This window comes from Scyliorhinus torazame, chromosome 13 (assembly GCF_047496885.1).
Source record: "Scyliorhinus torazame isolate Kashiwa2021f chromosome 13, sScyTor2.1, whole genome shotgun sequence".
Taxonomy (NCBI): domain Eukaryota; kingdom Metazoa; phylum Chordata; class Chondrichthyes; order Carcharhiniformes; family Scyliorhinidae; genus Scyliorhinus; species Scyliorhinus torazame.
In genome coordinates, this window is record NC_092719.1 from 59306805 (window position 1) to 59428700 (window position 121896).

Below are 121896 nucleotides of genomic sequence, written 5' to 3' on the forward strand. Positions count from 1 at the left end.
TTGGCTATTCTCCAGTCCTCCGGGACATCCCCTGAAGACAGTGAGGATCCAAAGATTTCTGTCAAGGCCTCAGCAATTTCCTCTCCAGCCTCCTTCAGTATTCTGGGGTAGATCCCATCAGGCCCTGGGGACTTATCTACCTTGATATTCTTTAAGACACCCAACACCTCGTCTTTTTGGATCACAGTGTGACCCAGACTATCTACACCCCCTTCTCCAGACTCAACATCTACCAATTCCTTCTCTTTGGTGAATACTGATGCAAAGTATTCATTTGGTACCTCGCCCATTTCCTCTGGCTCCACACATAGATTCCCTTGCCTATCCTTCAGTGGGCCAACCCTTTCCCTGGCTACCCTCTTGCTATTTATGTACGTGTAAAAAGCCTTGGGATTTTCCTTAACCCTATTTGCCAATGACTTTTCGTGACCCCTTCTAGCCCTCCTGACTCCTTGCTTAAGTTCCTTCCTACTTTCCTTATATTCCACGCAGGCTTCGTCTGTTCCCAGCCTTTTAGCCCTGACAAATGCCTCCTTTTTCTTTTTGACGAGGCCTACAATATCACTCGTCATCCAAGGTTCCTGAAAATTGCCGTATTTATCTTTCTTCCTCACAGGAACATGCCGGTCCTGTATTACTTTCAACTGCCAATTGAAAGCCTCCCACATGTCAGATGTTGATTTGCCCTCAAACATCCGCCCCCAATCTATGTTCTTCAGTTCCCGCCTAATATTGTTATAATTAGCCTTCCCCCAATTTAGCCATTCATCCTCGGACCACTCTTATCCTTGTCCACCAGTACTTTAAAACTTACTGAATTGTGGTCACAGTTACCGAAATGCTCCCCTACTGAAACATCTACCACCTGGCCGGGCTCATTCCCCAATACCAGGTCCAGTACCGCCCCTTCCCTAGTTGGACTGTCTACATATTGTTTTAAGAAGCCCTCCTGGATGCTCCTTACAAACTCCGCCCCGTCTAAGCCCCTGGCACTAAGTGAGTCCCAGTCAATATTGGGGAAGCTGAAGTCTCCCATCACCACAACCCTGTTGTTTATACTCTTTTCCAAAATCTGTCTACCTATCTGCTCCTCTATCTCCCGCTGGCTGTTGGGAGGCCTGTAGTATACCCCCAACATTGTGACTGCACCCTTCTTATTCCTGATCTTTACCCATATAGCCTCACTGCCCTCTGAGGTGTCCTCTCGCAGTACAGCTGTGATATTCTCCCGAACAAGTAGCGCAACTCCACCTCCCCTTTTACATCCCCCTCTGAAACATCTAAATCCTGGAACGTTTAGCTGCCAATCCTGCCCTTCCCTCAACCAGGTCTCTGTAATGGCAACAACATCATAGTTCCAAGTACTAATCCAAGCTCTAAGTTCATCTGCCTTACCCGTAATGCTCCTTGCATTAAAACATATGCACTTCAGGCCACCAGACCCGCTGTGTTCAGCAACTTCTCCCCGTCTGCTCTGCCTCAGAGCCACACTGTCCCTATTCCCTAGTTCTCCCTCAATGCTCTCACCTTCTGACCTATTGCTCCCGTGCCCACCCCCCTGCCATACTAGTTTAAACCCTCCCGTGTGACACTAGCAAACCTCGCGGCCAGGATATTTATGCCTCTCCGGTTTAGATGCAACCCATCCTTCTTATACAGGTCACACCTGCCCCGGAAGAGCTCCCAGTGGTCCAGATAATGGAAACCCTCCCTCCTACACCAGCTGTTTAGCCACGTGTTTATCTGCTCTATCTTCCTATTTCTAGCCTCACTGGCACGTGGCACAGGGAGTAATCCCGAGATTACAACCCTCGAGGTCCTGTCTTTTAACTTTCTGCCTAGCTCCCTGAACTCCTGCTGCAGGACCTCATGCCCCTTCCTGCCTATGTCGTTAGTACCAATATGTACAACGACCTCTGCCTGTTTGCCCTCCCCCTTCAGGATGCCCTCTACCCGTTCGGAGACATCCTGGACCCTGGCACCAGGGAGGCAACATACCATCCTGGAGTCTCTTTCACGTCCACAGAAGCGCCTATCTGTGCCCCTGACTATAGAGTCCCCTATTACTATTACTCTTCTGCGCTTTGACCCTCCCTTCTGAACATCAGAGCCAGCTGTGGTGCCACTGCTCTGGCTGCTGCTGTTTTCCCCTGATAGGCTATCCCCCCCGACAGTATCCAAAGGGGTATATCTGTTCGAGAGGGGGACAACCACAGGGGATCCCTGCACTGACTGCCTGCCCTTTCTGGTGGTCACCCATTTCTCTGCCTGCACCTTGGGTGTGACCACATTTACATAACTGCGATCTATGACGCTTTCCGCCACCTGCATGCTCCTAAGTGCATCCAATTGCTGCTCCAACCGAACCATGCGGTCTGTGAGGAGCTCCAGTTGGGTGCACTTTCTGCAGATGAAGCCATCCGGGACGCTGGAAGCCTCCCGGACCTGCCACATCTCACAGTCAGAGCACAGCACCCCTCTAACTGACATTGCGTCAATTAATTAAAATTAAAATTAAAATTTGTCTTTTTTTTAAATAGATTTTTTTAAATTTCAAAGTTACTGTCAACTATCTGTTTCCTAGCACTAGATTTCTAATAGAAATGTGATAGCTAACTATAGTACTCTCTGATCTCTGGCTTAGATATCCCTCTAAATTATAATTAAGTTATTATGTTTAATTAGTTGCCAAATACTCAAATTTTTTTAAAATTTAGGGTAGAATCCCAACCAGCCACTCTGGCCACAGCTTTTCTGTGATGTCACTTCAGTTTCCCCCCGACACACACAATTTGAAAAAAGGTTAAAAGTAAAAATAAGTAAAAATCACTTACTTACCTTCTGAGTGTCTTAGATGTTCTCAGGTTCTCTCGCTGACAGAGACTGCTCCTCCACCTCCGAACCTTGACCTGCACAATGCTAATAATATAATAATAATATAATATGGCACTTACCTTACACCAATGGGTCTTATTATTAGGTTAGAGGAGGAGGGCGGGTGGGAGACACTACACGTGTAGTGTCTCGGGTTTCCTCTCCATCAGAATTTATTGGGTGGGGGGGGGGGGGGGGGGGGGGACTTCCCAGAGGTCCGCGGGTCGAACTTCCGGTTCCCGCCTTATATAAAAACAAATAAAACAGAAAAGAAGAACAGACACGGGACCAGGTAAGGCTTTTTAAAGTAAGTACTCACCTCCCAGAAGGCCCCTTCGCACCGCTGCCGCCGAAATCCAAAGGGCTGCTCCTGTAAAGGTAAGTGGTTTTAAAGTCGCTACTCACCTCCCAGAAGGCCCCTGCGCACCGCTACCGCCGAAATCCAAAGGGCTGCTCCTGTAAAGGTAAGTGGTTTTAAAGTCGCTACTCACCTCCCACAGGGCCCCTGCGCACCGCTGCCGCCGAAATCCAAAGGGCTGCTCCTGTAAAGGTAAGTGGTTTTAAAGTCGCTACTCACCTCCCAGAAGGCCTCTGCGCACCGCTGCCGCCGAAATCCAAAGGTCTGCTCCTGTAAAGGTAAGTGGTTTTAAAGTCGCTACTCACCTCCCAGAAGGCCCCTGCACACCGCTACCGCCGAAATCCAAAGGGCTGCTCCTGTAAATGTAAGTGGTTTTAAAGTCGCTACTCACCACCCAGAGGGCCCCTGCGCACCGCTGCCGCCGAAATCCAAAGGGCTGCTCCTGTAAAGGTAAGTGGTTTTAAAGTCGCTACTCACCTCCCAGAAGGCCCCTGCACACCGCTGCCGCCAAAATCCAAAGGGCTGCTCCTGTAAAGGTAAGTGGTTTTAAAGTCGCTACTCACCTCCCAGAAGGCCCCTGCGCACCGCTGCCGCCGAAATCCAAAGGGCTGCTCCTGTAAAGGTAAGTGGTTTTAAAGTCGCTACTCACCTCCCAGAAGGCCCCTGCGCACCGCTGCCGCCAAAATCCAAAGGGCTGCTCCTGTAAAGGTAAGTGGTTTTAAAGTCGCTACTCACCTCCCAGAGGGACCCTGCGCACCGCCGCCGCCGAAATCCATAGGAGCAGCAGGTGGGAGAATGCGGAGGTTCGGATATATCAGGACTCGAGTGCGGAGGTGGTGAAGAGGAAGGCCGGGTACAATCGAGCGAAGGCGGTGCTGCACAGGAAGGGGGTGAAATTTGGCATGTTGCAGCCGGCGCGATTGTGGGTTACCCACAAGGACCGGCACCATTATTTTGAGTCTCCGGAGGAGGCGTGGGCCTTTGTTCAGGCCGAGAAGCTGGACACAGACTGAGGGTCGGGATGGGCGATTGGGGACTGCGGTGGATATGTTATGGCTATTTTTGGTTCGGGGGGGGGGGCCTTTGCATTGTTTTAGTTTCTTTTTCTCTGTGTTTTTCTCTTTCGGGTTGGGGAGGGTGGATGGGGCGGGTTGGGCACTGTTTTGGTTGGTGGTGGGGCCTGGTAGGTGGCGAGCGCGGGATTTCTTTCCTGCGGCGAAGACTGGGGGGGACGGGACCGGGGCGGGGAAGCGAGGATTGTTTCCCGCGCTTAGAACGGAGGGGGAGAGCCTGTGAATGGGGAGCGGGAGAGGAGGGTGTGCCACACAATGGGAGGAGTCGAAGGGGAGGCGGGAGTGGCCGGGGTCAGCAGGAGTCAGCTGACTTGCGGAAGTGCAATGGGGGGAGTAAACCAGCTAGGATGGGTCCTAGCCGGGGGGGGGGGGGGGGGGGGGGGGCGGAATCGAGTTGCTGCTGCTAAGATCAAGGAGGAGCTGGAGCGAGTGGGGTGGGTCAAGACGGGGGTATGCCGCTGTGGGGAACGGGCCGGGTGTGGGGTGCGGACGCGTGGCTGGCCGAGGAGGGGCCATGGCTAGTCGGCGGGGGAGGGGAGCGGGTAGCCCCCTGATCCGGCTGATAACCTGGAATGTAAGGGGACTGAATGGGCCGGTTAAGCGGGCCCGCGTGTTCGCACACCTGAAGGGGCTCAAGGCGGATGTGGTTATGCTCCAGGAGACACACCTGAAGGTGGCAGACCAGATAAGACTGAGGAAAGGGTGGGTAGGTCAGGTGTTTCACTCGGGGCTAGATGCCAATAATCGAGGGGTGGCGATCTTGGTGGGAAAGAAGGTGTTATTCGAGGCGTTGAGCATTGTGGCAGATAATGGCGGTAGGTACATAATGGTAAGTGGTAAGTTGCAGGGAGAGAGGGTGGTACTGGTCAATGTGTATGCTCCGAACTGGGACGATGCGGGTTTTATGCGGCGTATGTTGGGTCGGATCCCAGACTTGGAAGTGGGGGGCCTGATAATGGGGGGAGACTTTAACACGGTGTTGGATCCTGCACTGGATCGCTCCAGGTCTAGGACGGGTAGGAAGCCTGCGGCGGCTAGAGGTTGAGGGGATTTATGGACCAAATGGGAGAGGTGGACCCTTGGAGATTTGCAAGGCCGGGGGCTAGGGAATTTTCATTCTTCTCACATGTCCATAAGGCTTATTCTTGAATCGACTTTTTCATTTTGAGTAGGGCGCTGATAGCGAGAGTAGAGGATACCGAGTATTCAGCAATAGCCATTTCGGACCACGCCCCGCATTGGGTGGACTTGGAGATGGGGGAGGAGAGGGACCAGCGCCCACTGTGGCGCTTGGAGGTGGGGCTGTTGGCGGACGAGGAGGTGAGCGAGCGGGTCCGAGGAAGTATAGAGAGGTACTTGGAGACCAACGACAACGGGGAGGTCCGAGTGGGGATGGTATGGGAGGCACTGAAGGCGGTGATGAGGGGAGAGCTGATCTCCATCAGGGCCCACAAGGAGCGGAGGGAGCCGGGGGGAGAGGGAGAGGCTGGTGGGGGAGATGGTGAGGGTAGACAGGAGGTATGTGGAAGAACCTGAGGAAGGATTGTTGAGGAAGAGGCGCAGCCTCCAGGCCAAATTCGACCTGGTGACCACCAGGAAGGCAGAGGTGCAGTGGAGGAAGGCCCAGGGGGCGGTCTACGAGTATGGGGAAAAGGCAAGCCGGATGCTGGCGCATCAGCTTCGGAAGCGAGACGCAGCTAGTGAGATCGGGGGTGTTAAGGAGAGGGGAGGGAGCGTGGTGCGGAGTGGGGTTGGCATCAATGGGGTCTTCAGGGATTTTTACGAGGAATTGTACCGATCCGAGCCCCCACAGGAGGAGGGAGGGAAGGGCCGTTTCCTGAACCAATTGAGGTTTCCAAAGGTGGAAGAGGGACTGGTGGCGGGACTGGGGGCCCCGATTGGGCTGTAGGAGCTGATCAAAGGGATAGGAAGCATGCAGGCGGGGAAGGCACCGGGGCCGGACGGTTTCCCGGTCGAGTTCGATAAAAAATATATGGACCTGTTGGGCCCGTTGTTAGTTAGGACCTTTAATGAGGCAAGGGAGGGGGGGGCTTTACCCCCGATGATGTCCCGGGCACTGATCTCCTTGATCCTGAAGCGGGACAAGGATCCCCTGCAATGTGGGTCTTACAGACCGATTTCCTTGCTAAATGTAGATGCCAAGGTGCTGGCGAAGGTCTTAGCCACGAGGATTGAGGATTGTATGCCGCAGATCATCCATGAAGACCAGACGGGGTTTGTGAAGGGGAGACAGTTGAACGCGAATGTGCGGAGGCTTTTGAACGTTATCAAGATGCCGGCGAGGGAGGGGTAGGCGGAGATAGTGGTGGCGATGGACGCTGAGAAAGCCTTCGATAGGGTAGAGTGGGGGTACCTGTGGGAGGCGCTGAAGAGGTTCGGGTTTGGGGAGGGGTTTGTCAGGTGGGTTAGGCTGTTGTACGAGGTCCCGATGGTGAGTGTGGCCACAAATAGGAGGAGGTCCGAGTACTTTCGGTTGCACCGAGGGATGAGACAGGGGTGTCCCCTGACCCCCTGCTCTTCGCACTGGCGATTGAACCCCTGGCTATGGCATTGAGAGAGTCGAGGAACTGGAGGGGGTTGGTGCGGGGTGGGGAGGAGCACAGGGTGTCGCTTTATGCGGACGACCTGCTGCTGTATGTGGCGGACCCGGTGGGAGTAATGCCAGAGGTAATGAGGATGCTTAGGCAATTCGGGGACTTTTCGGGGTACAAGCTCAAAATGGGGAAGAGCGAGCTGTTCGTAGTTCAGCTAGGGGACCAGGAGAGGGGGTTTGGCGAGCTCCCACTAAAAAGGGCTGAGAGGAGTTTCAGATATTTGGGGGTCTAGGTGGCCAGGAGCTGGGGGGCCCTGCATAGGCTTAACTTTATAAGGCTGGTGGAGCAAATGGAGGAGGAGTTCAAGAGGTGGGACGCGTTGCCGCTGTCCCTGGCGGTTAGGGTGCAGTCAATCAAAATGATGGTGCTCCCAAGGTTTTTGTTCCTGTTCCAGTGCCTCCCCGTGTTTATCCCGAAGGCTTTTTTCAGGCGGGTTAACAGGAGTATAATGGGGTTTGTGTGGGCGCGAGGGACTCCGAGGGTGAGAAGGGTGTTCCTGGAGCGGAGTAGAGATAGGGGGGGCTGGCGCTGCCCAACCTCTGTGGGTACTACTGGGCCGCCAATGCGACAATGGTGCGCAAGTGGGTGATGGAGGGGGAGGGGGCTGCATGGAAGAGGCTGGAGGCGGCGTCCTGTGTGGGTACGAGTCTGGGGGCGCTGGCAAGGGCGCCGCTGCCGCTCCCTCCAAGGAGATATACCACGAGCCCGGTGGTGGTGGCGGCCCTCAAAATTTGGGGGCAGTGGAGGCGGCATAGGGGGGAAGTTAGGGCCTCGGCATGGACCCCATTACGGGGGAACCACCGGTTCGCCCCAGGAAGAACAGGTGGAGTGTTTTCGGGGTGGCACAGGGCAGGCATACGAAAGTTAGGGGACCTGTTTGTGGACGGGAAGTTCGCGAGCTTGGGTGAGCTGGAGGAGAAGTACGGTCTCCCCCCGGGAACACCTTCAGGTACTTACAGGTAAGGGCGTTTGCCAGACGGCAGGTGGTGGAATTCTCACGGCTACTGCCACACACAGCACAGGACAGGGTGCTCTCGGGGGGTGGGTGGGATTGCGGAAGATCTCGGAAACTTACCAGGTGATGCAGGAGGAGGAGGAGGCCTCGGTGGTGGAGTTGAAAGGTAAGTGGGAGGAGGAGTTGGGAGAGGAGATCGAAGAGGGGACGTGGGCAGATGCCCTAGGGAGGGTGAACTCTTCCTCTTCATGCGCGAGGCTCAGCCTCATACAGTTTAAGGTGCTGCACAGGGCACACATGACCGGGACAAGGATGAGCAGGTTCTTTGGGGGTGAGGACAGGTGTGTTAGGTGCTCAGGGAGCCCAGCAAATCACACCCCTATGCTCTGGGCATGCCCAGCGCTGGAGGAATTTTGGAAGGGCGTAGCGAGGACGGTGTCGCGGGTGTAGGATCCAGGGTCAAACCGGGCTGGGGGCTCGCAATATTTGGGGTGGCAGAGGAGCCGGGAGTGCAGGAGGCGAAAGAGGCTGGAATTCTGGCCTTTGCGTCCCTGGTAGCCTGGCGGAGGATTCTCCTTCAGTGGAAAGATACGAGGCCCCCAATTGTGGAATCCTGGATCAGCTATATGGCAGGGTTCATTAAATTGGAGAGGGTGAAATTCGCCTTGAGAGGGTCGGTACAAGGGTTCTTTAGGTGGTGGCAACCGTTCTTAGACTTTCTGGCAGAACGCTAGACATTGGTCAATGGCAGCAGCAGCTCGGGGGGTGGGGGGGGGGGGTTACTTTATTTTTGTTTATGTTATTTACACTGGAGGGTCTGTATACACCTGTTGTCTTAAGTCGGGGTGTTAATGTTAATTTATTATTTAGGTACAGGGGGGGGAGAGGGGTTTGGGGGGGTTGTTTTTTTAGATTGTGTTTTGTACTTAACCCTGTTGGGTTCTTTTTTCTTTCTCATTTTGTTATGATTATTTTATGAAAACCTTCAATAAAAATTATTTAATTAAAAAAATCTCTGACAGATTGTATGCTGGGAAGTATTGCAACCAGCTCCTGCTCAGAATGCGCAGTATGATTTGAAGCTCTGAACAATTAATGCGAGGTTTTTGAGACAGTCAAAAGCCTCAGGGGGAAACTTAAATGAAATCGTCAAAATAAATCACCATTCAGTTAATATATTGAATTCTTTCACTGTGAGTGCTGCCATTTAAAAAAAAAATTTAAATCTTACTTTGGATATTTTAGTTAGTGAGAAATAATAATCGATGAAAGTATTGAGAGAATTGTTTAGCTCATCAGAAAAAGAATTAAGGAATTATAAAACAGAAAGCCAGAATTTAACACTGGATGGGCGGGTGCATGTCCAACTCGGAAGTGCATGAAAGTGCTGACAATTAAGAAGCTCATTTAAAGGATTCGAACTCCAATTGACTTGGATTTTACATTTCTGTGCGATTACTAAGACTGGCACACGGGCAAGCAGCCAAACCGCTTTTACTGTTTTGTCATCCAAAGACAGGCTGGATTAGTCGGAGTTATTGAGAGTTTGATGAGGGTTTAGACAAGAGTATTGCGAACATTTCCACTGCTTTCTTTTCAGGTTTGTGCATATTGTTTGGAGTTTTCAGGAAATTTCAACCTTGCAACATCTGAGATTTCCAATCCTCTAGCATTGTCCGTATACGAGTCAGCCTGATTTGCAGATGTGACACTGGGTCTTCTCTATTCAGCGTGGAGCACCTCCTCTGAGGAGGAAGGCAGGGGCCAAAGAGAGAGGAGGCCAGGTCTTTGCAGGCATCACCTCAGAGAAGAGGCACAGGCAAAGGGTGACGAGGGCCAGCAGGGAGGGCAAGGAGGAAGGCCCCACAAAAGACGCCACTATCTACCTGCCAAGGTGTACAGGCAACGACCCACCTACCTAAACATGACAGAAGTCCAGTGCTGCAGGAGACTTCAGCATTCAAGGGAAGCCATCACGTCCATATGCCAGATGTTGGGCCAAAGGTGGCCTCCAGATTTGTGGGTGGACACCCATTGCCCGTGGCTCTCAAGGTTACTCTCGCCTTTACCACCTGTGCCTCTGGATCTTTACAGGGGTCAGTGGGTGACCTTTGCAGAGTCTACCAGTCATCTGCACACAGCTACATCAGGTTGGTGACTGACAGTCTGTTTAGGCAGGTTAACACAGTCAAGCATTTCAGGATGACAAAGCCAAGCTGAATGGGCCAAATTTTCAGAAATTGCATGATGCACCGCATTCAGGGTGCCATTGATTGCACCCATGTGGTCATTAGCGTGCCAACTGGCCACCTTTGTGAATAGGAAGGGGTATCATTATTCAAATTATTTGTGACCACAGAGCCCAAATCCCAGCGGTGTGTGCGAGGTACCCTGGCAGCTCCACTATGCCACTCACACATGCCAAGGCTGTTCACTGCTCCAGCTCGCCTTGACGGATGGTTGCTGGGTGATTAGTGGTATCCCTCGAAATGCTGACTGATGATGCAACTCAGACACCCGGGAACACAGGCTGAGGAAAGATAAAATTGCTGCCCTGCCTCCACAAGCACGGTGGTGCAAAGGACTAACAGCCTACTATGATTGAGGTCCCGATGCATGGACCTCTCCGGGGGTGTCCGACAATATCTGCCTGAGTGAGTGTCGGCAATGTTGTTACCTTCCGTGCTCGGCAGCCCAGCATAAAGTTTAACGGTGGTTGCCAGAGGTCACTGAAGACAACAGAGGAGGCAGAGGGAGGTCTGCATCATAGTGGTGGCAGCACCCGAAGACACTCCAGGCATGAGGGTATGCCAAATATGCAACAAAAGCCCAGATTTTCAAATAGCTGCCTACAGGCCCTTGTGGAGGTGGTGCAGGGGTAACAGCCAGGAGGAACATCCTGATGCTGCGGGATGGAAGGTGGAGACCACCCCATCTCTCCATGGGGTGGCAGCTGAAGTCAGCAAGGACAGATTCTGTGTGAGCATGGTACAGTGTAGAAAAATGAGGGAGGGTGCCTGTCGATGGTTGCACTCATAGGTGCACGAATCAGGGAGACTCAGAACACGTCTCTGCCCTCTGTGTTCAGTTGTTGCCTTCTTTGCTCGCTATAAATATGGCAATCAATGAGGTTGCCCTTCTGTCTTTAGATATCGATATTATATTGCTTTCAGAATCGCCAGGTATCAAATGATACCACCGCAAGGTTTAACTGAATATTGATCAAAGACCCAACAACCAGTTAGTTAGTTCAAGTTCAATAATACTTTATTTACACACAAGATTACTTATACATGCAACGTAAACACGACTAGTTAAACTACACCTAACAACTATTTGGAGCTGGTTTAGCACAGGGCTAAATCACTGACTTTGAAAGCAGACCAAGGCAGGCCAGCAGCACGGTTCAATTCCCGTAACAGCCTCCCCGAACAGGCGCCGGAATGTGGCGACTAGATGCTTTTCACAGTAACTTACTTTGAAGCCTACTTGTGACAATAAGTGATTTTCATTTCATTCAACTATGACTACATGTACTTAACTTCAGGCACCCGGCTTAGGTCAGAGGAACAGTGGCCTTTGTTCGAATCTGGATCTACTGGGTCTGGAGCAGTAACTGCTGTTCAGCTGGGCTCATCCGTCTGGTAGCGGGGGTTGAACTTGGACTTGCTTCTGGTCGTGGTGCTGCGATTGGAGATGGACGTTGCCGGAGCGCCAGGTCCAAAAGAGATCGAACACATGGCAGTGTCTCTCTTTATCCTTGGGGGGTTTTTGCGCTCTTTTGGGCGGTCCTTAGGTTTGGATCCAATTAATTGGGCAGTTCTCGATCACTGCCTTCGATCTGAGCCAATAAAGGGGGGGGGGGGTCTTGATGGCTGGGCGTGTTCTAAGCAGTCATTGACCTTGCTGTTTATGCTTCCTGAGTAAAGGGAGTGGTGCCAAAATGTCTGGACTTGTATCGGTTACCTGAGTATCAATCCTTTGTCTTACGTAGATGGACCATTAAAATGCTAATCGGCTGGGGGTTTCAATGCTGTCTGGATTCTCTGCTCATGAATATACATTCAGGCTCTGTGTCTGCCTGAATCTTACATTGTCCACATTTCCCTTTAGGCTTTGCGAACGTCCATGTTTCTTGTTGTAAGTGGTTATCCCAGATGGCTACAGTCCATCCTCTTGATCCTAAACGCGAAGCGTGATGGATCACACTACTGAATCTTCTTCTGTTCTCTGGCGTGCCGAGTACCCTTAATCAAGGACAGGTTCTATTCTACTCTGTCCTATGGATTGGAACATTTACCTAATTTCAATACAACACACATCTATAAAGATTCTAAGGGGGCACTATAACATCCAATCATACATTTCAATCCTTTACACAAAGGGGGAACCTCTAACTGTCCTTACCTAAACTTCACTTATGCTACTAGCTAATTACCAAAGAACTTATATTACAGTACAAAATAAACAATAGCAGCATCACATTTCTACTTCACACTTATGCCACTTACAGAGAAAGTAATTTGTCTTGGAAACCGTGGAATTTATTAGGGAGAAAAAGGGTTCAAAAAGAGTGTGGGGTCTGTTGAAGTTCGAGAAAAGGGGCTTTGAGTGTGTATACTGGAGGGCGGGAGGGTCTCCTTCAACATTTCCGAAGTCTGACTGTCTGAACAACACTGCAAAGTATTACTATAATCAATAGGGCTTCTGCTGTGTACGAAAGGGAATACCACTTTATGATATTATCGCACCATGTGGGGGTATCAGTGGCTGTTCCTATGTGTGGTGTAGTGTCTAGGGGTATTGTGTTGGGTGGTCATGTTTAGAGCCTGTGTGGTGAAGGGTATAGGGGCTGATAGCGCGCACAACTGTAGTAATCCAACAACGATCATTCTCATGATGCAGGTCATCAGGTCCGTTTTCATTTTGTCTTTGTCTTCCTCTGTCTCCTGGTATATTTGTATATTCCTGGGGGTACAAGCGTAATATCTGTTATTATCTTGTTGTTTAATATCTCGTTTGTCTGTCTGTTTCTCCTTAACATCAATTTCCCGGAATTATCACCATCTGTGACTCCCTCATTTTTATTTTTTTAAACCAGCATTTTGGGAGACAAGACATCCGAGAAAGAAATTCTGTCACAGTGCGAGCATTCTCGCAGCCTGTGGTCGATGCACTGAGTAGGCAGACAATTTCTCCGTCCAGTGTTGAGGTAGTTCTTCTGGCAGCAAATTTGTTTCAACCAAGTGTTTTAACATGTAAATAGCAGATGGGGGTTAGCGACTGAAGGGTCACCGGAAAGCAACAAAAATTGTGGCAAAGTGCATTCTTTAAACCACACTTTTAAAAGAACAGTAAAAGAGTTTCAAAAAGGATTTTCTGAATGGGGTGTGTATGAGTCGCGGCAGGGCAAGAATGGGTGGAATCCCGAGGTAGGGCGGTGATCAGTGCCGTTGCTCCACTACCCAAGCTTGGCTGATCAAATACATAGGGGGTCCTTAGGCAGGGCGGGGATCAGTGCCGTTACTCCACTGCCTGAGTGACCTGACAAGAATGGTAAGAATTTGAATATTTGTGGACTTACGACAAACTTGTTCCTTTAACTACCATTGTGGCATCAAAAGAGTAGTTATAACTGTATCAAGAAATTTTGCATGAGATCGACACACAAAGTCGTACAAGAGAGAAACATTCAACATTAAAAAAACAAACTAAAGAAAGAAAGTGTGCAGGCTCCATCAGGGAATAGGACACCGTAAATCTCAATCGGTTCCTTTCTCTCATCATCTGGACATCTCAGGGTTCCATTCCGAAAAGGGTCGTAAAGGGGTTAGCATGGCGGGAGTCAGACTCTGAGTCATCACCATCTCCCGGTTGCCAAACTTGTGACTGGAGTTTCTGTACCAAGGCGGCCTGGGACGATGTGGGATCCATTTTGTCGTTTCTTATGAGTCGATAAGAACTATCGCGGTGCCATTGTTTCTTTTCCTGTAGGGCGGCAGGGACAAGGTGGGGTCACGATTGTCGGGCGGTGGGTCAGGTTCTGGTAGTGGCAAATAAATAGTCTCTGAGGGGCCGAAAATATCGTGGTCGGTGTCACTGGGGCTGTAGTAACTGGGGCCTGGTCTGTTTTGCCATTGGTCGGGGATTTCAAGTACGTCCGTGGTGCTTTCGCTGTCGCTATTGCTAGCGGCCGAATCAAGTGTGAGGCGGAAACTCATTCTGAGGGCGGAGTTAAAGGCATGTCTGTGGATGTGCTGTCCTCGCTAGGGGAAGGCTGGATTGGGTTGCCAGTGGGCGGGTCTTCATTGTCTGCCACTGCCACAGTGAAATGTGGTGTGAGTGGCTGCACTGAGTTCCATAAACCTTAAGTTGGTTTATATGGAACCATCCTGACTTTCCATTTGGATATGTAATCTTGTAAACTGAGGGGCTTACTTTATCAGAAATTGAGTAGGGTTCTACAAATTTGGGGGAGAGGAATGAGCTAGGATTATACAGGGAGATCATGACTTGCTGTCCAACTGTATATTCTACCGGGTGTACTGTTTTATCAAAGCAGGCCTTACTCTGCTTTTTCCTAGCGCCTAGTCGAACAACTGCAGTGAGCTGTGCTGCTTTAATGTTTTCCATTATTTGTTGGACCGCTTTTTCGTGGGTAAGGGCGGTGACTGTGGGGCTGGCCAAATCAAGTCCAAATAAATACTCGGTACCCTTCATGGGTCGCCGGTCATGAGGGTGTGGGGGGTGTATCCTGTTGAACTCGACACCGTGTTTCTAATAAACATCAGTGCAAAGGGGAGAACTGTGTCCCATGTCATATTGTGCTGTTGCACCATCTTCTTAAGTGTTGCCTTTAGGGTTCGGTTCATGCGTTTCACAATGCCACTGGATTGTGGGTGATAGGCAATGTTAAACTTCTGTTTAATTCCAAAAATTGTTAGGACGTTTTTCATTACTCTTCCTGTGAAGTTCGAACCTTCAATACTACAGGGAAGTCCCCATCTAGTAAATATGTGCTGGGTTAGAATTTTTGCTGTCGCTTTGACCGTGTTTGTCCGGGGACCAATGTAATCTAATTGCAAGTTCGTCCATCGGCCATTAACAGGGCGGGTGTGTCTTAGCTGACCTTTCTTTGTGTATCTGTCTGGGTTGTTCTGGGCGCAAATTAAACAATTTTCAATGTAGTGGGTTACATCAGTTTTTAAATCGGGCCACCGACAGAGAGGTCTGAGGTGGGCAAGGGTGGATTCTATCCCTTGGTGTCTGTGTCCGTCATGGAATTGACAAATAATTTGGTTCCATTCCTGGGTGGGGACCACATAAATACCATTCTTAGGGCAGCATGGTGGCGCAGTGGGTTAGCCCTGCTGCCACACGGCGCCGAGGTCCCAGGTTCGATCCCGGCTCTGGGTCACTGTCCGTGTGGAGTTTGCACATTCTCTCCGCGTTTGCGTGGGTTTTGCCCCACAACCCAAAAGATGGGCAGGGTAGGTGTATTGGCCACGCTAAATTGCCCCTTAATTGGAAAAAAAAATGAATTGGGTATAAATACTATTCTTTAATATGATTCCGTCATGTACCGTTAAAGTGTCTTTGAACCTATCATAGGGAGCTGGGAAGTCTCCTTTTAAAATTTCCTTAAGCGTGTCGTCTTCCTTTTGTGCCTGTGCCAAATCGTGAATATTGGTCTGTGAAACCTGGACCGCGTGTACTGGGGCACTCTCGGGGGGTTGCCAAAAGTGGCCATGTCGTGAGCCTGCTTTTGCTAGGGCATCTGCTTTTACGTTACCGGGTGGGGAAGAACGATGATGGCTTCTAACTTTTATGATTCCATATTTGCGATCGTTAGCTTCTTTGAGAATGTGTTTTCGTAATGGCGTTGAGGGTTGGGGTTTCCCATCGGCGGATATAATCCTCTAGATTCCCACAGGGGCAGGAATTCCGTCAAGCTGTGGCAAACATATAAACTGCCCGAATATATGTCTGCTGGGGTCGGGAACGAATCTGGGTGCTGCACAATGTACGCAATGGCTGCTAACTCGGCTGCCTGCGAACCTAAATGTCCTGGCAACTTTAATGATATCTCCTTGAATGCGCGTCCCTGCGCGTCCTCTACATATATGCCACATCCTGTAATCCTTTTACCATTAGCAATAGTGGAGGAGCTATCTACATAAATTTTTAGAGCTTTATCTGGGGCTGGGTTCTCTGTGGTCTGATGCCTGTCTTTGTCGGTAACGATTTGGGAATAAAGGGTCCTGTGCTGTACTTGGCTGCAATGATTTCACACTCATGTGGGGTTCCTGCATACTGTAAATTATCGGCCAGAAACGTGTGTGTCTTTGTCCTCTTTACTGTAATGTCGCGTCCTTGTAGGAGTAGGGTCCAGCGCGCTGCTCTTATTTGGCTTACTGTACCGTCTTTTAGCCTACCGTCTAACAGTAGCTGTGTCGGGGTGTGCTCTGTCAAAACGGTTACGGGGTTGTGTCCTGTTATGTACGAGAAGTACTGAACAGCCCAAAAAACTGCGAGCAAGTGCCTTTCGCAGGCTGACAATCCTTGCTCTACCGGATCTAAAACTCATGAAGCATAGGCTACAGGTCCTAAACGATCGTGCCTTTCCTGCAGAAGTACGGCCGAAAGGGTTCAGTCGGTGGTCGCTACCTCTATTGCATATGGGGAGTGTGGGTCTGGTGCCTGCAAAGCAGGGGCTGTACTTAGGGCGCGTTTCAATGCATCTATGGCATCCATGTGCTGTGCAAGCCATTTCCATGGGGCCTCTTTCTTAAGGAGCTGGGAAGGTGGGGCTGCTTTTGTGGCGAATCTGTCTATATGGTTCCTGCAGTAACCGACCAGTCCTAAAAATGACCGGAGTGTTGTAACATTAAGGGGCAAGGGCAATTTTTTCATAGAATTTCATAGAATTTACAGTGCAGAAGGAGGCCATTCGGCCCATCGAGTCTGCACCGGCTCTTGGAAAGGGCAACCTACCCAAGGTCCACACCTCCACCCTATCCCCATAACCCAGCAACCCCACCCAATACTATGGGCAATTTTAGACGCTAAGGGCAATTTAGCATGGCCAATCCACCTAACAATTGAATCAATACGTTTTTGCTCTATCTCACGCTTACCATGCGTTATAACCGTACCTAAATAAGTGACCTTTTCTTGGAGAATTTGGGAATTTTGGGGGTTGATTTTACATTCAATTTCTTTTAGGAGACCTAATAGTTCAGAAAGAAGCGAAATGTGCTCTTCCTTGATGTCAGTCAGTAGGAGCAAGTCGTCCACATACTGAATGAGGCATTCGGGTCGGGAAAATGTTGATAATCCATTCGCCAATTGTCTGTGAAAAATGGAGGGGGAGTTGTGGAAGCCTTGTGGAAGACATGTCCACGTGTACTGCTGTCCCTGGAAGGTGAACGCAAATTTATACTGGCATGTTTTATCCAATGGAATGGACCAAAAGCCATTGCTAATGTCCAGAACCATGAAAAAGTTTGACTGAAGTCCCCATTTTACCGTGGTCTCAGGACTCGTGGCAACGGTGGAGGCTGCTAATGGAGTTACTTTGTTTAATTCTCTATAATCGATGGTCAGTCGCCATGAACCATTTGGTTTTCTTACAGCCAAATCGGGTCATTATTCATTGAGGCTAATGGCCGAATTACACCTTGATCCAATAAACTTTGAATTACCTTAGCTATTTCTCCCTCGGCTTGCTGTGGAAAACCGTATTGTTTCTGGGGTTTGGGATCGGGACCTGTAATGGTGACCATTCCTGGAATTTTACCGCAATCGTACTTGTGCTGGGCAAAAGATGCTTTGTGTTTCTTCAAGACTTCCCTAACTGTTTTGTCTGTGGTAATGTTTGTGGATCAAACCAGTAATCTCCCACTGAGCTAATCCTGTGTTCGTAGTCTCCTACTGTGAGCGTGAGGGGGGCTTGTGCTGCTCTAGCCATTTGCCACACACACTTATTTACGGGGTCGAAAGAAAGGTTGTATGAGCTCATGAAATCTATCCCCAAGATGTGTTCTGCTGTCTGGGGTAAATATACCAAAACGACTGAGTGCTTAGTTTTAATGTTACCGATCTGAATATCCACAGGGGCTGTAATGTGTCCCTGCTGGAGGTGTCCTGTCAATCTATGAAGAGTTATGGTGTCTGTAGTGGGCCATGTATCTCGCTGGTACATCGTGGAGGAGTTTAACGTGGTTCGGGACCCTCCTGTGTCCCAAAGGAACTCGACAGGATGTCCCCGGACTGTGCCTGCAACTACCGGTGTTCCGGACTTGTCCCAAAGTGTGTCGCAGACCCAAATTGGGGAGTCCGAACACCGTCACTCGGTGCCATTTATGGCCAAATTGTCTGAACGGACGCTAACGCTGTGGATAGCGTTGTTCCTAGGTGGGGCATTTGTGGGCTGATTCCATTGCTGTTTCGGGGGGGCATTGCATTCGCGGGCGTAATGTCCCCCGTGTCCACAATTATAGCATCCCTGCATTTTTGGGTGCTGTGTGTTATTTCTACCTTCATTTACCCATGCGGGGTCTTGATGTGTCCTTACTGGATTCATATTTGCTTCTACCTTATAGAACATAGAACATGTCGGGATTGTTCCCAAGCTCTAGCTAGTCTCTTGTCATGTGAGAGTACTTTTAAGACATGGATGTTTAAGCAATGTACCTTTAAGAAAACAGTGATGTCAGAGAGTGGGTGGGGCTGAGGTCAGGTCAGCCATTTTGCAGTTTAGTTTTGCAGGTTTTTAGTTTCAGTTTTGAAAAGAGCTGGGTGCGTGTCTGTGTTTTGCAGTGATGTTTATTTAAGATGTTAAGTTGAGTTCTTGGAATAAACAGTGTTTTGTGTTGAAAAACCCACATGTCCATAATTGTAATCCCACCCCTAGGGAAAAAGCCGTGTGCTAGGAAAAGCAACAAATCCATTAAAGGGAGAGGTTGGTTGAACTCCATGATACATTTTGGGGTTCTGAAAAGCCTCGCCCATAACACTCTTCAGAACCCACACTTCATTGTGTGCCGGGGCTGAGGGGTCATAATTTGCACATGCTTTCCCCCATGCCTCCATGGCGTGGGAGACTATAATACGGGTCCATTTGGCCGTATTGTCTGCCGATAAATGGGTGCGGGTTAGATCTCCAAATACTGCTGTGAAGTGTATCCAGAGGCATCCAGCAAATGCTGTTGGATGCTCTCCTTTCTTCTGCCTACATCGGTTGAGTCCTTCTACTGGATCTCCTCTATTACAGCCAATTGTATCTAGGATAGCTGTCTTCATATCCTGGAGGCTACCTCCTCCTACATTTTGTGGGTCGGGAAGGGCTGAACTAACAGACGAGTCCAGGCTCATTACTATGAGTTTCACTTCTTCCTGCTCGTCCAGACCGTACATGACTGTTGCCTAACTCGCTCAAAGAAATGGTGTGGGTCTGATATGTGCGGAAAGGTTTCTATTTTATCGCGGGCATCTCTTAACTGGGTGATGGTTAGTGGGGTGGTGTACATAAAATCGGGTTGGTCTTCTGTCGATACTCTGCGCTGCGTGGTGACTGGATTCTTGGATTGTGTGCTGCCTGTGCAGTCGGTGGTGCGGGTGCTTTCCTTTTCAGGGCCTGGGGGGCTCTATTCTGAATTTCTGTTTCGTTTACATACCGATGGGCCGTTTCGTTAGGTTCCTGCCAATCGGGACCATCTTCCTGCTCTAAATTTGGTCCAAAGGTATCTCTGAACCCATTCTGAACTGAGAGCAGTGATTGCAATCTTGCAATTTGCTGCCTGCATTTGGCATGGTCCACCGAACTCTGCCTTTGTTCCGTCGTGGAACTGTGGAGTGCTCATAGGGCTGCCTTTAAGTCCTCGCATTGCTTTTTCAATTGTTCTACTTGGTGTTCTGTTTCCTCTCTTACCAAAACCGCACGTTGCGTGTCTTGGTAGGCCTTATCATATTGCATCTGAAAGCTGCTTAGGTGAGCGAGACAAGATCGATGTGCCCGTTTGACATCAGCCATCTCCTTGTTCTTCGCTGCTAGCTGCTCTCGGAGTTGCTCATTTACTTTTTCACACTCGCTAACGTTTCCCTCACTACTCTTCTCTTTCTCTTCAAGCTGTCTGCGGAGCGTCCTCATGACCTCCTCTGTGCTTCGTAATTGTGCCAAAGTGGACACGATTGCCATCGGCTTACGAACTCAACCAAAATTCTTTTTATGGATCTCGGTCAGGTTATCCCACCAAGTTTGCCCTATACGACCAGGACCTGTCTCTTCATTTGTGCAAAACTCAGACCATAGGGGCCATCCATTCCCCTTTAGGTACTTCCTAATTTCCTCCCCCCATATGGGACACAGTTCTGCTCTATTGGTCGCTGCGACCTTGGTTTCCTGTGGGTACATAAGGCGTTCCATTACCTTCATTTCCAGCTCTACCGTAATCTCTGTATCTCTACCATAATCTCTGTATCTCTACTGTGAATTTGGGACAGGGGGGAATAAAGCAGTGATGCAGGTATGGCCTAAGCTATTTTCCGGTTCACACAACTCCCGAAAGCTTCACGCAACAAAATCTCACGAGTTGACTTTACATCCCTGTTAGTACGCATGCAAGTTACACACGTCCGAATCTTGGAGGTCTGATCGCTACTGGTCTTACACTTGTGGTTTGTTTTACTTTTCCAATTTGGATTTCAAATTCAAACATTTTGGGGGTTCTCTCGGAGTGACAGAATCACTTCTGGGTCGAGTCCCGTCAGAGGTCGCCAATAACTGTTGCCTTTTTTGCTCGCTATAAATATGGCAGTCAATAAGGTTGCCCTTCTTTCTTTAGATATCGATATTATATTGCTTTCAGAGTCGGCAGATGTCAAATGATACCACTGTGGTAATCTGTGGATACCACTGTTGTACATATTAGAAGATGTGTGGTAAGACCCTGTACTACAGGTACGGGAGTAGTCTCTGCCTGCTGGCTCCGCCCAGTTGGCAGAGTATAAATATGCGTGCTCCCTCTACAACAGCCATTTTGCCAGCTGCTGTAGGAGGCCACACATCTTAGAGTAATAAAGCCTCCGTTGTATTCAACTCTTGTCTCTGTGCAATTGATCGTACATCAATTTATTACTCTAAGATTTTCAGAAGATGGACCTCCGCATCAAGCCGGATCACGTGCAGCTGGATCCACAATCAAGCGACGCCAAAAAGGACTTTCAACACTGGCTAGCTTGTTTCGAAGCTTACATCAGGTCCGCACCAGACCCAATCCCGGAAGCTCTGAAGATCCAGATACTCGACCCGCGGCTGAGCTCCAACGTCTTTCCTCTAATCCAGGATGTGACAAAATACGACAAAGCTAAGGCGCTACTGAAAGAGAACTACACCCAGCAGACGAACACACTCTTCGCCAGACACATACTTTCTACTCGCAGTCAACTCCCTGGTGAGTCCGTAGAAGATTTCTGGCGTGCTTTAATTCCCCTGGTCAGAGACTGTGACTGTCAGGCCGTCACAGCCACGGAACATTCGAACCTCCTCATGCGGGACGCCTTTGTTACGGGGATAGGGTCAGACCTCATACGCCAGCGACTTTTAGAGGGGGCCACGCTCGACCTCGCAGCAACAAAAAAACTGGCGCTATCGATGACGGTCGCCTCGTGCAATATTCAGGCCTACACCCCCAGCCGCGCGGCCCACCCCTCCTACATATCGTGGACTCCGCAGACGGCCGCCCCACCGGGGGCCTCACCCAGCCAATACGCCTGTGCCACGCACCAGCCAGCCAACCCCGGGGGCCCCCGATGTTACTTCTGCGGGCAACAGAAACACCCCCGCCAACGCTGCCCGGCCCGCACCGCCCTTTGCAAGGCCTGCGGCATGAAGGGGCACTTTGCTGCGGTGCGCCAGGCCCGCTTAGTCGCCGCTATTGCCCCAACCCCCCATTGCGAACGGACAATGGGCGCCGCCATCTTCACCTCCCCGGACCACGCGCAGCCAGTGGGCGCCGCCATCTTCCCCTTCTCGGACTACGTGCTGCCCATGGGCGACGACATCTTTTTCAACCCCCGCCACGTGCGGCCCGTGGGTGCTGCCACCTTGTCCACACCAAGGTCATCAGGCGTCGCCATCTTGTCTTCCCCACGGCACATGGGCACCACCATTGTTTCAGGCCCCATGCCCCCTGGGCACCCATCGTTCGACACCAGCGACGACCAGCCACGACTCACCTCGGTCACGATCGACCAGTCTCGCCCGCACAATCAAGCCACCACCTCGACAAGCATGCAGATCGATGGGCGTGAGACCTCTTGCCTGCTGGTCTCCGGGAACACCAAAAGCTTCATCCATCCAGATACGGTAAGGTGCTGCTCCCTTGCGGTACACCCTGCCAATCAAAGAATCTCCCTGGCCACCGGATCCCACTCCGTGGCGATCCTGGGGTACTGTATAGTCACACTTACGGTCCCTGAAGGTCGACCCACTTTCCTATTCGCAAACCTAACCCCGGATTGCAAACCTGTCGCCAACAGGAGCAGACGGTACAGCACCCAGGACAGGGCCTTCATCAGGTCTGAGGTCGAGCGGCTGATTCGGGAAGGCATCATCGAGGCCAGCAACAACCCCTGGAGAGCCCAAGTGGTAGTGGTGAAAAGTAGGGAGAAACACAGAATGGTCATGGACTACAGCCAGACCATCAGTAGGTGCACGCAGCTCGACGTGTACCCCCTCCCACGCATATCTGATATGGTCAATCAGATTGCACAGTACCGGGTCTTCTCAACTGTCGACCTCAAATCCGTCTACCACCAGCTCCCCATCCATAAGGCGGACCGCCCATTCACTGGCTTCGAGACAGATGGCCGCCTCTATCATTTTCTCAGGGCCCTTCAGCGTCACCAACGGGGTCTCGGTCATCCAAAGGGAGATGGACCGAAAGGTCGACCAGTAAGGGTTGCGGGCCACCGTCCCGTACTTAGACAATGTCACCATCTGCGGCCATGATCAGCAGGACCACAATGCCAACCTTGCCAAATTTCTCCACACTGCCACTCTCCTAAACCTCATCTATATAAAGGAGAAGTGCGTATTCAGCACGAACCGCTTAGCCATCCTCGGCTATGTGGTCCAGAACGGGGTTCTGGGGCCCGATCCAGACTGCATGCACCCCCTCATGGAGCTCCCCCTTCCCCACTGCCCGATCCAGACCACAGCCACCCCTCCCAACCCATGGAATGTAAGACCCAACCCCCCCCCACCCCCACACACAACATGAATGCTCAGGTCTCTCATGGCTGCCACTCTGCTCGAGTGGTAAGGGTGCCATTGGCTGACAAAGTGTTGAGAGCCTGCCCACTGCAGACGTAAGTGGATAATAACACCAGGATCCCTGACCTCGGAGGGGGTAATAGTGACTGAGAGTTGTCATCCAGCGTTTGTGATCCCCATGATACGTCCATTCATTGGCTGGATCTCAGCCACTCCCAGTGCTGACCCTATGGATTCACCTGCTCCCACCACTTTCCAGCTGCCACCCTGGAAGGGAAATCCCTCAGCGGTGATATCGCCGCAAGCCCAGCTTGTGGACATGGGAAGTGCTGCCTGCAAACCAGCCGCCAAACCCCTTTAAACCTAGAGGCTCACATACACGAAGTGCCGCGAAAGCCTGCGAGTGACTCCAGCTGCCGAGATGTTAAGACTGAACCACCACTCCGGCCTCAAGTTGAACGTATTTGGGTCCATGCGTCCTCTCCAATGCCCCCTCTTGACAGGCATCCTGGATGGTAATGGCGACCTGAGTGCTCACCTCCGATATCCCTTTCAGAGGTGAGGTCTCCAGGTTCGTGTTTTTATACCTTGTAGTAAATCATGGCGACGCGACATCACGCCGGCAACCGATGAATATTAGCGAGTGGGGAAACCCAGAGGGAGGGCTCCCCAATGATATTGTAATGGATTTAAATGAGATTCCCAGCACTCCATAGTGGATTTCTCATTTTGTGGCGAGAGACCTGGAAAACCAGAAATTACAATCTCACTTGAGGGAATCACGTTTTCTGATTCTCGCCACATTTTCCACCCGCTGATGGCTAACACTGACTCAAATTTACCTCCATCGTCGCTAAGACCAGACCCCTGCCGTACCAAGTGGATGTGGAGGGACGATCACTCAAAAACACTTGAACCACGTGAGGAGTAGAGACGCTCCAGTGAATGGTTAGTGTTGTCATCAGAAATATTTTTGAACCCGTAACCTGACCGCTCTGTCTCCGCGGAAACCAGTAATAATGAACTGTCTGCCAGAGGAGGTATGTGCTATTGCCATTCCTGTTGATGTCGGTCCTGTGGAGGCATCTCAGAAAACAGAATTACACCAGTTTACAGGCAACATAAAAACGCCTCAAAAACTTGATCTATAATTGCCCAATTCATGTTTAGTTAGAATTTATGACTGAGTAATTTAGTTATTGAGGATCGCACAAAGGATTTAAGGAGGATTGTGGTGATTTGTGGTGATAGTCCCTTCAAGGGCAACACAGCAGCATATGGGTCACCTGGTTTGGGAGACCGATGGGGAGTCAGAGTGTTGGGGACTCAACATGTTACAATTTATATAAATGTCTTGGATGAATGGCCTGAATGTATCATTACAAAGATAGGTAGGAAGGTAAATTGTGAAGACATAAGGAGGCTACAAAGGGACAAAGATAGGTTAAATGTATAATGTGGGAAAATGTGAAATTGTCCATTTTGGCAGGGCAAAAATAAAAAAATAAGCTTTTAATCTAAACACTGAGAGATCACAGAGCTCTGAGGTGCAGAGGGATCTGGGTATCCCAGTGCATGAATCACAAAAGACGTGTTATATAGGTTCAGCAAGTAATTAGGAGAGCTAATAGAATGTTGTTGTTTATTGTGAGGGGAATTGATCACAGAAGTAGGGAGATTATTTTTCAGTTGTACAGGGCATCTGTACAAACCCCTGCACACACATCTGGAATATTGTGTTCTGTAATGGTCCCCTTGATTAAGAAAAGATGTAAATGCGTGAGAAGCAGTTCAATTTACTCGACTAATACAAAAAATAGACAGGTTGTCTTAAGGGGAAAGATTGGAGAGGCTAGGTTTGTATCCACTACAGTTTAGAGGCAACTTGATCAAAACGTTTAAGATCCTGAGGGGTATTGACAGGGTGGATCTGGAGAGGATGTTTCTTCTTGTTGGAAAATCTAGAACAAGGGGTCACTGCTTAAAAATAAGGGGTCGCCCGTTAAAGGCAGAGATGAGAATTTTTTTTCTCTCAAGAGTGTTGAGTGTCTCTGGAACTCTCTTCCTCAAAAGGCAGTGGAAGCAGAGTCTTTGAATATTTTAAGGCAGAGCTAGATAGATTCCTGATTAACAAGGGGATGAAATGTTATCACAGGTAGGCAGGTATGTGGGATTGAAGCAGATCAGCCATCATCTTATTGGATGGGAGAACAGGCTCGAGGGGCTGTGGCCTACTCCAGCTTCCTAATTTGTGTGTTTGTATTCCAAGCCAGGGTGGCACGTGGCTTGGAGGGGAACCTGTAGGCAGTGCTGTTTCCAAGCTTCTGCAGCTCTTGTCCTTCTGGATGACAGAAGTTGTGGAGGTGTTGGCAAATGATTCTTGGTGAGCTGCTGCAGTGCATTTTGCATATGGTATACGCTACTGTCACTGTGCATCAGTGGCAGAGGGAGTGAATGTTTAAGGTCATGGATGGGGTATAAATCAAGTGGGTTGTGGATGGTGTTGAGCTTCTTAAGTATTGTTGGAGCTGCTGCATTGAACTTGAACCCTGTCCCTCCAACCTACCCCCACAGTCCTAATCATTCTCCTCCCCCTCTTTATGTTTTATGTCCCAATTGCCCTCTCTTTTCCAGTTGCTCTACCTCCCTTTCCAGGTCCACCTTGCCCCAGATGGACTCCTCCATCAGTTACCATTTTTCTTATTGGGTTTCCTTTTCCAGATGATGTCCCCGTCCCCTCCATCAATCCTCCTTTCATGGCTGTCATTCCCTAAACCCAGCCCCACCATTTGCATTCACTCTAAGTAGTTACCTGAAGGTTGTCGGTAGCAATGAAACAAAAACCTGTTAAATATTTTAAATGCCAGTAAAAACCAGGCTGCACGGTAACACAGTGGTTAGCACTGTTAATCCACAGCGCCAGGGTCCCAGACTCGATTCCCAGCTTGGGTCACTGTCAGTGCGGAGTCTGCATGTTCTCCCTGTGTCTGCGTGGGGTTTCCTCCGGGTGCTCCGGTTTCCTCCCACAATCCCGAAAGACGTGCTGTTAGGTAATTTGGACATACTGAATTCTCCCTCCGTGTACCCAAACAGGCGCCAGAATATGGCGACTAGGGATTTTTCACAGTAATTTCATTGCAATGTTATTGTAAGCCTACTTGCAACAATAAAGATTATTCTAAATTATAAATCGGTCATACTGGCACCAGTAATACTGAAAGTCTATTTAAGCTTTGCAAGACTAGTTTGGACAAGCTTTCCTGGTGCCCTGCATTTCTATGTGTTATTGTGTGAAACATTTTTGCCACGGGGTTGCCTGAGAATACCTGGCATGGTTCCAGAGCTCACCAGCCTAATTTAAATGGGGCTCAAGGCCCAATATCAATATACCTTAGGCCTACCTGCTCTGGCGCAGAGATTGTTCACTGGGCTCAGATCATTGTGGCACCTTGCACACAGGAAGCTCAGATCGAATGTAATACAGGGCAATTGGAGGGTGGAGAGATAATTATATCAGCCTGAGGGAGACCCAGATCAGGGGCGAAATTCTCTGGAAACGGCGCGATGTCCTCCGCATCTTTGGGGGCCGAGCCCCAACATTGAGGGGCTAGGCCAATGGCGGAGGAATTTCCGCCCCGCCAGCTGGCGGAAACGGCCTTTGGTGCCCCGCCAGCTGGCGCAGAAATGACATCTCCGGGCGGCGCATGCGCGCGAGCGTCAGCGGCCGCTGACAGTTTCCCACGCATGCGCAGTGGAGGGAGTCTCTTCCGCCTCCACCATGGTGGAGACCGTGGCGGAGGCGGAAGGGAAAGAGTGCCCCCACGGCACAGGCCTGCCCGTGGATCGGTGGGCCCCGATCGCGGGCCAGGCCACCGTGGGGGCACCCCCTGGGTCCAGATCGCCCCGCGCCCCCCCCCCCCCCAGGACCCCGGAGCCCGCTCACGCCGCCTGGTCCCGCCGGTAAGGTAGGTGGTTCAATTTACGCCGGCGGGACAGGCAATTTATCGGCGGGACTTCGGCCCATCCGGGCCGGAGAATCGAGCGGGGGGGGGCCCGCCAACCGGCGCGGCGCGATTCCCACCCCCGCCGAATCTCCGGTGCCGGAGACTTCGGCAACCGGCGGGGGCGGGATTCACGCCAGCCCCCGGCGATTCTCCGACCCGGGGAGGGGGTTCGGAGAATGTCGCCCCAGAGCACAAAGGTGGAAAGCACGGAAGAGGGAGATAGAAGACAAATAAGTAATGGAGAAAGAGGATTGAAAGGTGAGGTAGGGAAAAGTAAAAAGGGGCAAAGTGTATGAGCCATGTTCAGTAGGAGATGGGGAGGATAAGACCAAAGTAATAGTGCCCAGTTGGGAAGAGGGATGGAGAAAGAACAGAACAGTGTTTTTTGGAGAGAAGTACAAATCGTGTCTGGATGACTGAAATAATGCTCAGAGAAGAAGCTGTCAGGTACCCTTGACAGTTTCTGAAGTTTGACTTAAAACCATAACCTTGTGACTCAGTACTTTCTGAAAATTTTGGGCCAAAGCTCATCAAAACTTGTAATAAGAGAACTACATGATAAATTCAATGATTTTTAAAGACATTTATTATCATTTATAATTACATTAAAGTGAATAAGTTTGCAAAAGAAAGGAAAGATTCCACAAACCTCAGACAAGAGAGGAATATTTTACTTGAAATTAGATTTTCACATTCTTGTCATGCATCATATTATTAAGGTAAAGTTAGCAACTTGCATGCATAAACAATCTTTCCCCATTTGGATTAATTATATTACCCAAATCACCCGTATAGATTGCATATAGCTGAGTTAATCCACTTCCACATCATTAATTACTATTTACATTCAATGCATGTACATGACTTGATGTAAATATACTTGAAGGTGTCACGTAAAACATCACATTGAAGTTCTAATTGTCTTTTTTCTACTTGATCTTCACGACAGCAGGAACAGTTGTGCTTTATACGGCTTAGGGTGATATCATATCTGAAAGATGAAAAAAACATCCATTATAGGGATACAAACACAAACACCATTAAACTAAAAATCAAAAGCCTTTAATGTTGCATATTTTTCATACACTACCATGAGAAATTATATTGAACATTTGAAAATATAAGTTCAATTCAACCAATAAGTGGAAAATAGCAGGGAATCCTTGAAGGGAACAACATTCAGAGATAAGGCAACAACTCTCTAATAACATTATCAAGGCACAATTTTTCAAGCCCGTTCGGCAAACGTGCAATCCCGTTATGGCTGCTAAATCTCGCGAGAGGGCCATAACGGGATTTGAGCCAGGGTGACCTCGATTTGAGATTTTCCCCAGCCCCCCCTCCAGGGACGGGATTTCCATTATTTTAATATAATTCAATGGCTTTTTGCCGTACATTCCAGCCCCGTGTGATGCTGACTCCTTGGTGGCGTGGCGTCAGGCCAGAGTGAATCACTACCGGTTTTCTGCCAGAACCTGGGGCGTCATTCTCCGACCCCCCCGCCAGGTCGGAGAATGGCCGTTGGCCGCCGTGAATCCCGCCCGCACTCCCGCCGAAGTCTCCGGTACCGGAGATTGGGCGGGGGCGGGAATCAGGCCGCGCCGGTTGGCGGGACCACCCGCTCAATTCTACGGCCCGGATGGGCCGAAGTCCCGCCCAGAAATTGCCTGTCACGCCGGCGTAAATCAAAGCTGGTATTTACTGGCGGGACCAGGCGGCGTGGGCGGGCTCCGGGGTCCTGGGGGGAGCGCGGGGTGATCTGACCCCGGGGGGTGCCCCCACAGTGGCCTGGCCCGCGATCGGGGCCCACCGATCCGCAGGCGGGCCTGTGCTGTGGGGGCACTCTTTCCCTTCTGCCTCCGCCACGGCCTCCACCATGGCGGAGGCGGAAGAGACTCTCCCCACTGCGCATGCGCGGGAAACTGTCGGCGGCCGCTGACGCTCCCGCGCATGCGCCGCATTTCCGCGCCAGCTGGCGGGGCACCAAACGCCATTTCCGCCAGCTGGCAGGGCAACAAACGCCATTTCCGCCAGCTGGCGGGGCGGAAATCCCTCCGGCGCCGGCCTAGCCCCTCAATGTTGGGGCTCGGCCCCCAAAGATGCGGAGCATTACGCACCTTTGGGCCGGCGCGATGCCCGTCTGATTGGCGCCGTTTTTGGCGCCAGTCGGCGGACATCGCACCGTTGGGGGAGAATTTCGCCCCTGATGTTTCGCATTATCTAAAGTTTAACCTATCCAGCGGCCCCAACACCAAAATGTTCAACGAGGTCACGGAACTGGTGGGAAACCACTACGACCCAAAGCCATCCATAATCTCCAATGTTACCATTTTAACGCAGCTGGGACATCCCCGGAGCCCCCATTGTGGAAATATTTGGTAGGTTGCTGAAAATGGCAGTGTACAGCAAATATGCTCGTCCCTAACCGAGATGCGAGGCAATGGGCTAGTGTGTGGAATTAACAATGTTACAATCCTGAAAAAATTACTGGCGGAGCCCAACCTTGACCTCAAAAAGGCTATAGAAATAGCTTTGTCCCTGGAGAATTGAGAGAAAGGGGCGCAAGAACTTCAAGGGAAACGGTAGAGGTAGGTTCTTTACCCAGAGTGTAGTGGGGGCATGGAATGCACTGCCTGTGGAAGTAGTTGAGTCGGAAACATTAGGGACCTTCAAGCAGCTATTGGATAGGTACATGGATTACGGTAGAATGCTATAGTGTAGATTAATTTGTTCTTAAGGGCAGCACGGTAGCATTGTTGATAGCGCAATTGCTTCACAGCTCCAGGGTCCCAGGTTCGATTCCAGCTTAGGTCACTGACTGTGCGGAGTCTGCACATCCTCCCCGTGTGTGTGTGGGTTTCCTCCGGGTGCTCCGGTTTCCTCCCACAGTCCAAAGATGTGCAGGTTCGGTGGATTGGCCATGATAAATTGCCCTTAGTGTCCAAAATTGCCCTTAGTGTTGGGTGGGGTTACTGGGTTATGGGGATAGGGTGGAGGTGTTGACCTTGGGTAGGGTGCTCTTTCCAAGACCCGGTGCAGACTCAATGGGCCGAATGGCCTCCTTCTGCGCTGTAAATTCTATGATAATCTATGATTAATCTAGGACAGAGGTTCGGCACAACATCGTGGGCCGAAGAGCCTGTTCTGTGCTGTATTTTTCTATGTTCTATGTCCTCAGGTTAGCGGAAGGATCCTCACATAGAAACCAGCGTATCCAGGGAAGGCACCCACATGCCTCTCCCACCATCAACTCAATATTCTGGAAGGGCGTCCTGCCTTTTTAAAACGGCTGGGTAATCCCATATGTACCCTGGAAACATTCCCCGAGGCCCACAAATGTCAGCCGCAGGCTGCTCTAGGTGCTGTTGAAGGGCATGACTTAGGCAAGGTTGCCAGAATCAGTACAAATGCTGCCCAGGCCATAAGCCAAAACAATCTAAGTCCCATGCCTTGCAAGTATACCAGCCCTTAAAGGACAAAATGATGCAGTCAAACTGCATCATCACTGCCAAGATCACCCCGATAAGGCTGCTTATCAACGTTCATTCCTTAGAGATGGAACTGGACTCAGGAGCTGATGTCTCCGTCATGGGGTACAGACATTCCAGAATATCTGAATGAGTATTCTGCTCTTAAGCCTAAGAAGCACCAGGCCCAGACTAGCCACATACATGGGAGAACCTTTGAAGATTATGGAGACCACCGCAATCTTATGGATAGTAGTCCATGGGCAGTACGGTAGCAAAATGGTTAGCACTGTTGCTTCATAGCACCAGAGTGCCAGGTTCGATTCCCGGCTTCGGTCACTGTCTGTGGAGTCTGCACGTTCTTCCTGTGTCTGCGTGGGTTTCCTCCGGGTGCTCTGGTTTCCTCCCACAAGTCCCGAAAGACGTGCTTGTTAGGTGAATTGGATATTCTTAATTCTCCCTCGGTGTACCCAAACAGGCGCCGGAGTGTGGAGACTAGGGGATATTCACAGTAACTTCATTGCAGTGTTAATGTAAGCCTATTTGTGACAATAATAAAGATTATTATAGTCGGCACAACTCCCACTGATAGTCATGTGAGAATCAGGACCTAGTTTCATGGGCAAGGATTGGCTCCAGAAGATCCGACTGGACTGGCTGGGAATTTTTACATTAAGGATCGGTGGATTGTATGAGGTTATCAACAAATACCCCAAAGTATTCCCAGAGGGCCTCAGTAAAAACAAAAGGAGCGAGAGTCAAGATCTATGTGGATCCTGACACGGTACCAAAATATTTCAGGACACGGGCAGTCCCATGTTTATTGTTTGCAAAGGTAGAGACAGATAGCGAGCAGTTGGGAAGCCTCGGGGTAATACAGCCAGTACAGTTCACGGAGTGTGCTGTAGCTGTGGTCCCCGCCCTCAAGCCCAATACCCCATGCCATATATAGAGGGTTTACAGGCCAAATAGACAGGTGGTCAAATCTTCACGAAACTTGGTATGAGCCATGACTACCGCCAGCTTGAACTGGATGAAACATCCAGAAAGTACGTCACAATTAAAACCCTTAAGGACCTGTACGAATATACGCACCTGCTCTTAAAAGTCTTGTCGACACGTGCTATGTTTCAGTGTGTCATGGATAATATTCTCCAAGGGCGGCCTTGGGTAGCAATATATCTCACGGTGCATTAATCACAGGGACCACTGAACAACAGCACCGAGCAAACTTGGAGCAGGCCGTGAGGCAATTTTGCAGTGTAGGCGTGCATCTCAAGAGAGAGAAATGTGTATTCCAGACAGGCAAGATGATCTACATAGAGTACCAGATGTATAAGAAAGGTCTGCACCCTGCTTAGGATAAAGTCACGGCCATCAAGGGGGTGCTGACCCTCAAATAATAACAGATTTGAAGTCTTTTTAGGTCTGATAAATTACTATGGGAACTTCATCCCAAATCTGGCCACTTTGTTATCACCCGGCACATGTTACTGAAAAAACATCAAAAGGTAGTCAGGGCAGGAACCCCAGGATGAAGCTATCGTGAACTTAAAATAGCGACTGCTGTCCTCAAGTATGCTGGTCCATTATGACCCCGCCAAAATGCTAATCCTGATGTGTGACACCTCCCCATTTGGAGTGGATGCCGTCCTCTCACATTGATGGGACGATGGCATAGAGAAGCCCGTTGCATACATGCCGAGGACCCTGGCGGATGCTGAGTAGCATTATTCACAGATTGAAAAGGAAGGGCTAGTTGTTATTTTGATGTGAGGATTCCACCCCATATTAATGTGAATTGTTTTCTACAATCAACAGAGTTTTGTGTTCATAATTAGTGGACAACTAATTTCTGTCCAATTAATAATTGGCCAAACCCCAAACCCTTAAAGGGGCCACGCTACCACAGCTTTATAGACCAGGAAATAAATTATTGGAAAGGTCCATAATGGTGACTTCTTATTAAATTGAAAATAACATGCTGGAGCATACCTCTGGAACAATCAACACAAAATCAATCAAATTGGTGTGGATGTTGGTTCAGCAGAATAGCCTGTTCCATCTTTTCACAAGTACAGCCGGGATTTAAGGACCATAGTCACTCCATACTTTTTTAGTGATATTAATTTCCTTTGAATTATTCATTCCTCAGCGGTTGCTAATATTTCCTATTTAATTAGCAAAGTTAGTGAAAATACTACTTACTCTGCTGATCCTTCACAATATCCTTCACAGATTTGGAGTTCAATTTCAAATTCTTTACAGGATTCGATCATAACAGTTTTATTGTAAGATCTGGTTTTGCATAGTGTTTCTGTGAAAATGAACAGTAAATTAACATTAAAATAAGCAGTCATCACAACATGGACTTGAACAGGACGAGTGTCCTCCCCCAAATCCACAAACAGGACTGTCCCAGTAGGTCCATTGTGTCAGCCTGTTCCTGCTCCACTGAACTGATTTCTTCCTATCTTGACTCCAACCTCGCTCCTTCCACCCCTCCATCACCTTAACATGTTACATCTCCAACTTCCCTTCCCTTCCTTGACCTCTCTATCTCCATTTCTGGGGATAGACTGTCTACTGGTCTCCTTACAAGCCCACCAACTTCCGCATCTAACTTGACTACAGCTCTTCACCCTCCCCAAATCCTAGAATGACTCCATCTCATTCTCTCAGTTCCTTCACCTCCTTTGCATCTGTTTCAATGATGCCACTTTCCAAAACAGTGCTGCTGACATGTCCCCATTCTTTCTTAAGCGTGGTTTCCCACCCACTGTTGTTGACAGGACTCTCAATGGTGTCCGCCCCATCTCCCACACCTCTGTTCTCACCCCTTCCCCCCCCCCCTCCCCCCCTCCCCCCCCCTCCCCCTCCCCCCCCCCCCCCCCCCCCCATCCTGGAACTCCCCTTGTCCTTATTTTTCATCCTACCAGTCTCTGCACTCAAAGAATTATCCTCTGCCAGTTTTGCGTACTCCAGCATGGTACCACCACCAAACACATCTTCCCTTCACTCCCCTGTCAGCAAGCCGCAGGGACCGTTCCCTCCCGGATACCCTGAATCACTCCTCCATAACCCCAAAACCTCCTCCCTTCTCCCCATCCAAGGGACTAAATACTCTTCTCAGGTGAAGCAATACTTCACATGCACCTCTTTCAATCTGGTCTATTGCATTCACTGCTCCCAATGATGCCTACTCTGAATTGTAAACGCAGACTGGAAGACCGCTTTGCAGAACATCTTCAGTCCATCCGCAGGCAGGACCAGACCTTCCTATCACTTGCCACTTCAACATACCATCCTGCTCTCATGTCCACATGTCTGTCCTCGGCCTGCTGCAACATTCCAGTGAAGCCCAGGGCAAACTGGAGGAACAACACCTCATCTTCCGATTAGGCACATTACAACCTTCTGGACTTAACACTAAGTTCAACTACTTCAGACTGTGAACTTTCTCCTCCACCTTCAACCCATTTTTATTTCTATCAATTTATTTTGATTTCTTTCTGTTACCACCCCCTACAGGGACAGAGCTGTATAGGATCCGCTTCCCCTCCTACATAACTGAGCACGAGCTACTCAGGTGACTAGTGGGTGGAGCTCCCTCCTAATTGGAGGAACTCCCCACAGAATATAAACCACCACCTGGAAGGAGACCCTGCGGGGTGTGGAGTGATTATTGTGACTAGTGTGGAATAAAGTGAGTTGTACCCTGTCATCCTGGCCTCTCGTGGAGTCTTTGCCTGAACAACACTTTCAATGATTCATTTTTCCATCTCCTTTTTCACCCTGCTTTCTGTCTTATTTGTCCCTGACCACAATGTCCCCTTTTTCCACCCCACCCCACGCAGGCCATCTGTTCCAGGTTGCCCTTTGACACACTACTTACCTTTGTTGTGCCATGAACACATTCTGATCTCTTAATGTGCCACTTTCAGCACCCTTCTCAGCCTTGATTGCCACCATTTACATTCCCTTTGTCTTTTTGTTCATGACATCTTTGTCAATCTCTCCCTAACCTCCACCTATCAGTGGCCCTCAATCCAGCCCTTACTGCCCCATGCACCCCCCCCCCCCCCCCCCACCACCCCCAACCCCCCCCACCACCCCCAACAACTGTATAAATATCCCATTTCCAGTTCTCTCTAGTTCTGATGAAGAGTCATCCAGGCTCGAAACATTAGCTCCATTAGAATCCACAGATGCTGTCAGACCGGCTGAGATTTTCCAGCATTTTCTGTTTTTGTTTCAGATTCCAACATCTGCAGTAATTTGCTTGAATATAATGTTGAGGAAGAGTATATTCTCTGTTCAAAGTACTCTCCCAATCTCTCTCTCTTTCTCTCACAGATGATCTTCCTCACCCCTACTGACCCCACATCACCCAGTGCCACTTTCTTTGTTAAGGGGGGGAGGGGAGCGGGAACAGCCAGAGGCTCTCCTCCTGATCAGGCAAGTCAGATATTCCAAAAAATGGAAACTGGAAGAGCCCCCTCACAGCTACAGCCTTCACTTTCCAAGTGCAACAAAAAATGTTGGAAACACTAAGCAGGTCCGGCAGCACTCATGGAGGGCGAAACAGAGTTAACTTTTCAATTCCACGTGAATCTTCTTCAGAGGAACCCCACTGGCAACAAAAATGATGTGCAGCAAAAATGGCAGAAAGAGAGGGAAACAGCAAGTAGAGCAATGGATGGAATTGAAACATTGTGCAGAGTCTTGAGAAGGTGAAAAGGGTCTCTGCTGCTGGCAATGGAGCCTCTTTGTGGGAAGGTCCACCATATCTCGTTCCACTTTCAGGCACTTGACAGGCCAGCAGCAAGCCTTTTGTTTTGATCAAGGGTCCCGGGGGGAAAAGTCCGATCCGCTGAGGGTTGGAGGCCAGTCAGAGGACGGAACCGGGGAGGTGATAGTTGCTGCCAGCAGGAATCCCAACCAAGGCCTCAGAACATCACTGAATCCCGTACCAGACATGAGGTGACAGCGAAAATGGGGATCATGGGTTGGGGACTGCGGGGGAGGGGGGTCACCTGTAAGGGGTGCCTCTCAATATCTTTCCCCCTCCCCGATGCTGCATTCCTCAATCTGGCACTATGCTTTCAAATGAGGGGACCCACCAGCAATTCTACATGGATTACTGATCAAGCTTACCAAATGGCTCGCCCCCACCTTCCACAGCTGGGTTAATGCTGGAGAGATTGAGATGTGGCCATTAAGTGAGCATTAATTGCCCACTTAAGAGACTTAATTTCTGTTGTTGAGGCTTGCAGGAAAACTCTCTGTAGGTCTTCTCATCGCATACTTAGCAGGGAGGGAGGAAAGTGGCAGTTGCCCCAGCTATCCTCCCACCTGATTAATGACTCCACCATGAAATTCGCCCTTTGGGGAGGGCACAAGATTCCACACATTCTTCCAATAATACAGCAGTAGAATAGATAAGGAGCAAAGAAACCTTTAAGGAAGGAAGTGTTATATATCAGGGAGCACATTCCTGCTGGTTATGCATTACATGATGCGGAGTGATGTCAGCAGTGTTTTTCTTTTATTAGTTTTTGGGATGTGGATGTCGCTGGCTGGGCCAGCATTTGTTGCCCATCCCTAATTGTGCTTGAACTGAGAGGCTTGCTAGGCAATTTCAGAGGGGGGCAGTTAAGAGTCAACTGCATCGATGTGTGGCTCTGGAGTCACATGTAGGCCAGACCGGGTAAGGACGCAAGATTTCCTTCCCTGAAGGACATTAGTGAACCAGATGGGTTTTTAAGACAATTGGCAATGCTTTCAGGGTCATGATCCGACTTAATTCCAGATTTTCTACTGAATTCAAATTTCACCATCACCCCCAGGGCATTACCCTGGGTTTCTGGATTACTAATCCAGTGACAATATCACTATTCCCCTGTCTTGCCTCCATCGTGCCTGTGTGCGTAGGCTTTGGACAGATCACCATCTTTGATTGTCCGAGCAATACCTCTTAATAAACCTCTCATCATGTTTTACAAGAATCTAGAGTGTGGGCACCTCCAGACATTTTCGCTTTGCGGAAACAAAGAAATATAACAGGAAGTCGTATGGAGTTTCAAGAGGAAAAACAAGAACTAGCTAACATGCTGAAGGTTACACCAAGTAGTCATGTTTCCAATAAGATACAAGCAATATATTACCAACAGGTACCAGGAACCCAGAGGAAAGTTTTAGTGTTGGTTTAAAAACCTTTTCACCTGATCCTGGCCCTGACTGGGAAATTGGCTTCCTCCTCCGATCAAAATAATGGGATTGCGTTGTGGCTAGGTGACACAGTTTTTACCAGTCTAGGAAATGTGTCCAAAATTGTCGCAGCCAGTGTAAAAGGTGGAGGAATTTTAGGTGTACAAATCAATTTTCCAATCTTTACTGAAACCAAACTGAAGTCGGCCCACCCACTAAACAGACAATACGTCAAATTAATTAGCAGACTGAGTTTCTGTCAATTGCACCCATTTATGGCCCTAGAGCGAAGTTCTTCCATTAAACTTGTTTTTAGGTTCAAATGCCATAAGACATATGAGCAGAATTAGGCCACTCGGCCCATCGAGTCTGCTCCACCATTCAATCATGGTTGATATGGTTCTCATCGCAATTCCCTTGCCTTCACCCCATAACCCCTGATCCGCTTATTAATCAAGAACTTATCTATCTCTGTCTTAAAGACACTCAGTGATTTGTCTCTCCAGCTTTCCGCAGCAAAGAGTTCCACGGATTCACCACCCTCTGGCTGAACAAATTCTTCCTCATCTCAGTTTTAAAGGGTCGTCCCTTCAGTCTGAGGTTGTGTCTTTGAGTTCTAGTTTTTCCTACTGGTGGAAACATCCACTCCACGTCCACTCTATCTAGGCCTCTCACTATCCTGCAAGTTTCAATAAGATCTCCTCTCATCCTTCTAAACTCCAACGAGTACAGACCCAGAGTCCGCCACTACCCCTCATATGACAAGCTCTTCATTCCAGGGATCATTCTTGTGAACCTCCTCTGGACCCTTTCCAAGACCAGCACATTCTTCCTTAGATGCAGAGCCCACAACTGGTCACAATACTCCAAATGGGTCTAACCAGAGACTTCTACATCCTCAGAAGCACAACCCTACTCTTATATTCTAGTAAGCATGTTTTTAAAAGTTTAATTTTAGTTTTAATTAAGTAACTGACTTGTGTACACTAAGTAAATGGTTCAGAATAGATTTTTGTGTTACTTAAAAGTAGGTTCCTCGGCTAGACAATTCGATTAAAAATGTTTATTGTTTGTGATTGCAGTATTAATAAAATTGTGTCTGGTTACCATTCTTAAGTACATCGGTGAATACTTTTTCATGGAAAGAAGAAAAAGAACGATGTGTCGATACACTGGATTTATGTGCTTGTATTTGGACGTTTTTATGTTTGCGATTGAGCAAATAAATTATTGGGGAAACTTGAAATGTAATCTAACCAGTATAATTTCAAATGCAATTTGTACCCAATTTCCCAACTGCACTCAAAGTAGAAACTTATTTCCTTGATATTTGTTCGAAGGAAGAACTATTTCTTCTAAATGTTATCATAACATTGTTGTAAACACTCATAGGATCACAAGACAAAGAAAGGAGTGAGAAAGGTGATTCAAGGACTTCTGACTCTATCCTTTGAGAAAGAATCTATAGATACCTTCAACAGTAGTATACTTCTATTGCACTGTTAGGAAAAAGAGCTTTGTAAAGTTGGATATTTCCTCCTTTGTCTCTTTTATGAATGCATGACTTTACAAGATGGTTATGTTTTAAAATGTCTCCTTTAAATTTGACCGACATTGATATTGCATCTTGAGTGAAGAATAAAAGGCAAAACAATTGTAATGAACAAATATTAGATAATTACGTCTTTCCGGACAGGAATAGCAGCAATGAATTTCATCCCAGACTTTTTCAGACTAGCAACAGAAAAAAAAACATTGAAAAATTAACATGCATGTTACTCAACAGTGTATCATTCTTTTTCCCATTTTTCCTTCCTCTCTACAACCCATTTGGTAGCTCAGTTACATATCATGTGTGAGATTAGGCAAACATTTTTATAAGCCACTTATTAGGGGGTGGGGGTGTATCATTGCCAACCCTGGTCTGATGTTGATATGCATGTTTGCCACAGCAAGAATGCTCAGATTATGACAGGAATGGGAACCCTGGAGAATTTCCGTTTCACTTTGAGGCCCATGGAGGTGATCTCATCATTGCCATGCGATAAACATTCTGAGCATAAATAAGTAATCAAATCTGAGATCTAAGTAAAACACTACTTGGTGCATATAACCTTTCAGCCATTGAGGAGTCCATGTGGATATTTTATAAGACAGAATATCAGCAGGAACCGTGATTAGAAACGCACAAACCACACAGGAAGATACACAAATGAATTGCGGGTATTTATCTATGCCAAAAGTGAAACATCTCACAAATAAGGATGTAAAACAGATTAAGTATAAAAACATAACAGATATCAAAATTACCTCTAAGATTAAACTTAAAAGGCTGACGTATAAGGAAGTTGGGGCTAACAATATTATCAGTAAACATAAGACGAGAGAGTTTGCGATTGCTTCAACCCGAGACTGGAAATTCCCGCCCAAGGGAAACGGACCTTTAAATAGTCTACCAGATTTTCCATTCCACCCACTACAATTCCTGGGCGGGATTGGAAAATTTACCCCTGGGAACATCTTAGGAATATAGAGAATGGAGTAATTTGTATAGGCTAACAAGCAATAAGAGATGGAGCAGATTTTGTCAGGTGGATACAGGAAGGATTCCTGACTCAATATGTAGACAGGCCAACTAGGGGGAAGGCCATTTTGGACTTGGTGCTCGGCAACGAGCCAGGCCAGGTGTCAGATGTCTCTGTGGGAGAGCATTTCGGTGACAGTGACCACAACTCCTTGACCTTTAACATAGTCATGGAGAGGGATAGGAACAGGCAGTATGGGAAAGTATTTAATTGGGGGAGGGGAAATTATACTACTATTAGACAGGAGCTGAGGAGCATAAAGTGGGAACAATTGTTCTTGGGGAAATGCACAACAGTAATGTAAGGGTTGTTTAAGGAGCACTTGCTGCGAGTGCTGGATAGTTTTGTCCCACTGAGACGAGGAAGGAATGGTAAGGTGAAGGAGCCTTGGATGACAAGTGAAGTGGAGTTTCTAGTCAAGAGGAAGAAGGAAGCTTACTTAAGGTTGAGGAAGCAAGGATCTGACTCAGTTCTAGAGGGTTACAAGGTAGCCAGGAAGGAACTCAAAAATGGACTGAGGAGAGCTAGAAGTGGGTATGAAAAAACCCTGGCGGGAAGGATTAGGGAAAACCCCAAGGCGTTCTACACTTATGTGAAAAATAAGAGGATGATCAGAGTGAGAGTAGGGCCGATCAGGGATAGTGGAGGGAACTTGTGCCTAGAGTCTGAGAAGATGGGGGAGGCCCTAAATGAATATTTTGCTTCAGTATTCACTAGAGAGAGGGACCTTGTTGCTCATGAGAACAGTGTGAACCAGGTTAATAGACTCGAACAGGTTGATATTAATAAGGAGGATGTGCTGGAAATTTTGAAAAGCATCAGGATAGAGAAGTCTCCTGGGCCTGACGGGATATACCCAAGGTTATTACAGGAAGCGAGGGAGGAGATTGCTGCACCGTTGGCGATGATCTTTGCGTCCTCACTCTCCACTGGAGTAGTACCGGATGATTGGAGGGAGGTGAATGTTGTTCCCCTGTTCAAGAAAGGGAATAGGGAAATCCCTGGGAATTACAGACCCATCAGCCTTATGTCTGTGGTGAGCAAAATATTGGAAAGGATTCTGTGAGATAGGATTTATGATTATTTAGAAAAACATAGTTTGATTAAAGATAGTCAGCATGGCTTTGTGAGGGGCAGGTCATGCCTCACAAGCCTCATTGAATTCTTTGAGGATGTGACGAGACACATTGATGAAGGTCAGGGAGTGGATGTGGTGCATATGGATTTCAGTAAGGCATTCGATAGGGTTCCCCATGGTAGGCTCATTCAGAAAGTTAGGGGGCATGGGATACAGGGAAATTTGGCTGTCTGGATACAGAATTGGCTGGCCGAAAGAAGACAGCAAGTGGTAGTGGATGGAAAGTATTCCGCCTGGAGGTCCCACAAGGATCTGTTCTGGGACCTCTGCTCTTCGTGGTTTTTAAAGAAGACTTGGATGAGGAAGTGGAAGGGTAGGTTAGTAAGTTTGCCGATGACACGAAGGTTGGGGGAGTTGTAGATAGTGTTGCGGATTGTTGCAGGTTACAACAGGACATTGACAGATTGCAGAGCTGGGCTGAGAAGTGGCAGGTGGAGTTCAACCTTGATAAATATGAAGTGATCATTTTGGAAAGTCGAATTTGAATGCTGAATACAGGGTTAAAGGCAGGATTCTTGGAAGTGTGGCGGAACAGAGGGATCTTGGGGTCCATGTACATAGATCCTTCAAAGTTGCCACCCAGGTTGATAGGGTTGTGAAGAAGGCGTATGGTGTGTTGACTTTCATTAACAGGGGGATTGAGCCATGTGGTATTGCTGCAGCTTTATAAAACACTAGTTAGATTACACTTGGAATATTGTGTCCAGTTCTGGTCACCTCATTATAGGAAGGATGTGGATGCTTTGGAGAGGGTACAAAGGACATTTGCCAGGATGCTGCCTGGACTGGAGGGCATGTCTTATGAAGAAAGGTTGATGGAGCTAGGGCTTTTCTTACTAGAGCGAAGAAGGCAGAGAGGTGACTTGATAGAGGTATACAAGGTGATGAGAGGCATGGATAAAGTAGATAGCCAGAGACTTTTCCCCAGGGTGGAAATGGCTGTCACGAGGGAACATAATTTTAAGGTGATTTGAGGAAGGTATAGGGGAGATGTCAGAGGTAGGTTCTTTACACAGAGAGTGGTGGATGTGTGGAATGCACTGCCAGCAGAGGTGGTGGAGTCAGAGTCATTAGGGACATTTAAGCGACTCTTAGACAGGCACATGGACAGCAGTAACGTGAAGGGTTGTAGGTTAGGTTGATTTTAGATTAGGATAAATGGTCGGCACAACATTGTGGGACTGTGCTGTACTGTTCTATGTTCTGTGATCACTGTAAGAGAGAAGGCGAGCAGATACTATAATAAGGAAATAGCAAAACATCTTACTTGCATATAAAAGGTAAAGTAACAGGTCAAGAAAGTAGAATTGCTCATGTGTGAAGGAGTTAAATTGTTAAGCATCAAGTTATGACAAATATTAAATAAGTATGTGGCAATGGTTTTTTGAAATGCTGATTAAGTGAGGATATTGGTTCACGAGGGAAGGATGTAGGATAATTGTTAAAAATAACTGTAAAAGATTCCCCAAAACAATTGGTGGGACATGAGCCGGGCGGGGTCCTCTGTAATCGGTGCGATCTCCGCCGACCGGCACCAAAACATTTGTGAATCAGTCCGGCATGGCGCCGCCCCAAAGGTGCGGAATTCTCCACATCTTGAGGGGCCGAGCCCTTACCTTGAAGGGCTAGGCCCGGGCCGGACTGATTTCCGCCCCGCCAGCTGGCGGGAAAGGCCTTTGGTGCACCGCCAGCCGGCGCGGAAATGACTTTGCCAGGCGGCGCATGCGCGGGAGGGTCAGCGGCCGCACACGGCATCCCCGCGCATGCGCAGTGGAGGGGGTCTCTTCCGCCTCAGCCATAGTGGAGACCATGGCAAAGGCGGAAGGAAAAGAGTGCCCCCATGGCACAGGCTCGCCCGCGGATCGGTGGGCCCCGATCGCGGGCCAGGCCACCGGGGGGGCACCCCCCGGGGCCACATCGCCCTGTGCCCCGCCCCCAGAACCGCGTAGCCTGCCCGCGCCGCTGTGTCCCACCGTCCCAAAGGTTGTTCAATCCACGCCGGCTGGCATGGGTTGACAGCGGCAGGACTTCGGCCCATCGCGGACCGGAGAATCGCCGGGGGATTCCCGCCGATCGGCGCGATTCCCGCCCCCGCCGAATATCCGGTGGCGGAGAATTTGCGACACGGCGGGGGCGGGATTCACGCCGACCCCCGGCGATTCTCCGACCCGGTGGGGAGTCGGAGAATCGCGCCCCATGTGACTCTAACCCAAGGTGCAGATAGGAAACAGGAAGGGTCCTAGTTACAATTTTTCCACTCTCATGAAAGGTAAAATTAGATTGAAGAGTTTCTGAGGTCATATTTTTAATCACGAAGGATAAATAGGGGAGCAGTAAGTTGACCAGTAAGTGGAGCATCATTTGTCGTCTAACTTTGTAGGAACAATAAATATGCACAAAGATTCTCATTTATAAGTATCTGGTGCTCAGGTTCAGGATATCTCATCTGGGCTGCAGATGAACTTGGAGTGAGAGGGTAAAGATCTAGTTGTCGTGGTCCACGTAGGTACCAACGAGATAGGTAGAACAAGGACAGAGGTTCTGCTAAGGGAGTATGAACAGCTAGGAAGTAAATTAAAAAGCAGAACTAAAAAAGGTAATAATCTGTGGATTACTACCTCAGCCACAAACTAATTGGCATAGGGTCAATAAGATTAATGAGGTAAATGTGTGGATCAAAGATTGATTTGGGAGAAATGTCTCTGAATTCATGGAACATTGACACCAGTACTGGGGAAGGGGGGACCTGTTCCGATCGGACGGTCTTCATCTGAATCATGTTGGGACCAGAGACTTGGCGAATCGCATAGCTAGGGCTGTAGATAGGGCTCTGAACTAAATAGTGGGGGGGGGGGGGGTTCAGTTGTATGGAGAATTAGAAAAGCAAAGTTAAAAGAGGAGAAGGTAGAAGTGCAGGTTAATGATGAAGACTTTAAACTAGTTAAAGCGGCTGAGGGCTCAGGAGAGATCAGTAAAGTTTCCGAACATGTATTAGAACAGAGAGTATAGAAGGTGGCAGGAATCTAACTTCAGGCAGAGCAAAAAAGAGGACAAATATGAGAAGGGAGGTGGTCAATGCAGGACTGAGGGTGTTGTACAACAAGGCAAATGAGCTTGTTGCGCATATCCAAATTAGTCGATAGAAAATGTACTGCATGAAAACAGGCCCTTCGGCCCAACTTGTCCATGCCGCCCTGTTTTTACCACTAAACTAATCACAATTGCCCGCATTTAGCCTATATCCCTCTTTACCCATCTTTCCATATAACTGTCTAAATGTTTTTTAAAAGACAAAATTGTACCAGCCTCTACTACTGCCTCTGGCAGCTCGTTCCAGACACTCACCACCCTGTGTGAAATAATTGCTCTTCTGGACCGTTTTGTATCTCTCCCCTCTCACATTAAACCTATGCTCTCTAGTTTTAGACTCCTCTACCTTTGGGAAAAGATGTTGACTATCTACCTTATCCATGCTATTCATTATTTTATTGTCCTCTGTAAGATCACCCCTAAACCTTCTACTCTCCAGGGAAAAAAGTCCCAGACTATCCAGCCTCCCCTTTTCACTCAGACCATCAAATCCTGGTAGCATCCTAGTAATTTTTTCTGCACTCTTTCTAGTTTAATAATATCCTTTCTATAATAGGGTGATAAGAACTGTACACAGTATTACAAGTGTGGCCTTACTAACGTCTTATACAACTTCAACAAAACATCCCAACTCCTGTATTCAATGTTCTGACCAATTAAACCAAGCATGCCGAATGCCTTCTTCACCACCCTGTCCATCTGTGACTTCACTTTCAAGGAGCTATGAACCTGTACTCCTTGATCTCTTTGTTCTATAACTCTCCCCAACATGCTACCATTAACTGAGTAGGTCCTGCCCCGATTAGATCTACCAAAATGCATCATTTCACATTCATCGGCCCACTGGACCAATTGATCAAAATTCCATTGCAATCCTAGATAACCTTCTTAATTGTCCACTATGCCACTTTTTTTGGTGTAATCTGCAAACTTACTAACCATGTCTCATAAATTCTTATCCAAATCACTAAAATAAATAACAGTGGAAACAGCATTGATCCCTGAGGCACACCACTGGTCTCAGGCCTCCAGTTTGAAAAACAACCCTCTTCTGTCTTCTGTCATCAAGCCAATTTTGTATCCAATTGGCTATCTCATCTTGGACCCAAGAGATTTAACCTTATGAAACAACCTACCATGCAGTACCTGGTCAAAGGCCTTACTAAAGACCATGTAGACAATATTGACTGCAGTGCCCTCAACTACCTTCTTGGTTACCCCTTAAAAAAACTCAATAAAATTTGGGATTTTCCACCCACAAAGCCATGCTGACTCTCCCTAATCAGTCCTTGCCTCTCTAAATGTCCGTAGATACTGTCTCTCAGCATAACTTCTAACAATTTACCCAATACAGAAGTAAGGCTCACTGTTTTGTAGTTCCCAGGCTTACCCTTACAGCCCTTCTTAAACAAAGGCACAACATTTGCTGCCCTCCAATCTCCAGGCTGTGGCTGTCGACGATTCAAATATCACTGCTAGGGGACCTGCAATTTCTTCCCTAGCCTCTCACAACATTCTGGGATATATTTCATCAGGTCCCGGGGATTTATCTACCTTGATGCATTTTAAGACTTCCAGTACCTCCTCCTCTGTAATAGGAACACTCCTCAAGACATCTCTGTGTATTTCCGAAGTTCCCTAACATCCAAGACTTTCTCAACAGTAAATTACGATGTGAAATATTCATTTAGGATCTCACCCATCTCTTGTGGATCCACACATAGATGCCCTTGTAGATTCTTATGAGGCCCTACTCTCTCCCCCTTTATTTGTAGAAGCACTTTGGATTCTCCTTTGCCTTATATGTCAAAGCAATCTCATGTCCCTTTTTTGCTCTCCTGATTTCCCTCTTAACTCTACGACGACCACTTCTGTACTCTTCAAGGAATACACTTGACCAGCTGCCTATGGCCGATACAATGTTGTGGGTATCTCAGGGACGTGGCTGCAAGGATATCAGGGCTGGGATCTAAATATCCAAGGATATGTGTCCTATTGAAAGGATAGACAGATGGGCCGAGGGGGCATGTTACATTGTTAGTAAAGAATTAAATTAAATCGACAGCAAGAAGCGATACAGGATCAGAAGGCATAGAATCTCTGTGGGTAGAGTTGAGGAATCACAAAGGAAAAAAGACCCTGATGGGAGTTATGTACAGGCCCCCTAGCAGTTGTCAGGATCTGGGGTAGAAAATAAATCAGGAGATTGAAAAGGTCTGCACTGTAAATTCTATGATAATCTATGATATAAGAAAGGCAATATTACAATAGTCATGGGGGACTTCAATATGCAAGTTGACTGGGAAAATCAGGTTGGTAGTGGATCCCAAGAAAAGAGATATGTGCAATGTCTAAGAGATGTTTTTTTGGAGCAACTTGTGACGGAGCCCACTAGGGAACAGGCATTTCTGGATTTGTTGATGTGTAATGAGGCAGACTTGATGAGGGAACTAAAGATGAAGGAACCCTTAGGGGGCATTGACCAAAATATTATAGAATTTACCCTGAAGTTTGAGGGGGAGAAGCTAGAATCAGATGTATTGGCATTACAATTGAATAATAAAGGTAACTCCATAGACATGAGGGAGGAGCTGGCCAGAGTTGATTGGAAGGGGACCCTAGCAGGGAAGGTAGTGGAACAGCAATGACAGGAATTTCTGGGGGTTATTCGGGAGGCATAAGGAGCAGGATACATGCTAAGGGGAGGATGAGGCATCCATCGCTGAAGAGAGAAGTCAAGGGCAGCATAAAAGAAAAAGAAAAAGCATACAAGGCGGCAAGGATCAGTGGGAAGCCGATGATTGGGAAGCCTTTAGGAGTGAGCAGAGGACAACTAAAAAAGCAATAAGGGAGGAGCAGATAAAAATGAGTGTAAGCTAGCTAGTACTATAAATGAAGAGAGCAAGAATATTTTTCAATGTATAAAAGGTAAAAGAAAGGCAAGAATAGACATTGGACCACTGAAAAATGAGGCTGAAGAAGTAGTAATAGGAATCAAGGAAATGGCAGAGGAACGGAATAGTTACTTTGCATCAGTCTTCACGGTGGAAGACACCAGTGGGATACCAGAACTTTAGGAGAATCAGGGGGCAGAGGTGAGTGTAGTGGCCATTACTAAGGAGAAAGTTCAGGGAAACTGAAAGATCTGAAGATGGATAAGTCAACTGGACCGGATGGACTATACCCCACGGTGTGAAAGGAGATAACTGAGGAGATTGTGGAGGCACTGGTGGTGATCTTTCAGGAATCATTGGAGGCAGGGTGGGTCCCAGAGGACTGGAAAATGGCTAATGTAGCACCTCTGTTTAAGAAGGGAGGGAGGCAGAAGTTGGGGAATTATAGGCCAGTTAGCCTGAATTTGGTCATCAGTAACATTTTGAGGTCCATTATTAAAGATGAAATTGCAGAGGACTTGGAGGTGCATGATAAAATATATCTGAGTCAGCATGGCTTCGTCAAGGTGAGGTCATGTCTGACAACCTGTTACAATTCTTTGAGGAGGTAACAAGGAAGATAGACAAAGCAGAATCAGTGGATGTGATCTATTTAGATTTCCAGAAAGCATCTGACAAGGTGCTGTATAGGAGGCTGTTAAGGAAGGTAAGAGCCCATGGTGTTAAGGATAAGATACTGGCATGGATAATAATTGGCTGCCTGGCAGAAGGCAGAGAATGGGATAAAGGGGTCTTTTTCAAGATGGCAGCCGGTGACTAGTGGTGTGCCTCAGGGATCAGTATTGGGACCACAATTTTTCATAATACATATCAATGATCTGGAAGAAGGAACTGATGGCACTGTTGGTGAGTTTGCAGATGAAACAAAGAAATGAAGAGGGACAGGTAGTATTGAGGAAGCAGGGGGCTGCAGAAGGACTCAGACAGGCTAGAAGAGTGGGCAAAGAAATGGCAGATGGAATACAATGTGGAAAAGTGTGAGGTTATGCACTTTCACAGGAAGAATGAAGGCATAGATTATTTTCTAAATGGGAAAAGGCTTAGGAAATCAGAAGCACAAAGGGACTTAGGAGTCCTAGTTCAAGATTCTCTTAAGGTTAACGTGCAGGTTCAGTCGGCAGTTAGGAAGGCAAATGCAAAGTTAGCATTCATGTTGAGAGGGTTTGAATACAAAAGCAGAGATGAACTTCTGAGGTTGTATAAGACTCTTGTCAGACCCCATTTGGAGTACTGTGAGCAGTTTCGGCCCCATGTCTAAGGAAGATTGTGCTGGCCTTGGAAACAGTCCAGAGGAGGTTCACGAGAATAATCCCTGGAATGAAGAGCTTGTCATTGAGGAGCTTAGAAGGTTGAGGGGAATCTTATTGAAACTTACAGGATACTGAGCGGCCTAGATAGAGTGGACATAGAAAGGATGCTTCCACAGTCGGAAAAACTAGAACCTGATGGCGCAACCTCAGACTGAAGGGACGATCCTTTAAAACTGAGATAAGGAGGAATTTCTTCAGCCAGTGGATGGTGAATCTGTGGAACTCTTTGCCACAGAAGGCTGTGGAGGCCAAATCACTGAGTGTCTTTAAGGCAGAGAAAGATGGATTCTTGATTAATAAGGGGATGGGGGTTAAGGGGAGAAGACAGGCAAATGGGGATGAGAAACATATCAGCCATGATTGAATGGCGGAGCAGACTCGATGGGCTGAATGGCCTAATTCTGCTCCTATGTCTTATGACCTTATGGTTCATTCAGGGCAGGAAGCATCATTTTTTGAAAGCAAGTAAAGTTGAACAAATTTTGGTGGGAGATTTGATGAGGTGATTCTCTAGATAGATAGAGGGAATACAGTTTCAGAAGGCATTCAATTAGGTGTCATTGAAGTTATTTGTTTGAGGTACAGGTTAGAAAAATTCAGGCATAAAAGTAAGGAAATGGTTCAGAATGGATAGAATATTGGTCAAACAACAGAATACATGGTAAATAGGTAATGCTGGGTCTGCAAATCAAACTCAATTACTCAGCCTTAATTTTGTAACAGCAGTGCATTACAGCATATCCGCTTCCACAGTACAAACCTCAGAACAGTTCTTGGCTTCCGGACAGATTGTTTCGTGTTCAACTTGAATATTATCTACGCAGCTGTAGCGAATGCATGAGTTATTAGGATCGCGTCCAGCCTATAAATGAAAAATATACCAAGAAAAAGCTGTAATCGTGTGAAAATGACAACCATATGAAAGGATGGAATTTAATGAACACAATGAATGGGTAGGAATTTCACATTTCAGACTTAAAGTAGTGAACAGAGGTTACAAACTTGACGGACTAGATTTTGTATCGGTATGAAGGGAATTCGGCATTTTATTGGACAAACGGCATCAACCTTTCACTGAAATGTTGACATAATTTTGTGGTTTATATTTGCTAGTAGCTATTTAATGAGATCTTTTTTTTTAAAAAAGGAATGTCAACAGAGTACACAAAAATAAACAGGGCGGCACGGTGGGGCAGTGGTTAGCATTGCTCCCTCACAGCGCCGAGGACCCGGGATCGATCCCGGCCCTGGGTCACTGTCCGTGTGGAATTTGCGAATTCTCCCCATGTCTGCGTGGGTCTCACTCCCACAACCCAAAAAGACCCAAAAAGGTTAGGAGGGGTCATGGGTTACGGGGCTAGGGTGGAAGTGAGGGCTTAATGTGCATCGGTTCAATCTCGATGGGCCAAATGGCCTCCTTCTGCACTGTATGTTCTATGTTATATGTGCAGAGTAGGCATTGGCCATGCTAAATTGCCCCTTAATTGGAAAAAAAACATTTTAGTAAGAAAAAAAAGTACACAGAAATAAACTGACGGCGATGCCAAGATTCTGTTGTAGTGTGAGTCTATCTGGAAGAAGTAGTCTCATATTGCTTGGGCTTCACCCAGTCTATGTATTCAAAGCTATTTATGAACAATAAACACGTCTTTCTGCTAAGTTTAAGATGTTGTTCCAGGCTGACCACAGTAAAGTTTACATATATAAATAGAAACTCTGGGCGAAATTCTCCGTTATCGGCGCAAAGTCCGCCGATCGGTGCAAAAAACGGCGCGAATCTGACTTGCATCACGTCGGAAAAATGGTTCAAAAGTCTCCGGCCCGAAATGGGCTAGCAGCGACGTGACGGGATCCGCGCTTGCGCACATGGTTCACGCCGTGCAGCGTCATACACGCCGCACGGCGTGACAGCTCATAAGGCCGCGCTGCTCCCCCCCACCCGACCGGAACACCCGACTGGATGGCTGGCCGCCGCTCAGCCCCGAGGTTCCAGTCACGTGATGTGGAGGCACTCCTGGACGCAGTGGAGCAGAGGAGGGACGCCCTGTATCCCGGGCACGGCCGCAGAGTTGCCCCATGCCACAGCCGGCATCTGTGGAGGGAGGTGGCAGAGGCCGTCACCGCTGTGGCCCTGACACCACGGACAGGCACCCAGTGCCACAAGAAGGTGAACGACCGCGTCAGAGCAGGCAGGGTGAGCCTCCCCATATCCCCCCTCCCCCATATCCCCCCTCCCCATATCCCCCCACCCCCATATCCCCCATAACCCCCCTCCCCCATATCCCCCCCTCCCCCATATCCCCCCTCCCCCATATCCCCCATATCCCCCCTCCCATATCTGCCCTCCCCCATATCCCCCTCCCCATATCCCCCATATCCCCCTCCCCATATCCCCCATATCCCCCCCTCCCCCATATCCCCCCTCCACCATATCCCCCCTCCCCCATATCCCCCATATCCCCAAGTGAATCCAGCTCTAACCTTAACCTCTGCAATGCACGCGCAACCGATGGCGTGCATTCATATACCTGCCTAACACTGTTGCCTTTTACCCCTGCCACCACCCCCACCCAGCCCCCCCCCCCCGCCACAGGAGAAGCGCGCACACAACAATAGGGAGCATGTGAGGACTGGAGGAGGCCCCGCTGATGAGAGGCCACTGACCGAACACGAGGAAAGGGCCCTGGAACTGGCTGGCGGACCTGACGACCGGGAGGTTGCTGATGCAGAGGTCGGGAGCATACTAGCAAGTGAGCCACCGACAGCCCGTCCCCATATCCTCCCTCCCCCATATCCCCCCTGCCCCATATCACCTGATCACTGCCTGCGTGTCTAACCATGCATGCTTCATTGTGTATCGCAGGAGCAAACGTCGAGGCACCCATCCCCGCAGATGCAGACCGCCCGCAGGATGCCCCTCGGAGGCCACGGGAGACAGAGAGACCCGGACCCTCCGGCATGCGACGCCCGCAGGATTCCCCTCGCACACCATGGGAGACGGAGAGACCTGGAGCAACAGGGAGACGACACCCCCGTCACGTGCGGGAGCGACGACGCAGGGGTGTGCCACCCAGTGACGAGGGGGGCAGCCACAGGCCCCCGTCACATCCGAGCCAGGACACCACTACCCAGGACACCACTACCCAGGACACCACTACCCAGATCACCACTACCCAGGACACCACTACCCTGGACACCCCTACCCGGGACAGCACTACAGCACTACCCGGGACAGCACTACCCAGGAAGACAAAATACCGGACAGTGACTCAGAGTGGATGGGTGGAGACGAACCCCCACCCCAAAGTGCCATACACTCAGAGTGGGACGAAGAGCACGACACAACGCTGTGACACTGCTGTCACCAACACCCTCCACCATCGCAGAAACACTCACCTCGGTTGGGCACTTTAGTGATGAGGCGTCTGGTACACTCACTGGTGCGCACAACAGCCGTCCCGGTACAGCAGGTGGAGGTAGGAGCAGCAGAGGGGCCGGGCGGTCGGAGGGCAGCCCAGCCCAAGCGAACATCTGCCGCCCAGATGGATCCCGGGTTCCTGGAGTTTCCACACCCACACATAGATCCGATGCAATCACCGACCCGGAGATGAGCGAAGAGGGTGACGGGCAGCTTGCGGCGGCTGCAGTTGCAGGTGGAGGAGTCCACCCGCGTCCAGGAGCTGGAAGTGGTGCCGGTCATGCGTGCCACCCAGGCCGACACCGTACGGGTGGCGTCCGCAGTGGAGGCAATGGGTGCGACGGTGTCAGACATGGGGAACGGTTTGCGAGGCCTGGGGCTTTCCGTGCAGGCGGCGTCTGTGGCCCAGAACATGGCTGCCCTCTCACAGGAGGCCATGAGCCAGTGCCAGCGCCAGGTGGCAGTGGCGCTCAACACCATAGCCCAGTCTCAGCAGGCCATAGCCCAGTTTCAGCAGGCCATGGCCCAGTCTCTGCAGGCCATCGCTGAGGGCATCGGCGCCAGTGGCCATGTGCGAGCTGGCGTCGCACTGTCACAGACAGGGTTTGCCAACCCCCTGGGCTCCATGGCTGCAAACCTGCAGACCCCTGTCGATACCAGCACGGGCCTCCAGGACTGGCAGCGCCAGATGCCGGGGGGCGTCGGATGGCCAGTCCGTTCGCATCCCCCACCCATGTAGAGGCCTGGGGGCCATCGGGCACCCCGAGGGAGGAGGAGGTGGTGTGGTCCGTCCCGTGTCCCCCTGTAGGGGAGGTCCGGGAACACCGCGACACCTCGGACTCCCCCCCTTCCATCCCAAGTGCATCGGGTGGGCAACGGGCAGGACAGGCTGGCAGCTCGCCATCCCAGTCACCCGGGCCGCAGCCTGGCCCATCTAGGCCAGGACGCCCCAGGAAACGGCCGCCAAAGGGATCCCGTGTCAGAGGGCAGGAATCACAGGAGGCCACCTCCAGTTCTGCTGTACCGTCTGGGGAACCACGTAGACGTAGTCAAAGGGCCCGTAAGGCCAAACAATTAGACACTGAGTAAGTTGGCACGGGTGCAGGGCACAGATGGGTTTTAGGGGCTAGGGCACGTGCATGAACTCGTTTGGTTATTAAACTCAATGTTACACCTACAGAAGCTGCCTTTGTGCTCTGTCCAAAGCTTGCGGGGGTGTCATGTACGTTGAGCGCAAGTGTGTGTGTGAGGGGTGGTCTTACCTCAGCCCCAGGTGAGTCTGCCCCCTTCCCCCTGGGCCGCCATCAACATCCCCCCGGGCAGAGGACGGGACCGTGCGCTGCAGTGTCACAGCCGCATGCAGGGGTGGTCCGGGTGGATGGTGGTACTGTGGCCATGGGTCAGACATAGTCCAACGATGCGGAGCCAGGAGCTCACCGCAGGGCGGGTTGTCATCATCCTCCATGGCCTGCAATAGACACGCGTCCACCCGTAACTGTGCGAGCCCGGCCATTGTGCCGCAGGTGAATTGGCAATGGGGCGGGGGGGGGTGGTGTGCATGCGGGTGGGGTGGGTGGGGTTGGGGAGGGGGGTGAGGGTGCTGGGTGGGTGGATGGGTGGGGGGTGTGGGTGGTCGGCTGTTGCCATGGTGTGCGGTCTGTGGCCATACCTCCCGATTCCCACGCCCATCTAGTCAGTGAAGCGGGCGGCTATCAGTCTGTCCTGAGCCCGCTGGGCCAGCCGGTAACGGTGGACAGCCACCCGCCTGTGTCTAGCCCGTCTGCCCTGACCATTGCCCCCATCCCCCTCATCTGGGGAGGACTGCGCCTCTTCCTGCTGCTCCTCCACTCCGCCCTCCTCTGCCTGCGGCACATCGCCCCTCTGTTGGGCTATGCTGTGCAGGACGCAGCACACCACAATGATGCGGCCGACCCGATCTGACCGATACTGAAGGGCGCCCCCAGAGAGGTCCAGGCACTTGAAACGCATCTTCAGCACGCCAAAGCACCTCTCTATCACTCCCCTTGTCGCTACAGGGGCATCATTGTAGCGGTTCTCCGCCTCATTGCGTGGCCTCCGTACAGGCGTCATCAGCCACGATCGCAATGGGTAGCCCCTGTCGCCCAGCAACCAGCCCCTCAGCCGGGGATGGCGTCCCTCGTACATGCCGGGGATGGATGACCGCGACAACACGTATGAGTCATGTACACTGCCTGAGTAACGGGCGCAAACTTGCAGGATCATCATGCGGTGGTCGCAGACCACCTGTATGTTCATCGAATAGGTCCCCTTCCTATTGGTGAACACGGCCCTGTTATCTGCAGGTGGCCGCACGGCGACGTGCATCCCATCAATCGCGCCCTGGACCACCGGGAACCCGGCCACGGCAGAGAAGCCCACGGCCCGGGCATCTTGGCTGACCCGGTCCACAGGGAAGCGGATGTAGCGGTGCGCCATGGCATATAGGGCATCTTTCACTGCCCGGATGCACCGATGTCTGCGATATGCCAGACAGGTCCCCACTCGGTGCCTGGAATAACCCCGTTGCAAAAAGTTCAGGGCAACCGTAACCTTGACGGACACGGGGAGAGGGTGTCCCCCGCCAGTGCCACGCGGTGACAGGTGTGCCAGCAGGTGGCAGATGTGTGCCACGGTTTCCCGCCTCATCCGGAGTCTACTCCTGCATTCCCGGTCCATGAGGTCCTGGTATGACTGCCGGGGCCGGTACACACGGGGCGCCCTCGGGTGCCTCCGTTGCCGTGGGGCCGCGACGTCCTCCTCCCCCTCCTCGTCCTGTCGGTCAGGTGTCCCTCCAGCCTGGGCGGCTGCCGCCTGCCCCTCTGCAGCAGCCTGCGCCGCCTGTCTGGCACGCTCCTCCTCCTCCTCCTCATCCAGGGCAACATGGACATTAGCGGCTGCCGCCACGGCGGCCAACATCGCTGGATGATCGGAAAACATGATGGCCTGGTGGGGGGGAGGGGAACGACGACATGTCATCATTGCCCATATCCCTTCCTTCCCCCCAGCCAGGTGGCATGGACCGCATGGGTCCAACTGTTGGAGGCTGGCACCTGGCCAGGTGGACCAACTCACTTGCCCCCCCATCCCCCTCCCCAGCACGGACCCCCCCCCATTCCCCTCCCCGGCACGGACCCCCTATCCTCCTCCCTGGCATCCCCCTCCCCGGCACGGACCCCCCATCCCCCTCCCCGGCACGGGCCCCCCCCCCATCCTCCTCCCCGGCACGGGCCCCCCCCCCCATCCTCCTCCCCGGCACGGACCCCCCCATCCTCCTCCCCGGCACGGACACCCCATCCCACTCCCCAGCACGGACCCCCCATCCCACTCCCCGGCACGGACCCCAACCTCCTCCCCGGCACGGATCCTCCCCCCCCCCATCCCCCTCCCCGGCACAGACCCCCATTTCCCTCCCCGGCACGGACCCCCCATCCCCCTCCCCGGCACAGACACACACCCCCATCCCCCTCCCCGGCACGGACCCCCCTCATCCCCCTCCCCGGCACGGACCCCCCCCCATCCCCCTCCCCAGCACGGACCCCCCCCATCCCCCTCCCCGGCACGGACCCCCCCCTTCAATCCCCCTCCCCGGCACGGGCCCCCCCCCCCAATCCTCCTCCCCAGCACGGACCCCCCCATCCCCCTCCCCGGCACGGACCCCCCATCCCCCTCCCCGGCACGGACCCCCCCCATCCCCCTCCCCGGCACGGACCCCCCCCATCCCCCTCCCCGGCACGGACCCCCCCTTCCATCCCCCTCCCCGGCACGGGCCCCCCCCCCCCCGCCATCCTGCTCCCCGGCACGGACCCCCCCATCCTCCTCCCCGGCACGGACCCCAACCTCCTCCCCGGCACGGACCCCCGCCCCATCCCCCTCCCTGGCACGGACCCCCCATCCCCCTCCCCGGCACGGACCCCCCATCCCCCTCCCCGGCACGGAACCCCCCCCCATTCCCCTCCCCGGCACAGACCCCAACCTCCTCCCCGGCACAGACCCCCCATCCTCCTCCCCGGCACGGACCCCCCTCCCGGCACTCCCCCGGAGCCCAGCCCACTCTAACCCCCCCCCGCCGCCGCACACACACACACACAACCCTAGACACACCTCTCCCCACACATTCCGACTGCGGCCACGCCATCGCCTGCCCAGCGGCCAACCCCCCAGGCCGTCACTCACCTCCACGCTGGTCGGCGTGAACCTGGAGCACAGGTTCACGCCGATGAAAAGGAGGTTTGATTTACGTCGACGTGAACGGTCATCACGTCGACGGGACTTCGGCCCATCCGGAAGGGAGAATATCGGCAGGCCCAAAATCGGCTGCCTTGCGCAGACCCGTGCCATTCTCCGACGTCAGCGGCGCCATTAACGCCCCGCCGACTTTTCTCCCTTCGGAGACTTCGGCAACCGGCGGGGGCGGGATTCACGGCGGCCAACGGCCATTCTCCGACCAGCTGGGGGGTCGGAGAATGACGCCCTCTATCATATTATGGCAGAATTTCTACCATAGAGGGGAGTAGAGGGGCGGCACAGTGGTTAGCACTGTTGCCTCACAGCGCCAGGGGCCCGGGCTCAATGCTGGCCTCACGTGACTGTCTGTGTGGAGTTTGCACATTCTTCCCATGTCTGCATGTGTGTCCTTCGGGTGCTCTGGTTTCCTCCCATAGTCCAAAGATGTGCAGGTTAGGTAGAATGGCCATGTTAAATTATCCCTTGATGTCCAGGGATGTGCAAGTTAGGTGATGGGATTACGGGGATTGGGCGGGTGGACACTTGTAAATGAGCACACTGCTCATTCAAGGGCCTGTGCAGACTCGATGGGCCGAATGGGCTCCTTCTGAACTGTAGGGATTCTATGATTCTTCTGAGTGAAAGTTAAGAAGATACCGATATATTTTTAAAATGGTTCTTACACAGGAAGTCTTGTTTTAACAGAATTAAATATGACATACCTTACATGCAGGTACTGTGGTTTCAAGTGTTGACCAGGTAAAGCCTTGAGAAAAACAAATAAACATTGAGACAGTAATCAAACTAGCCAAAATATAGATGCCAAAATATAAATCCAATAGATCATGGACAAATTTAAGGAGCAGAGAGGGGAGAATTTAAGCTCCATCTTCTGCTGAATGTATGGAAGGGTCTTAGATATATCTACTTAATCAAAGGTATCAAAGCGGCCTTCAATTATACAACAAGTTTATATTGCATTGGCTTAGGCATCAGGCTCAAGAGGCAGGACTTTTTTTTTTCTTTTTTTATAAATTTAGTGTACCCAATTCATTTTTTTCCAATTAAGGGGCAATTTAGCATGGCCAATCCACGTACCTTGCACATCTTTGGGTTGTTGTGGCGAAACCCACGCAAACAGGGGGAGAATGTGCAAATACCACACAGACAGTGACCCAGAGCCGGGATTGAACCTGGGTCCACATCGCCATGAGGCTGCAGGGCTAACCCACTGTGCCACCGTGGTATCTGGCAGCACTGACTGAGATTCAAAAACCGCCCACAGAATTCTAGCCACCATGGTATCTGGACTCAGTAGATATAGATTCAACGGTGAATTAACGGCCTCGTTGTGCCTGACTTGGTGTTGAGACGAGGCCATCGAGTCTCGCGAAAGGACTCTCGCGAGATCTGAGATGCTTGAAAATCCTCGCAAGATTTAACGGAGTCTGGCGAAAGGTCGCAATCTGGATCTCATCCTCATTGGGCGTAATCCAGATCAGTATATTTAAATGAGCCATTCGGCTCATCGGTGGTCAGGGGAAGACAGGGTGGTACCTTGGCACTCCCTCTGGCACACAGGTACCTTGGCAATACCCCGATTTCTCAACCCCCCAACACGACCCCGGGACCCCCAATGCACTGAATAGGGAGTTCCCAAGCCACCTCACCCTACCTCATAAGGACAAAGCACCCCCGAACCGGATCCCTGGCATGGGAATGATGCCACCCGGGCACCTTGGTACTGCCAGCCTGGCACCCTATCCATTATAAACTGGCAGTGCCAAAGTGGCACCCAGGTAGCTCTGTCATGGTGCCTGGGTGGCACTGTCAGGGTGTCAGGCTGCCAGTGCCAAGGTGCCCAGGCAGCGTCACATCAGCAATGCCAGGGTACTGCCCTGGCCAACCACTCGGGGCCACTGATAGCTGAGGAGGAACCCACAAGTGCCATTCCACCTGGTGCAAGCGCTCGGCTGGGATCTCCGAGGCAAGCGATTCGATCCTGGACGCTAGGTAGATCCGGCGTAGACATAATCAAGTGAGGCTAGCTACTCACTTGAACATGCAGATCGCGACGCCTCTCCAGATCCTGTTAGATCTCGCAAGGCGTAACGAGCCGGGTAAATCGCGAGATTTACTGACCGCTTATCATCCTGAGTCAGGCCCGGCACAGCCGTTACTTCGCGCCTGTAATGGCTGAGCTTGAGAACAGTTCTTGGTTCAGGTTGTCTACAAACACAGGTTATTTTTTGAACAGTGACAGGGTGACTACCACGGTGCTATAAAACAAGTGATTAGCTTTCATCAACAATAATTAGATGCTGCTTTCAACTAAAATTTAATTTTTTTAAATGTAACATGACTTATTTTGCAAAGAATAAAGAGTGTAATTCAAACATTTTACTCAACACACCCCACTTCTTATTATTACTTCATTAAGATCTCCATTTAAACACTTATCTTCTTTGAAACCAATGTCAATTCAGAGGATGGAAAAAGCATGTTCAACAAACAAATCCAACCTCCCCTCCCACCCTGTAGCACCCCGCGAGAACTTCTAACCAACTCATTGGCAACAGTGTCACTAGGGGACCAGTAACCTCCTAGTGATGTATCCACCAGAAGCCCAGGATCACCGAGGCATCCAAGCCGCAGGTGAGTAAAAACTGGATGTGGATTGCAGGCTGGGTATCTTTGGAGGAATCAGAGGAATCTGCTATGGTGGTACTCAGAAGCACGCCCCCTGCAAAAACCCACCATCATCCCTTCCCAATGACTGCCCCCTCAATCAGGTACAGAGTATCCTAAGTACCCGTTAAATAGGAACCCCCCCCCCACCGGACTCCGGCAGTTCGCAAGTTTTAAACCACCGGGTTTGCTGCTTGGGCTTCCCGTGAGATGATGGCCCCACATGTTGCTGACTGAATACCAGTGGAGATCTGATGAGACTTTGAGGTGGGCAGCCCGGTAGCACAGTGGTTAGCACAGTTGCTTCACAGCTCCAGGGTCTCGGGTTCGAATCATGGCTTGGGTCACTGCCTGTGCGGAGTCTGCATGTTCTCCCCGTGTCTGGGTGGGTTTCCTCCGGGTGCTCCGGTTTCCTCTTACAGTCCAAAGATGTGCAGGTTAGGTGGATTGGCTATGATAAATTGCCCTTAGTGTTCAAAAAGGTTAGGTGTGGTTACTGGGTTAGGGGGTTAGGGTGGAGGTGTGGGCTTAGGTAGGGTACTCTTTCCAAGAGCCGGTGCAGACTCGCTGGGCCAAATGAACTATAAATTCTATGATGAAGGACCTCCACTGCATTGTGAGTGCATAGGACATCTACAAGCCTTCTTTCCCTGCACCACATTCAGAGCAGAATTGAAATATCATGGGGGTCGCAAATCTACTCTCTACTGCCTGCATCTGGCTTGGGTGAGGCATTAAATTGCGCTCTGATTCTAAATACAAATAGAGCTTGTCAATCCTCTGGCTTCCAGGGATATGGAATACCAGGTAACATACACTTTTTCAGAAGATATTTAATTCAAAATTCACTCAACCCCAAAATGAAGGTACATCATAACTCAGTGAGGAAAGGAAAGGCCAACATGCTTATGTTTACAGAAATTAGCTCAGGGCACAGAAAATGTTTTTAAATATTACATTAAACTTATACTATTTGCTATCATTCCACTTGTTTCCCATAAAAAACAAAGCCAGTGCAATGAATGAAATAAACTTGCCAACAGCAATATAGCACAACTCAACTGGAGCGGATATGTACACTTCCACGTGGATGGGCACAGAGGTTTTCTAGGCTCAGTGGGTAGTGTCCCTGCCTCTGAACCAGAAGCTCTAGGTGAAGAGTCTCACACCAGGAGCTGATGGTCAAGGAAGAGGTGTTCATAACAGGGCCAACAGGTTGAGTATCGACCTGTAAAATCTTTCCAAACCCGGGCCAATGGCAGGTGGGAAGAATGGGAGAGACTCCTGGTCAGCCATGCTTGATGTGGAGTGGCACCCCCCTCAGGCTAACTGCCTCTGGAGAGAGTTTAGCGACCTGTTCCAGGTAATATTCTCTGGGGGAACAGATGAAAGTCCGCCATGTGCACCACTAGGTGCAGGAGGAGAAACAATAACAAAAGGTGGATGAGCTGAATATACAAGGAATTTATGTACCGGTATCAGGACACTTTACTGGGAATGTTTTGCAGAGAAAATATATGATGGAAGAAAAATATTACTCCAGTATTTTGAGTTTCAGAAACAGAAGGTGTACCTATTGTTGTTTGTCCTAAGTATCAGAGAGCACAAGACAAAGAATGAAATCACAAATTAAGAAATTACAAAAATGGAGCCGGTGTAGGCCATTCTGTCCCTCCAACCTGTTCTATTATTTCAGAAGATCATGGCTGATTTTACTGTGGCCTCAACTAACTCTACTTTTTCAGTCCACTCCAATAATCTTTGACTTCCTGGTCAGTCAAGTATCTAATTCAGCTTTAAAAAGCTTCACTGAGCCTGCCTCCACTGCCTTCTGGGGAAGAGCATGCCACAGGAAAGAGCAAACCTCTGAGGGAAAACAATTCTCCACATCGCAAGTCTGAAATGGGAGACCTTTGTGTTTAAGTTGTGTCTGCTGGTTTCACCATTAAGGGGACCAACCCACCTGTCAAATTCCCTCAGGACCTTCTTACTATATTTTGATAAGATCACCTCTTGTTCTTCTAAACTAAAATGGATTAGCTCATCCAACGTTTCCTCATAAGGCAATCCTTTCAACACAAGAATCAGTCAAATTAACCTTCCCTGAGCTGCTTCTAATGCAATTATATCCTTTCTTGAGCAAGGAGGCTAAAACTGCACACAGTGCAGCAGATGTGACCTCAACAATGCCCCATACAACTCCAGCAAAACTTGCACATTATCGAGTCTGGGAAAGTATTCTCTCTAGTTGACTCTGGAACTTGTTGGTTTAGGAAATTGTTCTTATCTTCCAGGCTCCTTCTGCCAGTCTGAATCATCCACTAAATATGAACATGAAAATGATCAGTGATTACTTCAGTCTCTCTTACGACCCCGTTCTATTTTTTTCATGTACACTCTGGGCGAAATTCTCCTGTCTGAGGCCGGGGTGGGGGTGAAGAACATTTCCAGCTGTGGAGGCCAATGGAAATGTGCATGGCTGCTGCCTCGTTGGTTACATAGTCAAGGATTTCCAGAACTATCACAGCGGGTCAGATTGGATGATGTGCTCTCCGCCATCATATCCAGGTGCTATATTAAAAAGTCAACTGAAACTTACTCACCATACAGGTTGTGATGGCAAGTAGTGGACAGGGTCCTCCGGTGCCAAAGTTTAGCCTTCCGGGCGTTCTCTTCAATACAGTGGAGGCCAGGAGGGACGCCCTCTATCCAGCTGATAGAGGAGGAAACACAGCAGGGAGACCAACCCTGCATGGATGCAGGTTTCCAGAGCAATCAAAGCCCTGAGTCTCCATGACCAGGTCAGATCTCCAGTACCGCAAGAGGATGAATGACGCAAATTCACCACGGTAAGTGAACCCTCAGCTGCTTACACTAACCTCAATGAATGTTACAGGAGACATGAGCCTCAGTAGCAAGGCAATAAGATCATGCCTCATTGCCCCATTGCAATCTACCTGCTCTGCAGATGGAAAGATCACGATGGCTCCCTCACCTTTCCACACAGAGAGCTCACATGCTATCTGGAAGGGGGATCAGGTGCTCAGGACACCAGAAAACTCCGCAAATGACATGCCTCTCTCAGTCTTATCTTTATACCGGGATGGGCTCATTATTTTGGAGTGTGCTGGCCCAGGCCCCTTCTGGACAATCTCCAGTGCATCAATCACAACCTGCACAATCTATTGGGTTATTTGTAAGACTGGGAGCAAAAGAAGAATATGTGAAATTGCTGCATAGAATTCCTCTTAATGCCATCTTCTCTGTTCATTTTGGGCAGGAGAAGTTAAGCCAAAATTGCCAAGAGAGCAAGAACACAGGAGGAGGGGGACGGTCACACCTGAAAGAAATCACTGAATTAAAGGGGTGGGCAGCCCAGGTGGCAGAGGTGGACTTAGACAAGGCCAATGGAGATGGAGAGATTGGTATTAGGCCTCCATTTTGTAAGGATCCATGGATGTCATAGAAACCTCACAGCCAAGGATGCCTCCATTTTGAAGATACCTCATCCAATCATTCATGCTCTCCTCTTTCACTTATAGGTGCCATCAGGAAGCGGGAAAGCCCTGAGCCACAGGAGACCGTGTCCAGCCCAGTCACTAGTCCAGAGATGACCTAGGAAATTGCAGAGATCCAAAGTGACCTGTAGAGGCATCACAATAGGCTGCACTCTCCACCAGCCTAGAGACACACATCTGAGTTGGTATCAGTTCTAGTTTAGGAAAGGGTTCACATTCTGGTGGTCACTGCATGGAAATCTGACCACAGGCTGGGTCAGCCAAGCTCATCAGCACTTGTGGGAGCAATGGAGAAGAGGTTTCTGTGAGGATTGCGCCTGGTGACAGGCCTCTGGAGTCAGCCACCCAAGCGATGCTGGACAGGTAGTAGGAGACAGGGGAAAAAATCAGGCAGAAATGTCAACAGCTCTCAACAGGATGAGACACAGGTTTCCCACCTCATGGCTGATGAAGATGTGCTAGCCTGTGGACACTTCACATCATTATATCCTACCTATCTTTGTGCTATGAACAAATCTACCATAACATTGGTCCCTTCATCCATGTCTTTCATATAAAATGTAAAATATTGAGGCCCCAGCACTGATTCCTGTGGCAGACCACTCATTATATCTTGCCAATTAGAAAAATATCCATGTATGCTTACCCTTTGTTTTTTGTTCGCAAGCCAATCTCCTATCTATGACAATATGTTATCCCCACACCATGAGCTTTTATTTCTCGCAATAAACATTGATGTGGCAACTTATCAAATGCCTTCTGGAAATCTAAGTGCAGTACATCCACTGATTTCCCTTCACCCCGAACAAATATTACTTCTTCAAAGAACTCCACAATAACTCTTTCACAAAGTCATGTTCGCTCTGCCTGATTACCCTGGGCTGGAACTTTACCCTCCCCCATCGCTGCTGCCAAATTCTCCACTCCAACCCACAAAGTGAGCAATGGTCCTACAAAAAGTGTATCTGGGGAAATTTTTTCATAGAATTTACAGTGCAGAAGGAGGCCATTCGGCCCATCGAGTCTGCACCGGCTCTTGGAAAGAGCACCCTACCCAAGGTCAACACCTCCATCCTATCCCCATAACCCAGTAACCCCACCCAACACTAAGGGCAATTTTGGACACTAAGGGCAATTTATCATGGCCAATCCACCTAACCTGCACATCTTTGGACTGTGGGAGAAAACCCACGCACACACGGGGAGGATGTGCAGACTCTGCACAGACAGTGACCCAAGCCGGAAACGAACCTGGGACCTTGGAGCTGTGAAGTAATTGTGCTATCCACAATGCTACGGTGCTGCCCTTAAACCCTTATTCTGTTTGAAAGAATAATTTGTGAGTCGTTCTGAATATAAATTTGAAATGCAAGAATCAACAGGCCCCAAATTCAATATAAATGACTCTTTTACATTGGAAGTCAATTTTTCCTGCAGTTCCTGCAGTTGTTATTAGCACTAAATAGCACAGAAAATGGTACAGACTATTCATACACTACTGTTGCAATTGGTTTCCAAGATAATATATAGATATTAATATCATTATGTTATATTAGCCGCCCAGTAATAGTTGATAAAATTTGGCAGCACCAGCCCGCCCCCTGCCCGACTCCGCTCAAGCATTACCTTCCTTACCTGTGGGGACTTGCCCGCCCAGACGAAGCCCGTGATCACTCTGTTGACCCACTTAAAAAAGGACCACAGAATAAAGATGGGGAGACACTGAAATACAAATAGAAATCTCGGGAGGACTGTCATTTTCAGCGTTTGCACCCTCCCAGCCAGAGACAACGGAATTGCGTCCAATCTCCGAAAATAGTCCTTCAGTTGGTCCACGAGCCGGGCCAGATTCAATTTATGCAGCCAGTCCCATTCCCGGGCCACTTGGATGCCCAGGTACCTAAAACTTCACCCTACTGACCTAAACGGCAGCTCCCCCAGTCACCCCTCCTGTACCCTCGCCTGAACCACAAATATCTCACTCTTTTCCATATTTAGCTTATACTCCGAAAACCGGCCGAATTCCCCTAGAATCATCATGATTTCTTCCATCCCCTCTACAGGGTCCGAAACGTACAGAAGCAGATCATTCGCATGGATCGAATTCCTGTAGATCTTTGGGTTGTGGGGATGAGACCAACGCAGACATGAGGAGAATGTGCAAACACCACACATACCTGTGTCTATCTAATAACATTGTGCATTTTATGTTTGCCCTAATATGTATTTTCTTTTCATGTACGCAATCACCTTTTTGAGCTACACGCAGAACAATACTTTTCACTGTTCCTCGATACGCCTGACAATAAACCAATCCAATCCAATCCAGTCCTCAGTGCCGTAGGCAACAGTGTTAACCATGCGCCACCGTGCCGCCCCATGTCGGCAATAACAGTAGTGACTATCATTTAATTTGCTGCTGGTCCAAATTAGCAGAAGAAGTACTGCAGAGTATTAAGTTATAAATTGCTCAAATGTAGCATCAGATTTTTATGTGGTAACTATGGGTGATTCCTGATCCCTTTTTGTCATTTATGTTAACATGTGGGCTAATGTTTGAGGTTTGGTGGGAGGACGGGATCGTAGTTATTGATATGGGGTATGACATTATATTTGTTACTGATTATTGTTTATTGTTGGTGGGTGAAAATTTGGGAGGAAATGTGAAAAAGTTTACCAAAAATGAGCACTTCTTTTATTCTGTTTGAAAGAATAATTTATGAGTCGTTTTGAATATAAATTTCAAGTGCAAGAATCAACAGGCCCCAAATTCAATATAAATGACTCTTTTACTTGGGAAGTCTACAAATGAGATTCTTTCAAGAATGTCCTTTATATCTCAGCAAAAACGTGCATTTCGGTCCTCTTCATTTCTACTGTTGCGTCACCTAACATCATTCATGCAAATAAATGGATATATCTATCTAAAATTAATGGCACCAAACTCCGAGCTCTTCAAAATGCATTTGCAAAACGTAAATATGTTAAATTTTAAATTTCAATTTGCACTTTCAAAACACAAATTCAGTCTGTCAAAACCTGGGTTTCCATCCAACTCATTTTTGGCAGTCTTCCTTGATGCTATTGGAATGGACTGAATATAAGCTGAACTACAATGACGCGGCAATAACACGCCCCTTAGCAGGGACACATTGGCAGCACAAGCATCGTATGACAATGAGAATACATTCACTCACAGTTAGCACACATTTCAGAAATAATAGGACTGACTATCCTATTGGTTGGTTTAGCGGCAATGTAACACAGGACATGTGGGATAGTTAAAAATCACACATAGCTCTCAATTAACAACAGTTTTATCGTCTCAAAGAAGATCTGCTCACCTGTAATTCCAGTCTCAGGAACAGTGATACTTGTGAATGTCACTGATGTTGGCGCTATGTTGCAGAAATAACATGAAACAATATTAATTCACAAGTCACAGAAATTAATAGTAAAGTGGTGAGAATAAAAACATTACTCACCACTGGCGGTGGTCCCTGAAGTTGTTGGTCCTGTACTTGCTGCAGTTGTTGTTGGCACTATATAGCACAGAAAATGGTACAGACTATTCATACACTACTGCTGCAATTGGTTTCCAAAGTAATGTATAGATACTAGCATCATTACTTCAGTCAAATCATCAAGTAGCAAATGCATGTACATCAGTAAGGAGCAAGAAACATTTATCGGGAATTATAATTTCAATAATTCCTTCCCACAAATTCATAGGTTACTCTTCAGCCCACAGTCTCGAACAAGTTGCCTATAGAAGTTGCCTACAGAAGTTTAAACATTACTCACCACTGGTGGTGGTCTCTGAAGTTGTTGGTCCTTTACTTGCTGCAGTTGTTGTTGGCACTAAATAGCACAGAAAATGGCACAGACTATTCATACACAACTGCTGCAATTGGTTCCCAAGGTAATGTATAGGTACTAGCGTCATTACATCAGTCAAATCATCAAGTAGCAAATGCATGTACATCAGTAAGGAGCAAGAAAAGTTCATACCGAACTATAATTTCAATAATTTCCTCCCACAAATTCATAGGTTACTCTTCAGCCCACAGTCTTGAAAAGTTGCCTACAGAAGTTTAAATAAATAATAACGTACTCAAGCATTGAATTATCTCAACAAGTTTGAAATGTTGCTTGTCAGTGAATGATGAAGTTGAAAGGTGACCAAATGATTATTTCTTATAAAGAATGAAGGTCATTATTTGAACATTTCACTGAACAAGTGCCATTTCTGATCAATCATTTGTCAATTTCTTGATAATTTGCACTGCCCATTCACCTCTTTTGAAGGAACGATTTTGTCTGTCATTCCAAAAACAAATTTCACATGGAAAGAACATCACTCTCCAGAATCAAAACAAAATACTTCTTTGGTTTTGGAATTCTACAACTCAGATGCTTTCAAGCAAGTACATTCAGTTTCAGAAAGAAACAGGCATTCTTATCATCATATTTTTGCTTACCTATTTTCTTTTTTTTTAATAAACATTTTATTGAGGTATTTTTGGTATAGTAACAACAACAAAATAAACAATATAGATGAAACCATAAACATAGTGCAAAAGCCGTTTACCTTTTGTACAGGTCCCTCCCTTATTACCCCCCTACTCTAACTTAAACTACTCACCCCCACCCCGCCCCCCCCCCCCCCACCCCCCCACCCCCCGTCCCCTGTCTGCTGACGATTAATTTTCCGCAAAGAAGTCAACGAACGGTTGCCACCTGCGGGTGAACCCTAACAGTGAACCTCTCAAGGCGACCATGTCCAATAGCCAGGTCTCCGGCTTTGGGGGCTTTGAGTCCCTCCATGCTAATAGTATCCGTCTCTGGGCTACCAGGGAAGCAAAGGCCAGAATGTCTGCCTCTTTCTTCTCCTGGATTCCTGGATCTTCCGACACCACGAAAATCGCCACGGCTGGACTCAGCGACACCCTTGCTTTTAAAACCTTGTACATGACATCCGTAAACCCCTGCCAAAATCCCCTAAGCTTTGGACATGTCCAAAACATGTGGACATGGTTCGCTGGTCCTCCCGCCCATTTTGTGCACCTGTCTTCCACCCCAAAGAATCTGCTCATCCGGGCTACTGTCATGTGAGCCCGGTGAACAACCTTAAATTGTATCAGGCTGAGCCTGGCACATGTTGTGGACGCGTTGACTCTACTCAACGCATCCACCCATAGACCATTCTCTATCTCTCCTAGCTCCTCCTCCCACTTGCACTTCAGCTCCTCGATCTGCGTCTCCTCCGACCCCATAAGCTCCTAATAGATGTCCGAGACGCTCCCCTCCCCAACCCACCCTCTGGAAATTACCCTGTCCTGAATCCCCCTCAGCGGTAGGAGAGGGAAGGTTGACACCGGTTTACAAAGGAAGTCTCGCACCTGCAGGTACCTGGATTTGTTTCCCCTCGCCAGCCCAAACTTTTCCTCTAACTCCCTCATACTCGGAAAGCTCCCCTCTATGAACACATCCCCCATCCTCTCAATCCCCGCTCTCCGCCATAACCGGAACCCCCCATCCATACTCCCCAGGGCAAACCGGTGATTACCACAAATTAGGACCCAGACCAATGCTCCCACTGCTCCCATATGCCTCCTCCACTGGCCCCAAACTCTCAGGGCCGCCACCACCACGGGGCTGGCCGCCACCACCACGGGGCTGGTGGAGTACCATGCCGGTGCGCGCGGCAGAGGCGCAGTTACCAACGCCCCCCCGACTGGTGCCCTTACAAGAAGCCGCCTCCATATGCACCCATGCCGACCCCCACCCACCACCCACTTCCTGATCATGGTTATATTAGCCACCCAGTAATAGTTCATAAAACTTGGCAGCACCAGCCCGCCCCCTGCCCGACTCCGCTCAAGCATTACCTTCCTTACCTGTGGGGTCTTGCCCACCCAGACGAAGCCCATGATCATTCTGTTGACCCACTTAAAAAAGGACCACAGAATAAAGATGGGGAGACACTGAAATACAAATAGGAATCTCGGGAGGACTGTCATTTTCAGCGTTTGCACCCTCCCAGCCAGAGACAACGGAATTGCGTCCAATCTCCGAAAATAGTCCTTCATTTGGTCCACTAGCCGGGCCAGATTCAATTCATGCAGCCAGTCCCATTCCCGCGCCACTTGGATGCCCAGGTACCTAAAACTTCACCCTACTGACCTAAACGGCAGCTCCCCCAGTCACCCCTCCTGTACCCTCGCCTGAACCACAAATATCTCACTCTTTTTCATATTTAGCTTATACTCCGAAAACCGGCCGAATTCCCCTAGAATCTTCATGATTTCTTCCATCCCCTCTACAGGGTCCGAAACGTACAGAAGCAGATCATCCGCATGGATCGAATCCCTGTGCTCCGCCCCCTCCCCTCCCCACCTCCTGACAGACCAGTCCCCCCCCCCCAGCCCTTGAGGCTGAGCAATTGCCAACGGCTCTTTTGCCAGCTCAAACAACAGTGGGGAGAGGGGGCATCCCTGTCTCGTCCCCCGGTGCAGTCTAAAATAGTCCAAAGTTGTCCTATTCATCCGTACACTTGCCACGGGAGTCTGATACAGGAACCTGACCCAGTCAATAAAGCCCCGCCCGAATCAGAACCGTCCCAGTACCTCCCACAGATAGTCCCATTCTACCCGATCAAAAGCCTTTTCTGCATCCATTGCGATCACTATCTCCACCTCCCTACCTTCCAGGGGCATCATGATCACATTTAATAGCCTTCTTACATTGGCCACCAACTGCCTACCCTTAATAAACCCCGTCTGGTCCTCCCCAATAATGTCTGGAACACAATCCTCAAAATCCTCAATTCTGGAGGACAAGATTTTGGCCTCCGCATTTCCGGGGGTTAGGCCGGTGCTGGAGTGGTTGGGGCTAAACCAAAGATAGGTATTCCCTTAAGATTGTGATCCCTGTGACTGATTAGAAGAAGAATTTTAGACTTCCGAGATACTTGAAACGTTCGTGAAAACGACTTTGAAAAAAGCCTTTTGTTGAAATGTCTTTTAATTTGTAAATCTGGAGTTACTTGTATCTTGAAGCTTTTTGCTTTCACTCTTCAGTATCTCAAGGGCTTCTCAATATACTCTCAAAAGCATTTTGATTTAATTTTGTGCAAATGTACCAAGTGAATTATTGAAAATAAAGAGTGCTTTGTATACTTCTTCAAGTGGACTGAGGGCCTTATCCTGAGTAAGACATGAGAGGATCTTTCACGCCGCTAGCCTTATCTAACACCATTCAAGCAAATAAATGGATATATCTTTCTAAAATGAATGGCACAAAATTCCTAGTCCTTCAAAATGCTTTTGCAAAATGTAAATATGTCAAAATTTCAATTTCAATTTACACTTTCAAAACACAAAATCGGTCTGTCAAAACCCAGGTTTCAATATTTACAACATTTTAAAATGTTGCCATAAGTCAACTCAAGCAGGTACCAGGAACACATTGGACAGGAACCATTACAATCGACAATTTTGTTCTACAACGCCATCCTCTCCTAAACGTTATCATTGATAATGCCAGATATCTACTCCAACAGGTCGCAATCATGATTCCAATTACTGGACAATGAAAAGTGGATGCAATATCCTCATCAGAAAAAGAGCAATAAGCACATTCAACCAAGAAGGCGCTGACCAAATGCAACATGGAGCAACTCAACTGCTACTGATTTATACACTTCTACTGGAATGGACTCAATATAAGCTGAACTACAATGACGCGCCATTCACATGAAAAAAAAAATGAAAATCCACTTATTGTCACAAGTAGTCTTCAATGAAGTTACTGTGAAAAGCACCTAGTCGCCACATTCCGGCGCCTGTTCGAGGAGGCTGGTATGGGAACATGCCTCCAGAAGTTTAAATAAATAATAATGTACTCAAACCAGTGTCAACAAACACAGCATTGAATTATCTTAACAAGTTTGGAATGTTGCTTGCCAGTGAATGATGAAGTTGAAAGGTGACCAAATGATTTATGTTCCAAAGAATAACTGTCATTATTTGAAAATTTCACTGAACAAGTGGCATTTCTGATCAATCATTTGTCAATTTCTTGATAATCTACACTTCCCATTCACCTCTTTTGAAGGAACGGTTTTGACTGTCATTCCAAAAACAAATTTCAAATGGAAGGAATACCATACTTCAGAATGAAAACTAAAGACTTCATTGATTATGGTATTCTACAACTCAGATGCTTCAAGCAAGTCCCTTCAGTTTCAGAAAGAAACAGGCATTATTACCATCCTTAAAGTTCCTTTTTCCACACCTATTATTAATAATGCAAATAAATAGATGTAGCTTTCAAAAATTAGTGCTAGTCCAAAGATGTGCAGGTTAGGTGAATTGGCCATGCTAAAATTGCTCCTTAGAATCCAGGGATGTGCAGTTTTGGACGAATTGCGTTGTTACAGAAATAGGGTGGGGGAGTGGGCCTAGGTAGGGTGCTCTGCCGAAGGTAGAATCGATGCCAGTAGGATCAAGGCAAAACCAATGGGCCGAATGGCCTCCTTCTGCATTGTATGGATTCTATGGTTCCATGCTTCTATGGCAGCAATCTGCTAGGTGATAAAAATGCCAAAGCAAGATTCAAATACGTGGAATCATAAATTTGAATATTTGCGTCCTAAACAAACGTGCTGACTCTCAAACACTGGCGCTCCATTGCTGATTAATTTTGGACAGTTTTACCCGAAGGCATCCTATTTTATTTTAAAGGTCTTGTCATTAATGCTCTCAAAGAGGCAACAAAAACACATCTTGCAGGGTCCATTTTCATCAATAAAACTTATTCAGTGAACTATCCGCTTCTGAAAGGTGCAGTTGATAACGCCAGACATTGGGTATCTCAACTAATCAGTCACTTTTCCCATACCAATCCGATGAGAAGTTGTAACAATATCAACGTAAATCTTTATCAATGTTCATCGAGGCAAGTAAACCACCAACAAGATTCAGCCGAATGGACCTCATTTTGGGAGCTCAAATTGTACACTAGAGGAAATAAAGCATTTTCTAATTGCTGTCATTTGACCAATGAATAAGCAAACACACCCCATCAATCCCATTGTCAGAATTTATCTTTAAATTTAGAGTAGCCATCTATTTTTTCAAATAAGGGGCAATTTAGCATGGTTAATTCACAGAACCTGCAGTTCTTTGGGTTGTGGGGATGAGACCAACGCAGACATGAGGAGAATGTGCAAACACCACACATGACCCAGGGCTGTGATCGAACCTGGATATCACAGCCTGGTATGCCAACTTCTCGGCCCCAAGATCGGAAGAAAGAACAGAGAGTCATGAACACCGCCCATTACACCACACGAACCCGCCTCCCACCTACTGACTCTGTCTACACCTCCCGCTGCCTTGGGATAGCGGGCAGCATAATCGGAGACCCATCCCACCCGGCTAACTCACTCTTCCAGCATCTTCCATCAGGAAGGAAATACAAAGTCTGTGAACACGCACTAACAGATTCAAAAACAGCTTCTTCCCCGCTGTTACCACATTCCAAAACAAGCCTCTTATGCACTGATGGATTAACGGTCTGATATGATCTCTGCACACATCTTCGCTACTGAGTAGTACTGCACTCCTGTAAGATTTACCCGGTACCTGTGTCTATCTAATAATATTGTGCATTTTATGTTTGCCCTAATATGTATTTTCTTTTCATGTACGCAATCACCTTTTTGAGCTACACGCAGAACAATACTTTTCACTGTTCCTCGGTACGCCTGACAATAAACCAATCCAATCCAATCCAGTCCTCAGTGCCGTAGGCAACAGTATTAACCACTGCGCCACCGTGCCGCCCCATGTCAGCAATAACAGTAGTGACTATCATTTCATTTGCTGCTGGTCCAAATTAGCAGAAGAATTACTGCAGAGTATTAAGTCATAAATTGCTCAAATGTAGCATCAGATTTTAATGTGGTAACTATGGGTGATTCCTGATCCCTTTTTGTCATTTGTTTATGTTAACATGTGGGCTAATGTTTGGGGTTTGGTGGGAGGACGGGATCGTAGTTATTGATATGGGGTATGACATTATATTTGTTACTGATTATTGTTTATTGTTGGTGGGTGCAAATTTGGGAGAAAATGTGAAAAAGTTTACCAAAAATGAGCACTCCTTTTATTCTGTTTGAAAGAATAATTCATGAGTCGTTTTGAATATAAATTTCAAATGCAAGAATCAACAGGCCCCAAATTCAATATAAATGACTCTTTTACTTTGGAAGTCTACAAATTAGATTCTTTCAAGAATCTCCTTTCTATCTCAGCAAAAACGTGCATTTCGGTCCTCTTCATTTCTACTGTTGCGTCACCTAACATCATTCATGCAAATAAATGGATATATCTATCTAAAATTAATGGCACCAAACTCCGAGCTCTTCAAAATGCATATGCAAAACGTAAATATGTTAAAGTTTAAATTTCAATTTGCACTTTCAAAACACAAATTCAGTCTGTCAAAACCTGGGTTTCTATCCATCAACTCATTTTTGGCAGTCTTCCTTGATGCTATTGGAATGGACTGAATATAAGCTGAACTACAATGACGCGCCAATAACACGCCCCTTAGCAGGGACACATTGGCAGCACAAGCATCGTATGACAATGAGAATACATTCACTCACAGTTAGCACACATTTCAGAAATAATAGGACTGACTATCCTATTGGTTGGATTAGGGGCAATGTAACACAGGACATGTGGGATAGTTAAAAATCACACATAGCTCTCAATTAACAACAGTTTTATCGTCTCAAAGAAGCTCTGCTCACCTGTAATTCCAGTCTCAGGAACAGTGATACTTGTGAATGTCACTGATGTTGGCGCTAGGTTGCAGAAATAACATGAAACAATATTAATTCACAAGTCACAGAAATTAATAGTAAAGTGGTGAGAATAAAAACATTACTCACCACTGGCGGTGGTCCCTGAAGTTGTTGGTCCTGTACTTGCTGCAGTTGTTGTTGGCACTATATAGCACAGAAAATGGTACAGACTATTCATACACTACTGCTGCAATTGGTTTCCAAAGTAATGTATAGATACTAGCATCATTACTTCAGTCAAACCATCAAGTAGCAAATGCATGTACATCAGTAAGGAGCAAGAAACATTTATAGGGAATTATAATTTCAATAATTCCTTCCCACAAATTCATAGGTTACTCTTCAGCCCACAGTCTCGAACAAGTTGCCTATAGAAGTTGCCTACAGAAGTTTAAACATTACTCACCACTGGTGGTGGTCTCTGAAGTTGTTGGTCCTTTACTTGCTGCAGTTGTTGTTGGCACTAAATAGCACAGAAAATGGCACAGACTATTCATACACAACTGCTGCAATTGGTTCCCAAGGTAATGTATAGGTACCAGCATCATTACATCAGTCAAATCATCAAGTAGCAAATGCATGTACATCAGTAAGGAGCAAGAAAAATTCATACCGAACTATAATTTCAATAATTCCCTCCCACAAATTCATAGGTTACTCTTCAGTCTTGAAAAGTTGCCTACAGAAGTTTAAATAAATAATAACGTACTCAAGCATTGAATTATCTCAACAAGTTTGAAATGTTGCTTTTCAGTGAATGATGAAGTTGAAAGGTGACCAAATGATTATTTCTTATAAAGAATGAAGGTCATTATTTGAACATTTCACTGAACAAGTGCCATTTCTGATCAATCATTTGTCAATTTCTTGATAATTTGCACTGCCCATTCACCTCTTTTGAAGGAACGATTTTGTCTGTCATTCCAAAAACAAATTTCACATGGAAAGAACATCACTCTCCAGAATCAAAACAAAATACTCCTTTGGTTTTGGAATTCTACAACTCAGATGCTTTCAAGCAAGTACTTTCAGTTTCAGAAAGAAACAGGCATTCTTATCATCATATTTTTGCTTACCTATTTTCTTTTTTTTTAATAAACATTTTATTGAGGTATTTTTGGTATAGTAACAACAACAAAATAAACAATATAGATGAAACCATAAACATAGTGCAAAAGCCGTTTACCTTTTGTACAGGTCCCTCCCTTATTACCCCCCTACTCTAACTTAAACTACTCCCCCCCGCCCCCCACCCCCCCCTACCCCCCAGCCCCCGTCCCCTGTCTGCTGACGATTAATTTTCCGCAAGGAAGTCAACGAACGGTTGCCACCTCTGGGTGAACCCTAACAGTGAACCTCTCAAGGCGACCATGTCCAATAGCCAGGTCTCCGGCTTTGGGGGCTTTGAGTCCCTCCATGCTAATAGTATCCGTCTCCGGGCTACCAGGGAAGCAAAGGCCAGAACATCTGCCTCTTTCTTCTCCTGGATTCCTGGATCTTCCGACACCACAAAAATCGCCACGGCTGGACTCAGCGACACCCTTGCTTTTAAAACCTTGGACATGACATCCGTAAACCCCTGCCAAAATCCCCTAAGCTTTGGACATGTCCAAAACATGTGGACATGGTTCGCTGGTCCTCCCGCCCATTTTGTGCACCTGTCTTCCACCCCAAAGAATCTGCTCATCCGGGCTACTGTCATGTGAGCCCGGTGAACAACCTTAAATTGTATCAGGCTGAGCCTGGCACATGTTGTGGACGCGTTGACTCTACTCAACGCATCCACCCATAGACCATCCTCTATCTCTCCTAGCTCCTCCTCCCACTTGCACTTCAGCTCCTCGATCTGCGTCTCCTCCGACCCCATAAGCTCCTAATTGATGTCCGAGACGCTCCCCTCCCCAACCCACCCTCTGGAAATTACCCTGTCCTGAATCCCCCTCAGCGGTAGGAGAGGGAAGGTTGACACCGGTTTACAAAGGAAGTCTCGCACCTGCAGGTACCTGGATTTGTTTCCACTCGCCAGCCCAAACTTTTCCTCTAACTCCCTCATACTTGGAAAGCTCCCCTCTATGAACACATCCACCTTCCTCTCAATCCCCGCTCTCCGCCATAACCGGAACCCCCCATCCATACTCCCCAGGGCAAACCGGTGATTACCACAAATTAGGACCCAGACCAATGCTCCCACTGCTCCCATATGCCTCCTCCACTGGCCCCAAACTCTCAGGGCCGCCACCACCACGGGGCTGGCCGCCACCACCACGGGGCTGGTGGAGTACCATGCCGGTGCGCGCGGCAGAGGCGCAGTTACCAACGCCCCCCCGACTGGTGCCCTTACAAGAAGCCGCCTCCATATGCACCCATGCCGACCCCCACCCACCACCCACTTCCTGATCATGGTTATATTAGCCACCCAGTAATAGTTCATAAAACTTGGCAGCACCAGCCCGCCCCCTGCCCGACTCCGCTCAAGCATTACCTTCCTTACCTGTGGGGTCTTGCCCACCCAGACGAAGCCCATGATCATTCTGTTGACCCACTTAAAAAAGGACCACAGAATAAAGACGGGGAGACACTGAAATACAAATAGGAATCTCGGGAGGACTGTCATTTTCAGCGTTTGCACCCTCCCAGCCAGAGACAACGGAATTGCGTCCAATCTCCGAAAATCGTCCTTCATTTGGTCCACTAGCCGGGCCAGATTCAATTCATGCAGCCAGTCCCATTCCCGCGCCACTTGGATGCCCAGGTACCTAAAACTTCACCCTACTGACCTAAACGGCAGCTCCCCCAGTCACCCCTCCTGTACCCTCGACTGAACCACAAATATCTCACTCTTTTCCATATTTAGCTTATACTCCGAAAACCGGCCGAATTCCCCTAGAATCTTCATGATTTCTTCCATCCCCTCTACAGGGTCCGAAACGTACAGAAGCAGATCATCCGCATGGATCGAATCCCTGTGCTCCGCCCCCTCCCCTCCCCACCTCCTGACAGACCAGTCACCACCCCCCAGCCCTTGAGGCTGAGCAATTGCCAACGGCTCTATAGCCAGCTCAAACAACAGTGGGGAGAGGGGGCATCCCTGTCTCGTCCCCCGGTGCAGTCTAAAATAGTCCAAAGTTGTCCTATTCATCCGTACACTTGCCACGGGAGTCTGATACAGGAACCTGACCCAGTCAATAAAGCCCCGCCCGAATCAGAACCGTCCCAGTACCTCCCACAGATAGTCCCATTCTACCCGATCAAAAGCCTTTTCTGCATCCATTGCGATCACTATCTCCACCTCCCTACCTTCCAGGGGCATCATGATCACATTTAATAGCCTTCTTACATTGGCCACCAACTGCCTACCCTTAATAAACCCCGTCTGGTCCTCCCCAATAATGTCTGGAACACAATCCTCAAAATCCTCAATTCTGGAGGACAAGATTTTGGCCTCCGCATTTCCGGGGGTTAGGCCGGTGCTGGAGTGGTTGGGGCTAAACCAAAGATAGGTATTCCCTTAAGATTGTGATCCCTGTGACTGATTAGAAGAAGAATTTTAGACTTCCGAGATACTTGAAACGTTCGTGAAAACGACTTTGAAAAAAGCCTTTTGTTGAAATGTCTTTTAATTTGTAAATCTGGAGTTACTTGTATCTTGAAGTTTTTTGCTTTCACTCTTCAGTATCTCAAGGGCTTCTCAATATACTCTCAAAAGCATTTTGATTTAATTTTGTGCAAATGTACCAAGTGAATTATTGAAAATAAAGAGTGCTTTGTATACTTCTTCAAGTGGACTGAGGGCCTTATCCTGAGTAAGACATGAGAGGATCTTTCACGCCGCTAGCCTTATCTAACACCATTCAAGCAAATAAATGGATATATCTTTCGAAAATGAATGGCACAAAATTCCTAGTCCTTCAAAATGCTTTTGCAAAATGTAAATATGTCAAAATTTCAATTTCAATTTACACTTTCAAAACACAAAATCGGTCTGTCAAAACCCAGGTTTCAATATTTACAACATTTTAAAATGTTGCCATAAGTCAACTCAAGCGGGTACCAGGAACACATTGGACAGGAACCATTACAATCGACAATTTTGTTCTACAACGCCATCCTCTCCCAAACGTTATCATTGATAATGCCAGATATCTACTCCAACAGGTCACAATCATGATTCCAATTACTGGACAATGAAAAGTGGATGCAATATCCTCATCAGAAAAAGAGCAAGAAGCACATTCAACCAAGAAGGCGCTGACCAAATGCAACATGGAGCAACTCAACTGCTACTGATTTATACACTTCTACTGGAATGGACTCAATATAAGCTGAACTACAATGACGCGCCAATAACATGAAAAAAAAAATGAAAATCCACTTATTGTCACAAGTAGTCTTCAATGAAGTTACTGTGAAAAGCACCTAGTCGCCACATTCCGGCGCCTGTTCGAGGAGGCTGGTATGGGAACATGCCTCCAGAAGTTCAAATAAATAATAATGTACTCAAACCAGTGTCAACAAACACAGCATTGAATTATCTTAACAAGTTTGGAATGTTGCTTGCCAGTGAATGATGAAGTTGAAAGGTGACCAAATGATTTATGTTCCAAAGAATAACTGTCATTATTTGAAAATTTCACTGAACAAGTGGCATTTCTGATCAATCATTTGTCAATTTCTTGATAATCTACACTTCCCATTCACCTCTTTTGAAGGAACGGTTTTGACTGTCATTCCAAAAACAAATTTCAAATGGAAGGAATACCATACTTCAGAATGAAAACTAAAGACTTCATTGATTATGGTATTCTACAACTCAGATGCTTCAAGCAAGTCCCTTCAGTTTCAGAAAGAAACAGGCATTATTACCATCCTTAAAGTTCCTTTTTCCACACCTATTATTAATAATACAAATAAATAGATGTAGCTTTCAAAAATTAGTGCTAGTCCAAAGATGTGCAGGTTAGGTGAATTGGCCATGCTAAAATTGCTCCTTAGAATCCAGGGATGTGCAGTTTTGGACGAATTGCGTTGTTACAGAAATAGGGTGGGGGAGTGGGCCTAGGTAGGGTGCTCTGCCGAAGGTAGAATCGATGCCAGTAGGATCAAGGCAAAACCAATGGGCCGAATGGCCTCCTTCTGCATTGTATGGGTTCTATGGTTCCATGCTTCTATGGCAGCAATCTGCTAGGTGATAAAAATGCAAAAGCAAGATTCAAATACGTGGAATCATAAATTTGAATATTTGCGTCCTAAACAAACGTGCTGACTCTCAAACACTGGCTCTCCATTGCTGATTAATTTTGGACAGTTTTACCCGAAGGCATCCTATTTTATTTTAAAGGTCTTGTCATTAATGCTCTCAAAGAGGCAACAAAAACACATCTTGCAGGGTCCATTTTCATCAATAAAACTTATTCAGTGAACTATCCGCTTCTGAAAGGTGCAGTTGATAACGCCAGACATTGGGTATCTCAACTAATCAGTCACTTTTCCCATACCAATCCGATGAGAAGTTGTAACAATATCAACGTAAATCTTTATCAATGTTCATCGAGGCAAGTAAACCACCAACAAGATTCAGCCGAATGGACCTCATTTTGGGAGCTCAAATTGTACACTAGAGGAAATAAAGCATTTTCTAATTGCTGTCATTTGACCAATGAATAAGCAAACACACCCCATCAATCCCATTGTCAGAATTTATCTTTAAATTTAGAGTAGCCATCTATTTTTTCAAATAAGGGGCAATTTAGCATGGTTAAGTCACAGAACCTGCAGTTCTTTGGGTTGTGGGGATGAGACCAACGCAGACATGAGGAGAATGTGCAAACACCACACATGACCCAGGGCTGTGATCAAACCTGGATATCACAGCCTGGTATGCCAACTTCCCGGCCCCAAGATCGGAAGAAAGAACAGAGAGTCATGAACACCGCCCATTACACCACACGAACCCGCCTCCCACCTATTGACTCTGTCTACACCTCCCGCTGCCTTGGGATAGCGGGCAGCATAATCGGAGACCCATCCCACCCGGCTAACTCACTCTTCCAGCGTCTTCCATCAGGAAGGAAATACAAAGTCTGTGAACACGCACTTAACAGATTCAAAAACAGCTTCTTCCCCGCTGTTACCACATTCCAAAACAAGCCTCTTATGCACTGATGGATTAACGGTCTGATATGATCTCTGCACACATCTTCGCTACTGAGTAGTACTGCACTCCTGTAAGATTTACCCGGTACCTGTGTCTATCTAATAATATTGTGCATTTTATGTTTGCCCTAATATGTATTTTCTTTTCATGTACGCAATCACCTTTTTGAGCTACACGCAGAACAATACTTTTCACTGTTCCTCGGTACGCCTGACAATAAACCAATCCAATCCAATCCAGTCCTCAGTGCCGTAGGCAACAGTATTAACCACTGCGCCACCGTGCCGCCCCATGTCAGCAATAACAGTAGTGACTATCATTTCATTTGCTGCTGGTCCAAATTAGCAGAAGAATTACTGCAGAGTATTAAGTCATAAATTGCTCAAATGTAGCATCAGATTTTAATGTGGTAACTATGGGTGATTCCTGATCCCTTTTTGTCATTTGTTTATGTTAACATGTGGGCTAATGTTTGGGGTTTGGTGGGAGGACGGGATCGTAGTTATTGATATGGGGTATGACATTATATTTGTTACTGATTATTGTTTATTGTTGGTGGGTGCAAATTTGGGAGAAAATGTGAAAAAGTTTACCAAAAATGAGCACTCCTTTTATTCTGTTTGAAAGAATAATTCATGAGTCGTTTTGAATATAAATTTCAAATGCAAGAATCAACAGGCCCCAAATTCAATATAAATGACTCTTTTACTTTGGAAGTCTACAAATTAGATTCTTTCAAGAATCTCCTTTCTATCTCAGCAAAAACGTGCATTTCGGTCCTCTTCATTTCTACTGTTGCGTCACCTAACATCATTCATGCAAATAAATGGATATATCTATCTAAAATTAATTGCACCAAACTCCGAGCTCTTCAAAATGCATTTGCAAAACGTAAATATGTTAAAGTTTAAATTTCAATTTGCACTTTCAAAACACAAATTCAGTCTGTCAAAACCTGGGTTTCTATCCATCAACTCATTTTTGGCAGTCTTCCTTGATGCTATTGGAATGGACTGAATATAAGCTGAACTACAATGACGCGCCAATAACACGCCCCTTAGCAGGGACACATTGGCAGCACAAGCATCGTATGACAATGAGAATACATTCACTCACAGTTAGCACACATTTCAGAAATAATAGGACTGACTATCCTATTGGTTGGATTAGGGGCAATGTAACACAGGACATGTGGGATAGTTAAAAATCACACATAGCTCTCAATTAACAACAGTTTTATCGTCTCAAAGAAGCTCTGCTCACCTGTAATTCCAGTCTCAGGAACAGTGATACTTGTGAATGTCACTGATGTTGGCGCTAGGTTGCAGAAATAACATGAAACAATATTAATTCACAAGTCACAGAAATTAATAGTAAAGTGGTGAGAATAAAAACATTACTCACCACTGGCGGTGGTCCCTGAAGTTGTTGGTCCTGTACTTGCTGCAGTTGTTGTTGGCACTATATAGCACAGAAAATGGTACAGACTATTCATACACTACTGCTGCAATTGGTTTCCAAAGTAATGTATAGATACTAGCATCATTACTTCAGTCAAATCATCAAGTAGCAAATGCATGTACATCAGTAAGGAGCAAGAAACATTTATAGGGAATTATAATTTCAATAATTCCTTCCCACAAATTCATAGGTTACTCTTCAGCCCACAGTCTCGAACAAGTTGCCTATAGAAGTTGCCTACAGAAGTTTAAACATTACTCACCACTGGTGGTGGTCTCTGAAGTTGTTGGTCCTTTACTTGCTGCAGTTGTTGTTGGCACTAAATAGCACAGAAAATGGCACAGACTATTCATACACAACTGCTGCAATTGGTTCCCAAGGTAATGTATAGGTACCAGCATCATTACATCAGTCAAATCATCAAGTAGCAAATGCATGTACATCAGTAAGGAGCAAGAAAAATTCATACCGAACTATAATTTCAATAATTCCCTCCCACAAATTCATAGGTTACTCTTCAGTCTTGAAAAGTTGCCTACAGAAGTTTAAATAAATAATAACGTACTCAAGCATTGAATTATCTCAACAAGTTTGAAATGTTGCTTTTCAGTGAATGATGAAGTTGAAAGGTGACCAAATGATTATTTCTTATAAAGAATGAAGGTCATTATTTGAACATTTCACTGAACAAGTGCCATTTCTGATCAATCATTTGTCAATTTCTTGATAATTTGCACTGCCCATTCACCTCTTTTGAAGGAACGATTTTGTCTGTCATTCCAAAAACAAATTTCACATGGAAAGAACATCACTCTCCAGAATCAAAACAAAATACTCCTTTGGTTTTGGAATTCTACAACTCAGATGCTTTCAAGCAAGTACTTTCAGTTTCAGAAAGAAACAGGCATTCTTATCATCATATTTTTGCTTACCTATTTTCTTTTTTTTTAATAAACATTTTATTGAGGTATTTTTGGTATAGTAACAACAAAATAAACAATATAGATGAAACCATAAACATAGTGCAAAAGCCGTTTACCTTTTGTACAGGTCCCTCCCTTATTACCCCCCTACTCTAACTTAAACTACTCCCCCCCGCCCCCCACCCCCCCCTACCCCCCAGCCCCCGTCCCCTGTCTGCTGACGATTAATTTTCCGCAAGGAAGTCAACGAACGGTTGCCACCTCTGGGTGAACCCTAACAGTGAACCTCTCAAGGCGACCATGTCCAATAGCCAGGTCTCCGGCTTTGGGGGCTTTGAGTCCCTCCATGCTAATAGTATCCGTCTCCGGGCTACCAGGGAAGCAAAGGCCAGAACATCTGCCTCTTTCTTCTCCTGGATTCCTGGATCTTCCGACACCACAAAAATCGCCACGGCTGGACTCAGCGACACCCTTGCTTTTAAAACCTTGGACATGACATCCGTAAACCCCTGCCAAAATCCCCTAAGCTTTGGACATGTCCAAAACATGTGGACATGGTTCGCTGGTCCTCCCGCCCATTTTGTGCACCTGTCTTCCACCCCAAAGAATCTGCTCATCCGGGCTACTGTCATGTGAGCCCGGTGAACAACCTTAAATTGTATCAGGCTGAGCCTGGCACATGTTGTGGACGCGTTGACTCTACTCAACGCATCCACCCATAGACCATCCTCTATCTCTCCTAGCTCCTCCTCCCACTTGCACTTCAGCTCCTCGATCTGCGTCTCCTCCGACCCCATAAGCTCCTAATTGATGTCCGAGACGCTCCCCTCCCCAACCCACCCTCTGGAAATTACCCTGTCCTGAATCCCCCTCAGCGGTAGGAGAGGGAAGGTTGACACCGGTTTACAAAGGAAGTCTCGCACCTGCAGGTACCTGGATTTGTTTCCACTCGCCAGCCCAAACTTTTCCTCTAACTCCCTCATACTTGGAAAGCTCCCCTCTATGAACACATCCACCTTCCTCTCAATCCCCGCTCTCCGCCATAACCGGAACCCCCCATCCATACTCCCCAGGGCAAACCGGTGATTACCACAAATTAGGACCCAGACCAATGCTCCCACTGCTCCCATATGCCTCCTCCACTGGCCCCAAACTCTCAGGGCCGCCACCACCACGGGGCTGGCCGCCACCACCACGGGGCTGGTGGAGTACCATGCCGGTGCGCGCGGCAGAGGCGCAGTTACCAACGCCCCCCCGACTGGTGCCCTTACAAGAAGCCGCCTCCATATGCACCCATGCCGACCCCCACCCACCACCCACTTCCTGATCATGGTTATATTAGCCACCCAGTAATAGTTCATAAAACTTGGCAGCACCAGCCCGCCCCCTGCCCGACTCCGCTCAAGCATTACCTTCCTTACCTGTGGGGTCTTGCCCACCCAGACGAAGCCCATGATCATTCTGTTGACCCACTTAAAAAAGGACCACAGAATAAAGACGGGGAGACACTGAAATACAAATAGGAATCTCGGGAGGACTGTCATTTTCAGCGTTTGCACCCTCCCAGCCAGAGACAACGGAATTGCGTCCAATCTCCGAAAATCGTCCTTCATTTGGTCCACTAGCCGGGCCAGATTCAATTCATGCAGCCAGTCCCATTCCCGCGCCACTTGGATGCCCAGGTACCTAAAACTTCACCCTACTGACCTAAACGGCAGCTCCCCCAGTCACCCCTCCTGTACCCTCGACTGAACCACAAATATCTCACTCTTTTCCATATTTAGCTTATACTCCGAAAACCGGCCGAATTCCCCTAGAATCTTCATGATTTCTTCCATCCCCTCTACAGGGTCCGAAACGTACAGAAGCAGATCATCCGCATGGATCGAATCCCTGTGCTCCGCCCCCTCCCCTCCCCACCTCCTGACAGACCAGTCACCACCCCCCAGCCCTTGAGGCTGAGCAATTGCCAACGGCTCTATAGCCAGCTCAAACAACAGTGGGGAGAGGGGGCATCCCTGTCTCGTCCCCCGGTGCAGTCTAAAATAGTCCAAAGTTGTCCTATTCATCCGTACACTTGCCACGGGAGTCTGATACAGGAACCTGACCCAGTCAATAAAGCCCCGCCCGAATCAGAACCGTCCCAGTACCTCCCACAGATAGTCCCATTCTACCCGATCAAAAGCCTTTTCTGCATCCATTGCGATCACTATCTCCACCTCCCTACCTTCCAGGGGCATCATGATCACATTTAATAGCCTTCTTACATTGGCCACCAACTGCCTACCCTTAATAAACCCCGTCTGGTCCTCCCCAATAATGTCTGGAACACAATCCTCAAAATCCTCAATTCTGGAGGACAAGATTTTGGCCTCCGCATTTCCGGGGGTTAGGCCGGTGCTGGAGTGGTTGGGGCTAAACCAAAGATAGGTATTCCCTTAAGATTGTGATCCCTGTGACTGATTAGAAGAAGAATTTTAGACTTCCGAGATACTTGAAACGTTCGTGAAAACGACTTTGAAAAAAGCCTTTTGTTGAAATGTCTTTTAATTTGTAAATCTGGAGTTACTTGTATCTTGAAGTTTTTTGCTTTCACTCTTCAGTATCTCAAGGGCTTCTCAATATACTCTCAAAAGCATTTTGATTTAATTTTGTGCAAATGTACCAAGTGAATTATTGAAAATAAAGAGTGCTTTGTATACTTCTTCAAGTGGACTGAGGGCCTTATCCTGAGTAAGACATGAGAGGATCTTTCACGCCGCTAGCCTTATCTAACACCATTCAAGCAAATAAATGGATATATCTTTCGAAAATGAATGGCACAAAATTCCTAGTCCTTCAAAATGCTTTTGCAAAATGTAAATATGTCAAAATTTCAATTTCAATTTACACTTTCAAAACACAAAATCGGTCTGTCAAAACCCAGGTTTCAATATTTACAACATTTTAAAATGTTGCCATAAGTCAACTCAAGCGGGTACCAGGAACACATTGGACAGGAACCATTACAATCGACAATTTTGTTCTACAACGCCATCCTCTCCCAAACGTTATCATTGATAATGCCAGATATCTACTCCAACAGGTCACAATCATGATTCCAATTACTGGACAATGAAAAGTGGATGCAATATCCTCATCAGAAAAAGAGCAAGAAGCACATTCAACCAAGAAGGCGCTGACCAAATGCAACATGGAGCAACTCAACTGCTACTGATTTATACACTTCTACTGGAATGGACTCAATATAAGCTGAACTACAATGACGCGCCAATAACATGAAAAAAAAAATGAAAATCCACTTATTGTCACAAGTAGTCTTCAATGAAGTTACTGTGAAAAGCACCTAGTCGCCACATTCCGGCGCCTGTTCGAGGAGGCTGGTATGGGAACATGCCTCCAGAAGTTCAAATAAATAATAATGTACTCAAACCAGTGTCAACAAACACAGCATTGAATTATCTTAACAAGTTTGGAATCTTGCTTGCCAGTGAATGATGAAGTTGAAAGGTGACCAAATGATTTATGTTCCAAAGAATAACTGTCATTATTTGAAAATTTCACTGAACAAGTGGCATTTCTGATCAATCATTTGTCAATTTCTTGATAATCTACACTTCCCATTCACCTCTTTTGAAGGAACGGTTTTGACTGTCATTCCAAAAACAAATTTCAAATGGAAGGAATACCATACTTCAGAATGAAAACTAAAGACTTCATTGATTATGGTATTCTACAACTCAGATGCTTCAAGCAAGTCCCTTCAGTTTCAGAAAGAAACAGGCATTATTACCATCCTTAAAGTTCCTTTTTCCACACCTATTATTAATAATACAAATAAATAGATGTAGCTTTCAAAAATTAGTGCTAGTCCAAAGATGTGCAGGTTAGGTGAATTGGCCATGCTAAAATTGCTCCTTAGAATCCAGGGATGTGCAGTTTTGGACGAATTGCGTTGTTACAGAAATAGGGTGGGGGAGTGGGCCTAGGTAGGGTGCTCTGCCGAAGGTAGAATCGATGCCAGTAGGATCAAGGCAAAACCAATGGGCCGAATGGCCTCCTTCTGCATTGTATGGGTTCTATGGTTCCATGCTTCTATGGCAGCAATCTGCTAGGTGATAAAAATGCAAAAGCAAGATTCAAATACGTGGAATCATAAATTTGAATATTTGCGTCCTAAACAAACGTGCTGACTCTCAAACACTGGCTCTCCATTGCTGATTAATTTTGGACAGTTTTACCCGAAGGCATCCTATTTTATTTTAAAGGTCTTGTCATTAATGCTCTCAAAGAGGCAACAAAAACACATCTTGCAGGGTCCATTTTCATCAATAAAACTTATTCAGTGAACTATCCGCTTCTGAAAGGTGCAGTTGATAACGCCAGACATTGGGTATCTCAACTAATCAGTCACTTTTCCCATACCAATCCGATGAGAAGTTGTAACAATATCAACGTAAATCTTTATCAATGTTCATCGAGGCAAGTAAACCACCAACAAGATTCAGCCGAATGGACCTCATTTTGGGAGCTCAAATTGTACACTAGAGGAAATAAAGCATTTTCTAATTGCTGTCATTTGACCAATGAATAAGCAAACACACCCCATCAATCCCATTGTCAGAATTTATCTTTAAATTTAGAGTAGCCATCTATTTTTTCAAATAAGGGGCAATTTAGCATGGTTAAGTCACAGAACCTGCAGTTCTTTGGGTTGTGGGGATGAGACCAACGCAGACATGAGGAGAATGTGCAAACACCACACATGACCCAGGGCTGTGATCAAACCTGGATATCACAGCCTGGTATGCCAACTTCCCGGCCCCAAGATCGGAAGAAAGAACAGAGAGTCATGAACACCGCCCATTACACCACACGAACCCGCCTCCCACCTATTGACTCTGTCTACACCTCCCGCTGCCTTGGGATAGCGGGCAGCATAATCGGAGACCCATCCCACCCGGCTAACTCACTCTTCCAGCGTCTTCCATCAGGAAGGAAATACAAAGTCTGTGAACACGCACTTAACAGATTCAAAAACAGCTTCTTCCCCGCTGTTACCACATTCCAAAACAAGCCTCTTATGCACTGATGGATTAACGGTCTGATACGATCTCTGCACACATCTTCGCTACTGAGTAGTACTGCACTCCTGTAAGATTTACCCGGTACCTGTGTCTATCTAATAATATTGTGCATTTTATGTTTGCCCTAATATGTATTTTCTTTTCATGTACGCAATCACCTTTTTGAGCTACACGCAGAACAATACTTTTCACTGATCCTCGGTACGCCTGACAATAAACCAATCCAATCCAATCCAGTCCTCAGTGCCGTAGGCAACAGTATTAACCACTGCGCCACCGTGCCGCCCCAGGTCAGCAATAACAGTAGTGACTATCATTTAATTTGCTGCTGGTCCAAATTAGCAGAAGAATTACTGCAGAGTATTAAGTCATAAATTGCTCAAATGTAGCATCAGATTTTAATGTGGTAACTATGGGTGATTCCTGATCCCTTTTTGTCATTTGTTTATGTTAACATGTGGGCTAATGTTTGGGGTTTGGTGGGAGGACGGGATCGTAGTTATTGATATGGGGTATGACATTATATTTGTTACTGATTATTGTTTATTGTTGGTGGGTGCAAATTTGGGAGAAAATGTGAAAAAGTTTACCAAAAATGAGCACTCCTTTTATTCTGTTTGAAAGAATAATTCATGAGTCGTTTTGAATATAAATTTCAAATGCAAGAATCAACAGGCCCCAAATTCAATATAAATGACTCTTTTACTTTGGAAGTCTACAAATGAGATTCTTTCAAGAATCTCCTTTCTATCTCAGCAAAAACGTGCATTTCGGTCCTCTTCATTTCTACTGTTGCGTCACCTAACATCATTCATGCAAATAAATGGATATATCTATCTAAAATTAATGGCACCAAACTCCGAGCTCTTCAAAATGCATTTGCAAAACGTAAATATGTTAAATTTTAAATTTCAATTTGCACTTTCAAAACACAAATTCAGTCTGTCAAAACCTGGGTTTCTATCCATCAACTCATTTTTGGCAGTCTTCCTTGATGCTATTGGAATGGACTGAATATAAGCTGAACTACAATGACGCGCCAATAACACGCCCCTTTGCAAGGACACATTGGCAGCACAAGCATCGTATGACAATGAGAATACATTCACTCACAGTTAGCACACATTTCAGAAATAATAGGACTGACTATCCTATTGGTTGGTTTAGCGGCAATGTAACACAGGACATGTGGGATAGTTAAAAATCACACATAGCTCTCAATTAACAACAGTTTTATCGTCTCAAAGAAGCTCTGCTCACCTGTAATTCCAGTCTCAGGAACAGTGATACTTGTGAATGTCACTGATGTTGGCGCTAGGTTGCAGAAATAACATGAAACAATATTAATTCACAAGTCACAGAAATTAATAGTAAAGTGGTGAGAATAAAAACATTACTCACCACTGGCGGTGGTCCCTGAAGTTGTTGGTCCTGTACTTGCTGCAGTTGTTGTTGGCACTATATAGCACAGAAAATGGTACAGACTATTCATACACTACTGCTGCAATTGGTTTCCAAAGTAATGTATAGATACTAGCATCATTACTTCAGTCAAATCATCAAGTAGCAAATGCATGTACATCAGGAAGGCGCAAGAAACATTTATAGGGAATTATAATTTCAATAATTCCCTCCCACAAATTCATAGGTTACTCTTCAGCCCACAGTCTCGAACAAGTTGCCTGTAGAAGTTGCCTACAGAACATAAGAACATAAGAACAAGGAGCAGGAGTAGGCCATCTGGCCCCTCGAGCCTGCTCCAACATTCAATGAGATCATGGCTGATCTTTTGTGGACTCAGCTCCACTTTCCGGCCCGAACACCATAACCCTTAATCCCTTTATTCTTCAAAAAACTATCTATCTTTATCTTTAAAACATTTAATGAAGGAGCCTCTACTGCTTCACTGAGCAAGGAATTCCATAGATTCACAACCCTTTGGGTGAAGAAGTTCCTCCTAAACTCAGTCCTAAATCTACTTCCCCTTATTTTGAGGCTATGCCCCCTAGTTCTGCTTTCACCTGCCAGTGGAAACAACCTGACCGCATCTATCCTATCTATTCCCTTCATAATCTTATATGTTTCTATAAGATCCCCCCTCATCCTTCTAAATTCCAAAGAGTACAGTCCCAGTCTACTCAACCTCTCCTCGTAATCCAACCCCTTCAGCTCTGGGATTAACCTAGTGAATCTCCTCTGCACACCCTCCAGTGCCAGTACGTCCTTTCTCAAGTAAGGAGACCAAAACTGAACACAATTCTCCAGGTGTGGCCTCACTAACACCTTATACAATTGCAGCAGAACCTCCCTAGTCTGAAACTCCATCCCTCTAGCAATGAAGGACAACATTCATTTGCCTTCTTAATCACCAGTTGCACCTGAAAACCAACTTTCTGCAACTCATGCACTAGCACACCCAGGTCTCTCTGCACAGCAGCATGTTTTAATATTTTATCATTTAAATAATAATCCCTTTTGCTGTTATTCCTACCAAAATGGATAAACTCACATTTGTCAACATTGTATTCCATCTGCCAGACCCTAGCCCATTCACTTAGCCTATCCAAATCCCTCTGCAGACTTCCAGTATCCTCTGCACTTTTTGCTTTACCACTTATCATAGTGTCGTCTGCAAACTTGGACACATTGCCCTTGGTCCCCAGCTCCAAATTATCTATGTAAATTGTGAACAGTTGTGGGCCCAACACTGATCCCTGAGGGACACCACTAGCTACTGATTGCCAACCAGAGAATCACCCATTAATCCCCACTCTTTGCTTTCTATTAATTAACCAATCCTCTATCCATGCTACTACTTTCCCCTTAATGCCATGCATCTTTATCTTATGCAACAACCTTTTGTGTGGCACCTTGTCAAAGGCTTTCTGGAAATCCAGATATATCACATCTATTGGCTACCCATTATCTACCGCACTGTTAATGTCCTCAAAAAATTCCACTAAATTAGTTAGGCACGACCTGCCCTTTATGAACCCATGCTGCGTCTGTCCAATGGGACAATTTCCATCCAGATGCCTCGCTATTTCTTCCTTGATGATAGATTCCAGCATCTTCCCTACTACCGAAGTTAAGCTCACTGGCCTATAATTACCCGCTTTCTGCCTACCTCCTTTTTTAAACAGTGGTGTCACGTTTGCTAATTTCCAATCCGCCGGGACCACCCCAGAGTCTAGTGAATTTTGGTGAATTATCACTAGTGCATTTGCAATTTCCCTAGCCATCTCTTTTAGCACTCTGGGATGCATTCCATCAGGTCCAGGAGACTTGTCTACCTTTAGCCCCATTAGCTTGCCCATCACTACCTCCTTGGTGATAATAATCCTCTCAAGGTCCTCACCTGTCATAGCCTCATTTCCATCAGTCACTGGCATGTTATTTGTGTCTTCCACTGTGAAGACCGACCCAAAAAACCTGTTCAGTTCCTCAGCCATTTCCTCATCTCCCATTATTAAATCTCCCTTCTCATCCTCTAAAGGACCAATATTTACCTTAGCCACTCTTTTTTGTTTTATGTATTTGTAGAAACTTTTACTCTCTGTTTTTATATTCTGAGCATGTTTACTCTCATCATCTATCTTACTCTTCTTTATAGCTTTTTTAGTACCTTTCTGTTGCCCCCTAAAGATTTCCCAGTCCTCTAGTCTCCCACTGATCTTTGCTACTTTGTATGTTTTTTCCTTCAATTTGATACTCTCCCTTATTTCCTTAGATATCCACGGTCGATGTTCCCTCTTTTTACCGTCCTTCCTTTTTGTTGGTATAAACCTTTGCTGGGCACTGTGAAAAATCACTTGGAAGGTTCTCCACTGTTCCTCAACTGTTTCACCATAAAGTCTTTGCTCCCAGTCTACCTTAGCTAGTTCTTCTCTCATCCCATTGTAATCTCCTTTGTTTAAGCACAAAACACTAGTGCTTGATTTTACCTTCTCACCCTCCATCTGTATTTTAAATTCCACCATAGTGTGATCGCTCCTTCCGAGAGGATCCCTAACTATGAGATCCTGAATCAATCCTGTCTCATTACACAGGATCAGATCTAGGACCGCTTGTTCCCTCGTAGGTTCCATTACATACTGTTCGAGGAAACTATCGCGGATACATTCTATAAACTCCTCCTCAAGGCTGCCTTGACCGACCTGGTTAAACCAATCAACATGTAGATTAAAATCCCCCATGATAACTGCTGTACCATTTCTACATGCATCTGTTATTTCTTTGTTTATTGCCTGCCCCACCATAATGTTACTATTTGGTGGCCGAGAGATTACTCCTATCAGTGACTTTTTTGCCTTACTATTCCTCATTTCCACCCAAATGGATTCAACCTTATCCTCCATAGCACCAATGTCATCCCTTACTGTTGCCCGGATGTCATCCTTAAATAACAGAGCTACACCACCTCCCTTACCATCCACTCTGTCCTTCCGAAAAGTTTGATACCCTCGGATATTTAACTCCCAGTCGTGACCATCCTTTAACCATGTTTCAGTAATGGCCACTAAATCAGAGTCATTCACGATGATTTGCGCCATCAACTCATTTACCCTATTCCGAATACTACGAGCATTCAGGTAAAGAACACTTATGTTGGCTTTTTTATCCCTGTTCTTAATCTTAACACCTCGATCAGTAACCTCTCCTAAGTTATATTTCCTCTTAACCTTTCTCCTAATTTTCCTTGTCGTCGAAACCATATCTTCCTGTAACAACCTGCCGCGTCACTTACCATTAATGTTTTCACTTCCCGTTTTATTTCTTTTAGTATTCCTGGTCCTATTCACTGAGCTCCCCTCAGTCACTGTACCTTGTACTGTCGCCCTTTTTGATTTTTGACTATGGCTTCTCTGCCTTACACTTTCCCCCTTACTGTCTTTTATTTCTGTCCCTGCTTTACTACCTTCCAACTTCCTGCATCGGTTCCCATCCCCCTGCCACATTAGTTTAAACTCTCCCCAACAGCTCTAGCAAACACCCCCCCCAGGACATCGGTTCCAGTCCTGCCCAGGTGCAGACCGTCCGGTTTGTACTAGTCCCACCTCCCCCAGAACCGGTTCCAATGTCCCAGGAATTTGAATCCCTCCCTCTTGCACCATCTCTCGAGCCACGTATTCATCCTCTCTATCCTAACATTCCTACTCTGACTAGCTCGTGGCACTGGTAGCAATCCTGAGATTACTACCTTTGAGGTCCTACTTTTTAGTTTAACTCCTAGCTCCCTAAATTCAGCTTGTAGGACCTCGTCCTGTTTTTTACCTATATCGTTGGTGCCTATGTGCACCACGACAGCTGGCTGTTCACCATCCCCCCCAGAAGTTTAAACATTACTCAACACTGGTGGTGGTCTCTGAAGTTGTTGGTCCTGTACTTGCTGCAGTTGTTGTCGGCACTAAATAGCACAGAAAATGGCACAGACTATTCATACACAACTGCTGCAATTGGTTCCCAAGGTAATGTATAGGTACTAGCATCATTACATCAGTCAAATCATCAAGTAGCAAATGCATGTACATCAGTAAGGAGCAAGAAAAATTCATACCGAACTATAATTTCAATAATTCCCTCCCACAAATTCATAGGTTACTCTTCAGCCCACAGTCTTGAATAAGTTGCCTACAGAAGTTTAAATAAATAATAACGTACTCAAGCATTGAATTATCTAAACAAGTTTGAAATGTTGCTTGTCAGTGAATGATGAAGTTGAAAGGTGACCAAATGATTATTTCTTCCAAAGAATGAAGGTCATTATTTGAAAATTTCACTGAACAAGTGCCATTTCTGATCAATCATTTGTCAATTTCTTGATAATTTGCACTGCCCATTCACCTCTTTTGAAGGAACGATTTTGTCTGTCATTCCAAAAACAAATTTCACATGGAAAGAACATCACTCTCCAGAATCAAAACAAAATACTCCTTTGGTTTTGGAATTCTACAACTCAGATGCTTTCAAGCAAGTACTTTCAGTTTCAGAAAGAAACAGGCAGTCTTATCATCATATTTTTGCTTACCTATTTTCTTTTTTTTTAATAAACATTTTATTGAGGTATTTTTGGTATAGTAACAACAACAAAATAAACAATATAGATGAAACCAGAAACATAGTGCAAAAGCCGTTTACCTTTTGTACAGGTCCCTCCCTTATTACCCCCCTACTCTAACTGAAACTACTCCCCCCCGCCCCCCCCCCCCACCCCCCCCCCACCCCGCCCCCCATCCCCCATCTGCTGACGATTAATTTTCCGCAAAGAAGTCGACGAACGGTTGCCACCCCCGGGTGAACCCTAACAGTGAACCTCTCAAGGCAACCATGTCCGATAGCCAGGTCTCCGGCTTCAGGGGCTTTGAGTCCCTCCATGCTAATAGTATCCGTCTCCGGGCTACCAGGGAAGCAAAGGCCAGAACATCTGCCTCTTTCATCTCCTGGATTCCGACACCACGAAAATCGCCACGGCTGGACTCAGCGACACCCTTGCTTTTAAAACCTTGGACATGACATCCGTAAACCCCTGCCAAAATCCCCTAAGCTTTGGACATGTCCAAAACATGTGGACATGGTTCGCTGGTCCTCCCGCCCATTTTGTGCACCTGTCTTCCACCCCAAAGAATCTGCTCATCCGGGCTACTGTCATGTGAGCCCGGTGAACAACCTTAAATTGTATCAGGCTGAGCCTGGCACATGTTGTGGACGCGTTGACTCTACTCAACGCATCCGCCCATAGACCATCCTCTATCTCTCCCAGCTCCTCCTCCCACTTGCACTTCAGCTCCTCGGTCTGTGTCTCCTCCGACCCCATAAGCTCCTGATAGATGTCCAAGACACTCCCCTCCCCAACCCACCCTCTGGAAATTACCCTGTCCTGAATCCCCCTCAGCGGTAGGAGAGGGAAGGTTGACACCGGTTTACGAAGGAAGTCTCGTACCAGCAGATACCTGAATTTGCTTCCCCTCGCCAGCCCAAACTTTTCCTCTAACTCCCTCATACTCGGAAAGCTCCCCTCTATGAACACATCCCCCATCCTCTCAATCCCTGCTCTCCGCCATAACCGGAACCCCCCATCCATACTCCCCAGGGCAAACCGGTGATTACCACAAATTAGGACCCAGACCAATGCTCCCACTGCTCCCACATGCCCCCTCCACTGGCCCCAAACTCTCAGGGCCGCCACCACCACGGGGCTGGTGGAGTACCATGCCGGTGCGAGCGGCAGAGGCGCAGTTACCAACGCCCCCCCGACTGGTGCCCTTACAAGAAGCCGCCTCCATATGCACCCATGCCGACCCCCACCCACCACCCACTTCCTGATCATGGTTATATTAGCCGCCCAGTAATAGTTCATAAAACTTGGCAGCACCAGCCCTCCCCCTGCCCGACTCCGCTCAAGCATTACCTTCCTTACCTGTGGGGTCTTGCCCGCCCAGACGAAGCCCGTGACCACTCTGTTGACCCACTTAAAAAAGGACCACAGAATAAAGATGGGGAGACACTGAAATACAAATAGGAATCTCGGGAGGACTGTCATTTTCAGCGTTTGCACCCACCCAGCCAGAGACAACGGAATCGCGTCCAATCTCCGAAAATCGTCCTTCATTTGGTCCACTAGCCGGGCCAGATTCAATTCATGCAGCCAGTCCCATTCCCGGGCCACGTGGATGCCCAGGTACCTAAAACTTCACCCTACTGACCTAAACGGCAGCTCCCCCAGTCACCCCTCCTGTACCCTCGCCTGAACCACAAATATCTCACTCTTTTCCATATTTAGCTTATACTCCGAAAACCGGCCGAATTCCCCTAGAATCTTCATGATTTCTTCCATCCCCTCTACAGGGTCCGAAACGTACAGAAGCAGATCATCCGCATGGATCGAATCCCTGTGCTCCACCCCCTCCCCCACCCACCCCCTGACAGACCAGTCCCCCCCCAGCCCTTGAGGCTGAGCAATTGCCAACGGCTCTTTCGCCAGCTCAAACAACAGTGGGGAGAGGGGGCATCCCTGTCTCGTCCCCCGGTGCAGTCTAAAATAGTCCAAAGTTGTCCTATTCATCCGTACACTTGCCACGGGAGTCTGATACAGGAACCTGACCCAGTCAATAAAGCCCCGCCCGAATCAGAACCGTCCCAGTACCTCCCACAGATAGTCCCATTCTACCCGATCAAAAGCCTTTTCTGCATCCATTGCGATCACTATCTCCACCTCCCTACCTTCCAGGGGCATCATGATCACATTTAATAGCCTTCTTACATTGGCCACCAACTGCCTACCCTTAATAAACCCCGTCTGGTCCTCCCCAATAATGTCTGGAACACAATCCTCAAAATCCTCAATTCTGGAGGACAAGATTTTGGCCTCCGCATTTCCGGGGGTTAGGCCGGTGCTGGAGTGGTTGGGGCTAAACCAAAGATAGGTATTCCCTTAAGATTGTGATCCCTGTGACTGATTAGAAGAAGAATTTTAGACTTCCGAGATACTTGAAACGTTCGTGAAAACGACTTTGAAAAAAGCCTTTTGTTGAAATGTCTTTTAATTTGTAAATCTGGAGTTACTTGTATCTTGAAGCTTTTTGCTTTCACTCTTCAGTATCTCAAGGGCTTCTCAATATACTCTCAAAAGCATTTTGATTTAATTTTGTGCAAATGTACCAAGTGAATTATTGAAAATAAAGAGTGCTTTGTATACTTCTTCAAGTGGACTGAGGGCCTTATCCTGAGTAAGACATGAGAGGATCTTTCACGCCGCTAGCCTTATCTAACACCATTCAAGCAAATAAATGGATATATCTTTCTAAAATGAATGGCACAAAATTCCTAGTCCTTCAAAATGCTTTTGCAAAATGTAAATATGTCAAAATTTCAATTTCAATTTACACTTTCAAAACACAAAATCGGTCTGTCAAAACCCAGGTTTCAATATTTACAACATTTTAAAATGTTGCCATAAGTCAACTCAAGCGGGTACCAGGAACACATTGGACAGGAACCATTACAATCGACAATTTTGTTCTACAACGCCATCCTCTCCCAAACGTTATCATTGATAATGCCAGATATCTACTCCAACAGGTCACAATCATGATTCCAATTACTGGACAATGAAAAGTGGATGCAATATCCTCATCAGAAAAAGAGCAAGAAGCACATTCAACCAAGAAGGCGCTGACCAAATGCAACATGGAGCAACTCAACTGCTACTGATTTATACACTTCTACTGGAATGGACTCAATATAAGCTGAACTACAATGACGCGCCAATAACATGAAAAAAAAAATGAAAATCCACTTATTGTCACAAGTAGTCTTCAATGAAGTTACTGTGAAAAGCACCTAGTCGCCACATTCCGGCGCCTGTTCGAGGAGGCTGGTATGGGAACATGCCTCCAGAAGTTTAAATAAATAATAATGTACGCAAACCAGTGTCAACAAACACAGCATTGAATTATCTTAACAAGTTTGGAATGTTGCTTGCCAGTGAATGATGAAGTTGAAAGGTGACCAAATGATTTATGTTCCAAAGAATAACTGTCATTATTTGAAAATTTCACTGAACAAGTGGCATTTCTGATCAATCATTTGTCAATTTCTTGATAATCTACACTTCCCATTCACCTCTTTTGAAGGAACGGTTTTGACTGTCATTCCAAAAACAAATTTCAAATGGTAGGAATACCATACTTCAGAATGAAAACTAAAGACTTCATTGATTATGGTATTCTACAACTCAGATGCTTCAAGCAAGTCCCTTCAGTTTCAGAAAGAAACAGGCATTATTACCATCCTTAAAGTTCCTTTTTCCACACCTATTATTAATAATACAAATAAATAGATGTAGCTTTCAAAAATTAGTGCTAGTCCAAAGATGTGCAGGTTAGGTGAATTGGCCATGCTAAAATTGCTCCTTAGAATCCAGGGATGTGCAGTTTTGGACGAATTGCGTTGTTACAGAAATAGGGTGGGGGAGTGGGCCTAGGTAGGGTGCTCTGCCGAAGGTAGAATCGATGCCAGTAGGATCAAGGCAAAACCAATGGGCCGAATGGCCTCCTTCTGCATTGTATGGGTTCTATGGTTCCATGCTTCTATGGCAGCAGTCTGCTAGGTGATAAAAATGCAAAAGCAAGATTCAAATACGTGGAATCATAAATTTGAATATTTGCGTCCTAAACAAACGTGCTGACTCTCAAACACTGGCTCTCCATTGCTGATTAATTTTGGACAGTTTTACCCGAAGGCATCCTATTTTATTTTAAAGGTCTTGTCATTAATGCTCTCAAAGAGGCAACAAAAACACATCTTGCAGGGTCCATTTTCATCAATAAAACTTATTCAGTGAACTATCCGCTTCTGAAAGGTGCAGTTGACAACGCCAGACATTGGGTATCTCAACTAATCAGTCACTTTTCCCATACCAATCCGATGAGAAGTTGTAACAATATCAACGTAAATCTTTATCAATGTTCATCGAGGCAAGTAAACCACCAACAAGATTCAGCCGAATGGACCTCATTTTGGGAGCTCAAATTGTACACTAGAGGAAATAAAGCATTTTCTAATTGCTGTCATTTGACCAATGAATAAGCAAACACACCCCATCAATCCCATTGTCAGAATTTATCTTTAAATTTAGAGTAGCCATCTATTTTTTCAAATAAGGGGCAATTTAGCATGGTTAAGTCACAGAACCTGCAGTTCTTTGGGTTGTGGGGATGAGACCAACGCAGACATGAGGAGAATGTGCAAACACCACACATGACCCAGGGCTGTGATCGAACCTGGATATCACAGCCTGGTATGCCAACTTCCCGGCCCCAAGATCGGAAGAAAGAACAGAGAGTCATGAACACCGCCCATTACACCACACGAACCCGCCTCCCACCTATTGACTCTGTCTACACCTCCCGCTGCCTTGGGATAGCGGGCAGCATAATCGGAGACCCATCCCACCCGGCTAACTCACTCTTCCAGCGTCTTCCATCAGGAAGGAAATACAAAGTCTGTGAACACGCACTTAACAGATTCAAAAACAGCTTCTTCCCCGCTGTTACCACATTCCAAAACAAGCCTCTTATGCACTGATGGATTAACGGTCTGATACGATCTCTGCACACATCTTCGCTACTGAGTAGTACTGCACTCCTGTAAGATTTACCCGGTACCTGTGTCTATCTAATAATATTGTGCATTTTATGTTTGCCCTAATATGTATTTTCTTTTCATGTACGCAATCACCTTTTTGAGCTACACGCAGAACAATACTTTTCACTGTTCCTCGGTACGCCTGACAATAAACCAATCCAATCCAATCCAGTCCTCAGTGCCGTAGGCAACAGTATTAACCACTGCGCCACCGTGCCGCCCCATGTCAGCAATAACAGTAGTGACTATCATTTAATTTGCTGCTGGTCCAAATTAGCAGAAGAATTACTGCAGAGTATTAAGTCATAAATTGCTCAAATGTAGCATCAGATTTTAATGTGGTAACTATGGGTGATTCCTGATCCCTTTTTGTCATTTGTTTATGTTAACATGTGGGCTAATGTTTGGGGTTTGGTGGGAGGACGGGATCGTAGTTATTGATATGGGGTATGACATTATATTTGTTACTGATTATTGTTTATTGTTGGTGGGTGCAAATTTGGGAGAAAATGTGAAAAAGTTTACCAAAAATGAGCACTCCTTTTATTCTGTTTGAAAGAATAATTCATGAGTCGTTTTGAATATAAATTTCAAATGCAAGAATCAACAGGCCCCAAATTCAATATAAATGACTCTTTTACTTTGGAAGTCTACAAATGAGATTCTTTCAAGAATCTCCTTTCTATCTCAGCAAAAACGTGCATTTCGGTCCTCTTCATTTCTACTGTTGCGTCACCTAACATCATTCATGCAAATAAATGGATATATCTATCTAAAATTAATGGCACCAAACTCCGAGCTCTTCAAAATGCATTTGCAAAACGTAAATATGTTAAATTTTAAATTTCAATTTGCACTTTCAAAACACAAATTCAGTCTGTCAAAACCTGGGTTTCTATCCATCAACTCATTTTTGGCAGTCTTCCTTGATGCTATTGGAATGGACTGAATATAAGCTGAACTACAATGACGCGCCAATAACACGCCCCTTTGCAAGGACACATTGGCAGCACAAGCATCGTATGACAATGAGAATACATTCACTCACAGTTAGCACACATTTCAGAAATAATAGGACTGACTATCCTATTGGTTGGTTTAGCGGCAATGTAACACAGGACATGTGGGATAGTTAAAAATCACACATAGCTCTCAATTAACAACAGTTTTATCGTCTCAAAGAAGCTCTGCTCACCTGTAATTCCAGTCTCAGGAACAGTGATACTTGTGAATGTCACTGATGTTGGCGCTAGGTTGCAGAAATAACATGAAACAATATTAATTCACAAGTCACAGAAATTAATAGTAAAGTGGTGAGAATAAAAACATTACTCACCACTGGCGGTGGTCCCTGAAGTTGTTGGTCCTGTACTTGCTGCAGTTGTTGTTGGCACTATATAGCACAGAAAATGGTACAGACTATTCATACACTACTGCTGCAATTGGTTTCCAAAGTAATGTATAGATACTAGCATCATTACTTCAGTCAAATCATCAAGTAGCAAATGCATGTACATCAGGAAGGCGCAAGAAACATTTATAGGGAATTATAATTTCAATAATTCCCTCCCACAAATTCATAGGTTACTCTTCAGCCCACAGTCTCGAACAAGTTGCCTATAGAAGTTGCCTACAGAACATAAGAACATAAGAACAAGGAGCAGGAGTAGGCCATCTGGCCCCTCGAGCCTGCTCCAACATTCAATGAGATCATGGCTGATCTTTTGTGGACTCAGCTCCACTTTCCGGCCCGAACACCATAACCCTTAATCCCTTTATTCTTCAAAAAACTATCTATCTTTATCTTTAAAACATTTAATGAAGGAGCCTCTACTGCTTCACTGAGCAAGGAATTCCATAGATTCACAACCCTTTGGGTGAAGAAGTTCCTCCTAAACTCAGTCCTAAATCTACTTCCCCTTATTTTGAGGCTATGCCCCCTAGTTCTGCTTTCACCTGCCAGTGGAAACAACCTGACCGCATCTATCCTATCTATTCCCTTCATAATCTTATATGTTTCTATAAGATCCCCCCTCATCCTTCTAAATTCCAAAGAGTACAGTCCCAGTCTACTCAACCTCTCCTCGTAATCCAACCCCTTCAGCTCTGGGATTAACCTAGTGAATCTCCTCTACACACCCTCCAGTGCCAGTACGTCCTTTCTCAAGTAAGGAGACCAAAACTGAACACAATTCTCCAGGTGTGGCCTCACTAACACCTTATACAATTGCAGCAGAACCTCCCTAGTCTGAAACTCCATCCCTCTAGCAATGAAGGACAACATTCATTTGCCTTCTTAATCACCAGTTGCACCTGAAAACCAACTTTCTGCAACTCATGCACTAGCACACCCAGGTCTCTCTGCACAGCAGCATGTTTTAATATTTTATCATTTAAATAATAATCCCTTTTGCTGTTATTCCTACCAAAATGGATAAACTCACATTTGTCAACATTGTATTCCATCTGCCAGACCCTAGCCCATTCACTTAGCCTATCCAAATCCCTCTGCAGACTTCCAGTATCCTCTGCACTTTTTGCTTTACCACTTATCATAGTGTCGTCTGCAAACTTGGACACATTGCCCTTGGTCCCCAGCTCCAAATTATCTATGTAAATTGTGAACAGTTGTGGGCCCAACACTGATCCCTGAGGGACACCACTAGCTACTGATTGCCAACCAGAGAATCACCCATTAATCCCCACTCTTTGCTTTCTATTAATTAACCAATCCTCTATCCATGCTACTACTTTCCCCTTAATGCCATGCATCTTTATCTTATGCAACAACCTTTTGTGTGGCACCTTGTCAAAGGCTTTCTGGAAATCCAGATATATCACATCTATTGGCTACCCATTATCTACCGCACTGTTAATGTCCTCAAAAAATTCCACTAAATTAGTTAGGCACGACCTGCCCTTTATGAACCCATGCTGCGTCTGTCCAATGGGACAATTTCCATCCAGATGCCTCGCTATTTCTTCCTTGATGATAGATTCCAGCATCTTCCCTACTACCGAAGTTAAGCTCACTGGCCTATAATTACCCGCTTTCTGCCTACCTCCTTTTTTAAACAGTGGTGTCACGTTTGCTAATTTCCAATCCGCCGGGACCACCCCAGAGTCTAGTGAATTTTGGTGAATTATCACTAGTGCATTTGCAATTTCCCTAGCCATCTCTTTTAGCACTCTGGGATGCATTCCATCAGGTCCAGGAGACTTGTCTACCTTTAGCCCCATTAGCTTGTCCATCACTACCTCCTTGGTGATAATAATCCTCTCAAGGTCCTCACCTGTCATAGCCTCATTTCCATCAGTCACTGGCATGTTATTTGTGTCTTCCACTGTGAAGACCGACCCAAAAAACCTGTTCAGTTCCTCAGCCATTTCCTCATCTCCCATTATTAAATCTCCCTTCTCATCCTCTAAAGGACCAATATTTACCTTAGCCACTCTTTTTTGTTTTATGTATTTGTAGAAACTTTTACTCTCTGTTTTTATATTCTGAGCATGTTTACTCTCATCATCTATCTTACTCTTCTTTATAGCTTTTTTAGTACCTTTCTGTTGCCCCCTAAAGATTTCCCAGTCCTCTAGTCTCCCACTGATCTTTGCTACTTTGTATGTTTTTTCCTTCAATTTGATACTTTCCCTTATTTCCTTAGATATCCACGGTCGATGTTCCCTCTTTTTACCGTCCTTCCTTTTTGTTGGTATAAACCTTTGCTGGGCACTGTGAAAAATCACTTGGAAGGTTCTCCACTGTTCCTCAACTGTTTCACCATAAAGTCTTTGCTCCCAGTCTACCTTAGCTAGTTCTTCTCTCATCCCATTGTAATCTCCTTTGTTTAACACAAAACACTAGTGCTTGATTTTACCTTCTCACCCTCCATCTGTATTTTAAATTCCACCATAGTGTGATCGCTCCTTCCGAGAGGATCCCTAACTATGAGATCCTGAATCAATCCTGTCTCATTACACAGGATCAGATCTAGGACCGCTTGTTCCCTCGTAGGTTCCATTACATACTGTTCGAGCAAACTATCGCGGATACATTCTATAAACTCCTCCTCAAGGCTGCCTTGACCGACCTGGTTAAACCAATCAACATGTAGATTAAAATCCCCCATGATAACTGCTGTACCATTTCTACATGCATCTGTTATTTCTTTGTTTATTGCCTGCCCCACCATAATGTTACTATTTGGTGGCCGAGAGATTACTCCTATCAGTGACTTTTTTGCCTTACTATTCCTCATTTCCACCCAAATGGATTCAACCTTATCCTCCATAGCACCAATGTCATCCCTTACTGTTGCCCGGATGTCATCCTTAAATAACAGAGCTACACCACCTCCCTTACCATCCACTCTGTCCTTCCGAAAAGTTTGATACCCTCGGATATTTAACTCCCAGTCGTGACCATCCTTTAACCATGTTTCAGTAATGGCCACTAAATCAGAGTCATTCACGATGATTTGCGCCATCAACTCATTTACCCTATTCCGAATACTACGAGCATTCAGGTAAAGAACACTTATGTTGGCTTTTTTACCCCTGTTCTTAATCTTAACACCTCGATCAGTAACCTCTCCTAAGTTATATTTCCTCTTAACCTTTCTCCTAATTTTCCTTGTCGTCGAACCCATATCTTCCTGTAACAACCTGCCGCGTCACTTACCATTAATGTTTTCACTTCCCGTTTTATTTCTTTTAGTATTCCTGGTCCTATTCACTGAGCTCCCCTCAGTCACTGTACCTTGTACTGTCGCCCTTTTTGATTTTTGACTATGGCTTCTCTGCCTTACACTTTCCCCCTTACTGCCTTTTATTTCTGTCCCTGCTTTACTACCTTCCAACTTCCTGCATCGGTTCCCATTCCCCTGCCACATTAGTTTAAACTCTCCCCAACAGCTCTAGCAAACACCCCCCCCCTAGGACATCGGTTCCAGTCCTGCCCAGGTGCAGACCGTCCGGTTTGTACTAGTCCCACCTCCCCCAGAACCGGTTCCAATGTCCCAGGAATTTGAATCCCTCCCTCTTGCACCATCTCTCGAGCCACGTATTCATCCTCTCTATCCTAACATTCCTACTCTGACTAGCTCGTGGCACTGGTAGCAATCCTGAGATTACTACCTTTGAGGTCCTACTTTTTAGTTTAACTCCTAGCTCCCTAAATTCAGCTTGTAGGACCTCGTCCTGTTTTTTACCTATATCGTTGGTGCCTATGTGCACCACGACAGCTGGCTGTTCATCATCCCCCCCAGAAGTTTAAACATTACTCAACACTGGTGGTGGTCTCTGAAGTTGTTGGTCCTGTACTTGCTGCAGTTGTTGTCGGCACTAAATAGCACAGAAAATGGCACAGACTATTCATACACAACTGCTGCAATTGGTTCCCAAGGTAATGTATAGGTACTAGCATCATTACATCAGTCAAATCATCAAGTAGCAAATGCATGTACATCAGTAAGGAGCAAGAAAAATTCATACCGAACTATAATTTCAATAATTCCCTCCCACAAATTCATAGGTTACTCTTCAGCCCACAGTCTTGAATAAGTTGCCTACAGAAGTTTAAATAAATAATAACGTACTCAAGCATTGAATTATCTAAACAAGTTTGAAATGTTGCTTGTCAGTGAATGATGAAGTTGAAAGGTGACCAAATGATTATTTCTTCCAAAGAATGAAGGTCATTATTTGAAAATTTCACTGAACAAGTGCCATTTCTGATCAATCATTTGTCAATTTCTTGATAATTTGCACTGCCCATTCACCTCTTTTGAAGGAACGATTTTGTCTGTCATTCCAAAAACAAATTTCACATGGAAAGAACATCACTCTCCAGAATCAAAACAAAATACTCCTTTGGTTTTGGAATTCTACAACTCAGATGCTTTCAAGCAAGTACTTTCAGTTTCAGAAAGAAACAGGCAGTCTTATCATCATATTTTTGCTTACCTATTTTCTTTTTTTTTAATAAACATTTTATTGAGGTATTTTTGGTATAGTAACAACAACAAAATAAACAATATAGATGAAACCAGAAACATAGTGCAAAAGCCGTTTACCTTTTGTACAGGTCCCTCCCTTATTACCCCCCTACTCTAACTGAAACTACTCCCCCCCGCCCCCCCCCCCACCCCGCCCCCCATCCCCCATCTGCTGACGATTAATTTTCCGCAAAGAAGTCGACGAACGGTTGCCACCCCCGGGTGAACCCTAACAGTGAACCTCTCAAGGCAACCATGTCCGATAGCCAGGTCTCCAGCTTCAGGGGCTTTGAGTCCCTCCATGCTAATAGTATCCGTCTCCGGGCTACCAGGGAAGCAAAGCAAAGGCCAGACCATCTGCCTCTTTCATCTCCTGGATTCCGACACCACGAAAATCGCCACGGCTGGACTCAGCGACACCCTTGCTTTTAAAACCTTGGACATGACATCCGTAAACCCCTGCCAAAATCCCCTAAGCTTTGGACATGTCCAAAACATGTGGACATGGTTCGCTGGTCCTCCCGCCCATTTTGTGCACCTGTCTTCCACCCCAAAGAATCTGCTCATCCGGGCTACTGTCATGTGAGCCCGGTGAACAACCTTAAATTGTATCAGGCTGAGCCTGGCACATGTTGTGGACGCGTTGACTCTACTCAACGCATCCGCCCATAGACCATCCTCTATCTCTCCCAGCTCCTCCTCCCACTTGCACTTCAGCTCCTCGGTCTGCGTCTCCTCCGACCCCATAAGCTCCTAATAGATGTCCGAGACGCTCCCCTCCCCAACCCACCCTCTGGAAATTACCCTGTCCAGAATCCCCCTCAGCGGTAGGAGAGGGAAGGTTGACACCGGTTTACAAAGGAAGTCTCGCACCTGCAGGTACCTGAATTTGTTTCCCCTCGCCAGCCCAAACTTTTCCTCTAACTCCCTCATACACGGAAAGCTCCCCTCTATGAACACATCCCCCATCCTCTCAATCCCTGCTCTCCACCATAACCGGGACCCCCCATCCATACTCCCCAGGGCAAACCGGTGATTACCACAAATTAGGACCCAGACCAATGCTCCCACTGCTCCCACATGCCCCCTCCACTGGCCCCAAACTCTCAGGGCCGCCACCACCACGGGGCTGGTGGAGTACCATGCCGGTGCGAGCGGCAGAGGCGCAGTTACCAACGCCCCCCCGACTGGTGCCCTTACAAGAAGCCGCCTCCATATGCACCCATGCCGACCCCCACCCACCACCCACTTCCTGATCATGGTTATATTAGCCGCCCAGTAATAGTTCATAAAACTTGGCAGCACCAGCCCGCCCCCTGCCCGACTCCGCTCAAGCATTACCTTCCTTACCTGTGGGGTCTTGCCCGCCCAGACGAAGCCCGTGACCACTCTGTTGACCCACTTAAAAAAGGACCACAGAATAAAGATGGGGAGACACTGAAATACAAATAGGAATCTCGGGAGGACTGTCATTTTCAGCGTTTGCACCCACCCAGCCAGAGACAACGGAATCGCGTCCAATCTCCGAAAATCGTCCTTCATTTGGTCCACTAGCCGGGCCAGATTCAATTCATGCAGCCAGTCCCATTCCCGGGCCACTTGGATGCCCAGGTACCTAAAACTTCACCCTACTGACCTAAACGGCAGCTCCCCCAGTCACCCCTCCTGTACCCTCGCCTGAACCACAAATATCTCACTCTTTTCCATATTTAGCTTATACTCCGAAAACCGGCCGAATTCCCCTAGAATCTTCATGATTTCTTCCATCCCCTCTACAGGGTCCGAAACGTACAGAAGCAGATCATCCGCATGGATCGAATCCCTGTGCTCCACCCCCTCCCCCACCCACCCCCTGACAGACCAGTCCCCCCCCAGCCCTTGAGGCTGAGCAATTGCCAACGGCTCTTTCGCCAGCTCAAACAACAGTGGGGAGAGGGGGCATCCCTGTCTCGTCCCCCGGTGCAGTCTAAAATAGTCCAAAGTTGTCCTATTCATCCGTACACTTGCCACGGGAGTCTGATACAGGAACCTGACCCAGTCAATAAAGCCCCGCCCGAATCAGAACCGTCCCAGTACCTCCCACAGATAGTCCCATTCTACCTGATCAAAAGCCTTTTCTGCATCCATTGCGATCACTATCTCCACCTCCCTACCTTCCAGGGGCATCATGATCACATTTAATAGCCTTCTTACATTGGCCACCAACTGCCTACCCTTAATAAACCCCGTCTGGTCCTCCCCAATAATGTCTGGAACACAATCCTCAAAATCCTCAATTCTGGAGGACAAGATTTTGGCCTCCGCATTTCCGGGGGTTAGGCCGGTGCTGGAGTGGTTGGGGCTAAACCAAAGATAGGTATTCCCTTAAGATTGTGATCCCTGTGACTGATTAGAAGAAGAATTTTAGACTTCCGAGATACTTGAAACGTTCGTGAAAACGACTTTGAAAAAAGCCTTTTGTTGAAATGTCTTTTAATTTGTAAATCTGGAGTTACTTGTATCTTGAAGCTTTTTGCTTTCACTCTTCAGTATCTCAAGGGCTTCTCAATATACTCTCAAAAGCATTTTGATTTAATTTTGTGCAAATGTACCAAGTGAATTATTGAAAATAAAGAGTGCTTTGTATACTTCTTCAAGTGGACTGAGGGCCTTATCCTGAGTAAGACATGAGAGGATCTTTCACGCCGCTAGCCTTATCTAACACCATTCAAGCAAATAAATGGATATATCTTTCGAAAATGAATGGCACAAAATTCCTAGTCCTTCAAAATGCTTTTGCAAAATGTAAATATGTCAAAATTTCAATTTCAATTTACACTTTCAAAACACAAAATCGGTCTGTCAAAACCCAGGTTTCAATATTTACAACATTTTAAAATGTTGCCATAAGTCAACTCAAGCGGGTACCAGGAACACATTGGACAGGAACCATTACAATCGACAATTTTGTTCTACAACGCCATCCTCTCCCAAACGTTATCATTGATAATGCCAGATATCTACTCCAACAGGTCACAATCATGATTCCAATTACTGGACAATGAAAAGTGGATGCAATATCCTCATCAGAAAAAGAGCAAGAAGCACATTCAACCAAGAAGGCGCTGACCAAATGCAACATGGAGCAACTCAACTGCTACTGATTTATACACTTCTACTGGAATGGACTCAATATAAGCTGAACTACAATGACGCGCCAATAACATGAAAAAAAAAATGAAAATCCACTTATTGTCACAAGTAGTCTTCAATGAAGTTACTGTGAAAAGCACCTAGTCGCCACATTCCGGCGCCTGTTCGAGGAGGCTGGTATGGGAACATGCCTCCAGAAGTTTAAATAAATAATAATGTACTCAAACCAGTGTCAACAAACACAGCATTGAATTATCTTAACAAGTTTGGAATGTTGCTTGCCAGTGAATGATGAAGTTGAAAGGTGACCAAATGATTTATGTTCCAAAGAATAACTGTCATTATTTGAAAATTTCACTGAACAAGTGGCATTTCTGATCAATCATTTGTCAATTTCTTGATAATCTACACTTCCCATTCACCTCTTTTGAAGGAAGGTTTTGACTGTCATTCCAAAAACAAATTTCAAATGGAAGGAATACCATACTTCAGAATGAAAACTAAAGACTTCATTGATTATGGTATTCTACAACTCAGATGCTTCAAGCAAGTCCCTTCAGAAAGAAACAGGCATTATTACCATCCTTAAAGTTCCTTTTTCCACACCTATTATTAATAATACAAATAAATAGATGTAGCTTTCAAAAATTAGTGCTAGTCCAAAGATGTGCAGGTTAGGTGAATTGGCCATGCTAAAATTGCTCCTTAGAATCCAGGGATGTGCAGTTTTGGACGAATTGCGTTGTTACAGAAATAGGGTGGGGGAGTGGGCCTAGGTAGGGTGCTCTGCCGAAGGTAGAATCGATGCCAGTAGGATCAAGGCAAAACCAATGGGCCGAATGGCCTCCTTCTGCATTGTATGGATTCTATGGTTCCATGCTTCTATGGCAGCAATCTGCTAGGTGATAAAAATGCAAAAGCAAGATTCAAATACGTGGAATCATAAATTTGAATATTTGCGTCCTAAACAAACGTGCTGACTCTCAAACACTGGCTCTCCATTGCTGATTAATTTTGGACAGTTTTACCCGAAGGCATCCTATTTTATTTTAAAGGTCTTGTCATTAATGCTCTCAAAGAGGCAACAAAAACACATCTTGCAGGGTCCATTTTCATCAATAAAACTTATTCAGTGAACTATCCGCTTCTGAAAGGTGCAGTTGACAACGCCAGACATTGGGTATCTCAACTAATCAGTCACTTTTCCCATACCAATCCGATGAGAAGTTGTAACAATATCAACGTAAATCTTTATCAATGTTCATCGAGGCAAGTAAACCACCAACAAGATTCAGCCGAATGGACCTCATTTTGGGAGCTCAAATTGTACACTAGAGGAAATAAAGCATTTTCTAATTGCTGTCATTTGACCAATGAATAAGCAAACACACCCCATCAATCCCATTGTCAGAATTTATCTTTAAATTTAGAGTAGCCATCTATTTTTTCAAATAAGGGGCAATTTAGCATGGTTAAGTCACAGAACCTGCAGTTCTTTGGGTTGTGGGGATGAGACCAACGCAGACATGAGGAGAATGTGCAAACACCACACATGACCCAGGGCTGTGATCGAACCTGGATATCACAGCCTGGTATGCCAACTTCCCGGCCCCAAGATCGGAAGAAAGAACAGAGAGTCATGAACACCGCCCATTACACCACACGAACCCGCCTCCCACCTATTGACTCTGTCTACACCTCCCGCTGCCTTGGGATAGCGGGCAGCATAATCGGAGACCCATCCCACCCGGCTAACTCACTCTTCCAGCGTCTTCCATCAGGAAGGAAATACAAAGTCTGTGAACACGCACTTAACAGATTCAAAAACAGCTTCTTCCCCGCTGTTACCACATTCCAAAACAAGCCTCTTATGCACTGATGGATTAACGGTCTGATACGATCTCTGCACACATCTTCGCTACTGAGTAGTACTGCACTCCTGTAAGATTTACCCGGTACCTGTGTCTATCTAATAATATTGTGCATTTTATGTTTGCCCTAATATGTATTTTCTTTTCATGTACGCAATCACCTTTTTGAGCTACACGCAGAACAATACTTTTCACTGTTCCTCGGTACGCCTGACAATAAACCAATCCAATCCAATCCAGTCCTCAGTGCCGTAGGCAACAGTATTAACCACTGCGCCACCGTGCCGCCCCATGTCAGCAATAACAGTAGTGACTATCATTTAATTTGCTGCTGGTCCAAATTAGCAGAAGAATTACTGCAGAGTATTAAGTCATAAATTGCTCAAATGTAGCATCAGATTTTAATGTGGTAACTATGGGTGATTCCTGATCCCTTTTTGTCATTTGTTTATGTTAACATGTGGGCTAATGTTTGGGGTTTGGTGGGAGGACGGGATCGTAGTTATTGATATGGGGTATGACATTATATTTGTTACTGATTATTGTTTATTGTTGGTGGGTGCAAATTTGGGAGAAAATGTGAAAAAGTTTACCAAAAATGAGCACTCCTTTTATTCTGTTTGAAAGAATAATTCATGAGTCGTTTTGAATATAAATTTCAAATGCAAGAATCAACAGGCCCCAAATTCAATATAAATGACTCTTTTACTTTGGAAGTCTACAAATGAGATTCTTTCAAGAATCTCCTTTCTATCTCAGCAAAAACGTGCATTTCGGTCCTCTTCATTTCTACTGTTGCGTCACCTAACATCATTCATGCAAATAAATGGATATATCTATCTAAAATTAATGGCACCAAATTCCGAGCTCTTCAAAATGCATTTGCAAAACGTAAATATGTTAAATTTTAAATTTCAATTTGCACTTTCAAAACACAAATTCAGTCTGTCAAAACCTGGGTTTCTATCCATCAACTCATTTTTGGCAGTCTTCCTTGATGCTATTGGAATGGACTGAATATAAGCTGAACTACAATGACGCGGCAATAACACGCCCCTTTGCAAGGACACATTGGCAGCACAAACATCGTATGACAATGAGAATACATTCACTCACAGTTAGCACACATTTCAGAAATAATAGGACTGACTATCCTATTGGTTGGTTTAGCGGCAATGTAACACAGGACATGTGGGATAGTTAAAAATCACACATAGCTCTCAATTAACAACAGTTTTATCGTCTCAAAGAAGCTCTGCTCACCTGTAATTCCAGTCTCAGGAACAGTGATACTTGTGAATGTCACTGATGTTGGCGCTAGGTTGCAGAAATAACATGAAACAATATTAATTCACAAGTCACAGAAATTAATAGTAAAGTGGTGAGAATAAAAACATTACTCACCACTGGCGGTGGTCCCTGAAGTTGTTGGTCCTGTACTTGCTGCAGTTGTTGTTGGCACTATATAGCACAGAAAATGGTACAGACTATTCATACACTACTGCTGCAATTGGTTTCCAAAGTAATGTATAGATACTAGCATCATTACTTCAGTCAAATCATCAAGTAGCAAATGCATGTACATCAGGAAGGCGCAAGAAACATTTATAGGGAATTATAATTTCAATAATTCCCTCCCACAAATTCATAGGTTACTCTTCAGCCCACAGTCTCGAACAAGTTGCCTATAGAAGTTGCCTACAGAACATAAGAACATAAGAACAAGGAGCAGGAGTAGGCCATCTGGCCCCTCGAGCCTGCTCCAACATTCAATGAGATCATGGCTGATCTTTTGTGGACTCAGCTCCACTTTCCGGCCCGAACACCATAACCCTTAATCCCTTTATTCTTCAAAAAACTATCTATCTTTATCTTTAAAACATTTAATGAAGGAGCCTCTACTGCTTCACTGAGCAAGGAATTCCATAGATTCACAACCCTTTGGGTGAAGAAGTTCCTCCTAAACTCAGTCCTAAATCAACTTCCCCTTACTTTGAGGCTATGCCCCCTAGTTCTGCTTTCACCTGCCAGTGGAAACAACCTGACCGCATCTATCCTATCTATTCCCTTCATAATCTTATATGTTTCTATAAGATCCCCCCTCATCCTTCTAAATTCCAAAGAGTACAGTCCCAGTCTACTCAACCTCTCCTCGTAATCCAACCCCTTCAGCTCTGGGATTAACCTAGTGAATCTCCTCTGCACACCCTCCAGTGCCAGTACGTCCTTTCTCAAGTAAGGAGACCAAAACTGAACACAATTCTCCAGGTGTGGCCTCACTAACACCTTATACAATTGCAGCAGAACCTCCCTAGTCTGAAACTCCATCCCTCTAGCAATGAAGGACAACATTCATTTGCCTTCTTAATCACCAGTTGCACCTGAAAACCAACTTTCTGCAACTCATGCACTAGCACACCCAGGTCTCCCTGCACAGCAGCATGTTTTAATATTTTATCATTTAAATAATAATCCCTTTTGCTGTTATTCCTACCAAAATGGATAACCTCACATTTGTCAACATTGTATTCCATCTGCCAGACCCTAGCCCATTCACTTAGCCTATCCAAATCCCTCTGCAGACTTCCAGTATCCTCTGCACTTTTTGCTTTACCACTTATCATAGTGTCGTCTGTAAACTTGGACACATTGTCCTTGGTCCCCAGCTCCAAATTATCTATGTAAATTGTGAACAGTTGTGGGCCCAACACTGATCCCTGAGGGACACCACTAGCTACTGATTGCCAACCAGAGAATCACCCATTAATCCCCACTCTTTGCTTTCTATTAATTAACCAATCCTCTATCCATGCTACTACTTTCCCCTTAATGCCATGCATCTTTATCTTATGCAACAACCTTTTGTGTGGCACCTTGTCAAAGGCTTTCTGGAAATCCAGATATATCACATCCATTGGCTACCCATTATCTACCGCACTGTTAATGTCCTCAAAAAATTCCACTAAATTAGTTAGGCACGACCTGCCCTTTATGAACCCATGCTGCGTCTGTCCAATGGGACAATTTCCATCCAGATGCCTCGCTATTTCTTCCTTGATGATAGATTCCAGCATCTTCCCTACTACCGAAGTTAAGCTCACTGGCCTATAATTACCCGCTTTCTGCCTACCTCCTTTTTTAAACAGTGGTGTCACGTTTGCTAATTTCCAATCCGCCGGGACCACCCCAGAGTCTAGTGAATTTTGGTGAATTATCACTAGTGCATTTGCAATTTCCCTAGCCATCTCTTTTAGCACTCTGGGATGCATTCCATCAGGTCCAGGAGACTTGTCTACCTTTAGCCCCATTAGCTTGCCCATCACTACCTCCTTGGTGATAATAATCCTCTCAAGGTCCTCACCTGTCATAGCCTCATTTCCATCAGTTACTGGCATGTTATTTGTGTCTTCCACTGTGAAGACCGACCCAAAAAACCTGTTCAGTTCCTCAGCCATTTCCTCATCTCCCATTATTAAATCTCCCTTCTCATCCTCTAAAGGACCAATATTTACCTTAGCCACTCTTTTTTGTTTTATGTATTTGTAGAAACTTTTACTCTCTGTTTTTATATTCTGAGCATGTTTACTCTCATCATCTATCTTACTCTTCTTTATAGCTTTTTTAGTACCTTTCTGTTGCCCCCTAAAGATTTCCCAGTCCTCTAGTCTCCCACTGATCTTTGCTACTTTGTATGTTTTTTCCTTCAATTTGATACTCTCCCTTATTTCCTTAGATATCCACGGTCGATGTTCCCTCTTTTTACCGTCCTTCCTTTTTGTTGGTATAAACCTTTGCTGGGCACTGTGAAAAATCACTTGGAAGGTTCTCCACTGTTCCTCAACTGTTTCACCATAAAGTCTTTGCTCCCAGTCTACCTTAGCTAGTTCTTCTCTCATCCCATTGTAATCTCCTTTGTTTAACACAAAACACTAGTGCTTGATTTTACCTTCTCACCCTCCATCTGTATTTTAAATTCCACCATAGTGTGATCGCTCCTTCCGAGAGGATCCCTAACTATGAGATCCTGAATCAATCCTGTCTCATTACACAGGACCAGATCTAGGACCGCTTGTTCCCTCGTAGGTTCCATTACATACTGTTCGAGGAAACTATCGCGGATACATTCTATAAACTCCTCCTCAAGGCTGCCTTGACCGACCTGGTTAAACCAATCAACATGTAGATTAAAATCCCCCATGATAACTGCTGTACCATTTCTACATGCATCTGTTATTTCTTTGTTTATTGCCTGCCCCACCATAATGTTACTATTTGGTGGCCTATAGATTACTCCTATCAGTGACTTTTTTGTCTTACTATTCCTCATTTCCACCCAAATGGATTCAACCTTATCCTCCATAGCACCAATGTCATCCCTTACTGTTGCCCGGATGTCATCCTTAAATAACAGAGCTACACCACCTCCCTTACCATCCACTCTGTCCTTCCGAAAAGTTTGATACCCTCGGATATTTAACTCCCAGTCGTGACCATCCTTTAACCATGTTTCAGCAATGGCCACTAAATCAGAGTCATTCACGATGATTTGCGCCATCAACTCATTTACCCTATTCCGAATACTACGAGCATTCAGGTAAAGAACACTTATGTTGGCTTTTTTACCCCTGTTCTTAATCTTAACACCTCGATCAGTAACCTCTCCTAAGTTATATTTCCTCTTAACCTTTCTCCTAATTTTCCTTGTCGTCGAACCCATATCTTCCTGTAACAACCTGCCGCGTCGCTTACCATTAATGTTTTCACTTCCCGTTTTATTTCTTTTAGTATTCCTGGTCCTATTCACTGAGCTCCCCTCAGTCACTGTACCTTGTACTGTCGCCCTTTTTGATTTTTGACTATGGCTTCTCTGCCTTACACTTTCCCCCTTACTGCCTTTTATTTCTGTCCCTGCTTTACTACCTTCCAACTTCCTGCATCGGTTCCCATCCCCCTGCCACATTAGTTTAAACTCTCCCCAACAGCTCTAGCAAACACCCCCCCTAGGACATCGGTTCCAGTCCTGCCCAGGTGCAGACCGTCCGGTTTGTACTAGTCCCACCTCCCCCAGAACCGGTTCCAATGTCCCAGGAATTTGAATCCCTCCCTCTTGCACCATCTCTCGAGCCACGTATTCATCCTCTCTATCCTAACATTCCTACTCTGACTAGCTCGTGGCACTGGTAGCAATCCTGAGATTACTACCTTTGAGGTCCTACTTTTTAGTTTAACTCCTAGCTCCCTAAATTCAGCTTGTAGGACCTCGTCCTGTTTTTTACCTATATCGTTGGTGCCTATGTGCACCACGACAGCTGGCTGTTCACCATCCCCCCCAGAAGTTTAAACATTACTCAACACTGGTGGTGGTCTCTGAAGTTGTTGGTCCTGTACTTGCTGCAGTTGTTGTTGGCACTAAATAGCACAGAAAATGGCACAGACTATTCATACACAACTGCTGCAATTGGTTCCCAAGGTAATGTATAGGTACTAGCATCATTACATTAGTCAAATCATCAAGTAGCAAATGCATGTACATCAGTAAGGAGCAAGAAAAATTCATACCGAACTATAATTTCAATAATTCCCTCCCACAAATTCATAGGTTACTCTTCAGCCCACAGTCTTGAATAAGTTGCCTACAGAAGTTTAAATAAATAATAACGTACTCAAGCATTGAATTATCTAAACAAGTTTGAAATGTTGCTTGTCAGTGAATGATGAAGTTGAAAGGTGACCAAATGATTATTTCTTCCAAAGAATGAAGGTCATTATTTGAAAATTTCACTGAACAAGTGCCATTTCTGATCAATCATTTGTCAATTTCTTGATAATTTGCACTTCCCATTCACCTCTTTTGAAGGAACGATTTTGTCTGTCATTCCAAAAACAAATTTCACATGGAAAGAACATCACTCTCCAGAATCAAAACAAAATACTCCTTTGGTTTTGGAATTCTACAACTCAGATGCTTTCAAGCAAGTACTTTCAGTTTCAGAAAGAAACAGGCAGTCTTATCATCATATTTTTGCTTACCTATTTTCTTTTTTTTTAATAAACATTTTATTGAGGTATTTTTGGTATAGTAACAACAACAAAATAAACAATATAGATGAAACCAGAAACATAGTGCAAAAGCCGTTTACCTTTTGTACAGGTCCCTCCCTTATTACCCCCCTACTCTAACTTAAACTACTCCCCCCCGCCCCCCCCCCACCCCGCCCCCCGTCCCCCATCTGCTGACGATTAATTTTCCGCAAAGAAGTCGACGAACGGTTGCCACCCCCGGGTGAACCCTAACAGTGAACCTCTCAAGGCAACCATGTCCGATAGCCAGGTCTCCGGCGTCAGGGGCTTTGAGTCCCTCCATGCTAATAGTATCCGTCTCCGGGCTACCAGGGAAGCAAAGGCCAGAACATCTGCCTCTTTCTTCTCCTGGATTCCGACACCACGAAAATCGCCACGGCTGGACTCAGCGACACCCTTGCTTTTAAAACCTTGGACATGACATCCGTAAACCCCTGCCAAAATCCCCTAAGCTTTGGACATGTCCAAAACATGTGGACATGGTTCGCTGGTCCTCCCGCCCATTTTGTGCACCTGTCTTCCACCCCAAAGAATCTGCTCATCTGGGCTACTGTCATGTGAGCCCGGTGAACAACCTTAAATTGTATCAGGCTGAGCCTGGCACATGTTGTGGACGCGTTGACTCTACTCAACGCATCCACCCATAGACCATCCTCTATCTCTCCTAGCTCCTCCTCCCACTTGCACTTCAGCTCCTCGATCTGCGTCTCCTCCGACCACATAAGCTCCTAATAGATGTCCGAGACGCTCCCCTCCCCAACCCACCCTCTGGAAATTACCCTGTCCTGAATCCCCCTCAGCGGTAGGAGAGGGAAGGTTGACACCGGTTTACGAAGGAAGTCTCGCACCAGCAGATACCTGAATTTGTTTCCCCTCGCCAGCCCAAACTTTTCCTCTAACTCCCTCATACTCGGAAAGCTCCCCTCTATGAACACATCCCCCATCCTCTCAATCCCTGCTCTCCGCCATAACCGGAACCCCCCATCCATACTCCCCAGGGCAAACCGGTGATTACCACAAATTAGGACCCAGACCAATGCTCCCACTGCTCCCACATGCCCCCTCCACTGGCCCCAAACTCTCAGGGCCGCCACCACCACGGGGCTGGTGGAGTACCATGCCGGTGCGAGCGGCAGAGGCGCAGTTACCAACGACCCCCCGACTGGTGCCCTTACAAGAAGCCGCCTCCATATGCACCCATGCCGACCCCCACCCACCACCCACTTCCTGATCATGGTTATATTAGCCGCCCAGTAATAGTTCATAAAACTTGGCAGCACCAGCCCTCCCCCTGCCCGACTCCGCTCAAGCATTACCTTCCTTACCTGTGGGGTCTTGCCCGCCCAGACGAAGCCCGTGACCACTCTGTTGACCCACTTAAAAAAGGACCACAGAATAAAGATGGGGAGACACTGAAATACAAATAGGAATCTCGGGAGGACTGTCATTTTCAGCGTTTGCACCCACCCAGCCAGAGACAACGGAATCGCGTCCAATCTCCGAAAATCGTCCTTCATTTGGTCCACTAGCCGGGCCAGATTCAATTCATGCAGCCAGTCCCATTCCCGGGCCACTTGGATGCCCAGGTACCTAAAACTTCACCCTACTGACCTAAACGGCAGCTCCCCCAGTCACCCCTCCTGTACCCTCGCCTGAACCACAAATATCTCACTCTTTTCCATATTTAGCTTATACTCCGAAAACCGGCCGAATTCCCCTAGAATCTTCATGATTTCTTCCATCCCCTCTACAGGGTCCGAAACGTACAGAAGCAGATCATCCGCATGGATCGAATCCCTGTGCTCCACCCCCTCCCCCACCCACCCCCTGACAGACCAGTCCCCCCCCAGCCCTTGAGGCTGAGCAATTGCCAACGGCTCTTTCGCCAGCTCAAACAACAGTGGGGAGAGGGGGCATCCCTGTCTCGTCCCCCGGTGCAGTCTAAAATAGTCCAAAGTTGTCCTATTCATCCGTACACTTGCCACGGGAGTCTGATACAGGAACCTGACCCAGTCAATAAAGCCCCGCCCGAATCAGAACCGTCCCAGTACCTCCCACAGATAGTCCCATTCTACCTGATCAAAAGCCTTTTCTGCATCCATTGCGATCACTATCTCCACCTCCCTACCTTCCAGGGGCATCATGATCACATTTAATAGCCTTCTTACATTGGCCACCAACTGCCTACCCTTAATAAACCCCGTCTGGTCCTCCCCAATAATGTCTGGAACACAATCCTCAAAATCCTCAATTCTGGAGGACAAGATTTTGGCCTCCGCATTTCCGGGGGTTAGGCCGGTGCTGGAGTGGTTGGGGCTAAACCAAAGATAGGTATTCCCTTAAGATTGTGATCCCTGTGACTGATTAGAAGAAGAATTTTAGACTTCCGAGATACTTGAAACGTTCGTGAAAACGACTTTGAAAAAAGCCTTTTGTTGAAATGTCTTTTAATTTGTAAATCTGGAGTTACTTGTATCTTGAAGCTTTTTGCTTTCACTCTTCAGTATCTCAAGGGCTTCTCAATATACTCTCAAAAGCATTTTGATTTAATTTTGTGCAAATGTACCAAGTGAATTATTGAAAATAAAGAGTGCTTTGTATACTTCTTCAAGTGGACTGAGGGCCTTATCCTGAGTAAGACATGAGAGGATCTTTCACGCCGCTAGCCTTATCTAACACCATTCAAGCAAATAAATGGATATATCTTTCTAAAATGAATGGCACAAAATTCCTAGTCCTTCAAAATGCTTTTGCAAAATGTAAATATGTCGAAATTTCAATTTCAATTTGCACTTTCAAAACACAAAATTGGAGTGTCAAAACCCAGGTTTCAATATTTACAACATTTTAAAATGTTGCCATAAGTCAACTCAAGCGGGTACCAGGAACACATTGGACAGGAACCATTACAATCAAAAATTTTGTTCTACAACGCCACCCTCTCCCAAACGTTATCATTGATAATGCCAGATATCTACTCCAACAGGTCACAATCATGATTCCAATTACTGGACAATGAAAAGTGGATGCAATATCCTCATCAGAAAAAGAGCAAGAAGCACAATCAACCAAGAAGGCGCTGACCAAATGCAACATGGAGCAACTCAACTGCTACTGATTTATACACTTCTACTGGAATGGACTCAATATAAGCTGAACTACAATGACGCGCCATTAACATGAAAAAAAAAATGAAAATCCACTTATTGTCACAAGTAGTCTTCAATGAAGTTACTGTGAAAAGCACCTAGTCGCCACATTCCGGTGCCTGTTCGAGGAGGCTGGTATGGGAACATGCCTCCAGAAGTTTAAATAAATAATAATGTACTCAAACCAGTGTCAACAAACACAGCATTGAATTATCTTAACAAGTTTGGAATGTTGCTTGCCAGTGAATGATGAAGTTGAAAGGTGACCAAATGATTTATGTTCCAAAGAATAACTGTCATTATTTGAAAATTTCACTGAACAAGTGGCATTTCTGATCAATCATTTGTCAATTTCTTGATAATCTACACTTCCCATTCACCTCTTTTGAAGGAACGGTTTTGACTGTCATTCCAAAAACAAATTTCAAATGGAAGGAATACCATACTTCAGAATGAAAACTAAAGACTTCATTGATTATGGTATTCTACAACTCAGATGCTTCAAGCAAGTCCCTTCAGTTTCAGAAAGAAACAGGCATTATTACCATCCTTAAAGTTCCTTTTTCCACACCTATTATTAATAATGCAAATAAATAGATGTAGCTTTCAAAAATTAGTGCTAGTCCAAAGATGTGCAGGTTAGGTGAATTGGCCATGCTAAAATTGCTCCTTAGAATCCAGGGATGTGCAGTTTTGGACGAATTGCGTTGTTACAGAAATAGGGTGGGGGAGTGGGCCTAGGTAGGGTGCTCTGCCGAAGGTAGAATCGATGCCAGTAGGATCAAGGCAAAACCAATGGGCCGAATGGCCTCCTTCTGCATTGTATGGGTTCTATGGTTCCATGCTTCTATGGCAGCAATCTGCTAGGTGATAAAAATGCAAAAGCAAGATTCAAATACGTGGAATCATAAATTTGAATATTTGCGTCCTAAACAAACGTGCTGACTCTCAAACACTGGCTCTCCATTGCTGATTAATTTTGGACAGTTTTACCCGACGGCATCCTATTTTATTTTAAAGGTCTTGTCATTAATGCTCTCAAAGAGGCAACAAAAACACATCATGCAGGGTCCATTTTCATCAATAAAACTTATTCAGTGAACTATCCGCTTCTGAAAGGTGCAGTTGATAACGCCAGACATTGGGTATCTCAACTAATCAGTCACTTTTCCCATACCAATCCGATGAGAAGTTGTAACAATATCAACGTAAATCTTTATCAATGTTCATCGAGGCAAGTAAACCACCAACAAGATTCAGCCGAATGGACCTCATTTTGGGAGCTCAAATTGTACACTAGAGGAAATAAAGCATTTTCTAATTGCTGTCATTTGACCAATGAATAAGCAAACACACCCCATCAATCCCATTGTCAGAATTTATCTTTAAATTTAGAGTAGCCATCTATTTTTTCAAATAAGGGGCAATTTAGCATGGTTAATTCACAGAACCTGCAGTTCTTTGGGTTGTGGGGATGAGACCAACGCAGACATGAGGAGAATGTGCAAACACCACACATGACCCAGGGCTGTGATCGAACCTGGATATCACAGCCTGCTATGCCAACTTCTCGGCCCCAAGATCGGAAGAAAGAACAGAGATTCATGAACACCGCCCATTACACCACACGAACCCGCCTCCCACCTATTGACTCTGTCTACACCTCCCGCTGCCTTGGGATAGCGGGCAGCATAATCGGAGACCCATCCCACCCGGCTAACTCACTCTTCCAGCGTCTTCCATCAGGAAGGAAATACAAAGTCTGTGAACACGCACTAACAGATTCAAAAACAGCTTCTTCCCCGCTGTTACCACATTCCAAAACAAGCCTCTTATGCACTGATGGATTAACGGTCTGATATGATCTCTGCACACATCTTCGCTACTGAGTAGTACTGCACTCCTGTAAGATTTACCCGGTACCTGTGTCTATCTAATAATATTGTGCATTTTATGTTTGCCCTAATATGTATTTTCTTTTCATGTACGCAATCACCTTTTTGAGCTACACGCAGAACAATACTTTTCACTGTTCCTCGGTACGCCTGACAATAAACCAATCCAATCCAATCCAGTCCTCAGTGCCGTAGGCAACAGTATTAACCACTGCGCCACCGTGCCGCCCCATGTCAGCAATAACAGTAGTGACTATCATTTAATTTGCTGCTGGTCCAAATTAGCAGAAGAATTACTGCAGAGTATTAAGTCATAAATTGCTCAAATGTAGCATCAGATTTTAATGTGGTAACTATGGGTGATTCCTGATCCCTTTTTGTCATTTGTTTATGTTAACATGTGGGCTAATGTTTGGGGTTTGGTGGGAGGACGGGATCGTAGTTATTGATATGGGGTATGACATTATATTTGTTACTGATTATTGTTTATTGTTGGTGGGTGCAAATTTGGGAGAAAATGTGAAAAAGTTTACCAAAAATGAGCACTCCTTTTATTCTGTTTGAAAGAATAATTCATGAGTCGTTTTGAATATAAATTTCAAATGCAAGAATCAACAGGCCCTAAATTCAATATAAATGACTCTTTTACTTTGGAAGTCTACAAATGAGATTCTTTCAAGAATCTCCTTTCTATCTCAGCAAAAACGTGCATTGCGGTCCTCTTCATTTCTACTGTTGCGTCACCTAACATCATTCATGCAAATAAATGGATATATCTATCTAAAATTAATGGCACCAAACTCCGAGCTCTTCAAAATGCATTTGCAAAACGTAAATATGTTAAATTTTAAATTTCAATTTGCACTTTCAAAACACAAATTCAGTCTGTCAAAACCTGGGTTTCTATCCATCAACTCATTTTTGGCAGTCTTCCTTGATGCTATTGGAATGGCCTGAATATAAGCTGAACTACAATGACGCGCCAATAACACGCCCCTTAGCAGGGACACATTGGCAGCACAAGCATCGTATGACAATGAGAATACATTCACTCACAGTTAGCACACATTTCAGAAATAATAGGACTGACTATCCTATTGGTTGGTATAGCGGCAATGTAACACAGGACATGTGGGATAGTTAAAAATCACACATAGCTCTCAATTAACAACAGTTTTATCGTCTCAAAGAAGCTCTGCTCACCTGTAATTCCAGTCTCAGGAACAGTGATACTTGTGAATGTCACTGATGTTGGCGCTAGGTTGCAGAAATAACATGAAACAATATTAATTCACAAGTCACAGAAATTAATAGTAAAGTGGTGAGAATAAAAACATTACTCACCACTGGCGGTGGTCCCTGAAGTTGTTGGTCCTGTACTTGCTGCAGTTGTTGTTGGCACTATATAGCACAGAAAATGGTACAGACTATTCATACACTACTGCTGCAATTGGTTTCCAAAGTAATGTATAGATACTAGCAGCATTACTTCAGTCAAATCATCAAGTAGCAAATGCATGTACATCAGGAAGGCGCAAGAAACATTTATAGGGAATTATAATTTCAATAATTCCCTCCCACAATTCATAGGTTACTCTTCAGCCCACAGTCTCGAGCAAGTTGCCTATAGAAGTTGCCTACAGAACATAAGAACATAAGAACAAGGAGCAGGAGTAGGCCATCTGGCCCCTCGAGTCTGCTCCAACATTCAATGAGATCATGGCTGATCTTTTGTGGACTCAGCTCCACTTTCCGGCCCGAACACCATAACCCTTAATCCCTTTATTCTTCAAAAAACTATCTATCTTTATCTTTAAAACATTTAATGAAGGAGCCTCTACTGCTTCACTGAGCAAGGAATTCCATAGATTCACAACCCTTTGGGTGAAGAAGTTCCTCCTAAACTCAGTCCTAAATCTACTTCCCCTTATTTTGAGGCTATGCTCCCTAGTTCTGCTTTCACCTGCCAGTGGAAACAACCTGACCGCATCTATCCTATCTATTCCCTTCATAATCTTATATGTTTCTATAAGATCCCCCCTCATCCTTCTAAATTCCAAAGAGTACAGTCCCAGTCTACTCAACCTCTCCTCGTAATCCAACCCCTTCAGCTCTGGGATTAACCTAGTGAATCTCCTCTGCACACCCTCCAGTGCCAGTACGTCCTTTCTCAAGTAAGGAGACCAAAACTGAACACAATTCTCCAGGTGTGGCCTCACTAACACCTTATACAATTGCAGCAGAACCTCCCTAGTCTGAAACTCCATCCCTCTAGCAATGAAGGACAACATTCATTTGCCTTCTTAATCACCAGTTGCACCTGAAAACCAACTTTCTGCAACTC

The 121896-nt window shown here is 46.5% G+C and overlaps 1 protein-coding gene and 1 long non-coding RNA gene across 2 annotated transcripts; both read right to left on the bottom strand.

Moving 5' to 3' along the window:
* Positions 1–27724: 27724 nt before the first annotated feature.
* LOC140387621 (uncharacterized) lies at positions 27725–109922 on the bottom strand. The gene is made up of 20 exons (XM_072470814.1): positions 109832–109922; positions 109691–109744; positions 98765–98821; positions 98624–98677; positions 87685–87741; positions 87544–87597; positions 80536–80592; positions 80217–80273; positions 80076–80129; positions 73065–73121; positions 72746–72802; positions 72605–72658; positions 65584–65640; positions 65265–65321; positions 65124–65177; positions 56296–56339; positions 48671–48772; positions 38516–38567; positions 32832–32940; positions 27725–28147 (listed from the first exon to the last, which is right to left on the bottom strand). Exons 1-20 carry the CDS (start codon positions 109920–109922, stop codon positions 27994–27996), a joined length of 1332 nt encoding a protein of 443 aa, XP_072326915.1. The 3' UTR covers positions 27725–27993.
* Positions 109923–113784: 3862 nt separating this feature from the next.
* LOC140387689 (uncharacterized) lies at positions 113785–120952 on the bottom strand. Its single transcript, XR_011933948.1, has 3 exons — positions 120897–120952; positions 120756–120809; positions 113785–113836 (listed from the first exon to the last, which is right to left on the bottom strand). It is a non-coding gene; the product is annotated as an uncharacterized lncRNA (long non-coding RNA).
* Between the last annotated feature and the right edge of the window lie 944 nt (positions 120953–121896).

Excerpts from the sequence above, each read along its gene's own strand:
- LOC140387621 (XM_072470814.1), bottom strand. The coding sequence starts at position 109,922 with ATGAATAGTCTGTACCATTTTCTGTGCTATATAGTGCCAACAACAACT. Across the intron at positions 98,822-109,690 it reads TCCTGAGACTGGAATTACAG|TGCCAACAACAACTGCAGCA; the intron begins GTGAGCAGAGCT and ends TGTGCTATATAG. Across the intron at positions 56,340-65,123 it reads TCCTGAGACTGGAATTACAG|GCTTTACCTGGTCAACACTT; the intron begins GTGAGCAGATCT and ends GTTTTTCTCAAG.